Here is a 141,592-nt window from a genome sequence, read left to right on the forward strand (position 1 = left end):
CACAACTGATACAAATCATCACTTTTGTAGAGTTTCTAGTTCTATTTCAAGTTAGCGTTGACACTGTAAAGTGTATTACAGAATAATCTAGATCCCGTTCTACATACAAAGGTACAATAGGTGGCGGACGCACCTAAAACTTGGCATTGCAATGTGTCAAAAAAGTAAAAGAAGAAAACACTGGAAAGCAGAGAATTGCATAATGTTCACTTGGTATTAAAGATTTGTGTTGTGTTCATATATTACGTCTGTTCACTAAAGGGTCAAACTTAAAAGGCAGTTACTCCTAAACCTTAGATCAGATCAACTCTACAACTTTACCTCTGGGACCATCCATGTACTGTATATTAATGAATGTGTTATTTGAATGTATGAATAACTTACCTTCCAATTAATAGTTGCTCTATATTTACAGTTATTAGCATCAGCTCTGACATTGTGAGACCATAACGTGTTTGTGTCATTTCTTACACCAGTGAAAATAAGGGTTTGAAATCTTGAACTTTATAGTTTAAAATCTGGATCAAAACAAAAAGAGACACAGGAGCACCGGTCATTTAAAAACTAGTTTATTTCCATCCCGACATTGAAGGAAGGTAATGGTGAACTGCAACCTTTTACAGAGCTGAACAGGCCGAGCCTCATCTACTGCACCGATGCCTGGAATGATGTCATTCAGGATCAATAACTTATGTAAAATATTCTTCACAGCAAAAGGATTGAAACTACATAGTAAAATACTGTACAGTGTTTTGCACACATAGTAAGCACTTTCAACACAACAGTATTTGTTCCCTAGAGGCAGACTTTTACAGATGTGGAGTTGATCATTGTGACGGGTAACTGGTTTAGGTAGCACAAGCGCTGAAGGGAAATACAAAAATATAGAATTATATGTGATAATATTTAGAGGGTGAAGTGCTTTCGTGGCAAGAGAAGGTGATTGGATGAAGAGCAGCAATCCAGGACCTACAGATGCTGAATGGGAATACGTTGCAGAGGGATATAAACGGGCTGCACTGGTCCAAGAGATAAACTGTTCAAATACCAAAAACATCCACAGACTCCTGCTCATCTCCCACTTATATAATCGAGGACGAGTGTTCCATTTAAACATACCCTAACACAGTTATGATTTCAATCCTTGCTTGACATTGCAAGATGGTGGCTTTGAAAAGCACAAGCTGCTAACATGTGAAGGTGGCTGTTTTCAAAATAACATTTTCAAAGACTTTGATCACTTTTTCTTTTACTGAGCATTCAGTCATCTCACACTGCCCTAGAAAAATGACAAATTTTCCTCCCTCTTCAAGACACATTGCACATAAGAAGAGGTTGATATACATTTGTCGTATTTACAATTTAATGCAGATAACTTAACCTTGGCTTAATGTCTAACTACATTCATCTTCCCAGCGTCATTTATCTCCAGAGTCCTGTCAGCAGTGCCCTGACTCTGCTGCTCTCGAGTGTTATCTGTGACAGGTGGGTGGACAGTGGCTGTATTTTGAAGATCTTTTAAGGACTTTCAGGCATTCATCGACTCTTCTGTTCTTCTCTTTTAAAAACACAGTACTACAGCTCTCCCGTAGCAGTTTGACAGTCTGACACTAAGGCAAAGTAAGACCACAGAACATTTCAATTACATGAAAAGGGTTTGTTACAGCAGCTACGATGGCAATTTGGTCACGTCCTCTTTGATTCGCTTGTTATGTCCAGGGTCCTCTTACACTCGTGGTGGGTTAGTCCTCCTGGCTTCGTCGGGTTTGGGAGCGGACTCTTTTCAGTCCTACACCCTCCTTGGTGAGATTTCCAGTCAACGCGGCATCGTGGACCTGCTTCATGTTCTCCTGGACTTCAGCTTTGGCGTGCTTCAGCAGGTCGGCCTGACCCTGAGAGAGAAAACAGGGGAAATCAGGAGAGAAGTGAGGGAGTACAGGGTAGCAAGGAGAGACAGGGACAGAGGGTAGAAGTGGAGGGAGGGAGGTGGAAAGAGAGCAAAAAGATGAGCAACTAGCTAGAGGCCAGAAACATGTAGTGGTCTACCCCGAGGGCTGTTTTCTTTTTTGTACGAGTGTGTGTTGCTGACCTTAAGGATGGTGATGTTCCAGCTGAAACTGTCCAGAGCCCGACTGACCTTGCGACCCCTCAGCCCCTCCTTCGCCGCCAGACTCTGCAGCTTCTCATGAAACTCCATGGCTAGAGCCGAAAATACACAAAACCGATAACAAGATCATCGATCATTCCTGTGTAGATGTAATTGTACGCAATACGAAAAGAGAATTATAGCAGATGCTATTAGTATCCTGGTGTGAGAATCCAACAATACTATTTGCACCTGGGCGGAATAGTCAACGTGGCTGTTTGCACCCGGGTGTAAACTGTGACAAAAAACTGAAAAATAATAATGATTAAAAAAATAATGTCAACTTAGTGTAAAAATAACCTTCTTACAAGAATTAAACCCCAGTCCCCGAGGTGAAAGTCATGAGTTTGACCCATTAATCCACCACAAAATACTCCCTACACACATACCTTTTCACTCTTTATATCACTACTAGTATTGTTATTACTACAAATTTTTTCCTTTTGCTTAATTATTGCTAAATTAACATTGCTATTTGCCGGTCTCTTGCTCTGTGTGTTAGCAGTAGAAAAACTAAATTAGACGAGTCAATATTCAACATTCGTGTCAAAAAACAGTATTTAGTTAAAGGGATTGGCTCCCTTTGGCTATTAGGAGTATGTGAGATTCAGTAGGTTGCTCCCACACACTATAGGACACAACAGTGATTATACACTCAGTTCAGTGAGTTCAGTTAGAAAGGTGTTCTCTCACCTATTGCCTTTATTTCTCTTGATAACATTGACAAATTCTGACGTCATCGTATCTGACCAATCATCTTTTTGCCTGCATTCCTCAAACCAACCGGCCTGTGAGTTTCCATCATCCACCTGCAGGCTTTACTCCACCAACACCAGCACCTAGACTCTGGGGAGTCCTGTCCTCTCTCCAGTCTTCATATTGGGCCCACGCTGAATGAAGAGGCTTCACATCAATCGGGCCCTACGTCGCCACCCTCAATTAATTGTTGTACAACTTCTAATTAATTTCTACTCGGACCATAAGCATCAGATTTCACAAAGTGAGAGAAGAAGAAACAGAATGAGCAATGACGGATCCAGAGGAATGATGGAAAATCTGAAAGACGAGAGAGAGCGTAATAAAAGTCGGGCCGCCGGATAGTTAGAGTGTGTGCAGTGTGTGTGTCTGGCTTCCTCTGACCGCTCCAGGCCACTGTTACCATGGAAACCCGGAAGTGGGTTAACACAGGGCACACATCTCTGCGAGCCATCAACGAGAGCCCAGACGTTAAACGTGCCAAGCTGGGGACCACACACACACACACACACACACACACACACACACTGAGAAAAGAGTAAACAGATTGGACGCGAGTTTAACAATTCCTCACACAAAAATCCCCTCTCTGTCACTAGACGTCTGCAAACACTGACACACACCTGCACACACATACGTTTGTCGCTGCGCTACGTTCACACACACCTACAGAAGTTGCTTGAATAATAACCTTTACCGCGCGGTTGCTAGGCAACTCGAAGCCTACGTGCCAATGAAACGCGTGTGTGTGTGTGTGTGTGCGTGTGTCTATTTCCCTGTGAAACCAAGTGAAGCCAATGGAGGGAACATTATTTCCAAGCCAATACTTGGACAGTGAGCACACACAGATAAACAGAAATATGGTCCTGACCCAGAGGTAGCAGAACGAGCATCACCTTCACTTCCTGTCCTCTATCTGAACTGTGAGCGTTTGTGACAGGAAGAGAACACAGATCTCACTTTTAGCCTGATTTAATTAAGAAACAACCAGGTGTGAGTCTCACCACTATACAGGTCAGGGCCCTGGAGGAAAAGCAGCTGCTCAACTGAGGTTCTTAAAAGGGTCAGTTCACCCAAAATACACAAAAAAAAAAAATATTTGGGGATGGGGGATAAGATCTGGTGGGTGTGACGGCTCCAGCATACGATTCAATCATTTTTCTTACTCATCAGACCATTCAGTGAGTCCTCAAGCTAATGCATGATAATCCATTATCAAAATGATGAAACCATTACATGGTTTGTCCAACAGGTAGCACTAACAAGTTCCTTTTCAACTACAAAATGTGTCTTTCAGCACCTACGTCACAATTCTTTAACAGACAATTTGAAGGGAAACTTCTCCAAATGTTTGTTGATCATGTCCAATCTATTTTAAAACTGAATATCAACTGATGTATCATTTTCTGATTGTTAAGACGCTAGTATTGGTTATGTGCTTTCACATACCTTTAGTGGTATTGATAATATTTGAATTTGACCTCCCTGTGCATTGTTTTCATTGGAACTACTAACTAGAAAATAAATAGTCTCACAGTGTGTTGTAATAAGGACATTGTTTTGGGAAAAACACAAGACTGATAATAATTTAAAAAGCAACGTAATTCCCCCCCAAAATGTTCTTTTTCTATCTGACCTCCAGTGATTTAACTTCTCACTTTGGTGCAGTGATGTAGCTCCACCCTGAATGTGGAACAGTGTGCTGACGCAACAATGATGACTGAGATTGAGTGTAGAGACTAGGGGAGACGGCAAAATATGTCAGCGTTAAGTTACTTTTTATAAAGTTTTAAGTGATAAAGAGACAAAACTATTTGCATGACTATATATACCACTAGAAGAGATAAAATGAGTGTTTTATAAATTTGGATGAACCGGCCCTTTGACACACCAACACATTCTGATGCTCTCTCCTCTCCCGTGGTGTGCTTGTCTTCCTCCCAGCATTGCCTGTAGCTATCCATCTCTGCCATCCATCTTCCCATGGCTTTCTTCTCCCTCTCCGTTTCATCTCTCTCTGCTCTGATGTAACAGTGCAGACATCCATCTCTGCCACCAGCCGTCCCATGGCTCCCTCTGTGTGACCTGTTTATGTGTTCCCGTTGCCCACCCCCTCTTCCAAGGCTAAGCGGAGGACCTCCGCCTTTGGATCACCTGATCGCCATCTTTACTCTGTACACACAGGAAGAGCTTTGTTCACAAGATCAGACCTCCGGCTCTGCAGCAGCTCTTTATCAGATGAACATACTGGCACTAACCTATCTCACTTTAAAATCTCACTCTATTTACCAATAACACTAGAAGTGATCACATGTGAAATACAAGTATAAGAGTATATATATATATATATATACATACATATATACTGTGGCTCCAGAAAACCTAAAATGAAGTTCAGTTGAGGATGGAATGAGTTGTTTGGGAGCAAAGTGGATAGAGTGCAAAATTGTAAACAACATTACGGTAATCTCTGTTAAACACTCTCTTTCTCCACAATGGCCAAAGCTGAACCATCATCTTCCTCTCAAAATAACAATTCACCCTCAGGTTTACATACATCTTTCCTTCATCTCCTCTTTTCTATTCGCGGCAGTATTGAAAAGCTGACGAGCTTGTGTGCATTTCAACCCACGCTGTTCCTATAAGGTCAACAAAATGTAGCACATAGTTGAACTTTGTAGTCCGTGAACATGTTTTATATTTGTTATTTTAAAGGCCCTTCTAGGGATTGGCATTGGAAATTAGCATTAGCTAAAAATGCTGATACATTGCATTGGAAATTAACAATAACTCTTAAATATAATGATGTTTGTTACTGCGGCTTTATAAAATCCAGCACTACAGAATTATATAAATTACGTGAATTTGTTTATTTTGTCTCTCCAAGCCACTGGGTTAACATTTCCAAATGTCAATCACAGTGTCTCCTGAGTGGCAGCTGAAGACTGAGCCGAGGTGGGGAAGGGGATGTGTGTTTGTGTGAGTGTTGGTGTTTGTGGGTTGTTTATTGCCACTCTGACGACAGTCTGGCTGACTGATGTCAGATCATCCAGACGGTCCTCCTGAAGTAAACAAACCTCTGCCAAACATCACAGGAGTGATATCAGCAGGTCAGCTACGGTGCCCTTCGCTTAACCGACGGAAGGATGATCGATGGCGGGAGCTGCACAAATTTAACCCCCCTCTATCCAAAACATACAAATAAACTGGGCCGGTATAAATACTTATTTACATGTAACCTCTCGTGACACTGTTGCTTAGGCAGATTTCTGCAGAAGATGGGATTGGAAAAATATTGTGGGAAAGGAGAGGACAGGAAAGAAAAGAGCATTAGAAGAGAGAAAAGGAAAAGAAAGTAAATGGGATACAAGAAGATGAAAGGATACAGGGAGATGAGAGGAAAGAGCATGATAGAAAAGAAAAGGAAATGGGATAGGCGGGAGAGGAAAAGAAAGGGAAGAATGAGAGGAAAGAAGATGCAAGAAGAGGAGAAAATGAAAAGAGATATAAGACAAGGAGAACAGAGGAGAGGAAATTGTAAAAGCAGAATCAAAGGAGAATGACAGAAAAGAGAGAAAAGATGATACAAGAAAAGGGGAAGAGAGAGCATGAGGGGAGAGAGAAGGAAAGACAAAGACAAATTAGAGGAAAGGAAAGAGGATACTAGAAGAGATAAGAGGGAATGAGAGGAGAGGAGAGAGCATAAGAGGAGAGGAAATTAAATGAGGGAAGTTAAGTTAATGACAAAAGCAGCGGCTGCAGTGTGGATAGCAGCACTGTTGAAGAGGCTGTGTGGGAGTTGCCATGAGTTGACTGGGAACATCAGCATGGTTTCAACACAAACATCATAACACACTGTCTTCATAGCGTCTTCATAGCGGCGTCACACACACACACACACACACACACACACACACACGGGTACACACCCATCGTCTGTATCTGTAGGATCCTGTCGTGGATTCCATCGGAGAGCTCGATCACCGCTCTGCTCGCTTGGACCATCTGCAGACAGGGAAACATCTATTAGCATGTAACCCACACGGCTGTAGTGCACCATCAACCCTTTACGAATTAGCCATCTTGTTGCGTAAATCACACATTTAAGCACATGTACAGTCTGTCTGATTGTCTGGTGTAAAAGGACACAATATACTACACATTCAATTGGTGTAAAATCACATGAGAGGTGAAGATTTACAATTAAATATCACGCTGTTGTTTTACATATTTTGGTGACTGAATTATCCAGTTGGAGTTCCCACTGTTGAATGTTTTACCACAAATTGCACAGTAGACACAACTACACAAGCAAGCATGTGAAGGTACCCACAAAGAAGTGACAGCTCTTTCAAATTGATAACCCCACACACACACACACACACACACACACACACACACACACACACACACACACACACACACACAGGAATGGCATGAGCAGCTTTAGCCTGATTAATTCTGCACTTCCTCTCATCCTGCTGGGACGTGAACCCCGCTGGAGAACAAAAGAACACTGTTCGACAAATAAGGGATTAACTACAGTACATAAATTTGACCAGATCCAAGACACACACACACACACACACACACACACACAGAGACCTATTTCCCTATTTCCTGTCTCTGTCGTTTGCCTCTCCCTCCCGGCATCAGGATTGAGGTGTGCAATCCATTTAGCTGAACGACATTCAAATCTATACTAATGGTATTCAGCAAGCTTTTTCAACTCTGATCCGCTTGACTGGAAACGGAAGCGACTAAACACACACACAGAGACACACACAAACACACATTTTCACGAACACACTAATGCACAAATAGAATAGTTGCATAGCAGTGATAAACAACCCTATTTAAATTAAAGTGTCACGGTTTATACACCGGCGCCTTAATCATAACTTAATAAGACTAGAGACAGATCTATTTGTCTCTAGTACAGCCGGTTTTTGGCTACAAACCCTCCCTCACTCACAATGCACACACACACACACACACACACACACACACACACACACACACACACACACACACACACACACACACACACACACACACACACACAAACACATCACATTGTGCTCTCTTGACATTATCTCTATATTGGCAATTCATACTGACTATCCATCACCCTACCGAAGAGACTCCTGTGGAATATCTAATATCAAACACAAACAAGTGCACTTTGAGTAAATATCAATTGAAAAAGTATTGCAGGGGCCAGACAGATGGCGAAATAAAGGGGTGTAATGTTGTTTGCCGCAGCAACACTTGAACATGGCAGGACAGGCTAGAGTGCTGGACCACATATAGGTGGCCTGTCACAGTCTAACAAGACCCAGAGGGAAAAAGAGGAGGCAGGAACTAAGAGCGATCAATGAGTGAAAGAAGGGATGAGTAAGAGGCTGAAAGACGGAGGTAGAGACCACAGGGAAATATGTTAAAAGTGAGGACAGAGAGAAAGGCTGTCATTCTATCCTTGCAGCTGAGCAAGCTAAACTCAGCCAAACAAACGGTTAATCCCACCTTATTGACTACTTGATGAGATGACTAACAGACCAAACTGACCCCTCTGACCTCTAGTTTTCCTCTGTCCCTCTTTCTCTCTTTGTATGTATTTCTAAGGCGGAGGCTGGATTTCTTTTTAGACATCATTAAATAAATTAAGTCTTGTTGAACAACTTTCTCCTCAGTCGATGAAAGTTTATTTGGGTGGAAACACACAGTGGATTCAGGCCAAGGGAAGGATGTGTTTACTGGGCCTTGGTAGTCCCAGAACAAATGGGAATGTTGTCTGCTACATAACAATGAAGAGCTCACATTGTGTTTGAGAATACATTGGTTTAAAAGGAAGCTTTTGTCTGGGAGTGGGGTTCATTGTTAGGTCAAGCACACAGGAGACGGGAGGTGGTTCACTGATTTGTGATCTTTGTTGCTTTTGTTTGCGCTTTCCTTCCTTTTCTATGTATTTCAGAGATGAGAAACTCCATCTGGTGAACAACCACAAGTATGGAACTGTCTCTTCCTTCCTCACCATTGCATAGGTGGAGACAACCCGGCGAAGGACGTCCGGCAGGGGCCCCTGGGGCTCCAGTGTGGGGTAGTGGTCAAAGAGGTTGAACAGTAGTAAAGGCGCCCCATCTGGTCCTGACACCCTGGAGCCCAGAGCCAGGACGCATTGCATGAGGTTAGCCACCGCTGACACCCCACACAGCTCCCTGAACACTGCTACTGAGTTCTGGTGAAGAAAGAAAAGAAAAGAGGACCGACAGATATAATACCCTGCAAATTCAAACGCACACAAAGTTTCACAATCTACCTCTTTCTTACTTCCTGACCCTGATGGAAAAACATAAAATCTGTAAAATCTCATTCCCACTCTGTCTCTCACTTGATTTGGTTTTTCTCTTTCACTCACACACACGCACACACCTACACACACACATAATCAAAAGTCACTTCTGCTACAGAGCTATTTGTCTTTTCCTTCTACTATTGATTTGCTCTCTGTAGTTCTCTCCTGCAGCTGTGCTGTTGTAGTAGTTCAGGTTGAAACAGAAGAAATGAATAGACGCGGATGACAACAGTCTCATCACACTGACTGAGCGTATAATTACTCTTTTTATTGCCCAAAGGTGACACACACAGACAAAAATGCTGCATGGCTTATAAAGGTTAGATGAGCTTTTTTTCAACTATTGACTAGAACACCAGTGGCAGTCTTCCCTTTTCTTCTTTACAGTTGTAGAATAATCGCCGTTCAATCTCAATATATTGATAATGAGCAAGAGAGGTGAGATATACCTTTTCACTTGCAAGTGCAACATATTTATATTGTTTGTGTTGTCTGACAAAGAGCTCAAAACCCACATTCAAAGCAGCAAATAATCACATTTGAAGCTGGAAGCCAGTATTTGTTTTTCATTTTTGCCTGATAAATGACTTGAATACAAAGATTTATCGAAACCGTTGTTGACTGGCGAAGTGATCACAAAGTAATTTTTTCACTCACCTGCATATTTCCCCTCAGGTCTGTGGCTTCTCTCAGCGGAGGAGCAGCCATCTTGAAAACCTCATCCACAGCCCGGACCCCCAAGTCCCTCAGAGCTGTGTAGTCCCTCCCCTTGCGGGCCTTCCGCACAGACATTCCCCTTTTGTGAGGCTTTCCCCCTCCCCTCCGATTGGTGAGGGCCACATGGACAAACAGATTGGCGTGAGCAAGTTCCTCTCCTGTCAGAGACTGGAGTGGTATATGTCGGTAGCCCGGTTGAAGACACTCCAGAGGGATGGTGTACTGGCCTGTGGTAGAAGGGAAATCACAATTCATTTGAAAAAAATCTAAAAACATGTCCAGTAAAAACTCTTAAACAGTCTGATCCACTCTTACAAACTCAAACTATGAAATCGTTGTGTTTGAGTCCATTTACAGTCACCCCTCTGACCTCTGACCCTGACACCTACCTATGAACTCATCGCCTATGAAATCGTCATCCAGCACCACAAAGCGAACCATGGCGAGCTCCGGCAGGTTGATCTGGAACTCAAAGCTCTCATCAAAGACAGGGTTGTCCCCATTCTGTGTCACCGTCCTGGTGCGGCGCTCTGCGCAGTCAGCTGGGATACCGTGGATCTCAACGTACACGTAGGGGTCCACTACGTCTCCTTTGGCCCCGGCACCACGTGGCTTGGGCAGGTTCTGACCGCTTATCACCTGGGAGGCCAGAAACACAATCATGAGTTTAGAGGATTTTTCCAGTTTATTAGAACTCAACATTTGTTGTGGTCGAAGCATTATTCCAGCACACCTTCACATGGAGCAGCTGTGGAGACACACCAGGCACCGTGTCTCTGGTGTCTGCACTGAAATAAGACACCTCCTGCCGCATGATGGCTGGCCGCAGAACGTAACCGCAGTTCCCATTCTGCCGGAACCAGGCTATGTTCAGGTCCATCATCAGTCCTGCTGTCTGAAAATTCATAGACACAATCTGGCAACCGTACTTCCACAGGTCCTGAGGGTTCATATTGCTCGAGTCAATACGCATGGGGTTGGGGTACACCCGTGACAGGAAATGCTTGTTGTGGTTGACAAAGTCTCCAGGGCTTTCGCCAGCGAGACGCACGGCCAGAGACTCATGAAAGGAACACAGTTCCCAAGGGTTTTGGCTTTTGGTCGATGTGGGGAAGTCAATGAAGCGGACTGAGCGGCAAAGAGTTACTAGGTCAGAGAGCTCCTTCAAGAGTTGTAAACGTTTGGGGACAAGATGTTGAGGATTAGACTGAGTCACTGCTGTGAAAGAGACATTTTTCTGCACCATGTCCTTCTCATTTCCTCCAGGCGCTGCCACTCCACTGTTAACCGCTTTCATCCTTTGACACATCTCTGCCCCTTCATCCTCCTCACTTACCTCCCCGTCCTCCCCATCAGGACCTGGCCCCAACTTCTTACCCTTTAGTAGAATTCGATGCCTTAGCGCATGTGGCGATGGTAAGTATGACTCCCCTTCGTATGGCGGATCTCTGTATAACTTCTCCCCTAGTATCCTCATGAGATGTTGCCACATCACCTTCTGCTGTGGAAGTGAACAGTGGTTCTCAAGACATATAATTAATGGGTACTGCGAGGCCACAAACGCAAATCTTCCAATTGCTTCTAACACACAGCGCAGGGCCAGTGGTGGTGAGAGAGTGTGTCCAGTGCACACCACCGGCTCCCCATCGGGGCCGTCCCAAACGTCCACCTCCACACAACGGCAACCCATCTTCAGCACGCGGATGTAGCCAGAGATGTCAGACGGGCCACGAAACTGGTCCTCGATGAGGTAGGTGTTGTGGGAGGAGCTGATGTAGTAGTGGGACAAAGGCTGGCACATGTCCTGGCACACGGTGTCGTGCTCCTTGTCGAAGAGGTGGCACTCTGGCGAGGTGAGGTAGCTGGTGAAGCCATCCAGTGACAGGTATCCCTCCTGCTGGCCCTCCTGCGATGGCTCGTGGGACTGGATGAGCTTCAAGCTGGTCTCCTCACTCACCTGGAGGTCACAGTGAGAGAAGAGAATTGAGAGATGAAGGAAAGAAATTGGAAAGGGGTGTAATGATGTAATAAAGGCTGGGATTTGCAAATATATGTCTGACCTGTTTTCTGCTATTTGTATGCATGATTAATTCATGTTACCCACTTGAGTCATGCCTTGCTCAGCCTCGAGGAACCTCATCAGGTCTTTGGTGTCCAGGAACTCCTTGTTGCTAGAGAACTGCACCAACAGAAAGTAGATCTCTGGTCGTGTGCAAAAGTCATGGAAGACCTCAATGAACTGCTGCCTGGTGACTGGCTCATTTCTTCCTATTGCTCTTTTGTTTTCGACATGATCTTTAGCTCCAGGTTCATTATCTAGAGTGAGCCCACACATCCTCTCCCGAACTCTCTGGAGCTCTTTGAACCTGTGCTCCACTTTGCGGGCGCCGACCCCAGGGTTCACGCTCTGTATCAGCCTAACGGCCAACTGCAAGCGGATCCCTTCCTCCACGTCTTCCTGTCCGTCCGAATCAGCAGCAGAGGAGAACAACTGCTGCAGCCAGCCAAGACGAAGGCTGTCCTGGCTGCTGGAGAGCATGTCCAGGGCATGTTTCCCATACTGCATCAGATACCTGCGGGAAGAACGGACAAGGCAGATGCAATTGGACAGAATATTTTCCTTACTATACTGCATCACAATTTCTTTCATTTTTATCTCAGGTATTTCGCTGACTCTCACATAAAAAGCAATTCCTGCAACAGCAGAATAGCCCTCCACTGACAGCTTTTTCATTCATTTTATTGGTTTAGTTCAGCAAAAAACGCAGAGTCGTCCAGCAAATAAGACTGCTCCCAGTTCTTGCAGTGTCATACCTCAGGCCCGTCACCCAAATGTTCGCCACTTCAGCAGAGTTGGCCACCAGGTCCAAGCTTTCATACATCTCTCCATAGATGATGGAGAACGCACAGTCCTCGGAAATCTGCTCATAAACTCCGCTGGTGCGGAACGTTTCTGTGTTACGACCTGTCCGTACCTAGAGTGTGAGACCAGAAGTGAAACAAATCAACGGTTGCCTTCCTTACGATTCAGGGTTGTAAATATTCCCAATGCTTTAGTCTAAAGGACTCAGTGAGATCATTAATAAAGCGAGGGAGGGTGGATTTAGACCAGAGGTATTTAAAGAGGGAGAGGGCTCCTAACACCTCCAGGGGAGGCTCAGTTAATGGAAGTGAAAAAATCATCAGTTATTACATTGGTTATCAAAAGACGATCACATAGGATAACCTAATGTGTGTCAATTGGTTAAAGAAATAGTTTAGAGGGGAATTTGGGGGAATTTTACAGTTTTTCCCACTTCCCCAGAGTCATGAACTAATAAATGCCTTAGGACAAACCTTTTCTATTTATTTGGTATCGTCTGAAGTTATGTCAAACGATATTAGCAATAGTAGCTTCAATCTTGGTTCAATAGTGTGAATGGTCAAGTGGAATGTGAAGTGTCTATGGGTTCAAATAACATAATCAGCAAACTATATGGGGGGGGGGAGGGGGCGCCTGTTTCCCAGCTTTGTCTAAAGGAGGCCCACATTCTCAGACTTTGAAAACCCCTGATTTTAAAAAAAAATTCTCTGGACACTGACCTCTTTTATGGAGGCCAGAGAGATGCGGGCTTTGTCTGACTCCTTCTTGGATGGCTCCCAGCATAGAGCCTGGAGGCCTGCGTCCAGCAGGTAGTAACGCTGGTAAATACGGGAGTTGGTTCGGATTTTCTTCAGCTCAATCCCCTCAACCTGAAATGAATAGATGAAGTTGTCAACTGCTGACTTTCAGTGTAAAGCTCCCTCCATTTCAAGCTCCCTTTCGTGTCTGACAGGCTCAAAAGCCTGTGATCTATCATTCAACTCTTGATGCATACAAGGGACATTCACTATTTCATGCACATATAAGTAAAATGTATATGCAATGCAATATAAACAATCATTCAGTCCGACTATATCATATTTTAGTTTTTGTTGCGGGTTTGTTAAACATTTTTTAATTATTATACCTTTACTGTGTGATTACGTATTTATTATACTTGTTTTGATCTTGTTTTTCTACTTATGTCTCTTGTTTGTTCATTTGCACTATGCTGCTGTAATCCTGCAAATGTCCCCGCTGTGGGACTAATAAAGGATTATCTTATTTTATATTCCATGTAAAGGTTTACAATGTGGATGACCCACCATGGAGTGGATACAGTCTGCAGCACTGCTGATCTTCTTCTCTGACAGGCTGCTGCTGAAGGACACCGTCTTCTTCCTGTCCCGACCAGCACGTGACCCATTCTGATGAGGAGGGAGGAAAGGAAGGATGAAAGGACGGCGCAGATAAAGAAAGGAGCAGGAGGGGGAAGACAAATTAGTAGAAAGAGACAGACAGACAGTTATCCCTCTGAACAGTATTCTTTGCTTGGGCATGAAAAGCATTTATTTTCCATCCAGAATGGATCTCAAAGGATTAAAAAGGCATGTCAGTTTATATAACAATATATAAACACAGATTATTTGGTCTACTATATAGAGCCTCCTCCTCCCAATCTGTTGTCTTTCCTGACGCTAAAAGCCTTCGCTTGCCCTTGCCTTTCACCATTACACCATTAATCATACCTGACCAGACAGAGGCAGCAGCATTCTAATTGTGCCCCTCCGCAATGACGCTGGCAGACCCAATCAGTTTATCTGAGCTCACCATCGCAGCTCATCCGTCTGATTTATTGACCGATCAGATATCACCCCCACAGAGAACAGATAAGAGCATATATGTGGGCGAAGTTATTCAATTATGGATATTTTAGAGTCCTGATAAAATCCAATCAAAGACTTAATTGAAGCTAATCGAAGGTCTAAGCAGGATGACATAACTGTAGTTGATTCAATCCTAAAACTGACTGAGGACACCCACACACTCGACATATTACTGTCTTACTTACATACTGTAGGCCTATAAATCACAAGCAGGGAAGCAAAAAGTAACAGACAATATGTAATAAAAATAAATCTTTAAAATCAAAATTGTAATTCTACAATACAAACACAGATTCTGGTTTTCTGAAAATTCAAAATACTTATAACTTTATTCCAATCTTCATATACATACATACAGGTAACCTGAACTTTGGGGAGTAATTTAACATCCGGTCAGTGGGGAGCCGGTGATAGAACCAACAACCTTGTTGTTGCCACTAATTGAGCTACAGCCACACCATAATCTCTTATGACAATTATTTTCATAAGTGATGTTATGTATTCAACTAATTTTGGTAATACAATACCAGGAGTGGGGTTCGAACCCACGAGGGCATTTGCCCATTGGGTCTTAAGTCCAACGCCTTAACCACTCGGCCATCCTGGTGCTATGCAATGACGTACTGTCAAGACTTCATTATCACATATATTATCTTTTCTCCATTAAAGTGTCTCTCCTGATTAAAATACATAAAGGTATAATAAAGCTAATATGGTTTGTAGGATTTAAGAAGTCCAAATAGATCAGACGAGTAGGCCGATCAACATTTTCATATTCATAGTGATCTGTGATCAGCGGCATATTAACATACTCATCAGCATGACTCTGACTTCATTCAAATAAGAGTTCATATGAGAGCACTTGGATCTTTTATGAGAGAGGAGAGGAGGGAACCATTCATATGAAAGAAATCTGGGGATCTGGGGGATATGAAAGGCCAAAAGAGATGAGAGAAAGAAAAGATCCTGTGTTTCATCTAAAGAATATGAATGAACACATGAGAGAGGGGAAGCATAACTCACAGAGGATGAAAAGGTTTCCTTCAGAAAGCATCACAAATCCTCATATAATTAGCTCATTAGGATGGAGAAGTGTTACCAATGGCGACAAGTTTGTTTTTGAGGCGGCATGATGAGGGCGGCGTTGCTCTAAAAATACGCCTGGTGCCTTGGGGTATGATAGAAGGGGTGTGGCGAGAGAGACAGTACGTCTTTCCTTCAAGACCCACCTTTTAATCTTACTCTGAAGACTGCAGGAAGAAAAAGGAAAAGCTCTCATAATCAGTTCTAGCCCCTAAAAAATATTTGAACAAAATAAAACACTGACTTCACCCTTTGTAGTGCTTCAGCAACGCCTCTAAAAGAAGAAGACTCAGACGCAGCTCCACCTCACCAGCAGCATGTATTTTGAAAAAAAGCACCCAATTTGAATATGAAAGCTCATGGGAAATTCCTCAGTGACACAGAATGAGGCGCAGAGACAATACTTGTTGACTTAACTCACAAATACGTGGCACGTGCACCTTCACACAGGAGCGTACGGTACCACTCCAATCAGTCACCCTCTCTCATCCTTTCACACAGTGTGGTGACAGGCATCGGAGATTATCGGTGGTCTCGATCTGTATCTCTTCCTGTGTGTGTGTGTGTGTGTGTGTGTGGTCCTTGTGTGGCACAGAGCCACACGATACCCATGTACTCCACCGACATTTATGCACCATGTGACAAGTAACAAAAGCGTCATTCTTGATTAATAAACAGGTGATGGACAAATGTGCCTTCCCCTAAAAATCCAATAAACCTCTTATGGTGTGTGCCGGTCACGAGCTGTGTCTGCAGCGGGGGAAACACCAGCATGTCTCCCAGGGGCCTGTTTAACAGTTGAGATTCAATTATCTCATGTGTGGAGGCTGTCCTACACGTGCACCTCTGTGACGCCTACGACATGAATTTACCGATAAAGAGAGAGACATAACCAAACAACGCTGACGTCACTGTAGACTCTGAATGAATTATCCTGACAAGATGAAACTGGAGGGCACAGATTAACCTGCAACAGGATAAACACATGAATAAAAAACAAAAGGTACATTTATTGATTTTTCTATAAAAAAAAGCAGCACACACTGTCTAAGCAGATTAGAGCACAAACGCAGACACACAAATAACAAAACAAAACAAGTGCAGCCTCTATACCCTGATGAAAAAGAAAATCCATTCGACTTCAACCTCTGTTAGAATGTGCGGTATGTTTCCGTCACAAAGGCCCTATTTTGTTTTTCTGACTAAGCGGAAGATGAGTCTCCAAAACCACCACTGCGCTTCAAAACAGGAAGCCGCCTGTCAGCTCGTCACAGAGCTTCCTGTGGCTTCACTGAGGGCCAAGTGAAGCGACAACACAAAGGACAAAGAAACGGAGAAAGAAAGAATTCTTTATAGTAATGGCAGATGTCACTGAAAATGACTCCTAATTCTAATTATTGATCATTATCTTTAGGTTTAGCACATATGTGAGCCCATCAAATGATGTATTCATTATCTAAGATTACTGTGAATACATTTGGAAAATTAGGCACTGCTATGATTGACTGATGTCCCTGATAGAACACGATGACTGATTGAACTGTAGGGACAGATGGATGGATGAAGTGTGAGAGAAATGGGGAACACTGTGTGGCAGAGCAGTTTAGATGCAGTTATCAGAGAAGCACCCACAAGATGACAGAGATACATCACAGAAAACTAAAAAACTTGAGAAAAGGACACAGAGTAACAGAAAACGAAGAAGAAAAAAAGATGAGCTAAAAGAAGGATGGAGAGAAATAAATAAAGGAGCTCTTTGGTAGATCACTGTCTATGTCTTTATGCCTACAGAGCCCTGGGTATTTGCCTGTAGAAACCAGCATGGATGCAACACGCTTGTATCACTAATTACAGCGTCTCAGAGTCAGCAGGACGATGAAAGTCATTAGTGGGTGTCATCTTTGATCCACTAATTAAGACAAACAGTAAATCAGAGAAAGAGAGATGCTAGTTAGATGAGAGAATGTAAAGAATAGAGGAGTGAGAATTGGTGGGGAGGCAGATCCGTCTTCCCTCTAGCCTTGTGTGTTTGATGGCAGATGATGGATGATTAATGGCAGAGTTTATTCCAGTGCTGGAAAGGGGGGGGGGGATTTCATGGAAAAGTGAGATGATGTATGGAACGTGCAATACAAGCCTTCAATAAGAAAGTCTTATTATTATAATCTGAACACTCACGTGAGGGTGCCAGCAGCCAGCAGTATGTGTGTGTGTGTGCATATAGTTCTACTCATCACATTATACCATGGCTAAGGAATAATTGCTCCTGATTGGCTGGCAGGTGTCCATCACAACCGTATAGTTACAATCAACCACTGCACAAGACCGTTACACTGCAGGTAACCACAGCAACAATAATGATGCTTCATCCCATGCACTCAGTTAACTCTTACTGATGAAACTGAGCTAAACGTGGGTTCAAATAGATGAGAACGTACACACAGCTGCACACGTGTGTGTGACTGCAGTGGAGGACGGGACATTAGCGACAAACAGGGCGCAGGAAGCACTATGTGGTCGAGTCTTTCAGTCAGCGGCTTAATTAATGTCTGGCAATACTGTTAAACACAAAATGTGGTGAGCATTCACAGTAACTCAACTGCTGTCTGCCTGTAAAACCCCTGCCCTTGTGGCAAGTAGAGCTGCAGCTCTTTTACGCCTCAAACCTTTGAAGTCCAAAGAACTGCAGGCGCACACACAAACACAGTCACAGACACAATCAAACGCACAGTCACAGACACAATCAAACGCACAAAATGAAACAAGTAAAGGTTGACTTGAAAAGGTCATCTTGTCAGAGAGCTAACCACGATTTCAGCTGACAAACGTCACAGATTCATTTACTGAAGGTAGGAGGCCCGCTAAGACCACGAACAGGCGGTTGGAGCCTTGAGTCGGGCATCAATGATCAAAGCGCTGAGCGGGGCTTTCACACGCCTCAGTGATGACTTGAGGTGAGGCTCAAAAACAGGCACAAACTCAAGACACACACGTGGATGGCTGGATGTATATTATGAATCTCCAGAGGAGATCAGAGTAGCTGAATGTTCTGTGGCTCCATCACAATCAGTGAGAAGGTTTATCCACTCCCTGTGCTGTGCAGGGGTCATGCTTATGCAGGCTAAAGTAGTTTAAAGCAGGCTACATATGTTGATCTGAACTGCAGGAGGTGCTCAGGGCTGCTCTGACTCAAACAACCCCAGCTGTGTGCTAACGCCTCTGGCTAATGCTGCTCCCTCGGTCTGAAAACACACACACAAAAATACATATGCACACACACAACCCCATTAGACATGCATACTGATGAAGGTTCACACACTAAAATATGCTGTCCAGTAAATCACATGTCTCAACATGTGATGAAAGTTAAAGGAACCCAAACATTTTGGGAAATACACATGTTCACTCTAATGTCTGTCTGCTAGATATAACGCTGGAGCCAAGAGAGGGTTAGCTTAGCTTAGCATAAGGTCTGGAAACAGCCTGGCTCGCTCTACATTTGTGTTTTCGTGCAAATCAAACAAACAAGACACAATGTGTTGATTAGTGAGCTTTACGGGTGCTGTTGTGCAGATTTGTTACCTTTGTACGGAGCCAGGCTAGCTGTTTCCCTTTACTTTCAGCCATTATGCTAAGCTAAGATAACCTTTTCCTTGCCCCAGTGTCATACTGGGTAAGTGGTGTCGATCTTCTCATCTAACTCTCAGCAAGAAAGCAAATGAATGCATATATCAAAAAATGTTATTCCTGAGGTTTTAGGATACGTTGAAGCATTGCAGTCACCTTTAAGAGTTGAGGCAGTTCTTGTCTTATGTGGATATATGCTTGGATATATAGTTTGTGGTAGATTCTCTCTCACACGCACATAAACATGCCAAGCATGTATTTCTGAGTCTTATAGTACAGTTTTGGCATGAGTAATATGAGAGCTGGATGGCAGATATTTGCTGCGCCTAGCTGTGTTTTACTGGATGTCAAGTCTGTGCAAGTGTGTGCTTCTGTGAGTGTGCTTTAAAACACAGACAAAGAGAGAGTCTGGTGGTTATCTACACATCTAGATGAACTCGAAACAGACACAAACTGAGCGGGCAACTGATTCTGCATCTCCTTCACGCACACGAGAGAGCGAGACAGAATAAGTGAGAGGACGGCGGAGAGCATGAAGAACATACTGATGAAACGCAATTAAAGGTACTCTCATTACCTCAGTCGACGCCGACGGGAGCGCGCACACACACACACACACACACACACACACACTGGACATTAATCACATGACTCCTGTGAAAAGCAGTCTGGAATGTCACATTTCCTGTTTATCTGCCTACATACCACCCCAGACTCCTATTGTGTGGAATCCTGAGTTGAGCCATTGGGGTAGTTTGGGAAACAGCAGAACAGACTGTTGTGCTGACGACTGGGTTCATAACTCTGAGCTCCATCTATCTTAAGCCTCAGGTGTCTGGGATTCAAAATACAAGCACGTTTATGGTGAAAGAACAAACGTATGCGCACTGCTGTGATGAATGCTTTGCTGCACGTTCTCAGCATTAAGTGTGCCCACTGAATATCGACAAATCGAATTCATCATCATACCACAAATGCATGCTTCAATACACGGGATGCATATGCAGTGTACAGCATTTCTCCCCCCACGCTGTCCTGCATTAACTACACTCCTTGAAGTGCAGGTGATGTTCTGCATGCAGAGCACACTTACTTAACACCATTTCTGACCCAGAATGAGATGCCAGAACGTCACTGAAGCAAAGTGTTTTTAAATCCTCTGTCGGGTTGGCTGCAATGTCGCAACACACAGAAACAAGACAAGAGCAGGCCTGCTGTGTGTGTGGGTAAGGAGGTGAGGAATATTTGTGTGTGTGTGTGTGTGTGTGTGTGTGTGTGTGTTTCAGTGAAAGAGCGGTAGAAAGTTAGGTGTCAACACCAACTGTTCATGACTTAATAGCAATATTGCAACATGAACCTTTCAAGGAAATTGGCCAACTAACTGGCTTCCTGCTTGCAGAGTGGGAGCCAATCAGACACAGAAGAAGCCATGCTTGAATAATCATGTCTTTACAGGCAGTAGCTCTGCAGAAAAGCAGCAACTCAATACAAGACCTCCCCCATGAAAAGTCGACACCATAAGAGCACAAAGTCAGTGGACGAGTTACTGATTAAATGTTAATGATATGACAATACTTTAAATGCCCTTTGAGTCAATAAAACAACATCATAAACTGCTGAGTGTGATATCTGTGTAAAGGGCTTAATATAAATAAACTTGACATAAGGGGCTCAGATCAGTGTAGGCAGCAGGGTTAATTCAACAGGGGTATTCAACTGTGAGCCACACATGGAGGGGTGCAATTTCTCATTTTAATCAAAGACGACAGCAGGTGATTTCACTTTTTAGTCTCTCTTCCTCCTCCTTCTCCCTGGCTGATGAAGTGCGAATACGTGACATTCCCTGCTGTAGTCTGTGACTGGAACAAAGCCTTCCCTGCACAGATCAACCCTATAAGACACATATGACTGCAAAGCTCTGACATTGCGTGTTTTTCCTGTGAGGTCATACTCGAGGCTTGGGGTCTAAAAGTTTGACAGGCTGCATCTAAACTCACTATCATCTTAAATGTGTCATGACGTCCATCTTTTATGCACACAATACTTCTACTCATTTGTCCAAATTTCTTCAACAGCATTGGCACCTGAGGGAGGCGACTGATTATTCTGCTATTGGACAGATGGAAAGGAAGCTGACAGGAAGCAGAGTCACAGTATTAACTGTTTATTTTTTCAAGTTGCAGAGTATATAAAGAGGTGTTGGGGGAGAGCTGAGTGTATTTATGAGTGTGTTAAGTCACACCATTCGGTAATGCTTTGATGGTGACTTTTTTTATTCCATACATGTTTGTGTGTAACCATGATATCCTACTTTATCTTGTCTCATCTTCTATTGAATCATTGCTCATTAAGTCAGGTCTACTATGGCAACAGTTTGCATGCATATTTAGTTTTGAAGTGTTTCCTCTTATATTTCAAATCAAGATGAGCCCCCCCCCCCCCCGATAGAAATGATGGCCTACCTTGATCAGACTGCTGCGTCGAGGGATTGATCCCGCGCTCTCCCACGTCGGGGACTCGCAGCTGGATTCGTTTTGGACCCTCTTCACGGTGTCCGACACGCCGCAGTTTCCGTTTGACACCGGCTCCCCTCGGTGCGTCTCCAGGCTCACTCCTGACGCAGCTTTCCAGCCAGCAACCGGTGGACCGACGGCGCTCTTGTTGTCTCCAAATTCAGCCATGGTGACACTTTTTTTTTGGGGGGGGGGGGGGGGATTTCTTAGATCTGTTGAAAGCGACACGGCTCCGAACGCAACGACGCTGCACGCGGATTCAGGCGTGCCATCGTGTGAAGTGAACGACAGGCGACCATGCGCAAAGGAAAACTTCTCTCTCTCTCTCGTAGTATCTTCCTCCTACACACGCACACACACACACACACATACACACTCACGGAGGGGGGGGGGTGACAGTAGGGGAGACAGCTGAGCGACAGCAGTGACCGACACCTTCTAGACGTCCACCGCCAACACTACTCAACACATCTCCGCGTTAGCTGGATGTGCGCTTGCGTTCAGGAAATGCACATGCCACGGAGGCTGTGTGCTCCTCCTCCGCCGCCGGCTCAATCTAAATCCTCATCACACTGTGCTACAGGACGACGCACATCATGATGATCTCCAAGCCTACATTTGAATCAGCCCCTGCTCTCTGTCTCGCTCCAGTCTTCACCAGCAGCCAATGGGTTTATGAGTGCAGCCAGCATAATAAAGCCGTCATCTGTCAGATGGGTGGGTGGTCTGAGCTCTCCTGTCCCTCCAGCAACGAAGTGTGATTTGGTGATTAAATCACTTTGTCTACTTGGGCTTTATAGATCAGTTATAAGCCATTACTAAGAACAACTTTTGAGTTGCCAGGTTGGGAAATCTCTCTGTAATTGGTTTGATGGTTTATTTCTTGAAAAAGGCTGCAGACTATCTTGACCAGTATCCATTTAGGCCCACTAACAACTGCTTTAACATTTATAACCGCAGATCGACCCTCTATTAATGACTTTTATTGACATTAATAAATGCCAACCCTCTATTAAAGACTTATTAATGATCATCAATACAAACGTGACAATTAAAATCCTTCATTAATGACTCCTAAACATGTATAACTGCAGACTTGGCGATTAAAACCCTCTATTAAAAATGTATTAACGGGTATCAATAGAAACGTGACAATTAAAAGCCTTCATTAATGACTTATAAACATTTAGAACTGAAGGCCTTATATTAAAACCCTCTATTCATTACCTTTTTACATTCATAACTGCAGACTTAATAATAAAACCCTCTATAAATGATTAATTAACATTCATAACTGTAGACTTGGTATTCAAGCACTTTATTAATTCCTTGGCATGAGTAGAAATCAGTATTGTGTCATCCTTGTATATTTTGAGAAAGTAAGCTATTGTCAAGGTATTTTTGCAGTTTAGACTCAAATTAATATTCTTTTGATATGCACGTTTGAGACAGTCCTTTGCATACCTAAACACACAGTAGAATGCTCCATCAACTGCACCTCTACAATTCAATTGAAATCAAGGTCATGGATTTTCCTCAAGGATCCGGGGGGGACACATTGTGATGCATTGCTTATGGATAAATGCCAAGATGCCTTCCTCAAGGATAAACGCCAAATAAAATGACTGAGTTCACTTTACCAGAACACAATTTCCCACTCAGAAAGTTTACACGGAGAGCAGTGCATCCAGGTCCTGTACGTAGACATGGTGTCCATGTTCCCTGAACTGCAGGGTTTCTGTGACTCTGCAAGACAAACACCACGCTCTAAATAGCTGAAATGATTTTGCTTGTTGACACACAGTTATACCAATACTTACACAAATCAAGGTCAGTGCAGCATTCACTGACGCAAAACCAAATGTGCTGTGTGATTTATTTGATGAAGGTTCCCACCATTCTCAGTGTAATTCCCCCATAATAAAACACAGTCTCGTACAGAGTTCATCATTTAGGGGAACCGTATCGGAAAACACAGGAGGTTCTTCCACTTCCTTATCAGCTCAACATTAACATAATTTAGTGACTCCAATAAATGCTGCCACCGGGGCGTCCTTGCTCAGAGAACGGAAGTAGATATATATAGTAGTATTTTGGTAATGTAATACTGAGTAAACAGAGGTGTCACACTCTCATAACATGTTGGAGGACATGCCTGTGTTTTGCTTCTCCTGGCAGTTCAGTTTGCTCATTTTCTTTAAAGGGAAATGATCATCTAGCTTTCCAGGAGGCTCTCTCTGGAGGACATTTACACATTAGCATAAGGAGGCCTGAAGGGACTAGACAGAGGATCAACTCCAAGGTCGAGACTTCGGAGGGTCCCTTAGAGATGTACAATCTCTAACTTCAAAACACACCATAGAATTAGTAGCATCTGTCCACAGGAGCCTGCATCCGCTGCATTTTATAATATATAGAGTTATTGTTGCAGTATTTTACGTCCAATAATAGGGCGGCTGTTGATGCAGAAGCTGAATTCATGATGTCTGATGAATAATGATTGAACCCACAAGTGCTGACTTGCAGAGTGCAGTAAGCATTGCTGACATTAATACAGCATCAGCCAGGCGACAACACTCACCAACCACCTGATCTAAAGTTATATGGTTGAGTATGTGACTACTATACCATTGGGGTGTTTTTGTAAACACATTCTCCTCACTTAAGTTTGGTTGAATTAGGTCCATCGTGAAAAGGCTCAGTGGTGATTTGCATCCCGTGATGTAATGGCCTGTATGCAGAGAAAGGCAATAACTCACACTCCCAGCCATCATCAGTGATGGCAAGGTACACTTATCACAAACATTTTTGCTCTTGCTTTGCACACGTCTCTGTGCTAAATCTGGACAAAACCCCCTGCAGTGCGATAGATGAGACATGTTTAAACATCAGCATTTCATTATCGAAGCGCCAGTCAAGATATTTTGGCAACTCCTCTCCCAACAATTATATTTTAGTGGTATTGTTTCTCAAAATTAAGACCACATTTCTCATAAAACCACACTTACACAGTTTGGCTGCTAGAATATATAAATACATATATGAATGATAGGAGAGACCGCATCAGTGAGGATGTAGTGAGCAGACATTCTCATTGTGGGTACCAGTTCAGACCCCTGTGCCTTTGCTGCCATCTAGTGTTTGCCATCAGAACGCACTGCTGAGTTGAGAGAGCGCTGCATATATTGACACCATCCACTTGTTCTGATGTTATTTTGACTGAATTATTAAGTAATAAATCTTTGCGAAACATACCACCTGAAACAAAAGAGCCACATGGAAACTAGAAATGTTGATTAAAGTGCACTATAGTGCAAACACATATCGGCACCAGCGCTTTTCATAACGCGATCCCACCAGTTACTAGCCCTGTGACTGAAATCAGTATGAAACAAAATTTAAATAATGGGTTTTTCCACAAAAAGTACAATATCTCTTAAGTTTTAAAATAAATTCTCCACATCCACACAATGACTCTGCTTTTTACTGTGTAGCTCAAAGCTAGTATGAACTTTTGGTTTGGTTTAAAACTTTAGGAGTCAATTATCTTGAATTATCAGAGGAAATTCTATGCTGAAATCTAATGTAAATGTAAACTCCCTCCTCAATAAACCACGCAGGATATGCGACAATTAATAGACTTAATAGTCTTTCAAGATGAAACATTTTATTAATTGTAGTCATTGTTACCAATGTATGCTTTCAACCAAGCTTAAGAACCTCGACTTGTTTCAGTTTACATCTGTGCTTCTTTGGCATACAAACAAATACATTTCTTTGGCATATACAGTGTTTAAATAGGTTAATATTGAATATTGGATCGGTTGATGCTAGCTCTTAGTCATCCAGCTGGCAGAGGCATGCCACCCCACGGTTAATCCAGTGTTTCTGTGGCTTGTCAGAGGGCAGCTCGATGGACATGACGTAGTTAGTGGAGTGGCCAGTGGTGGACAAGGTACCTCTGCGGGCGCTCGTTTTGTAAACCGGACAAACGTAGTGGTTTTCATGTTGAAACTTAGCCATTTCTCCCGGTTTGAGCTTGATGATGGGTAAAGAGTCAAAGAGAATCTTGGGGAGGGACTCTCCAATGACCATGTTCTCTCTGTCCCAGCGAGCTCCCTCCATGAAAAGACCCTTAACATAGGCCCCATCCTCTGGTTTCTCATCCATATGGGTCTCCTCTTTGGTTACCTGGAACAAAACTCTGAGCATGAATATCCACCCTATATATTCCTATTATTATTCATTTATTATGATTGAAGATGACCAAAAACACTGAGAAAGGTTACAAAAATGACAACATGCCTCAAATTCAAAGCCAATGTAGTCTATGGGGATGGTGTACTTCCTGGCAAAATTCTGAGCCACGCCAGTAAGAAACGACTGGGTGAAGTAGAAGCCAGAGAGCCAGAAGACTGTAGGTGGGCCGTTATCTATCCAATCCTGTCAAGACACACATCCAAGGATATTAATAGGTATTAGTGTATTTAATTTAAAAAGTGATGTAATCCATTCTCCATACATACTACGAACAGAATGTAATAGATTAGCTTTAAAACTAACAACAATCCTAATTCTTACTTGTAGGAACTGCAGCCTGGCTAAGAGATCAGTCACGTAGCTCCCCAATGGCTTGAGAGAAGGGTATGACTTGGCTGCCCACATAGCGGGCACCTTGCCCACCAGCATACTGCTGAAGACCTTCTCAAGTTCTGCAGACATAACGATCTGGCCCTTCAAAGCTTTACGGATGTTTACCAAGCTGACGCGCACCACATGAGTGAGTCTGTCAAGCGTGGAGATTAATGGCATCAAGTATTAATTGTGTGTCCTGCACAAACTGAGCAATAAATAACCAAGATTAATATTTAATCGCATAGCAGCACAAGTTGTTATTACCTGTTGAAGCGGATTATTTCCTGCCTCAGAACAGTATTCATGGACTCCTCGTACGTGACCGGGTATATATCCATCACTATTTGTATGTCAAAATCTGCAGGCAGCTTAGAAAGAATGTCCTCTGCAAGCACATCTACGACTTCCTGAGCACAGACAAAGCATGAATGTGGGACAACAAATTTGCATGTAGTGTTTCCTCAGAGAAATAAGCAGAAGCCAAGAGTGTAAAATAAAAGTCTGTGTGCTCCAGACAGGCAGTGCAAACCTGAGGAGACTTGGCACCGCCGCCCGTCTGCCTGGGCAGAGTCAGCAGTACTCCATCCAGGAGCTGATTGGTCTCTTGATGATCCTTTGTGATGTTAGCGTTGCTATGAAGTCCGAACACACAAGGATCAGCACAAATTGGAAGACTGCGTAAGTAGTCAACATACGTCTGGAAAAAAGAAAATCATTTTTGAAAACATATTTTTTTTATTCAGGTAGGATAATTAAAGAAGTACTTAAGTTCTAGAAGCGATCTTCAACACGGTGCCCCTAAAGCCAAAAATGATCGAGATTTCATTCCGGCTCAAACTCATCAATCCTCCTCTGGGTTTTCAGTGAAATGTGCTGCTGTTGTGTTTATTTGAAATGCAAGCCTGGATTTATTTTCCCCAACATGACATAAGAAGACAGATGCTTTATGGCAGTTATACACTGAAGCATTAATTAGGAATGACCAGAGCTCTGACAGTACCTGGTAGGGGCCATGAGCTGGGACATAATACAGATCTCCCTCACACAGGTGGTAGCCCTCCTGCTCTATCAGGTCCCAACTGTAGAAGATGGACAGAAGTGAAATCAGCAGACGCCTGTCTTTGTCATCTGTCACCCTGCCACCATAGTTGCATTCTCCTGAGAAGAGAAGAAAAGAGATCATTAAAGCAAAAACAAAAATTAGAAATCATAGCAGATTGTTGTGATGTTTGTTGAGAGGTTTGAGCCATGTTACTGAATACACATTTTTATATATGCATTATAATTAATGTCATGCTGTGTTAACGACTATATGTTTTTCACCTGTAAGGTATGTGAGGGCCTCCAGTGGAACCTCCTCATACTCATCCAGGAACATCTGGATCTGCCTCATACTGATCCTCAGATCAGACTCGTTGAACTCATAGGGAATATTCCAACCTGAGAGAAAACGGACCAACAACCGCAACAGGGTTGTTTTACATAAAATTTGAATAATGAACCAAAAATAAATATGAAATGATTACAAAAATGTTTCAAATATCAAAACAAAACCCTTACATTAAAACGATACATCACACAAGGGTCAAACAGAGGTCTCACCCAGAGGTCCAAAGTTCCTCCTCTCCTGTACTAGAGCGTGGAAGAAGGTGAGACCAAACAGGAACTTCTGCCAAATGACCTGCTTCTTGGAGCTGCCAAAGAAGGCAGGGTCAGAGATGGGGTGACTCCGGTAGGAGCGCAACAGGTTGGCTCGTATTCCTTTAGGCGGCTCATTGGTCATCTTCAGCCCATTCTGCAGGATACTGACTGGGAACTTGTCGGATGGATAACTGGTTAACCACAACCTGCGGAGAAGAAAAGATACTTGTCTTGTCTATCGTCTTCTTCATGCAAGAACACGTTTCAGTTAAACTCAATGCCTGTGTAGAGTCTGTTACCTAAAGCTAGGATGTGTGTTCTCTGGGGTGATGGTCTCCACACAGATCCTGTCCAGAGCAGGCATCCAGCTGGTGGCCAGGTGGCAGTTCTGCAGTACCACCCAGGTACCCTCTTTGATGGCTTTGTCAATCATCTGAGCTGCTATGGGTCCTTGTCCTTGTCCGAGAGAAATGGTTTGGGTCTTACTGCCCCCCATTTCTAGGTCATCAGCAAACTTCAGCAGACCTGAAGAAACAATTCAATACTGTAATGAACTTTTCGCATCCAAACATAAAACCACAAGTCACTTCTGAACCAAGTATCCCTCTGTATTTAATTCTAGATTTGGGGCTATCATGTGTTAAAATGTAGAAAGGTCACAAGAATTTGATTATTCACCTGCAGTTGGATCAGATCCTGGTGACAACACAAAGATGAGAGGAGTGCAGCAGTTGGAGTCTTTGTAACTCCCTGCCAGGTCAAAGGTGGGCGGTTCAATGTAAGCCTGTCCCATGTTATCCACTATGAAATCCTGCACTGCTGGAACCATTTTATCTGGTCTGAAGCACCGGATTACTACCATTCTGTCCATTCCCACCAATTTACTCCACCGGTCAGGCAACTGGTCCTTATGGGGCTTTCCTGAATCATAGAGCTCCTTCCATTTTGACACGTTGTCTTGGACATGTTCAAAGAAACCCTCCAGGTTTGGAAGTTTGGACGCCCTGACGATTTCAGACCAGGATTTGTCAGACAGCCACTCTGGAGCAGGGTTGAGGTAAGGGTTATCCAAAGCAATGCCACCTGTTAGAAGGAAGCGCCAGACTCCGTCGTCAACCCGGCCTTTACCCTGCACGATGCCTACAGTGAGCAGCAGGGAGAAAAGCACCTTGTCCTTCTCAAAAAGCGAGCGGCACACATTATTGTAGATGCTGAGGGTAAAGTGCTCAACAATGCTGTTGATCCTTTCCTCTATATCATTGCTCTGCAAGCTCTGGGCAATGGAATACAGGTAGAGATTGATGAACCAGGTCAGGGAGTACTGGTACATAGGCTCGATGTTGGCCAATTCTGAGATGCAGAAAAACATGATGGAGGAGTGCTCAGCCACAGGACGGTAACCCATGCGAGTGTCATCAATGTCTTTCTCTGTGACACTGGCAATTTTTTGCTTCTCTGAGATCCCCTCTGAGAGGATTTTGGAGGATGACAAGATCGTAATGCCGGTCTCATCTTCAAGGATGTTCCCCTGTGAGGAGGAGAGCACTTGTAAGATCTTATCCTCAATTTCCTTGAGCTGCTTGTTGTTGGCAGCACTCTCCAGAATGAGTTGGTGCTTCTTCTCTTCTAGCTCAGGTTTCTCTTTGGCTGCTACAAGCCCTAAAAGCTGGTCCTGTAGGCCTTGTGGCGTGATCATGAAGTTCAGCAGACAGACTTTTACAGCCACCTCTGGGAGATAGTGAGGGTTCCTCAGTCCAGTGGTCATGTAGAACAAAAAATCTTTTGAATATTCCACAATATTCTCCCCTATTTTCATATACTCCACACCCTGCTGTTTGAAGGTCTGCTTCAGCAACAGAGGCTCAAGTATCGGATCAAGTTCCTCTCCGACGTTCTCCAAAAGAACTGGGGTTCCAAACTGGATGCAGTTCTCCAAAACTCTCACATAGTTTCCATCAGACAGTTTGATGACAGCAAGTTTATTTGCCTTCTCCATGTTCTTGATCCACTTGTTGGCTTGACCCTGAGGGTCAATCATTAGGGGCCACCGACGGGAGTTAAACACTATGATACCATTGTCTGTGGAGTAGGAGTCCACTGGCAGTCCAGCAATCTGCCATTCCCTGATGGCCACCTGGTTACCCAGAGTGTTGCTGAGGGTTAAGTCCTCAGAGCAGGGGATTTTCTTCTCCTGGCACAGAATATGCCACTGCTCCTGGCACTCTATACGGTAGTCTACAGTAAATGCCCCAAGGTAAGATACAGTTCCCGAAGACAGGAGTATGTCACCTGTCAGGTTGGTGTATCTGCAGAGGGGAAATATAGAACCAATTTCATTAATATCAAACTTCAGGCATATAACACATCATGATTTACTGTGAAGATTAACATACACTATATGTATCTTTTGACGTACCTAATCCCTAGTTGCCTTGCAGCCTCTGTCCACCTGTCCTTCTCCCCACCCAGTCCTCCAATCAGCTTCTCTGCCCTGATCAGCTTCTGAGAACACAATCCAATGTTGTCTTCCAGTTCTTTCTTCTTGTCAATCATGGCTGCCAAGTCATCATTCAGGCTCTGAAGTCTGTCCTCCACTATTTTCAGCTCAGCTCTTTTCACTGTCAACATTTCCATCTGTACAGCCAGCTCATCCTCAGCCAGCTTTAGTCTCTCCTTCTTTGGGGCTACCACTTTGGCTACACGCTCATACACTTCCATTGCTCGCACCCATTTACAGAGACCCTCACAAGCCGAGGAGACATTCTTAATGATAGAGGGCTGAAACTCAGGGTTGTTGACAAACTTGTCTCTGATTTTCTTGATGTTCGGGGCAGGAATATTGTCTTTGTCGTAGGCTTTGAGGCTCTCCAAAAACTTCAGGTCTGCAAGGAGCTTCTTCGATGGGCCCCAGAAGTCCTCAATCATCTTACCTGCAATATATTTTTATGAAATAGTGATGCTGTTATCATATCTCATATTGAGCAGATCATTTCTTTCAAAAGTACAATACCTTCGTCAATGAGAATAATGCCATTTAAAAATCATTCAGTCAAAGCTGTGCTCTCACCTGAGCCACTGGGATCAGGTTTTCTCTCAGGTTTGATGCCCTTCATGATACAGATGGACTCCATGACAAGTTTTACTAGACCTGGTGGGTTCTGCATAGACTTAACTACTGTAATATCCGAAGGTTTTAATGTGTCCAAGGCTGACAGGGCAGCCTCCAATGCAGGCATTGCTTCTGCCAAGTCTCCCTCACACTCATCCTGAAAGACAAACAATCTGTGTCTAAATACATGAATAGATTTGAACACTACATATATTATGGACATTTTGCAGTGGCAAAATATGCCATATCGCCCGAAATACATTTATACCCTGATGGCTTGAGCTGCAGCTGCTGCTTCATTAGCAACTTTCTCATCAGCAGACACAAGTTCTTTCTTAGCGTCCACCTCCACGGTTTCGCCCTCTATCTTGAGCATCATCTTATCTGTGTCAGCTGAGGTCTGGATGAGCTCTGGCTGCAAGGCTGTCAGCTCCTCCTGCATCACTGACACCTGTGGACATAGTATGATGTGTCTATACCATTCATTTTGGTCAGACAAACAAGGTAACAGTCAAGGAGATGTTCTTTGACAGGGTGCATCACCTGAGATGCTGCAAACTCCAGTTTCTGGAGTCCAACGATGTAGCGGTTTTTCGCAGTATCCACTTCATTCCTCTTTACATTGAGCAGAGTCTTGAAAGTGAGGATGAGTTCAAGGTAGGAGGTGGGTGTGACATAGTTGTGTCTCCTCAATCTGGAGAAGTACCTTTCAGACATCTCTCTGACACTTGTCTGGAAGGTCTTGCACATCTCCACCACCCTGAGATCACAGATAGAAATGTGGGCATACTACACAGTTCTAGATGCAAATGAAGTCCATGCCACTTTTAAGCAGCTGGAACGAGTACTACTTTTTGTCATCCTTTTTATGTCCTTACTCCAGTCTGATATCACTTTGCATTTCCACATCCTCTAGGAACTTGTGGGCCACCATCTCCAGAGCATCATTTGGCCATGCGTGGAACCAGTCAATGGTGCAGCAGTTGATAAGCGAGGGGAACATCCTAAGACGGTTCCTAAATGCATCACCAATAGGACTCATGGCTGTTGAATACAATAATTCGTAGTTACTTACTACAACTTCAATCAGCAAAAGAAAAAGTCCACGTAAAGGTGCCTACCTAGCACAATGTGAAGGTTAGCCTTAACACGGTCAATGAAGAAATTGTACATTGAGAGCGGAGTGCCATCAATCTTTTTGCCCTCAAGCTGGGCGATTCCCTGCACTTTCTCTATGATGACAGCACGTTCATCGGCAGCAAAGATGTTAGGCACATCACCAGTGTTAAGCAGCATGTTGATGTCTTCTAACATGGCCTCATCCTTAATTTGGCTGTCATTGAACAGGAACACCAGGTTCTTTCCCTCTATGCCTGCTTTAAGCATAATCCGCTTCAGGTCATCACGCCAGTCCGACAAGCTGTAGTTCCTGGTCAACTCAATCTGGGACAGGACGTAATCATTTATGAAGGTGCCCAGCTTAGTGGCGCTTTGACGCCCCGAACCGCCAATGCCAACGAGCAGAAGGTGGCCATTGTCTTGTTTTAGCACACGGCAGATGCGGGAAATGTGCTCAATGGCAAATTTGAACATCACAAGGGACATTGGTGCCTTGCTGCAGTTGTTGAACTCATCCAGGTAGAACTCCATCACTTCTTGTAAGGCAGACAAGTCTGAGATTTCATCGTAGGCCTTAACATCTGAATCAGGCTTGGCATAATCACCGAAGAACAAGCTACGGATGCTCTCGTCCGTTACCTTGCCATCTGGGCTTAGATGGCTCAGGAGCTAGACAACAACAGAAGAGATTTAGGATTAAACACAGACACTATAGTTTTAAATCAAGACCGCAACACACTACACTAGACAAAGCAGCAGCCTCTCTCCCAGTTTGTTTGTTTATTTAATCTGACTTTCTAAAAACAAACCTTGCGACTGCAATGCTATTTTGTACCTAGATAACTTCTCTACATTTGTGCTTCCCCACTAGCACATGGATTGACAAAATGTATCTAACAGCAGAAACCCTTCAAAAGTAGCTGTATTTAACATTCTGAACATTAAGGAGATCGACAGGCGGATCGGTGCGGCTGCAGCAGTAAAGCAGGCGCTGCACCGGACCGTCTTGGTGAAGAGGGAGCTGAGCCGGAAGGCAAAGCTCTCAATTTACCACTCGGTCTACGTTCCTACCCTCACCTATGGTCACGAACTCTGGGTCGTTAATATAGCAGCACACAACTATTTGCTCTCTAAAGATACAGTTGAATAATGTCTAACTGAGCAGAAAACGTAGTCATTCTTCCTAAGTGTGTGTTATTCGAGCTTCTCCTTGCTTTGTTGACATAGTCGGGCCATGCAGGCATGTTAGTGCATGTGAGCTTGACCCACTGGTTAGCAGTTAAGCGGCAATTAAAATGCTCCCAATCTCAGATTTGGCCCCTTTAAACAGATTTTGACCATAATCTACTAAACTGATATTTTTGCTATCTTCTAATCTATGAAATTTCAGTCATATTTGTTAATAATTTGTGAGAAAAAAATGCAGAACGATGAAGTGAAAAACTGTTGATTTAACTAGCTGAGATTATTTTTGAGAGTGTTTGTGCGCACTTATCACATGTGTACCTTTTCCACACTCTGCTTAAAGAAGTTTGAGGTTCTCTCTTTTACGATGCCAAAGAATGTCTCCTTGTCTTCGTTGTCAATGAGGCGATCATAGAAAACACGATAGACCTCATGGATCCACAGGCGGATCAGTTTGTCTCCATCCTGACACAAATAGGACAACATACATCAATTCAGAACAATTAAATGAAACATTTCACTATTGTTTCCTCACTTACCTGCATGTGTGTATGTGGAGCCAAGAGCACACCCCGTATCACTCGAGAAAAGTCCCGCAGGTTGAAGATGTAGTGTGACTTAGACGGGGTGGGGAGGAAGCTGTCCATGGTGTCCTTATAGACTGCCATGGTGGCCTGGACCATGATCTTTCCTAGCCTAGGACATAAGTCAAAATACAGTAAATCTTTCTGACAGACAACTTTAATCATTCTACCACTGGTTGACATTATAATACATATTTGACAAGTTACCTGTAGAAAGAAGGATCAAAGTCTTTGTTGAAGTGCCAGTCAGCAATGGAGCTGAATATCTTGGTCAGTGTTTTATCATCAAAGGAATCAATTGAGATGATATTCAAGTGGCGGGTGAAGCGGCCTAGGATTTGAAACATTTTGTGAATTTCGCCAGCCGCTTTCCTTAATGAAATTACTAATACCAAATAAATAATTATTTCAAACATACTTGTAATGTTATTTTTCCCACCACCAGGAGGCCCCATTGCAGACATGAACAGCACGTCCACTATGTTTAGTTTGGAGGTGTCCTTCTTGTCATACCAGTGATGATGGTCAATCCACTGTTTTAACAGCTCAATTGGGGGTTGGGCGCCATAGATTTCTTTCGCTGGCATGTTCAGATCATCTACGTAGAGGAGATAACAATAACAGTCAATTTGTACATGAAAAGTGAATGACTATAAAGCACTCAATGATCCACTTTTAACCCAACAGAATGGGATTATGCTGTATCTGTGTCTATCTTTACCAACATAGACGATGCACTTCTTTCCCACAGGAGGTCCAAACACGCCCCTCCTTCTTCGGTCCAGCTTGGCCATGATGATGTCTTGGGTCTGATTCGCTGAGGTTCGGGCAGAGAAGTTGATACAGTTTGGTATGTACTGCTCTTTAGGCAGATTTACCAAGAAGCTTTTGTTGATGACAGATTTGCCAGTGCCAGTGGGCCCAACAAACAGCATGGGTATTTCATGTGCCAGGTAGGTACGCAGGAAAAAAAGCTGCCGTGCTGTCTCCATAGTTGGGATGATGAGGTCTGACACCTGGTAAGGTTAAGCAGAGTTTCAGTGAACATGGACATTCACGGTGGCCTCTTTAGCAGCAGTTAACCTCTGTGATATAAACACACTCACATTGGCTGCAACTGGAATGACATTTTCTTCAATTGTGATTGAATCAGTCCATATATTCCACTGTCCTTGTCCATCCTTATGAAAGTAGTAGTCATAGACAGTGCCTGAAAAACAATAAGTAAACAACAGGCCTTTATAATGTTAAAGAAGCAGGTTTTTTTAATTGGTATAGTAACGATATACGTAAATCAATTTGGTGACCTGTCTCAGGGAAGATGTTGTCCTTTTTGAGTTTGATAGTCTTAGGCCAAGGGTGCTCATCATCCATGCCCATGATCAGACTGCGGTAGAAGACATCAAACTTCTTACGACAGTCCCCGGTGATGGTTCCACCCAAAGTCCATACAACCGCAAATAGGAACAGACTCTGCAGCCACCTGGTGATCTGCTGGCAGGACATTTGGGTGCCATCGACTCCTGACGCAGAGATTTCATCTGGGTATAGACAGGAATGTTAACACATACACTCACACTGATGAAAAGGAACATGTATAAATTGTTAATTTAATATAATTCTTACTAACCCATCAGGCAGGTGTACAACTTCATCAGACTGTAGGCTAAGTGAATGGGAGATGTTTGAACCACAAAGCGACACTCCCTGTCTATAAAGTCCAGACAGGGTTTAACTAGCCAATCAAACAGGTCCACTATCTGTGGGACAAAAGGTCAACGAGGCAGGTATAAGACACATCATATGACATCTTAAAGGATATAAATTGACAAAAACTGTAATCAATGAGCAGATTCAGACAAATGCGTGTTTGTGATCTCACCAGTTCTCTATGTTCACTGCTCAGGCTTTCAGGCAGTGTGTTCATGTAGGAATCTCTGAAAGGAGTCCAGCCCAGCTGCTGAGCTTCCATGTAGATCATACCACACCTTTAGGCAGATGGTTACACTCAAAAACCCCAATACAGTAACTTTTAAAGTTTCAAAATGTGTACTTTCTATATTTACACGGTATACTACAGTTGCTGGTGCAGCTTCTGTCTGTTCTACTTACCTACTGACGGTAGCTGGAGAGGCTTGCTCCAGGTCAGCAGGTTCAAAGATCAGACTCATTTTACTACTCATCTGGATAATCTCACCACTCATCAGACAAAGCTAGAGAGTGAACAAGACAGAGGCATCTTATTTAAAGGCTGTAAATCTGAGGGAAATCCTTTACAAAAACTATGAATGTCTACATACAATTTCATTAAACGCATCAAAGTGGCCAATACCTTCTTGTTGTCATCCAGCACAGTATTCATGTTCTCAATCCAGACAGCATCAATGGGCCCATCAAAGATTATCCATTGTCGATTTTCTGAGGTGGAGATCGCCTGATCCCTGTAGGAGGTGGCCAGCACACCATCAGACCACTCATGGCTGACTTTATCAAAGCAGCCATACAACTGGCCCATGGTGATGGCCTTGGGGTTGATAATGCAGTAATCCACAGCAAACTCCTCCATCAACTTGGCTGAAAAAGTGAAATGAGAGAGAATAAACTATTATAAATCAAAACAGAATCATATCTTTGCCAATGACTTGCTAGTTCAACTAAAAGATACATTTTCTCTGAAATACCAACCTTCATAAAGGTCTCCGAGGGCAGCAGCAAGAACTTTATATGCGGAAGTCTTTCCTCCGAGAGGGTCTCCTACTATCATGAAGCCATGGCGTACCAACATCATCTCATACACCTATCCATCATCACAAATCACAGTCTGAGTACATTTAAGTGTTAGAAGTATACAGTTTGAACACAGTTGTATTACTTGGCAACAGCTTTGGTCCATGTTTACTTCCTGTCAGCTTATGTCATTTAGGAAATAAACTATAGGACACATTTGGAATGTTTATTTTTACAGCTGTGAAATGGTCAAAAACAACTAGCCAAACATCTTTTATGAGTCTTAAGTATTGCAAAGAATTAGTCCTCATTGGTACCTGAATAATTTTGCCAATGAACCATGGAACAGACTGGAGGTTGAGCTTAGCAACGTTGTCATTAAGAGCCTTGAGGAGAAGATCATAGTCTGGTTTTGGAAGAACTACGCCAGGGAATAAGTCAGAGATGATACCCTGTGGGCAGCAGAGGGAGAATTTAACTGAATAATTTGTAAACCAATTGATCCATACACAGAAAAACCAAATACTAGAAATTACAATTGTATTTGCTTCAAAATCTGTCACCTGAAACAGTGGCACATCCTGTGCCAGAAACTTGGCCATGTTAACGTCCATCAGCGCTCTAAGCAACAGCACACTCTCATTCTCCTCGGGGTACTTCAGCTTCAGATTCCCCGCTGCAGTCAGCACAGACTTCACAGCTCGCATACCATAGTCATAGTGGTGTTGGGAGGACAGCTGCTCGGAACACAAGCGGTAGGTGGCCACAATCTTCTGGGACAGGCTGGAATTTGAGATGTATGAGGCTTGGTGACGGAACCAACCGGGAGCTAAATCTAGCCCCCAAAATATACTTAATAAAATGATTTTGTCCAGGACATCATTCACACTTACCTGCGAGATTCAATGAAGCCCATGGAGTATAATGAGATTTCACCAATGAGACCATAGTCTGGCACCATCATAGCCACTGTCCGGAAAAGAGCCTACAAGACAAGAGTGATGGGTGTACAGTTCCAGCATCTTATTCTCTCTTTACTTTCCCCCCATTTTTTTCTCATCATCAGATTCTGCTCTGTTGAGTAATGTTTAAGACTATGCTATAGTGCTAAAGGGATGTACCTTTAGGTTGTCAGGGAGCTCAGCCCTGCCAGCATAACCAGGGTTCATGGTGATGAACACAGAGCAGGTTGGGTTGAGTAACAGCTCTGTCCCCTCAAACAGGAAGGTCTTCAGATTCTTGGCAATGGCCTGTTGTATGCAGTGGACCTGCTGAGCCACCACGGAGAGAACCTCCACCTGTGAAACACACGCAAACACATGGTGACCGACTATGTGAACAAATTTGTAAAACGCATTAATGCTTTAATCAGACACAACCATTGGAATGCATTGTGACTGAGAAATAACAATATATAATATTCATCATCATCAGGCCATCATAAGCATAATATCTATTTATTATATATTTACGAATTTTAAGATGCAAACGAGCCGTATTGAAATGGATTGTAATTCACTCCTAAGCTTACATTTTGCAGGCTAACTATTCTCCTCAAGTGGGAGCTGTTAGCTGTGAAGAAGCTTTTCTTTGCATTCAAACAACACTTAGACAACATAAGTGCAGGTGTGTTTGCCATTTTATCGCTTGGATACAAAACAGTCAGTAAAATGTCAATAAAACATGTAGATGTAAATCAAGGTGCCCTTTTACGTGGTGCATTTTTTGCAATAGAAGATGAGAGCACAAGGCAGGATATGAAATAATGGATATTCTGATATATAAAAAGGTGCTTGTACTTGACTCTATGTTAAAAATGAAGCCAGTGCAATGCAGAGTTATAATCTGCAATTTCACATTTCTTTTAGAAACCTCTAGCGGCAGTGTTTTGTATGTGTTGCAATCCGTCAATCAACCTCTGTTCAGACATTTTAAAGAGTATTCAAATAATCCAATTAACTTGGCATAAAGTCAAAAGCAGTGTCTCTGTAACCTGCTGACTTGCTAATGATCTAGATTTAGCTTGGTGTCTGTGGTGGAGGAAAACAGGTCTTGTTATTATGTAGTTGTCCAAACTTGATTTGAAATCTATAATGAATCTTAACTTGATTCTTTATGTGAGAGGCCAAACAGACCATTCAAGTTTCATCATTAACATTTTAACAATAACAACACAAACCAATACTAAACCGAATAGTAATAGAATATTTGTTCATGAAACTTGAGCTACTATTCAGTTAGAGCAGATAAGATTTGAGTCATTTGATTTCACAGACATACACAGATTAGACCAGTATAACAAAGGTCGTGTGCTCACCTCAATACGATTGAACTCATCAAAGCAGGCCCAAGCTCCGGACTGTGCCAGTCCTTTGAAGAACTTACTCATGGCCTTGTAGTCCAGACCATCGGAGCAGTTGAACACCACACACTAAGACGAGATGAGATACGGGAAATTGCAGAAATTTGCAGGTGTGCAGAAAGAACAGATGCAGTATTATTGTCAGTATTAAGAAAAAAGACTAATAAAATGCAGATCAGTGTTTTACTGAAAACCATTTTGGTGTACCTGTTTTGCCAAAGCTTTTGCCAGATCCTTTGTGGTCTCAGTCTTGCCAGTGCCGGCAGGACCCTCAGGAGCTCCCCCCAAGTTTAACTTCAAAGCCCCCATTAGAGTTCTGGTATAGCAGTTATTTCAAAAGTTATTTGAAAAAATAAAAGAACTCCACATCTTTTGACATCAACTTTAGAAGTTACAGTATGTTAGAATCTCATTTTGACTATGATATTGTATTTTGCAGCTCTCCATCCATAAGATAAAGGATCACATAGACTGTAAGTTACCTGTAGCAGCGGTCAGTAAGCGGTGTAATGACAAGACGGGGGGAATTGCCCAGATATTCATAGCCATATTTCAAGTAAGTGGTGATCATGCGCAGCATCACTTCTCCATCCTCCCAGAAGTAACGCAGCTGAGAAATCCACGCAAAGTCATTCAGAGAGGAGATGCGGTCCTCTGCCAGTTTTGCCACAACATCTCGAGCTAGTAGAGGGAAAGAGCGTGAGATGTTCTCTGCAAGCTAAATGTAATCAAGAGATCCTATTTGATCCCTTTAAGAGAACAGCTGTATTACCATGAACATCTATAACGGTGAGAGCACCAAGGGTCATCCTTGCCCCCCCTGGCAGCTTCCCACGCACCAGCTCCACAATGTCAGCAATCTGAGCGTTGCATTTCTCCACATAGGCCTTTAGGTGGAATGGAAAATCAGTCGGCAGGTTAGACTACAGTCAACTAGAAGTTGTCTCTCTTTGTGTTAGTTAGCAATGGATGTACTGACTGGCAGTGAGTTGGTCTGTATGGCTTCAGATACTTCACTAGTCCAAAAGATGGAGGAGGCACAAATGACAACTTGGCCAGGCCACTGCAACACCCACTTCTTCCTGGGCAACTACAGCACAAACAGATAAAATATTACACAGTAAAGAAAATGTTTTTACACTGTTTATATCTATCTGAACCCAAATAAATGGTAATGATTATAATTATTTGTATTTTATCATCCTACTTTTAATACTGCTCCAAAGAACTAATGGATGGTTTAATAAAAAGAATACTAATTAAACCCACTCCCCAGTTTAGCCATGACTTGTCTGCATCTATTGTCAGTCAAGTTTATCATAGATTAAAAAACACAGTAATATACCCAAATACCTCTGTGTACTGCATCATTCCTTCATGGATGACATGTCGAACACTCCTCTGCATTAGGTTCTCCACCTGCAGCAGCCACTTCTCTACCATACCCTAAAAATCAAACAGAAACAGTCCACCACATACTTCCAATATGTTATGTCCAACAAAGTTAAATTTGTTAAGCAATATAAGAATATAAAATAGGTATGATACATACATATATATGAATTTAATCTCAACATATATAATACAACTATGACACACTGTATAAAAGCACTGTTCTATACCTTGGCTTGAGCTGGATAAATCTTTTCTGTGAAGGTCACGGTCTCCTTCTCTGAGCTGATCATGCCAATGATCTCCATGTCCTCAGTGAACTCCAGTTTGGCGATGCCCTCAAAGCACTTTTTCAGGTGAGGCTGCACACACCTTGGGTCTTTAGTTTGTGAGAGGATCTCTAGCAGCTCGTCGTTGGACAGGAAGAAGAACCTGGAAATATGATGAAGATGAAGAGGAGAGATGAAACATAACAACCGCTTGACGAGACTCTTAAAAATAATGTTAATATAAAGGCTCACTGTGTCATGTGTCTGTAATGTTTTGTCGATACAATTAAAGTGTTCTCCTTTGCAAGTAGATTTTTAACCTCCCTGTAAGTCGAAACTATTATAATGTACTATTAGGGATAGTACTAGTGGTCCAAACCTTGGGAAATAGAGCCTCTTCTTTTCCAGGTAGGTATTGAGGCCTTTTTGAATGTGATCTAGATACTCATTGGACTCCTGTAGCCGCGCCAGCATGTTAGGCTGAGCTGTAGCCACCAGCACATGGGTATCCTTAACCTGGACCAGCGAAAAACACAAAGGCACCATGGTGAAGCATTGTGCGTGAGACTCGATTCTCGCAAACCTTCACAAGAAGTTGTGTTTCAAGAGAATCTTACCGCCGTAGCGATGATGTCCTTCCAGTAGCTGTCCACAATGGCAAACTCGCGTCCCTCCTCAGGCATCTGGGCAATGATGTCCTCAGAGCTGAAGATGGGTTCAAGGTAGAGCCAAGTAGCTTGACACTTCAACATGGAGTCTAGGATGTCCTGTATACTCAGCAACTTGTCCTCCCAATGCTGGGTAGGAGAGTAACGGTGAGAATAACAGATAAATAGCAACAACAAGGTATTGTTGTGTCTCATAGATAAAAGTAAAGTATGTATAGTTTACAAAATGCAACAACAATCCTACAACAGCCTACCCTCATTCTAAAGAAATAAATGACTACAAACAAGACGCCCCAAAAAGGAAAAATAAGATAATCTAGTCCATGAACTATATTTCGACCCAGAAGATTACTGTGTTTTATATGATTATATTATCTTGCATTCCTAAAACTGGTTGTTTGAAGTATTTTATGGTCATTTTATGACAAAGCCACTTTCACTGGTGCATAGAGAGGCACAGCTGAGGTTGTGTTTATGCAGAACAGGCAATTTTCTTACTTGTTCTGGCATGAAATTGTGCTTGCATATCCATCTGGCTTTAGTTGGCAGAGGTGCCCACAGACTTCCAAAACCACACAAACTAATTGTATGTATGATGGCTCTTTGACTTTCATATACATTTCTAAAGTCGAAAGGTGACTTGTGGCGTCATGTCTTACCTTACATTCAGTCTCTATTGGCTTAATGAAAGGTGAACCTTTCATGGTCTGTGCCTTAATAATGTGGTCATCAAGAAGCACTTGGATGTCATCCACTGCTGACACAATATTGGTACCCTATGATGAAATATAAACTGTATTTAATACAAGTTGATGTCAATGTTCTGTATGGAAATTCATGGCTAGAGTTTAAGACAGTGACGGCAACGTAACCAACATGTCAATTTCTTGTAACATTTCAACATTGAAGATGTAATACGTTACAATGGCAGTCCACTTGTGCTACGTCTATTGTGAAAGTATGTGATTATATATGTGTTTGTCATACTGTATCTCTGTACGGAGTGAAAGAGAACCGGAGCTCAGCCCATTCACTTGTCATCTTCTTCATGGATTTTTCCAGAGAGTACTCCTTACTGGCCGACGCTCCAATATCTTCCAACCTAGGACAGAAGTAAAACTAGAATTACTACAATTATTAAATTCTAATCAATTCTAAACAACCTTGAGGCCTCCGGCCACGGCTGTCACCGGTGCGGAGGAATAACAACATCACCTTCTGATATTGGTGAATATTTCCAACAGGGTCACTTTTCCTTACAAGCCATGGTTTTCCTTATAACACAGTACATTCATCTTGCTCCTTGCATGTATTCCAACACAGTGTAATGTCAGTAGAGTGTCTTACTGTTTAGAGAACTTGGAAAGGCCCAGGTCCAACATGTTCAGCAGTGAGCTGCTCACATCCGGTTTGACAGCAAAGCCCACGATGCTGCTAATCTGTAGACAGACAAAGGTGTCGTAAATTATTCACATTAGCTTCATTGGATCACAGGAGACGCTGGACACTCGGTCCTCACAAAGTGAATCTGACACGGGATTTCGATCAGAATATCTAACTAAAACATAAATTCAGCTGACCGCCTCCCAGTGACGGTCTTTGATGCCGGGGTTACAGATGGTGGTGAGGATGGGTAGGTGCATCTTGAACGCTTCTATCTTTCCTTTGAAGATTCTGGCCACCCGACAAGGCCCAGGAAGATTAGCGAAAGACTTAGTCAGTTTATGCGTGGTTCTCCACATTGTGTCAAGGTCATCAGAGATTTTCTCAGCATCCAGGTGAAGGAAAGGACCTAGAAGTTAAATGATAAGCAAAGTACAGCAATGTGAAAACTGCTGTGCATCCCGCTTGCACTTGCTGTTTGCCAGTAGTCGTTATTTGTGCCAGAATTTTTTTTAATGCAGTCGCACAGTAGCTATGAGAAACTGAGAAAAAAAAAACGAGTGTTATTTTCGCAGTGTGAGTCACATACCATTCATCCACTCTTCTGACATGCTCTGAAACTTTAGTGCTGTGCTCCAGAGCTGTTCATATGGCTGTTTGTCAGCTATCAGGGTTTGGCGCAAAGAGAACTGTTTCTGTTCCCTCTCCAACAAAGTCTGCTCATTGTTGATATCCTGTAGAATATCAGTGGTTTAAACATATTCCATATTGCTTTAGTATCTTAGCTTAGAAATCAAAAGCATAACCATGTGCATATTTATGGTATCTAAAACATCTTTTACCTCTTGTTCAGTGATAGCAGCCTCCAGGTTAGCAGTGATTTGAGTGAGATTTCTCATATTGTTCTTCATCTCCTCCATGTTAAACACTTCCTTCTTCTCAAAGGCCCATATCTCCTTGTCCACATCCTGCAGCCTCTGGTGAAAATCGGATACCCTGAGATAATCAAATGGAGGTAACAGTTTTTATTTCAGTTGTTGGCTTTGGAGACACTATAGTTAGTGTGGTGCATCACAGAAGACACACTTTCTGAACAGTTAGGGAAAGATTAAAGTAGTTGTTGCTATAGATTTCAGTGACTTTTAGCCTAATGTAAAGGGATGTTTTCAAATCTTAGTTTGAATTGACTGCAATTCTTGGAGCCAAACTATTCTCATGTAGGACACTCTTTGGTGCCTTGGTAAAGCAGAGGAGGGACCAACCATTGGTAAACATCTCATTCAGCTGTGGGTGTTGACAGAGTGTGAAAAGTCTTTATTAACCTTGTTTGGAGACAGTCCTGAGCCTGTTCTGTCATGGTGGCCAGATGAGTCTTGCTGTTTTCAAGCTCAGTAAGGATCTGATCGTCCCAATGGAAAACACGGGAGTTCAGCCTCAAGTCATCAGCTAGAATAAGAAAGAAAACAATAGCCAAACAAATTGTGGACGGGGCCTAAGTTTAGTTACACAGATAAAAAAAAGAAATGGCATCTACTGAATGGTGCCATTTGTGTAGATTACATGTCATTTCTTTTGACTGTAATTGCAAAATACCATGAGAGGTTTCACATACAGGGTAGAGTGGCATAGTCCAGGAGGAAGCTGACGCGGCATCTTGCCTCATCAATCTCATCTGTCAGCTTGTGAATAGTGACATCTCTGGTTTTTTGAATGTACTGGTTGAGAGACACCAACTCCTCTGTGGTTTCTGGGGTGCTTCTGATGATCTCAGAAACCTCCTCGTACTTTTGACAGATCCTGGGAAAGAATGGTTGATATTCTCTCTCTTAAAATTTTAGTAAACGTTGCTTGTTGTTTAAATTCAACAGAGAAAAAAGAATAGATGTTGAATTTATCCGACACTTTCTGCTGTTCATATTATAAATGTTTAAGGAGGCGGACAGTTTCCCCTCACCCCTTATTAAGCTCTCGGTTCTCCTCCACTTCAAACATTATGATCTTGTCTTTCAGTCCCTCAGCACGGTCACACAGGTCATCATTCAGCTTGCCAGCATACAGACAAAACATGGACAAGGGCACCGTGGCATGCAGTGAGGCAATCTCCTTCCATAAGTGATTAAAACACTCAATTTCCTGAGGATTGAAAAAGGGGAGAGAGGACTTGGTAGACAGCAAACAGCAATTGAAAACAGAAACTGTTCAGTGTAGATTTTAGATGGAATTTACCTTTCTGAAGCCTTCTAACGAGTGCTTTTCTTTGAGGAAAGCTGATATTTCCTGCTTTGCTGTATGGTCCAGTAGATTGCTGTATTTCTGATATACGCTCAAATACCTGAGGAATGAGATGTAGTGTTAGCGGCTCCTCTACACTTGCTAGTAAATCAGAGTAGTTGAAAGGCATAAATTCAACATGTGTCGTTACTTCTTAGGTCCCACGGTGTTCTTGTTGAAAACGTCTTTGGCTTTGTTGATTAGGTTTGTAACCAGCGACTCGTTGGGACCGACGGTCCGTAGGTACAAGTTCTTTATATCGGGAAAGAGGTTACATTCCACCTGGCAAAGGCATTTCAGTCGCAGATTATATTCGTTGCTGTATAAAAGCAGAAGCAGCACTGTGTATTGTTTATTATAGAAGAAGAATATCAAAGCTTGTAGTGCTACGGGAATACTGTACCCTTGGGAGCTTCTCAGCACTCTTGATGATTTCCATGAAGCCTCTGTGGATGAGCTCCCAACATTCCTGAAAGCTTGGACTAAAGTCAACGTGAGGCTCATTCACCTGTAGCTCAACCAGCAGCACCTGAGACTGAACATACTTCATCTCATCAAACACCTCGCCAAAGTCATTGCCGTCCTGAAGACCACAGAACACAGTAAGAGTAGATTTGAGGACTCCTCGCTCGCAATTTCAAAGACTATCATAACGTGTTTGGAAAAGAAAATGGAACAACTACAAATTTTGTCCAAACCTCATGTATAGTGAAGAAATATAACAGGTTCTGTAATGATTCTACAACCAAGCTTCGGAGCTGCAATGACATGAGAGCAGCCACACAGCTGAAGAACTCCTTGACGCTAACTGGAGCCTCCTGCTCACTCTGGGGTAAGAGGGGCAACCACAGGTCCTTGAAGGTGTCAATGAGTGCAGCACAGTGAGGCAGCCAACTGAAAGAAGATGATTGCGAGTTCAGTTTGAGCTATTTTGTATTGTTTTTTTATGTCACATAACACTGGTGGTCATGAATGGTCTCTCTGCTGTAATCATAATCCGCTTCCAAGAGCATGTGTGATAATAACATACCTGAAGCGCTTTCTGCACAGTTTTCCGTTTCAAATCCACGGTGTCCACTGAATAAAAGCTCTACTGACTGCACTAGTTACTGCAGTTATTATTTGCTTTATTTATTACCTGGTTCTTATTACCGTTTACACAACCCCATAGAGACAAATAATGCCCTCTGGATTCAGAGGCATGGCATGGGAGACTCAGAGACTTCAGAGTAATGGTATCCAAGCAGGTGCAAATTACTAACATGGAAATAAACAAATCGAAGCTAGCTTCTACAAATTACAGTGGCTCGTATTTCAGGGCTGCTACATGGTCTAACAGGCTATACAACAGTCACACAACAAAGGATGCAATGGAATCCTAAAGTGAGGCAGTGTGTAAAGCAAACCCCTGAAAGGCCGCCTGGCTCTGACAAAGTGGACAAGGTGGTAATATGAGACTGCACCTACAACAGGATTAGCTCTCTTGGTTGTGTACATACCGTAGATCTACAAGCCAATGAAAGGACTTACTACATAATTAAGTCTGTACATCACATTATGGCCTCACTGAAAGACTGGCTGGTTTGACACAGTCTGGCAAGTTGGCAGTACTCACTTTTGGACCAGTTCATCTCTCGTGGTTTGGCACCGTCTCTGGATAAACTCTTCAAACTCAGATGGCAGGAGGGGGAGGCTGGCGGAGAAAAGGTCTTCCAGTCCAATAAATCTCAAGGATGAGAAGCTGAAATAAGATTTGATCCATTTATTTGTCTTTGTATCTATTATACCATTATGTGAACACAAAGACGCATAAATGCAAACACACTTTTACCTACATAAACTCAGATACAGAATCCAAAGTAAATAGCTTGTGCAGGAGAGGTAGGAAGCTGAAAGCTTTCTACAAAGACCTCTCCTAAAAACATTTTTATTTAGATGCAGAGGCGGTGTTTTGTGAAATTCAAATTTACGCATTGTTCATCCTCTTTGTTTATATATATATATATATATATATATATATATATATATATATATATATATATATATATATATATATATATATATATATATATATATATATATATATATATATATATATATATATATATATATATATATAGCCACATTACTGGAACATTCATTAAGGAAGCTGATGTCCAGACTGTTTAGTAGGATTTGAATGAATATGTAAAAATGTAATCTAACTCTCACTGAATGCACCGTAAAGGCACACTTCTGTATTACCCGTTTAGCCAGACATCCTGTAGTCGGACCATCATGTGACTGACAGTAAACAGATGTTGGCTTTGCCACGTGTGGACCTCCTTGTAACTAGCTGCCCAAGGCACCGGCCCACGGATCACCCTCCTGGTAAAAGGCTTGGGGATGCTGGATATGGACAGTCTCTGGCACTCAGATGGGTCCATCAGAATATAGTCCACTGTCAAGGAACCACATGGAAGACAAAATAGATTGAACAGATTGACCAAATGTCATTTTCAAGGCAAGTGAAATATTAATGAACAAAAGCACCAACTAGAGTGACTATTTTTTCAAACCCATATTGGCACATGTATTAAAGAATCCTTATTTGTTGTGTTTAATGTGCTAAAAGATACATAGATAGCAGCAGACATGAAGAAAAGCTGAAGCTGAGTTTGTTTTGGTCAGACAGTCTATAACAGCAATGTTAAAGTGATACTGGCATATGCTTAGAAGTTCCAAATAAAGCAGTACTGTCATTAAAGAACACTTTATTGTTTTATACCTATGCTCTGCTTGAGGCTGAGGTTATACTCTATTTTGACCTCTTCTTCCATGTTTGCCCTCATCATCTTGAGGTGTTTACTAATATCCTCAGTTTCGGGAGGCAGCAGGCGCATGATGTTCATCATCTGCTGGGGTGGCTGGGGTTCCAGTACAGAGCTGGGGACACCATTGGTGATATAGTATATATACCGCTGTGTGAGAAAAGTTAAGATCAATAATGTGTCAAAGAAGTGACTCAAAAGATTCTAATCAGCAACTGACATGTTCATTACTGAATTAACTGATACTTGCTTCCAGGTCTCTCTGCGTAGGTTCTGTCTGCATGGCCCTCGTCTTCTCCTCTTGGCTGTGCATGACGTCCAGCTGCTCTTGAGGACTCATGGGCCGGCTGCTGGGACTGCCAACATTTCTTGGTCTAGGCTCTGGCCTACGTGAGAGTAAAGCATGAGAAGATGTATCCCTGTGAAAGCAGGAACAAGTCAGATAAAGTGCTTCAAGAAAAAGAACATTATAACAAAAATAAGCTATTGCTGAAATGTGTCGCTTTAAGGGAATAATAACCTTCTTCTTGGTGTTATTCTTTGTATCCCTCCAGATGGGGTTAATGCTAAAAGCCTGATTAAGATCAAAATCCATTCTGAGAAGTTTCCAGAGCACATTTTAAATTATAACAAGATTAAATAAAAGGAAAGAACATTGCAAACGTAGACCGTTTCAGACAAGCTTCCCTTCGTCACAAAGAGCTGGGTTTCAACATAAAAAGGATACAAGGCTCTGCTGGTTTTTCCAAGGATTGACGGAAAGGGCGTCGTCTGTGCTGGAGTTTATTAATCTTAAATTTCTGGGCCCGGGGACTGTAGTTATTTCCAATAGACTCACTGGGAGTACGGTGTTGACGCAGCTCTTTAAAGGGACCTGCTAGTGTCCGAGAAGTGGTCTGGAGAATGGGTGGGTGATGACTGTTCCTCAATAGAATCTGGGGTAAAATAACAACTTGAATGATAAGATGATGTATGGTAGCATGAAAGTTCATGCGTTTAACCGGTCTTCTCTAAAGCACTTGTTTATATGATACAGTGATATTCTTACTTGATACACTTCTGATGATTCTGCACTACAAGTCGTGGGCAAAGGTGGGGGGAAAGGATATCCTCTGCTCTGACTCATGTTGAAAATAGAGTCATCCTCCATCTGTAGTTCAGACAAAAGTAGTAAATGTTAAAACACAAACAAACAAACAAACCCTGTGTTGTACAATGACAATAAAACCCCGTGTTGTACAATGACAATAAAACCCCGTGTTGTACAATGACAATAAACCTTGTAACCTAACCACTGACACTTTTGCATGACTTTAATTTGCACACTAAATAAAAATTAAATGTGATACAAGCGTTGTTTATTCAAAAGCTAATAGTGCACACTCTATTTTTTTTTTATTACACTACTTCACGTCTTTTTATATGATAAACACGTGCGTTTAATTATGCCTTTACAGTTAGTGCATAACAATTGCATGCAAAATATAGGCCATACAAATGAATAGTGCATTTCAGAATCAGCCCATATATCAATATTTCTCAACGAAACTGCAAACCTAGACAGATAGAAGGGTCTCCTTTAGGACGGTATAAAATACAATATAAAGCAGTCCATTAAGATAGTTAAATATTCAGCTACATGAGGACGTATTAAACGTATTTTCAACAGAAAATAAACGTTACCTCCTCAGCGTTTTGCCTTTCCATCTTGTTGCTGAAAGACACCGTTGTAACCGACCGTTAATATCATTTTAGACCGTTACCTTCTATCAGTTGCTCTGTATAGTTACGTCGGATATCGGCAGGATTTCATTCATTTCGTAGCATTAAACTCAAATGTTTTATGTGTCCATTAGCAACAAAAGTTTGCGCGCAGAGTTTGGAAGTAGGTTAATCTGGCACTTTTCTAATGTACAAATGACATTAACTATTTCGAGCTACTTTAATTTTGCCCTGCAAACGCTTTGAAAAGCCTCACGTTGCTGTAAACTGACACACTGTTGATCTCAACCAGGGACGTCTCCGTAGTAACCCAACCACCTAAAGCTGAACTATATGTGGTGGGCGGTTGTTCCCTGATAAAAGGTCGGACCGGGTTTATTTCTGTGTGTAATATGGTCACAACCAAAACTATTGTATTATGTTGAGTTACAGATCGCTCTAGGAAGCTAGAGGCTTTTATTGTGAAGGATGAAACGGAAGAAGGAAACGTTGTTTATTATTGTATTACTATTATAAAGTATAGGCGCAACATAACCCTCGGCTACATTGGTGGCAGCGGTTATGTTGCACCTAAACTTTATAATAGTAATAAAATAATAAACACGGGGCTCCGTAGTCTGCACCAAGATGGCAGCAACTTTATTCTCTTTTCACACACTTCACAATAAACTTTTTCCTTCTTCCGTTTCATCCTTCACAATAAAAGCCCCAAATACATACACTGGAACACTGTTTCCTAGAGAGCTCTTAACGTAACTCAACATATTAGCTTACACTATTACAGCAGGCGGTGAGACAACAAGGAACAATACTCTGGGTTTGTTTTAATGGTTTGACCTAATACCTTACCTGGAAGCGTCACTATTCAGCAGTCATCTGCCCTCTGCTGGTAGCCGCTCTGCTTCTCCTTCCAGAAGGAGCCTCAACCACGTGGCCCATAGTATACATATTCACAAGGGGGCAAAAATGCAGTTTTAGCACATTTGCATAACGAATCATCTGTCACCTAAACTATTGTGTTCTAAAAAATACAAATACAGATGAATACAATAAGAAATTAGACACATTTTTAGATTTCACATGATTTTAACCCATGACAAAGTTATCAATTGGAAAAGTAGTTTAAAATATTGTTTACAGCCCAAGTTTCATTTTACCTGAAGTGTAAACAGTAAAGTGTGATCATGCACTGCGTGGACAAAGGAAGCAAGTACAACAAGATCAAGATGAGGAAAATATGTCATTGTGAACTCTTTGGCTAACCTTAAATTTTCGCTCGCGCTCGCCTGTAGAGACTAGTCCGGATGGGAACGCGCAGTTTGGGGCAGAATCAGCTGAATCTATTTGAGGACGCTGATTGGCTAAATTGTATGTCACACATTTATATCGTTAATCAGCAATTGGCTAACCTGCTTCATAGACCCGCCTCTTTTGGGCAGTTTCGCCAGCGCCCCAGCCAGCTGAGACGTGCACACGCGGAAAGGACGTGCAGACAGGCTGAGACGACGTGCAGGAAAAGCATATATTTACCGCAGATATCATATTTTACACATATTACTGGGTGATTCCATATTTCAAAAACACAAATATTGACAATTTGTATAGTTTATTATTATTATTAATTGTATTTGTTGTGGCTCAAGGTGGGCGGCGCCCTAGCGCCCTCTGTTGACCAGCCGCCACTGGTTAGATTGGTCATGTGCACTAGGCGTGGTTTCCGCCATTGTGAGGTGGTTGTTGTTGGGCAGAAGAAGCGCCCGTGGCTTGCGTTGAAGTGCATCTGGCTAATTTATTATTTTTAAAATTATTTTAGATATGGTAAGTTCCAGCCACACTTTTCATGTGCACTACACTACACTGTTAAACATGTAGCCGTACAGTCGCTCTGTTTAATTGAAGCCATGTGTTGACTTAATTAATCGACGTGCTAGCTGAGTACCTCGCTGTGCTAACATTAGCGTTAGTGTTAGCTAGCGAGCTAATTAGCAACATTCTCCTTAAGAACCGAAAAAGGCGCACTAGCTGCTGGTAGCTAATGTTAGCTGGGTATGCTATATTTAAAATGAGCTAGCAATAACTGACATTTACGGTCTGTCGTCGACTTTTTTTTTTATGCTAACTGTGTTGCTGCTCCACCGTTGGATATGTATATATGTGTGTGCATATATGTATGTAAAATATATATATGTATATATATATATATATATTATATATACACATATATAACTCTCCACAGAACCCCCCCCCCATCATGATGATCTTGTAGATATTTGTACTTAACCAATAGGTATTCATTGAAGTGTAATCACTGAACAACAGTATGACAGTGTTGTGGTGTTTTCCTACCAACTCAATAATTCAAACGATCCATTGTCAGGATGTCCAGAAGCCCAGGAGCAGCAACCAGACTTCTCCCTCCCTGAAGTTGTCCAATGGCTACATTCTTCCTGAGGGCAAACTGACGCCCAACGCCCTGTTTGTTGGTGGGATTGACATGAAGGTAAAGATCAGATGTGTTTAGTTCATATATTCCACCTGGTAAAACTGAACAACTGACTTTTCCAGCTCTAAAATCTGGGACCCCAAGCTCTAATGACAGCTTAATTGATTTATATTTAGTTTTAGGTTTATGTCTTAAGCTCATTAATTTTCTGTTTTGAGTGTGAAACCATACAATTGAAATGGTTAAAAAAAAAAAGCTTTCCTTCCTGCTTGCTGCCCACATATTTACAGAAATAACAATGCATTCATTTTAAAGTTTTATTCTACTGTAAATTAGAATTTCAATGCCCGAGCACCTGTGAATGTTTCTGATCTTCAGGTGGACGAAAATGAAATGCGGGACTTCTTTGCGAGATATGGTCCTGTTAAGGAAGTAAAAATTATCACATATCGTGGAGGGATCTGCAAAGGGTGAGCAAATGAACAACTATGCATTTGTGTGTTATTGTGCTGCATTCATGTGACCTGCAGTGAGTTATTCATGAAGCATGAACACATCTAGTCCTTTTTCTCAGAGAGTATGTCCTGTATTCGTCAGTTAACTTGTGTGGGTGTAAACTGGGGCGGTTGTTTATTTGCATATCAGTTTTAGGAATATTCATTAGCTTATTTCATAACTTGGTCTGACTTGTCTTGTGTCCTCCTAGGTACGGGTTTGTGTACTTCGATGACGATGTCAACATTCAGTCAATCGTTGAGGTGAGTGGATGTCTGTCAGACTGCTGTTCTCGTGCTTTTTGTCTCCAACTGAGAGTAATATTTCCTCTGTTCATATTTTTTTTTTTTTATAGCAACAGATCAGTTTTAAGGGTCGGAAACTCAAGCTGGGCCCTGCCATCATGAAAGAAAGGAGCTCTCGTATGTATTCCGATACACTAAAGAAGAACTGGATGTTTGGTTGGCAGTGAAAATATAAGATCTCCCCACTAAATGTATTTTCAAGCTGTTGTGTCATGTTTGTGTCATCTTTTTCTTCATCTAGGGTCCATGCCGTCCCGTCTGGTGGGCCCGGCTCCCTGGATGAGCCCCACTCAGTACTTCTACTGCGGCTGCTGCTCACCCATGGGGGGGGGTATGGCACAACCTTCGCCCATCCTCAATGGAGGCAGCCCCTACAATCAGGTAACACACACGCATAGCCAAGCTATCAAGAATGTCCCTACGGCAGGCAGGAAGTAAATGCACTGTGTGTGGCATTTGTAATGCTGTCACACACACACACCTTTCTGTTAAACCATGTGAAATGAAATGCATCTTAACTTTCTCTGAGGGGAAGTTGGCTCATTCTCACAGCCAAGAATAGAGGTGCAAGCTGGAGAACAATCTATCAATTTACTTTCAATTTACCAGAAAAGATATCTCAACATAAAGTTGGCTATGGCATGATTAACGTAATTGCTAATAATATCCAAGTCGGTGAATTATTCAGACAATACCGACTGTCAAAGTCATTAGCAGTTAAATTGCAATCCTTGCAAGGACACTTTACTTAACAGTTACTTATTGCTGCAGGCTTTAATCAGTTTCATGATTTTAAATATGCGTTTTAACATCTAATGTTCTGTCTCCCTTAGCAGCCGTACTCTTACCCCAACTTTGGAGGGGTCATGATCCCACAGATGCCAATGAACTACGCACAGAATGCCTACGCCTACCAGGTACACACACACACAGTTAGACTAATTAGTTAACAGCATCCCGTGCAAGGTCTCCGAGGCATTGCATATATTCTGCTGAATGCGAGATGAAGGGTTCAGCCTGGCTTCGAATCACCTGTTCCTGCTTGCCCCTCACTCAACACCCCCCCTCCCAATCTCCCATGGAGGCGAATCTGGCTTTGTCTGTTGCCATCTGTTTCACTGCTGACCCATCTTCCCCCACACACAGTACACTCCCCCTCACTGGATGGCGGACCAGCAGACACGGCCTGTCAATCAGGTGACTCTTTAGTAGATGTCAGTATAATTAAGTTTCAAAGCAACGCAAATCACCTCTCATTTGAGATCCTCGTGAGGCCAGTGGGAGGAAAATGTTGATGGAGGCTTTAAAAATCCGTGGAATGTTGTATTATTTAATAGTGTTCATGGCAAGAAATTGTCCTCAAACTGCAATGTCCATGCATGCCACTAGGTGGTGTCGTATGGCCACTGTTCACATCCTGAAGAACAGACTGTGCAGGGAGGGGTGGTCACAGCACCAACAATGAGTTCTTAGAATGATAAAAGAGCCTGCTTTATGGCAGATGTTTATGTCTTTGAAACATCTCTGTGAGTGTTCTCAATAATCTCTTTATGATGTTATGTTAATGTCTGTTTCCAGAGCTTTGTTGACTGCGGAGTCCAGACGATGATGACTGTGCTGTAGCCACTGAGCCAGGTAAGAATGACTTCAAACATACCAGGGATACGCAAGTATCCTTTTAGCCCCCCAAATTAACGTGTATAAGTTATGTTTAAATGTGGGAAAACCTGCTAAAAATAGGCGATGGACCCCGTTCCCATTGTCAATAGCCAATAGATCTCTTCAAACTCTTTGCCGACTAATTTGGAACGATGTTGGAGCGAAACAAAGAGCCCCAAAAAAAGGTAGAAAATGAGCGTGTCCACCCGGGTGTCATGTTTTCATCACTGTCGTTCAGCGCTGGAGGCGATAAATAGTTGTGACTACTGCCGAGCTTTTCCCACTAAAGACAAAAGAAATATGTTAGTGGGTGTTGGTGAGTTTGTCCGTTGGGAAGGGGGCTGAGGTAACAATGTGCCACGTAGGACCAAGCGTCTGCTAGCGTACACCCCGTTTCTCCAGAAGAAGGTAGTTAATCAGAGCAGTGAAGAGAAACCTGCATTCTGTCAGAGCTCCGTTGCACATGGTTGATCACCTTTAGCTGCTTCACAATTCTTTGCTCCTGCTAATAGTTTTTATCTGGCAAACACAGCTTTTAAAATAGACTAATCCTGGTATGGTGTGTGTGATTGAATGAGGGAGCTGTTGTTAACCTGTGATGTGTGTTTTCTGTCCTCTGCCCCCCTTTTAGATGCACACTACAGTGAGACGAAATGCAGACAGGATGACATCTTGATGTTCCGGGTGGCTGGAAGCAACCCAACGGCTCTCCCTGCTTCCTGAGCAATGCCCCCTCCCCCCCCTCTCTTCTCCTCCCCTCCCTCAATTTTTTGAGACCCATTTTAACACCAGACTGCAAGAGCTCTCCACTTTAACTGTACTAGTTTTATCACAATCACTTTGACCACGACGGGTATGGACCGCTGTCGTGTGGTCAGACCGCTTTTAACCCACATGGATCACAGTGACAGTCACACAGGGAGAGCAGAGCACCCTCACCACACCAGCTGTTTTTTGTTTATTTTCCTTTATTTATCCTAAAAGAAAAAACGGAAAAGACTTTTAAGCTCACCCTTTGTGCCTATTTATTTTTATAATTATTTTATGTTTGGTTGGTTGGGGGCTTTTTTAGCCTCTGCAGGGGCTCTGTGTACATCAAAGGTACATTTATAAATATATATATATTGTAACAATGTCTTGACAGCAGTCTTGTTGTTCCAGCAGTCGGAGTAGAATGCTACTTTAATTCCAGTTCAGATTTAATGCTCCTCTGATTAAGAAATTTCCATTAACTCGTCTACTACAGTATAAGGACACTTGGTCATTCCATTAATTTCAAGCACTCATTTATTTTGTACTCTATCCTATTTAATTGGGTGTCGATTGAGGCAGTAAATGAACAGCAATGTTGTCACATTGTTTGCGCCTCATCAGTATCACTGACTTCTTGTCTTGGTCATACGCCAGACTTTTTTTAGTTGAGTTCCACAGAGCACACCGATCATCTGCGTGTTGCGTTTCCAAACCGTCCCATCCTGTGACTGGGTGTCTCTCCAACGGTTCACACACTCGAGTACAATCACAGCATCATTTCTTTTTCCCCCATTACTCGTCAATCAACTTACATTTTGGAAGGAACCCCAGGGGAAGGCCGTTTTAATCCACTTTGTAAATGAAGGACATGATTTAAAATAAGGTGCTCTCTGCTTCTTTGGGGGACATGGTTCACTTCATACTGGTTGTTAACTGTTGTTTAACTGGGTTTTAATCTGGTCTCAGGTGATTTTGCACAAAGTATTTTACTGTCATTGTAAGAGTCAACAATGCTTTTATATATATATATATATATATATATATATATATATATATATATATATATATATATATATATATATATATATATATATATATATATATATATATATATATATATATATATATATATATATATATATATATATATATATATATATATATATATATATATATATATATATATATATATATATATATATATATATTATTTTCAGTAAGTGCACTTCATTGGTTTTCCGTGAAATTTATACACTAAAAGAGTATTTTTGTATGGTTGGAGATGCACATTTGGTATTTGGTGTACGTCACACATTTTATTTTTCTTGACCCAGTTCCGTATAGTTTTATTGTGGCATCGACCTCGTTGGTCTCCTAATCAGACGTCTGATTGTGTCCATAGACTGGTTTTGTTCAGAGAGCCTCTGCACTGTTTGGTTTGTGTTTATGTTTGCAGGGTTTGGATGTGTTCGTTTGAAAAAAATAAAAAGTTGAAGTATGTTATCATTTAAGCTTGTGAAGGTCTTGGGGTTTCTTTGCATCAATATGAACAGTAGTTCTGTATTTTTAGGGACATAAACTGGTTTGGTGGTGATATTTGAGCGTGGAGCTTTCGGCGTGCCCTCCTCTGCCACTCCCATCCTCCATAAGCCTGTCAGCAGCCTGCTGGTGTGCAGTCAGGGTTGGATTCCCTGTCTTCCCTGGCAACAAGCCCATCATCTCTTGGTCACGGAGCGTTTTGTTTTTGTCACAGGCTGGTGGTGTGACTGAGCTCCCCATGGTGTCCCGTCCAGCCCGTGACCACCCATCAGCCCCACCCACCTAAACCCCAGTCAGACGTTTCTGAATTATGGATAAGTCTGGATAGCTACTTATGAAATATGAATTCTCCAAAGGAGACCTTTGAAAAACACAAACACCCATAACCTTGATGGGAGACCCACATCCTCGTGTGATGAACACTGAACCAAAAACTTACCAATTTGACTATCGAGGCAAAACATATATCTGAAAACAGTGCAAGCAGCTTATCTCTGTGGTACTTTGTGCATTTCTGAGCATCTTCCTATACTTTTCTAAGTCATTTACCATCACTGAGGTAGTTTTACCATTTTAAAGCCAACAATAGGATTCATATTGTTTCCCAAAGTGTTTCAGAGTGTCAAACCTGGAGAGCAGCGGGTGAGAAACAACTGGGAGGAGAGAGGGTGAGTGTAAAGCGCCCTCTATTCCCCTCTCCTCCTCCTCCTCCTCCTCCTCCTCACACACGCTGGTGACGGAGAGGTAGGACGGAGTGTTTATCATGAGCCGCCCGTGAGATTCAGCAGCAGTAGTTTCTAAATGGAGGATTGGTGTTTTGTTCCCATTGGATCGCAGCACCTGACCAGATGTGTGTCTCGTTCCAGCAGCCGTGACGGGGACAGACAGTGAAGACGTTAAAGAGAGGGGGGACGCACAGAGACGGTCTCAAGTGAGAGGGGGCTTTCCAACCGGTACACACTTCGCGCGAACCGGGAACGACTTGATTGGTGAGTGTAACTCTTGACCAAAAAAGAAGAAATCTACACATTTACTTACGGAAATAATTTTGCTAATGTGTGATTATTTGGCAACGAGTGACCGGAACTAAATTGAATGTTTCCATATAACATGTTTTATCTCTTATTGGGCCATGTGAGTGTCCTCACTGTGGAATGTTAGATATCACAGCTTTGGGGGGGGGGGGGACAACTTAAAAAAGAAAGTTAAGTGCGTATATGTCCTCCTAAAATAAAGGTCAGGTCAGGAGTTATAGAGAAGTGTCAGGAAACCTTTCACAATAAAACACTTGTGACGGAGAGACATCCTCTTGGTTTAGACGTTCAGCCAGTCGTTTGATTTGTGTGATGTCGTGTGCCATTTGTTATCCGCGGCGGAACGAAATGAATAAGCCCTCTGCTCGCTGTCACAGGTTGCAGTGAACTCAAGATATGCGTGACGGAGTAAATGTGTCGAGCGCAGATGGAAGAGGGGGGATGGAGCGCGTGTGCGCGCGCGTGTGTGTGTGTCAGAACGAGAAAGGTTTGGTGCGTAAGCGACCTGCCATGTATCATTTCCCGTTCACTAAACTACAGGCGTTAACGGGCAGCACCGTGCAGCCACGTGTTGTGAGACTGTGTGCAAGTACGGAGAGAGAGAGGCTGAGGTTGAACGCACCGAAGAGGGGGAAACCAGAAACTTGTAATTTCAAGCTACACCGCACCCACAAAATGCAAGGGACATCAATTAGTTACATGGTTATGTATGGGTGCTCAACATATAGCTTGGGAATCTATTTGGAAGCACTTGAAAAATCACTCATTAGCGGTGAGTGACATCCCGTTTATTATACAGGCCACATTCTGTAAGTTGTTACTCCTCAGACTAAATGTCTAAAATGTTAAATGATGGATTCCAGTACCTGAAGAGCCACCCTCTGGGTTTAGTAAATTGATGCTCCAGTCCAAACAGTCTTCCTTTGTTGATAAACTGTTCTTTTTAGAGTAAAATAGGCTGTGCAATGAGCTGAGCAACATACCAATACATCAATGTCATAATTTGTTTTTATCCTCTCCATGCAGCCTCATTAAAACACCGTTTGAGGTGACTACTTTGTTGCTCGTGGGAATCACACCTCCCTCCAGGCAACCTGACATGCTCCCAGTCGGCTCTCCGTCTGTCTTCCTCGCTCTATCTGTCTGTCCGTCGCCCTCCTCCTCTCCCTCCTCCTCATTCTGTTCTTGGTGTCCTTCCCTCTCCCCCCCCCCCCCCAAACCGCATCCTAGAAACTGGAGTGGAGCTCCAACCCAGTGGGAGGGAAGCCCACTCCCCAGGACTCAGTCTGTCACCTCTAATTTTGAAACGCAGTGAAGCACTTCCAATATAAAACAATAATGATGAATTAATAATAACTCAATGGTTTCATTGACAGAGCTACGTGTTATTGATGTCAGACAATCGCCCAACTATAAAAAGTGGTATAATTTAGAGTCAAACTGCTGATGGGCCTTAAAAATGTATTTTGCATAGACGGTGTACTCACAAGCAGTACAAATTATGGCTTCGAAGCAGGCCCATAAAGTCCTATAATAAAGCAGACTGTAAGCCAGTAAAGAGAGTTTTATTTGCTGATGTTTGCTATAAATCAGTTTAGTGCATCGGGTGAGAAATGGAACACAACCAGCAACGACTGTATATTATAAGCAGCAAAACAAACCTTACCCTCTTCGTCAGGTGGCATGCAGTAGGTGTAGTCAACAATGATGTCGCCGCTCACTCAAGACCCTGAAATAGTAAAATATCTATAATCTTTCTTCTACTCATCTGTTTGTGGCAATCACACTGGTTACGGTCTTGCTGAAAAAAGCCCAGTGAGAGAATCGGACCTAATAAACCTATTTACTCTAACCTCCACTCATGTGACATTTTGCTGAATGTCACATGACTTCTTTCATTGGCCCCCCCCCCCTATTGTTAGAACATAATTCATAGGAGGCAGTGGTTTGGAGACGCATATGTAAAGAGCAGCGTAGCATTTCCTCTGCTAAGCTCACCATCATGGGGATGCTTCAAAGTGCATTACCACACTTCTACCGTGACCACAGAAGATACTGATTGGCTGGCAGATAAAAATATTATATTGGGACTAGCTATACCGTTAAATCGGCCAGTATATTGGCCTATTATTGGCTTACTGCAGATTTTAAATATGGGTGTATACAGCGGCTTATACATAACAAGACATTGCAGTACAGAAAAATTGAGATATGTTTTAGGTCATTTAGAAACCGTGTCATTATTGCTTGCTTATTTCTCATCATAACAGCTGTTGCTACCTGTAGCTAGTCAGTATAGTAGTAGATTATGATAAGTGGGTTTAAATATATATTCATCATATACAGCACATTATAGATATGAAAACTATTTCTAGGACAATAGAGTTTTCAGACAGAAGAGACTAAAAATGTGAATTGTAGCCCCCACATAGTTACTGTTAATTTCCCCAAGCCTGTGCGTGTCTGCAAGTCTCCCTCTGCAGCGGATGAATGCTGCCCCTTGGAAAGAAGACCCCCACCCCCACGAGTGGCGCGGGAGGTAGCAGAGCAGTGGCAAAGCGCAGACGGATTATGCTCTCGCGTAAATCCGCTGTCATTTCAAAACGCTCGGTTACAAGAGATTCTCTAATGAGAAGCCCTCTGCTTCTCCCTGTCTATCTTCCTCTTCACTCCATTCTCTCTCTCGTTTCTTTTATCCGTCTCTCTCCCTCCCGTCTCTCTCCCCGTTAAATTGATGTTTTTGCTGTCAAGGCCTTTTTCTGTCTCTGTGTTTGTGTCAGGGCAAGTGAGAGATTCTGTTTGAAGTCAACATATAGAGAAAAAGGTCCCGTGTGTTGCGAAAAAGGCCTTGAGTCTCGAAGGCACCGGAGTCTATCCGGTACTACAACCACCTTTGTTGTGTATTCTGTGTTGAGTCCAATTACAGAGATCTGTTTCTAAACCGAGCAGACAGAGTTCAGCGTTTAAACTGAGGCCTTTTCTTTCAAAACAGAACCGTCAGCGTACAGTATAAAGGATGATGAGATGTTGGATCAAACAGTGGAGCTGTAGGCTAAGACCAAGACTAAAAACCAATCAGGTTTTATTTGAGAGCAATAAAACCACCTGCCACTGGCAAAATAGTAAGCGAGTTATTTCAAATTGTTTTGATTTTTTTTTTTAGCACTGCATTATGTATAAAGACATTTTAAAAAATGTAGATAATTTGCATTGGGGTAGGGTAGAACGTGTTTTACAATATGAGAGCTGAGAAAGTGGAATGAAGGAAAGACTCGCTGATGCAAATAACTCTCCACAGACATTTATGTCTTTTCCTATGCTGCTCTTCACATCCCCATTGTCAAATAGCCATCATCATTATCATCTTTTCCTCCATCCTATGCTCCACCCTTGACCCCCTTTTTCTTAACCAGCCAGAGATTAAGTCAGCTAAACATCCCCACATCAATTGGCCCCTTGTCCTCTTGCAGACAGAGCGTATTAAAGCACAGCCCTGGAGGGAAAATATTTGGGAGTGGATCTGCGTGCTCCAACTTAGTCATAACCCATAACCTAGGCCGGCTGTCTGTCTGGAGACATTGTAATAGTTTTAGGCTCGGCAGGGGAGCACTTTGGCTGCGAATTTGTGCCCTCAGACAGAAGGACTGGATAGACAGCGGGGAGGATGGAGAGGGTTGACGGGCCGGGAGTGAGTGTGGAGGGTTATAATGTAACAGTATAATGTAAAGACGGGGAGGATCGAGGAAGGTAGAAATGGACTTTGCGACGGTGATGAATTAAAAGACAGAATCACGAGAGTACAGTTTGGGGAAAGGGATTAAAGGGGCAAGACTGGGGGGAAGTTGAGGGAATACAATTGGAGAGATGAGAGTGCAAGTAAAAGTCAAGATTAACTGATCATGAAATAGGGAAGGTTGGGAGTTGGACGGGGAAAAAAAGAGAGAATGACAGAACTGACTTGATTACTGTCGGACTAATCAAGGCCATTGTACCGGTAGAAAGAAGGCAGCTGTCCTAATCAAGGATGGCGGACAGAAGCAGAGCAGAGGCCGAAGACAAAGAGGTGATTAAGGCATGGGTCATACAAGAGCAGGGAATTGAGTGATGACACATTGAAGAGCTAATGGTGTGAGAGTTTAAGAGGGGGCAGACAGGTCAAGAGGAGAGAGGAGGAGGAGGAGGAGGGTGGTGGAAGGAATTATCTTAGATAACCTCTTTGTCTTCGGCCTCTGCTCTGCTTCTGTCCGCCATCCTTGATTAGGACGCAGTATTGAAAGAATAATGACTCTTAATTGCTTGTTCTTTGCAACATTTAAAAAGACAGAATGTACTGTCTCAAGACAGATGAGGTATGAAAATGTATCGTAGATGCTGCCCTTTGTAACCTTTCGAAATGCACGAAACATGCAATCAAAGCTGTAAGTCACCAAACGTGCACACACACACACACACACACACACACGCGCACTTACACACACACCAGGCTTAATGTCTGTCTGTTAGGATCGTTAGCCGAGTTAATGTCTGTGCACTTGGCCCAATGGGAGTTACAGTACTGTGGCATTCTCCATGCTCCCTAAACAGATCCAGAGATGCAGATATAGACCTGCCTCCGGGGAAGACATACGCACACACACACACACACTCGCACTAACAGACATGCAGATGCGCACCTCACTGCGTGGCTCTTACAAGCCGTGACAGACGGGGATATTAGGCGCAAGTGTGGTGATGGTTTGAGGGTACCGACGCTGTCACATCTGATTAGCTTGACAATATTTCGCCCTTTTTTTTTTTCTCTTGTCCTTTACCCCTCTCCTCCTCTCCTTTCTACCCTCCACCCATTTGTCATTCCAACCCAACTAATATGTCCCCAAAACCACCGCTCCACTTTTTGTTTTTCTTTCTATGCAACTCAAATATTTGGGTGTAAATTGCCTGTTGAAATTCAGGAGGAAGGAAATTTCAAGGTCTCTCCAAATTGTGTTTTCAATCAGCTACCCTTGAGGTTTACCTACCGGTCCTTACACAGTCTGAACAATAGTCTTACAATAACATAGATTTCTTTGGGCTTCAAGGCCACCCTTGGATCAACATATAAATGGGTTAGCAGTAAAACATGTTTAGTGTCTCTCCTCTCCTCTCCTCTCCCTGTCTATCTAGTCTCATGTCGCTTTGCTTGACAGGGCAGGAAATCAGTCTCATTTCTGCTTTAATTCGTTCTGATCAAACATGTCGCTCCCAATCAGCCCTATTTGATTAGGAGATGCCCGTATCACAGCCCACCAAGCAGGTAATGGCTGACACTTTCATATTTCAGTTTTATTGCAGCATGTGTGTGTGTGTGTGTGTGAGAGAGAGAGTTGGATACACACATTATTTCCCACAGCTTGAGTTTGCACGTGAGCAATAACATTCAGACCTGTGTGTGATTATCACGCACACACGATTGGAAGTGTTAATGTGTTGTGTATATTTAGAAACTCTATCAATTTCATCGTCTGCCACTCGAGTCTTTGTTAGCACCCTCCTCTGTTTTTGTCTTTTCATCTCAAATCTTTTTTTTTTTTTAACACTTTTTTCCTCTCCTCTCATCTTCCCAACTCTCCTCTCCTCTCCTCTCCTCTCCTCTCCCCTCCTCTCTCACAGAGACATGGGGTGTAGGCTTCCTAAGTTGCGGAAGGCAGAAGAGAGGCGAAGCCCGGGCAATATCTACTCCACCCTTCGACGGCCACAGGTGGAGACTAAAGTGGGCGTGGCATACACCTACCACTTCCTGGATTTCCTGTTGGGGAAAGAAGGTATGGATAAGATTATCCATGTAATGTCAATCCTTTCTGTATAACTGTTCTCCTGTGAGCATTTAAAAGGGTGCATTTCCCCAGTTATGTGCAGTTTTTCCTTTGTCCTTTTTGGGCTGGGCTCTTGAAACCCAGTGAGACGTGAACTTAATGTTTTATCATATTCCCTCCATGTGTCAGATGATTGATGATAACACGGATGATCTTGGCAAAGTGAAACCAAAGCCGTCCTGGCAAATTAATTAACAATTAAACAAATATTGTAGCATCCATATCTTATATGCTGTTATTATGCAAAAGAATCCCACAATGCAGTGTTCCTAAGATGACAAAATGATGATGATTCATTAGCGTCTGAAACCCGTCACAGTGCAGTACCTTCCTGATGTTTTGTTATGTACTGCAGTGAACAGTGAATGAGTGAGCGATAGAGGAGGCGATTTCAGAAACAGCTCAAATGAAAAACAACAAATTGCAGCAGAGCTGATTCACATTTTCCCCAGTCCCACTCTAGCTCCGAGGAATGTGTCTTCACATTTGGCCGTAATTCAAAGGAATTGTTTTCACTGAGCACCTTGTTCTTTTTTGAAGTGTGGTTGTCCACTTCAGTTTTCGTGTTAAGCTCTGCGTCGTCATCCTGAACTCCGAGTGTTTGTGTGTTCCACTCATAAAATAGCCACAGTTGCTGTTCCAACTTTAACCAGTTAAAATTAAATGTTTAGGTCAGCAACTCTGCGGAACTGTGTGTGTGTGTTTTTCATACCGTAAGTATCTTGAGGGCAAAAAGTGGCTTATAAGCTGAAGTTGTGTCTTTGTGCGGCTCCTGTTGCAGAGAGTTCAAAGAGTTCTCCAAATCTCCGACTCAGCTATATTGTGCACGCTAAAGCCATGCCCTCCAACTTCCCCCTGCCTCTCCCATCGCACAATGACAACACACTAAACCTGATGTGTGTTACTTTGAACCGTGTGTGTTTTTGTGAATATGGAAAATAATGTGTCTGATATCATGTGGGTGGGTGTGTGTTTGTTTGTGTGTGCGTGTGCGTGCATGCTTGCGGCGTCTTGAGAATGTTTGATGAGAATCCTCCAGAGGCATCTGGTTTCTAAAAATACTAATTCTACTATTGTGTTGGTGTGGACTGTGAAGGGATAGAAGGGGAGGGACGGAGCGAGGGAGAAGAGAGGCGAGGAGGAGAAACAGATAGCGTTAAAGCGGATAAAAAAAAAAAAAATCACCCTTTTCCCTCATGGCTTAATGTTGCTACAAGTCTACTCTGTGCTCTCCATCACCCGACGAGCTGAAGCAGGTGCAAGTAGCTCACTGAAGTCCTTTATTTTGTAGAGGAGTTTCCAAATGCAACAGTGTAACAGAAGACGGCAGGCAGAATGCCACAGCCAAGTGGCAATGGTCTGCTTGCCAGTCGGCTTCATTTTCTGCCAGCCCTATTATGTTTGGCAAATTGGTGAGGCTGTAGTGTTGGCTGAGAGAGATCTGGCAACTCGAAATGGTGCTGGTGACCAAAACAGACAATAGACATGAGGATTGCTCGTCTTTCCCTTTGCTAAAGGCAGGAGCAGATCAATTGTCTAATCGCACGGGCAGCAGCGGCACACACACATACTGTAGATAGAGAAAGACCACACACACACACACAGCGATGGCGGCTCATTCACGATTACATAAAACACTTTATAGCTCTTAGTCAACAGAGTTAGTGTTATCTTTCAACCGACAGGCAGGTCATTTATATGGTAAAACTCACTGACGCCACCTGAGCTGCTTAAGATGGGTATACTCTATTTTAGGATAAACACAGCTACTGTGAATTGATTGTGTGTGTACGTATGTGTGTGTAAGTGGGTGGGTGTATGCCTGCCTGTCTCTCTCTCACTCGCTCTCTCTCTCTCTCTCTCTCTCTCTCCATTTGTGATCGAGAGACCAAGAGAAGTGAAGGATTCCTGAAGGATTATCTGATTGTTTGTGGAGATTGAGAGACCTCATTCCCAGCAAAGGGATTTATTTGTATTTGTGTGTGTGTGTCCATGTGTCCGTGTGTGTATGTGTGTGTGTAGGAGGCAGATAGAAGAATCTGTATGTCAGTCCATGACATTGAGGAAACCCACGGTCAAATCCATGCTTTAATTCAATTTGGCTTCCATTAGCGATATTATTTCCCTGCCAGCGTGACTTGACGACTCCTACACAGTAATGAAAAACAAATATATTTTTCCCGGTGCCCCTCTGAGATATGTGAGACTAGGTGGCTGTTTATTAAACTCAGTTGTGTTCTCGGGAAGAGGAGCTCAATGTTGAGAATGAAGAGGAGTACAGAGAGGTTTGTAACCATGTGACCTTTGACTTGCGAGTGATGAAACCAGAAACGGTGTCGCTGATAATAAAGCGTCAGCCTTCGGTTTATGAGCGCTGCTCTAACTGCAGCAGTGCTTTAGCTGAAAGATATTTCCGTGTGACTAAGCCCAACTTACTGACTCTGGGTCAGAGCGACCCTGTGGTGAATACGGGGAGGATGAGAAAAAATATGTTCGATATTTCTGGCATTTGGCCTTCGCTTCTCACATGGACCATTTATTTGATTTTCAGCTCCAAACCAATGTCTTATTCCAAAGAATTGTCTAATTAGTCTCTAATCACCAATCTGCTGCACCGTGACACCGTTACAGTAAGTTCCATGATCTTCATCATTCCCATTTTAAAACTAATTGGTTACCGTGACATGAATGTAGAGAAGTGTAACAGCCAGGTGTGACATTTTAACCCTCCTTTGTGCCGCGAAGCTGTGCGCCGATAATGAGCAGAAGAAACGCAGGAGGCCGATAGCATGAACGGAAAAGGGGTAGAGCAAAGTAGAAGGGAGGGAAAATAAAGTCACGGAGTTGTAACAGAAGGTGAAAGAAAGAACGGTGCATGAAACCCAGAGATACCAGCGAGCGTTAGTCAGGTCTGGAGCGAGGAGCGAAGCGGGGTGTCTCGAGAGCGAGGAGGTGTGAGAACGAGCGAGCGGGAGTCAGGAGTCGTGAGGATGTGTGAGGAAGTAAGTTAGGTGTGATGCTGCGTGACTAACGCTGGTCTCTGCAGCAGACAGCGAGGAGCTGAACGCCGCTGATGACTTTCTGCCGCCCTGCAGAGACGGAGACCCACTCGGCTCATTAAAACTTACAACATGTGCCTAATGCTCGGCAGTGTGTGTGTGTGTGGGCATGTGTGTGTTTGCGTGGCTGTTTGCTACTGTATACCTGTGGGGAAAGGTTATTGTGACTGGAGGTGTACAGTACAGTCTGTGCTCATGTGTATCAACACTCGAATGCTCTTCTAAATAGCTCCTCTGCTGACAAAGACCGATATACTTTCCCTCTGCCTTATGTGGTTAATCTTTGCTCTCAGAATCTGTGTGAAGTATTTGGCTCAGAGAGCAGGCGAAGCACACATCCATCAGTTTGCGAGATCTTTGCTGCCTGACACACTTTTCCAGGCATACTCATTTTTTTTCTCTCTGAAAGATTGTTGAAACTGTTGATCTGACTTCAAACCATTTTTCTTGATAATTCCTATACGCAGTTTCAGTCTTATTGGCTTGAGAGAAAGGCAAAGATGGCAGAGAGATTCGCAGCATCACACGTTCATGGTACTGTATGCCCCTGAAGTGCCACACTGCTTGTACTGTACTTGCAAGCCAGTCTTGTCAGACATATCCTGTGAAGCGGGCCTTCTGATCAGACCCCATTTTGACAAAGCTCAGACGCTGACCAACAACCCGTGGGTGCATTCCCAAAAGCAGTGGGGAGCTCCTGGCTCCAGGAAGCTGGTTATTTTATAGTCACTGTTTTGGCACATATCCTCGCCTAAAAAACTCTGCAAGTCATTAGAAGGCTATTTAAATCAACGTGAACCTCCAGCAAGCATAGGGATAAGCCTCTAGGGTGGCTGTGAGTAATCCCCATGCATCACCTAGCAGGCTTAGTGCAAAAACTCTTTCTTTCTTCACAGGCGAAAAGAAAGATGGCCCATGCACGCTGACTGAGATCAGAAATTCTGGGATTTTGTACAAGGAATTAATAAATCCTTTCAAGCGGCTGCAGGAAGGGGATGACTCTCACACCCCGAATGCAGCTTGTGAAATCCAGGGTCAAAAGTGAGGCGTCGCTCACGACACATGCGACGGCTGCGATGTGGTCAAAGCTCCGGGTGGAGACGGAAATAGTAGAGTGGGGATCAGCAGCCTAACAGCCGCTCGGCAGCGTCTTGTGTCCGTTAAACAATGCGCCCTTGGGTGTCTGAATCTCCCTTTCGAACACGCATGTTCCCACTCATGTCCTCTCTCTCTCTCTCACACACACACACACACACACACAGACCAACTTCCACTTCTTCTTAACTTCTCCGACCCTCAAAGTCACAAAAACACTCATCCCACATCTCCAACTCCCTTAAACATACATGCATTTTGCACACAACACTCCCTGCCCTCACTAGCTGCCACTATTAAACTCCACCTGGCATTTCTGCCCCAGAGCCGTTCCCATGTTCCCATTCTGAGGCGGAATTTGCAGCCTCCCTTTAAATCCCACTGTGGCAGACAGTATAAATGAAGTCGCTTCCCAGCCCAAAGCACTGCGTAACACCCTAATAACTTCTGTATGCCTTGCCTGAATTAGCTGCGATGCCTTGCCCGCGTCTTGTCGGTGGCTGAGTGCCAGCCGTGCACAGCTAATGACGGCTAATGACTGTTTACGGTGACAGGATCGTTGTTATCCACCCCACCCCAGTCTCCAGTTGTTATTATTATCACTATCATCAGTGTACTGCTTTTGATAAGTCGCCACAGACACCCGTTTAAGTGTTTGCTTGATGAAAGTCTCTCCTGGTTCCAGGCAGTTATGCCACGATGATGTGATGGTTGGATCTTCTCAGGGAGTTTTTTTTTTTTTTTTCTCCCATTGTTTCACTGAGATGGGAATGTGCATTCATATGCTTGTGTCCCTTGCATGCTGGCCAGCTTCTCTCACGTGTGTGTATGTGTGAACACGCCAGATGATGGAGAACAAATTGAAAATGAGATGGCTTGCACATCTTTTTTTTTTTTTTTTTTTTTTTTGTGTGAGTGTGTGTGTTTGTGTGTGTGTGTTTGTGTGGGTCTAGTTAATTTATTCAGGTTATTTTCTCTGCTCCAGACCAATGCAAATGAGATTGAATGAGAGAGGATGACAAGCATTCAGGCACAAACAAACAGACAGCCTCTCTCTCTCTCTCTCTCTCTCTCTCTCTCTCTCTCTCTCTCTCTCTCTCTCTCTCTCTCTCTCTCTCTCTCTCTCTCTCTCTCTCTCTCTCTCTCTCTCTCTCTCACTCTCACTCTCACTCTCACTCTCACTCACACTCACACACCTGGCTTCACTCAGCGATACAAAAACACGCAGCCATCCATGCACGTGTCTCCTTAAAAGCCTGTGAAAAGAGCTGGAGCGTCACTACAATGCACCGACCCTGAGAGAGCGGTCCACGCAAACATTGCGCTCTCCCTTTGCGGATTTGCCGTGACAGTTTGCTCCCATTCGATAAGCTCCTCTAACCATTTTCCACTGAAGTAAAGGTTTTATTTTTCTCCATTGTGTTATAAGGAGAACCGGCTCTGTGTTAACGATTGCTGCTAATACCACACAGCCAAGCAGGCAATGTGATAGCATTGTCTTTACAACCTTTTGGTGTGTGTGTGTGTGTGTGTGTGTGTGTGTGTGTGTGTGTGTGTGTGTGTGTGTGTGTGTGTGTGTGTGTGTGTGTGTGTGTGTGTGTGTGTGTGCATTTTTGACTGTATTCAACTGCCTGTTAGTGCAAGGGAAAATGTGTTAGTCTGTGTCTGTGATATGGATGAGTGTGTGTGTTTCGAAAAGCGCACTTTCCAGCATGCATTTGCATGTATCTCTTCGCATGTGTGTTTTCCAAAAGGCCAGACTGCCGGTGACGGTGAGGCTAATAGTTCTGGTGTAATTAGTTTCAGATTTAGCGTGAAGATGCCATGTGTTGTTGTTCAGCGGGAATTATCATAATGGAACATGCTCTGTCTTTGTTTCTTCACACCCTTTTCCCTCTCCCCCCCCCCCCCACCCCCCCCCCCCCCCACCCCCTCTCTTTTTCTTCCCTCTTCCTCATCGTTCCAGCTTTTTTTTTTTTTTTCACTTCTAAATTCCTCTCTAGTATTTTTCTCCTGCCTCTTTTGCAACCTGTCATGTCCATGTCTTGACCATTTCCCATTTCCCTCCCCTCTCACCTGTTCCTCCAGAGGTGCCGGTGTCATCGGTGCTTTGTCTCTCCTCGGTCAGAGAGCTACCGGTTCAGGTCCGGGAACTGTACGCGCAGGGTTTCGTCCTGGTCGCCGTCCACCCGTTTGTCCATCCCTGCGGCCCAAGTCACGCGCACATCCAGCGCCAGCTGCACCGGGCCGTGCTGGTCCGAGAGACGCCAAGGTACACAAACAGTTTTCACTCTAAGGATTTATGTAGCAGATTGATTCAAATGACATGATTCATTTGCAGCCAGATTTAGACAGTAGTTAGAAGGGAGCAGCCTTTTGCAACTTCATTGTTTTGACATGGAAGCCAACTGAGACCCATTACCACGAGCAGGATTCTGCACCTCACCTCCTCCTCTTGATGTGAAGTTAATTGCAGATGAGTCAGCCACAAAAAATGTCTAACTTTAGCTCACCGTCCCAATTCTTTCCCTTTTGACTATACATGATACTATACTATACTGTTTGACTACACTGCACTCTGTGTATCTCTTCTGTAACCCAGTTATTCTCTGGTGAAAATTACTAATGTTAAATATTTGAGCAGATCATTATTTGCATTCCTCCCTGCTATCAGCTCTGGTACAGCAAGCAAGCTGAGCTTTATTCTCAGCATCTCATCGTGGAAGTTACTGACAGATTTGCTCCAAACAGAAACCATATCCTACATGCAGAGACCTCCATGCAGAGACCTCCTAAGTCCGGTTGGTAGATTCAGTTGTAGCTCCATTCTGATTTGGGTCTTAAATAATGTACATTTTTTCCATTTTTGGCCCAGTTTTGTCTCAGGACACATATCAGGTTTTCAAGAAACAGGAAGTTCTTATAAGTCATTCATACTTATCTTTCCTCAATTCCTCATAATAGCATTTAGCCATGCAAGCAGCATGTGAGTGACTTACAATACATGAAATGATCCACACTCTCTCCAACATATCTGACATCATCTTACTGAACTTTAGGATAATTTGGATGAAGAAATATAGGATATGAAGAATTGTCTAGAGATGGGGACCCCCTGTGGTCACTCAGACAACCATGGTCACATACCTTCCATACACTTACTCTTTTTAATTAAAATAATTATTTTGCTTAGCCTGCAGTTTTGGGGCATCCTCCTGTGTTCAGTGTACTCTTTGTAATGGGAACTCAAGGAATAGCTTATTGTATACTCACTCACACACAAACACCGACACACACAAACACAAACACACACACACACACACTCCAGTGCACAGGCAGGTGCCGGGCTGCTCCTTTGATGCCCCTCCTGCCAAGTGGTCCTGCTGCTTCCTGGCTCCTGGCACCTGTCACCGTGGAGACAGCTGATTGCATCATCAGCGCTCGCCAGAGGGGAACGGCACGCTGAAAGAGAGAAACCATCTCTCCATCCTTTCATCTGCTTTCTTCAGTGATGGCCGCCCCCTTCTCTTTTGTCCTCCTCACCCCCCTCCGTCCCCTTTAACTCCGCCTTTTATCTCCCCATCACCGCCATGCTCTTTCATCAAAAACCCTAAAAATGAAAGAAACCAAATCTGACAGATCTACTGTTTCAAATCTATCTGAGAATGTCACTCACGCCTCAGCGCACAAGATATTACCACGGCCTTCCCACTGACCTCAATCCAAATCTGAAGAGGTGTATCTGAATACTCCTTTTATGATCGTGTCTCGCAGTGGGAGCAGAAGCAAATTCAGTCTCTCTCTCTGTCTAATAAGTCTATTGTGATGGTGGTGAATGTGTGCTTCCCTTAAATGGAAAATTCAGACTGTACCAGAACTGACATAATGTTTCTGCTGTGATCATTCTGGGTCAATGAGCATGTCTGCCACAATGTCGTTTAGACTGTAATGTTACTGGGTGATGGAACTGCTCTGGTGATAATGGACAAGAAGCAAACCCAAAGGAAATGTAATGTTGTAACGGTACGATCACGTTTGACATTTTCTGGTTCATAGGAGCAGAATTGAACTGAACTAAATGACATACGATGGATGCTTTGTACTGAATATTTGTTTAAATACTTTCATTTCTCACCCTACAGTTCAGAGAAAAGCCAACTGAGGTGGGCAAGACATCGTCTGGAGACAGATGTGTGCGTGGCAGGTCATCAGGCTGCTGACCCAGAGGTGATCCAGAGCTATGTCAAGAGGGTGAGTTCAGTATTTTGCATTCAATCAAACTGCACATTATGTCTAGGGGGTAAAACATACTTTTTTTAAAATGTAATAGGATCTTTGTGCACCATGTCTGTAATGATGAGGTAGAGGGCTTAATATTGCTAGAATAACTTCAAGGAAAGGCCTTTTAGTGAAAACATGCAACTGCAATGAAGGAAACTGACCGCTTCAAGAAAAACACTTTATATCTACACTTGTTATTTGTCTGAGAATACTAGGGCACCCATCCAACTTTTCTTCCCCAATACCGATTCCTGTACTTGCAGGTATTATTTAACTGCAGGTGCAGCTCTGATACCAGCGCTCTTTTTGTCAGTTTTCTAAGGTAGCGTGAGGCAAAGGGAATGCCGTGGTACTAAAAACAAAATTGCTGTCAGTTGGTGTTGAAGACTGCGAGTTTGAAAATGAAAACAAATCTGGGGGTGTGGCATTAGAAAGAAGTGAGCTTAGCAGACCTCTGTAGCCCGCTCCTCATCTCTGCTTGAGGCTAATGGCTGAAGGCTACATTAGCCGCTGCTAATGTAGTACAACACGCCTGAGTTTCCACCATGTCAGTGCATTGCTGGTGATGTAGGTGGCAGGAATGTGTGGAATAAAAACAACAACAGACATTTCTTTTTTTTTTAAGTTGTCTGTTATAATAATAAGTCAGTGAACACTTCAAAAAAAAAAAAAAATGATCTAAATAGAATCCACCCCTCCCTGCTGCTCAGTCTCCGTACTTGTATTTGTGTGTGCCTCTCATGTTGGTGCAACACTGGTGTGACAGTGAAGGGAACATTAAGGGACTTAAAGGGCTACAGGCAACTGCCTTTAATTGCCTGTCTGTGCCATATGGTAACCCTGCCTCTAAAGAAATAGATACAAATAAATCAGAAAAACACACTAGATTCCCACTAGTTGCTGCTCTTGTGCCACTGCGCACACTATCCTGTAACTAGGAAACAGTGATATAATGAATGGAAGGTCACTGAAGTTATGGTAAACTATAATGAGACTTGACCCTAAGATACCCTGCCAACCACAGCGTCATCACTGGCATTTATCAGCTGTAAAACTCACTTTTAGTCTCTGTGCTCATGAATTCTGCAACAGTCCCACAATGGGAAATGAAAATGTGCTCTATTGAATAGATTTGCATCTGAACACACATGGAGCACAAAGGGAAACCTGATTGGATGGAAATGCACATCACTGAATATAATGTGATAGGCTTCGGGCAGCGTGATATGAATAACCAATCAGATCACAAGCTGCCAGAGAGAGTTCGAGATAAGAACCCAGGAGCGGTACCAGGCAGACAGAGTGACAGCCTGGTTGTGTAAGTGTGTGTGTTCAGTTTTGATATTCTATACTTCTACTCCTCCAGCACTCGCTATCCCACCCACTCTCAATCTGTCTCCGGACACACTCATCAGATAAACCGGCGTGACTTTGTGTAATTGTGAGTGTGTCGGATGGTAATAGAGAGACTGTTAATATATGTGATGTGTGTGTGTGGATGAGTGAAGTGTCAGAAGTAGTGGGGTAATGGGGGAAGATGCGTCTCATTATTGTTTGGTGGTAGTTTGCAATCTGATTTCTCTCCCGTTGAGCCTGTCTAAAACTGTCATCCCAAATATCAACTGACAATTAACCGCCAGAGCTCCGTGGGAGAGAGCGGCACACACACGCACACACACACGCGCTGTCACACGCGTGCACACACGGATGCGTTGAGATAATGAGGTCCTTTTGTCATTTGAATATTTGATCTTTGCAGATGATTAGGTAGGTTGTTATTTTGCAGAATATCTACTCAGCGTACGTCAGCCTTTGTTTGTGTGTAAATGAGGCTTTGTTTGTCTGACTATACATAGACTGTGCGCATTTATTTGTGCTGCCTTGAATGACGTCCTTTTTATATTTATGCATCAGTCAAATCTTTTCGAATAGAGTTTATTGTGTGTGTGTGTGTGTGTGTGTGTGTGTGTGTGTGTATATGCTACACCTACAGATCCAGGATGTAGCAGAGCAAGGAGTGATGTTCGTGGGCTTTCTCCAGCAGCCGGGTGGAGGACCCAGCTACTTGGGGCACTGGGATCCTGAAGAGCTGTCCTCCTTACATTCAAGCCCTTCACCCATACATCGACACCCCTTCAGCGCCAACAACAGCCCAACGGACCCCATAGAACCACATCATAATGACGCAGAACCTGACCATCACCCCTTTGAACCTCAAGAGTTCGATCATGAAGGTGTAGAAAACAACACACAGCACCACAAGCCAAAAGAACCGGACTTCAGCCCGCTGAAACCCATACAGGAGTTAGAGCTTCACCGAGAAGAGTCCAGTGAGCAAATCCAGACCTCACAGATCAGCCTCAAAGAGTCACTAGAATCAACAAACCAACCCCAAAATCACAGCAAACCCAGTGTAGACACAGTTCAGCGGGGTTTAAATCAAAACCCAACAGACGCCCATGGGAACCAGGGGTGTCCCAGCTCTCCAGAAGCTGCTGGTATAATCAGACAGACTCTACCAGACCTCAAAGAATCCACAGAGAAACGTTTGAACCTTTCCAACCAGAGAGACGGACAAAGTTCAAGCTCCGACAGCTGGCCCAGCTCTCCAGAACTGGACGGAAACCACAAAAGAAAGTCCAGCTTCACAGATGGGCAGAGCCGATTGACGACGCACAACAACAACCATATCCGGCTCAAGAGTTCAGAGAAAGAGAAGAATGCAACTTCACCACCAGCGCAGGGTGGTAAGTAACCCGTTTCCTGTTTGTACGTGGGTCAGTGGACAAATCATCTTAATGCAAAGTTCTATTTGGCGTCTTTATTTGTGGATTTTTTTCTTTGTGTGCCTTTAGGGATGCAGCTCTTTGCCTTGTACAACCACACAGGGGAGCTGAACACTTCTCTGAGGTTCTACTCACTCAGGGTGCCACTGTTGGTACAAAAGGAAGCCGGGCTAATCACGGAAGTCGACACGCACTGGCTCGACCACATGACTCAGCATTTCACCAGCGGTGCGCACCTCGTCGACGGGTTTTTCCACCTCGGAGATGATAACGGTGTGTTTCATGGCCGTAGCAGTGAACTACTACTACTGCTGCTGCTGCTGCTGCTGATGATGATGAAGTGATTTTAGTCAGGCATTTAGAGCCTGTAAAATCGGGGGAAAAAAAGGTGGCAAATGTACCATGAAGTGAGCAACTTTAATCTAGGCAGCACGAGTATCAATTTAGACCCAGTGGCGCAGCTAAATTAAGTCTTGCATCCTCCCAGAAAAACTCACAATGGTTCTCCTGAAAACAGCTACTTGCTGCGGCTGGACACAAGGTTGATGAGATCAGTAAGATTGAACCAAAACAGTGAAGTCGAAGGCCTGAAAGAAGCTAAAACGTTCTGTAAATCTACAAGGAACTGCAGAGATGGGTGACAAGTATCTGTGGGTTCACCACTTTCACATCTATTAATATGAACATATTGATAATTGCAGCTTTAAAGTATCTATTTCAGCGTACCTCCTCACCTTTCACTGGTTCTTGGCAAGAGGAAACCGCTGCTCTGGCTGTAGATCTGTGCTCTGCTGCTGGGTAATGGATGATATGCATGGACTGACGTGCCATAAATCCACGGCTTATACTATAAGTCACTGTTCAGTCACCCATGCAATAAGTCGGCTTAAGCCAAAGGGAACAGGGGATCAATAGTGAGAGATTGGAGAGTGGAGATGAGCGTATAACTCCTGTCTGACTCCCATACGTCCTTCCTCTGTTTATCTGACTCTGTCTCTAATTTGTCCCGCTCCTCCAGACAATGGGGTTTCATCTGTGGATAGTGTGTTCATCTTCCAGAGCTCTGCGGAGGAGACCGCAAATGCCTCCTACGATGCCATCGTGGTTGAGCAGTGGACCGTTGTTGATGTGGGTCTTTTGAGTTTTTAATACTCTGGTGAAGATGTGCACTTTGAGAAATCCTTTGTGATTGAAGTCTTAAGCTCTTTTCTGTCAAACATTACATAAGAGTGGAGATGAAGGAAAGTATGTGCTTGTGGCTGAGCTTAAATTTGCCTACCTACACTTGGGTACTGTGCTTTCTTTTTTTCTTCCCTCGTGTGGGGTTTGCACTGTATGTGTCTGAGTGCTTTTCTGTCTCATGTCCAGGGTGTCGTGGTGAAGACGGACTACATCCCCTTGCTCCAGTCTCTGGCTCCGTATGGATGGAGGCTGATGTGTGTGTTACCCACACCAATTGTCAAGACAAACAGGTACAGAACTACACCGCAAGATACCACCGTTCCAACCATAAACTCACCTGTCCTCTGCTTTCCCTTCACATTCCATCACTTTGAATAACACAGCTCACCTGCGTGCTGCTTTGTTGATTTTAGAGTCATTATTCTTTTGTCTTAAACACTTTCATTCTTTTTGGGATGAGGACTGACAGCGTAGCTTAAAAGAAACCAGGACAGGTGGTTCGAGATCTGACAAATCGCCGTCATATGCTCATCTCGACATGAAACCGCTTTTGAAATCCGACGGAGCCGCAAACAAAAACACAGTCGCTGATGTGCTGTTGTCTTGTAACCTGTCACTTTACCAACCGCAGAGAACAGACACCTGATTTCAATGAAAGTAGCGACATGCGAGCTCCTCAGATTATAACATAATAGGTAACGGTAGTAAAAGTGCTGCTCCCTTCCTTCTGCAGTGACGGGAGTTTGTCGACCAAGCAAATCCTCTTCCTTCAGAGACCCGTTTTGCAGCGCAAGAGAAAAGACTTCAAGGTTTGTTTCCAATTGTCTTCCATCTTTGTAGCAAATCTGTCACTTGTGCCTTTAGGATACGTGCTTTATGTCACAGAAGGTGCCATTTAAAAAGTTGTGTTGCTAAATATGGGATGTACAGCAAATTTGAAACCGCTCAGGAAAAGTCTAATAATAGGCGAAGAGTACACTGTACAGGAAAGAGGCATCAACGAAAGAGGCTTTGTTGTGGTTTGGCAGGTGTCTGGAGAGATGGAAAGAAAGACACGGCACTAAGTGCAAAACTGTCTCACACACATCTATTTGTTTTCAGATGCTGAACCTCAGGGGTCGCAGCAAGGCGAAGAAAAAATCTACTGGAGAAACGCAAGAAGAGAGAGAGAACATGTCCCCACTGATGGAGACAGAGATGGACAGGTTGAGAAGAAACACAAGAGAGGAGGAGGAGGAGGAGGCAGAGAGGAGGAAGAGCAGGGACAGCGGAAGGAGCGAAGGAGCGAGCCTTCAGAAAGGTGGAGAGGAGCTGGAAGAGGACGCACGGCATCAAAGGGGCTTCTCGTACCTTTCAGGGAGCAGGGCTTCTGTTGAGGAAGAGGAAACAGACATTGATAACATCCCTCCGCAGTCGGAGAGATGGACATACGTGTGTCAGAGGGATGATGGAGGGGTCAAGGAGGAGCTGAAGACGGAGGAGCGCATCAAACAGCAGCTGTTTTCCGGCGTCTGTTGACACATTGGGCACAAAGCAGGCGAGGAGGAGCTGAGGCCTGAAAAGTTTACAAAAAAATAACTTTGTTGATCTGGATTTTTGTTTTTGGTCCAACCCAGATGTGGTCGGTCATACCGTTACTAGTCATCGTGTGCTGTTACCTTCGCTTCAGTCTGCTCTGTTGCGAGTCTTTGAGGTTGTAGCTCCCGTGTTTGGGAAAGTGTTGTGCAGTTCTCTGCTTTGGGTCAGTGTTGCTATTTGATGTATCCTTCTATAAAAATAAACAGGCTAATAGAGTACAACCTAGAGCAAGTCTCCAGTCCAAGCATTTGGTGTTATTTTCTTGTATTTTACTTCTTTCTTGTAATAGGACTGTTAAAAAGAGAGTACTGATTTCAAGGGGCTCACTGTATTTTTATACGTAAAGTATATTATTTCAAATAGAGACAAGCGGGGGAAAAGTTGCCATAGGGTTTGGTAGTAAATTGCATTAGAGCCTGACTGATACATGCATTGGCCAATTATAGCTTAACACGTAGAGGTATCAGCTTAAATAATTAACTATGAAATTGCATTACAGAAATTGGTCTTGTTGAGTACTGTATTTTTTCAAATATTTAATTGAATGCACTATCTCGATCACAACTTAGACAAACATTTTTAATAAGGATCCCTTAAATATGGTAGTAAGAAAAATGTATTACAGTTAAAAATTCTCTGTTGGTATCGGGCAGCCTCTACACCGCATTGAGATATTAGATGTTACAATTTATTGGTCTTAAACATTGAAGGCTCAGTTCATGTCAATTAGAAAACAAGTATTACATCATTAGCTCGAGTTGAATCTAGATAGTTTTGGTTTTCTTTGGCCAGGTTTGTGGTGCTCGTTAACTACATGAAACCAAAACCTCTCTATCCAGAAGCGATGTCCCAGATACTCAGAACACAGTTCCTATAAAAGCTGATCAGTGAGGTCTGTTGATGTCCATAAGAGTAATGAAGCAGAATTATCAGACTGATATCTCAAACGTTGGATACAAGAGAAAAAGATTTTTGTAATTTGGGAGAACTGACCTTTAAAAAGGTTTCTTCTTTGGAAAAAAATGTGTAAATTAGAATCAACTATTTATTACTTATTTCCTGGACCACCTGTGACGTGTCTCAGTAGTGTAACATGTGAGTCTTTATATGAAAGCAGAGGCCAATAAAGTGTTTGAAAACAGATTGACTCAATTTCTTTTATTTCCTTTAAATCTCACATTATCTGCACAAACTGAGGACGAAACGCAAAAAACAACTCGAAACTGAGTCTCAACCGCGTCGCCCCCACTGAGAGATGACAACAAGACGCTCGTAACCATCTCCAAGGGATGTTCAGTGATCCAAGCCAATCAGAGACCACCTGGAGGTTCCATTACAGTGCACCATGGGACACTCACTCCACCCCGGCACAAGTCATTTATGTGGATGTGTGCGATTGAGTAAAAGTCGATGTGAGATGAGCTCCGTGTATGTAAGTGTGTGATAGAGCCAGGGACACTTGCCAATATGTGGGAGACTGTTAGGTTTTTGACTCTGAAAATACACTTGGTGCGAAGTCTGCATGGGAGTAAAATGTGGAAAAAACAAATCGCTCCAATGTAACTCAGCCAACCAACTCATCAAATAAATAGCTCTGAGTTATATATACACACAGTTTAACACTTCTAAGATCACATGATCAAGTCAGCAGAGGTATGTTGATAGAAGGAAATGAGTCACTCGTGTAAAATAATAGTACAGATTGCTAGTTTGCACTGATCTTCTGTGTCCTGGAGACTTAAAACAATAGTTTGACATTTTGGGAAATGCACTTATTCACTTTCTTGCCGAGAGTTAGATGAGCAGATCAATACCACTCTCATCTGTCCGCTACACATGAAGCTAAAGCACTCTGTTGGAAGTTTACAAAATCTTATATTCATATATATATATAATTATATTACATCTTGCTTGTTTCATCCATAAAAAAAATATATAGTTTAGCACATAACCCCACAACGCGCCGTTTTTACTCTCTACACTGAGCTTTTACTCTAACTCTTGGCAGGGACGTATTTCCGAAAAATGACAAATTATTGCTTCAAGCCTTTCTTGCATATTAGTGCTTTAACATTTAGGTTGAAATGTGAGTTAGGACTTAACATCACCTATTAACTATTAAGCAAATACAGGCTGGCAATGAGATCCGATATGAAGATGTGTAACAGCTGTGGAATGATGTCGATCAAACACACAGATGCAGATTTGTTGTAATATTCAGCAGTGAGCTGAATGATGTCGTGCTTAAATTGAGATTTTACAGTCTGCGCAGTCCTCCTTTTTAGACAATAAGAAATTAAACTCCTCCCTCGTCTATTGTGAGTCAGCTGCTAGCTTTAGAGTGGGCGGTCCCAGCGGTCCATCGCAGATCAGGCACAGGTTGCAGTAGCAGCGATCGGAGGGTGAATTTTCTCATTTAAATGTCCTTATCGCTGGAATCTTTCACTTGGTTTCCAGTCTCACCATACCCCACACTTCCTCCCCCCCCCTGAGGGAGGTTTCTGAGAATCCTAAAAAGGTTCTACCACCACTTCTCGAAGAGGATTCTGTCTTTCGGGAGGCTGAAGTCCATGAGGGTTTTTGAAAGTGCTTCGATCATGGGCCGGGGCCCACACAGGAAACACAAAGTCCTCTGCGGGTCCACATGAGCCCGCAACTCCTCTTCTGTGATTCTCCCGCCTGGTCGAGACACAAGGGAAGTCAATCAATTAATCAAGAGTCCCTTCTTTGATAGAACCTGTTCTACATGACGACGGACATAAATCAACAAAGACAGGCTGTGGTAGAATGTGACAGTCACTAAATCATCCCTGCGAGCAAAGAAAAGTGTCCACGTGTAGTGTGTGTGTGTGTGGGCACTACTTACGGTTGATGAATGGCTGGAGGTGCGAGTCCACATCTGTGCTCTGTTGCGTGACGTGGAGGTCACAGGAGAGCTTGTCAGGGAACTCCCGACACACCTCGATGATGGAGCTCTGGGAACACAGACGGTAGTTGAGGTCCCAACACGCTGCGACAGACCCGCCCATATATATTCCAGACATGTGGACACTGTTGCGTGTGCAGCTAGCCAGAGATAATCAGAAGTTTAAAAAAATCAGTGTTCTAAACACACCTTGAAGAGCAGCTCCTGGGTGTTCTTGGCGCTGTAGCAGAGGTGAGCAGAGCCTATCTTGTAGTCCCGCCCACCAGAGGCATGGTTGAGATGCAGCAGACCGGCTGTGTGCAACAGGATCGAGTACAAGGGGTTGATCCCGACGCCGCCGGCCAGCAGCAGCAAATCCACGGAGGGGTCAGAGGGCGACGGGTTGAAGAAGAAGTCCCCGCCGACACGCATGGCCACTCGAGAGCCCACCGCACACTGAGAGGAGAGACAAGCGGACGCTGTCGGGTCATTTAGACACATTTCTCTTTGCTCAGTAGCTGAGATACATCGTTTGAATGCAAACACACAACAAGCCTAAGCTGAGGTACGGGTGAAAGCAATTTCACAAGTTGTGCAGAGACGGTCTTTTGAAGTAAAAAAACAACAAGAGCAGATAAATACACCTTCATCTGCTTTTGTACACATGCGAGCACACACAAAACATGCGCGTAATAATGCTGGCATCCTTTATCTGCTGTCGTGGGCCCCGCACTACTCCTGCTCACAGAGAGCAATATCAAACAAATGGATCATCAAACGCTGCCGGAGCAGAGAGCTGTAAGTCTCAGAATGCTCAAACACAGCACACTGCTTTCTGATGCTTATTTACACAAGGCACGGTAGCTCAAAGCTGTTTATTAGGGCACATCATCAACCACGGAAGCTGCAAGAGTACAGACGTGGAAGAGAAAGGCAAGCAGGAAGGATACACTATTCATACTTACACAACCACTCACACCTACCACTACTGGATTAAGAAGATAAACTGCCGTTTGGAGCAAATCCTTGCAGACAAAATACGACTGTATTTGTATTACCTTTATTTATGCATTCACACAACCATCGTTCACCCTGTCGGCTTGCTCTACGCACAAACGTCTCTGGAGGTTTTAGCTTCATTATCACAATTCTACTTCAGAACTACCGAGCAGGCAATTTTCAAATTTGCTGAGTCACTTTAACTAACCCTTGGCAGCAATCGCACATGATTGAAAAACATCAGGGGTCACATGGCTGTTTGCTAACGACACCTAAAAGAAAAACCTGATGCAACTGATGATGATTTATGTGGTTTAATGAACTAAATGTTGAGCTGGGAGGGTTTCGGTAGCTTTTAATGTGACCTTTTGGTGCAGGTAGGTGCTCTGATTTGCCATTTTCCTTTTCTTAGAATAACCACAGGTGTGATTTTGTGGCAGTCTTCCTTTCCTAACTCTAGAACACCAGAAACCTTTTCTCAACAGCCTGATCGCTCCACTCGTTCCCTTTCTGCATCTCTTTTTCTGAAGAAACACTTCTTCTCCGTCTCAATGGCTTCAATAGTCTTCCCAGGGAAATGACCACTCTGTAATTTTGGGAATGTTCCGGACCGCACTCCTCTGCTCTACTCTACTCACCATGGTGTGGATCCAGTGTGCTGGAGGGTGTTTGGTGTATTTGACGGCCAATTCGACGATGCCCTCCCTCTGCAGCAAACCCGGGCTGGAGCACATGGAGAAACCTCCCACCGTCTCCACGCCGGGGATGAAGAAGTCCACCCTGCACACACAAGTCAATATTTCATGAACTAGTCAACTCATTTAGTCTATATAAGTGGATGTTATGAACATGATATCCATGTCAAGTTACAATGTTCAGTAAAACTATTTGGAGTTATAAAAAAAGATGTATTCAAGTGGTTGAAATCGGCTACTATGACTGACAACGGAAGCTTGTTTTGACATTATTGTATTGCATTACATACATGTCGTTATAAAACATAATCACTTCGTTTTAACTGTATTCTTTGTGTTTTCATACAAAAGTCACGTTATTCTCATTGGAAATGTAGCTTACTGATCAGATTTCTAAACAACAGTTAATTGAAGAGCGACAACATGCTGACCCTTGACCTCAGTAGAGGTGGCAGCCTGTTCCAGAAACAGAGTAGAACAAACCCAAACCAGATGGAAAGTTTCCTGCTAGTTAGTGTAGGCAAAGTGTAGCAACCCAGTCTCACAGCCAATGTGGCGGCATTTGTCCATCAACACGTGGAGGAGAGAACCCCGAGAAGAAAACAGCAATACTCAACAACACAATGACCCTCTGTTACACGAGAGGGAAACGCTGACTTCTCAACCCTCGGAGGCATCATGAATATGGATCTGCTGTGAAGACGCACACATATGTTCCACCCACCTCCACCTCCTCCTCCTCCTCCTCCTCCTCCTCCTCTCCCACCTGGAGACAAACAACTAAACAGTCCTGTTTCTCTGAAATACTGAAAGTCAAGGATTTCCATCTATTTACATTCATCATCAGCTGCCGCAGGGTTTCATGTCTCACCACCACCGCCCACCTACAGTATGGGCTCATGTACAGAAACTGCAGGGTACTAATTAACATTTACAGACAGAAAGAAAAAGAAGCTCTGCACTCATTGTTGAAGTAACTTGCTATTATGACTATAAGGGACTCGCTGAAAGTTAACTTGCGAGGGAAAACATTTCCCAACGTCGTGCACCACTCAAACATGAGCCAGAGAGTCTCAAACACCTTTCAGGTCAAAGCTGCAAGAGTGCATTCAACCCAGTGCAGTTACCTTCACAAATCTACGAGGATACTTGAGCTTATCAAGTCCCCAACTATTCTCATCCTTACCCGAGAAGAGGCTCTCAATAATTCATAAGCTTTGATCTTTCTTTAAGCTGATGTGATGTATTCCACAACAGCTGTTTTATTTTCATCAACATTAATCTTGAGCCGTTTGTTAACTTGTTTTTTCCATCAAAATGATGTGAGAAAGGAAACCCAACAGGCCAACGGTAGGACAAAGCAAACACAATGCCACCACCGTGTGGTTACTGTTAGTATTACAGCATTGTCAAGGGCACCAGAGGGCTGTTTCATAAAGCTCACTCAGACACTAACTTAGACCTATTTGGCAGGTTCTGTTTCATAAAGGCAGTGTTACTAATGGTAACTTCTGCTTTGAGCCTAACTGGTCAGAGACTAGATCAAGGACGCTGATGTTCACGCAATGTCGGCAGAATTGGGAGAACAAGGGGGGGGGGTTCATCCAACAGAGGGGTCCCAAAACTAGTCTTAAAAACACATCGATACAGCAGCTGAGCCCCTCAACAATGCGGTTGATCTAAAACGTGACCCCTCTCGTGTCAGTGACAGTGATCCTTAAACTGCTTTACTCACCACTGTCCTGCTTTGAAGCTGAAGTCTGGGTGGACAGCTATTCTCACACGTTTCACCATCTCGGACTCATCCATGATGCCACATACTTGAGCTGGATACAGAGCCTGTGTGAGGCAACCAGTACACAAACAAACAAACAAACAAACAAACGCACACACAGAGGAATGGGTGAATAACCTTAGGATGGACTCTCAGCAATGTATACTGTTAAAAAGTGCCACATGATACAGACGAGATGAGTGTAATCAACAAGAAAATATCAACTCACATTTTGTCTGTAGTTGCTCGATGTCTTCTCTAGATGGTCCATTTGTCTTTCGGAGGACATATTTCTTCTGAAATAAAAATGGAGGTAGTCTTTGTAACATGCTTTGTATGTTAAACATTCTCTAAAGAAGTAGAATATTCACAAACTACAAGTGGACTTTGCATCAACAAACCTTAAATGGCCAGTTCACCTGAATCATACCTCACACCTAATTGTGTCTAGCCATGCGGATAGTTTGGGTTTTCTGTGGGTACGTTCTCACGTGTTGGCCATTGACATTTCTGCTGTTGCCCCAATATAACAAAAGGAATTCACGCATCACCACATACAATTTAAACTAGTGTGGCTGTTACAGGGCTGAGGGTTTAAGTTAAACCCCACTTTTACACCTGGTTGGTGTCATATTCTAGTTCCCTTGCTGTCTGTCAGTCTCCACAGTGCCTCAGCAGAGACCAGCCAGGACACACAATGAACACAGCCGGCACTTTCCAGGTGAATCTCACCTTGTAACGGAGCTGGGGCCCAGAAGCCGCCAGCAGAGGAGACCGGGGGCGGCGGGACTCGAGCGAGTGAAGCTTCGGGCAGTGGAGGACCAGAAACAGCGGACGCTCATCGCGAACCTGGGCTGACATCAGGAAAAGAAGAGCAGAAACAAGACAACTGTCACGCGAGGTGAGCACCACGTGTTCTTTTCTTATCGAGTGATAAAATCACTTGTGCGACAAGCCGACGAATCAACAGCTGAGCCCCCCCCCCCCCCCCCAACAATAATGCTGAAGAGTCACGAACTCACAGAATAATCTAGTATCTCTTAAAGTCCCGGTGCAACGGACGTCGGAGCGTTCTCCGTGTTAAGTTAAATGACACCTTAGGGTTCACTAGTCGACGGTTACATCACCAGGATGTCAGTTTTCATAATGCTCGCTAGCTTTAGCTAACTAGCTATCAAATGCCGGTTTGTTATTTAACACATACAGCGAGCTCCTTTTCTTACCGAGATAAGATGGACGTCTGTGTTTTGTCAAGTGGTATTCATATTTATCTCCAGTATCTTCGGAGTAACCTTAGTAATCATGTTTAACGTGACATGACTCTACTGATGTTTTCTTCTTCTTCTTCTTCTTCTTGGACCTGTACTGCTGCTAACGTCTTCTTCTACGATGTGGAGCGCTTGGCATTCAATGTATTGCAGTAGCGCCCTCCTCTGGAGCGTTGGAACACGCGCGCGCACACACACACACACACACACACACACACACACACACACACACACACACACACACACACACGCACACACACTGTTTAAATTGATATGTAACTAAAAAAGGTCCAGAAATAGGAGGGCCGGATTCAGAATTATTAATAACCTTTAAAATTATATATTTTTCTGATATACGTTTAAAATCGTACCAATCAATATTTTAATATTAGTAACAATTAGGATTTGTCCTGCCCACAACTTGACTGTTGGGTTCACTCTCAATGCTCTCATTAAAGTTGTTACAACCATTATACCAAAATATAATTAGATTGTCTATGCAATAATCTCTAGTTCATCTTTAATCACAAATAAAATACCATATTTGGTGTGAGGTTATTTATTTGGCTTCATCTTGAAATTAAATGTGTTGATGGAGTCTGGGAGCTCACTTAACTGGCAGTTCTTTGTCCAGGTACACTTTTAGGTCTTTTTAGATTGAAAAATGTAAATGCATATGTGTAAAACAGATGATAAAGTGTAAGAAACAGATGATCAAGAATCTAATTTGGCTCCTTCTGGTAAATAACAGCGAGTGGGCCGAGCACCACTCTATTCTGCAGAAATCTATTCTGTCAGTTTGAGTATCATGCTTTAAAATCATGTGGCGTCTTTGTAAGATGCTCTAAAAGTGCTAAAACTAAAGCCGTCTTCCTGTAGCTTATAACTACATTTCATAGTTTTAATTATGTATGAGTCTAATACATAATTAAAACAACTTGTCACGATATACGTATGTGTCCTATCGGGGAAAGGTTGTATCTCACTAAAACTATTTCATGGGATTGTTGGTAAAATTGAGGTGTGTCAGTGGTTAAAATAAGTCCACAAAATGGTCCGGCCTCACTACTTGTTGCATGTCTTTGTGGTTATGTGTCTTTATTTCTACAGTTACAAGGAAATGTTAGCACTATAAATAGAAGAGTAGAACAAGCATGACAAGTCTCCAAAGTGAAGGCTACGCAGGCTGGTTTAGGACGAAAGATACAACTTAAATTGGGCAGTTTCCCATTAATCATGTAGTATAGTGGTTTAAGAGCAGGGGTTTTGTAATCAGTGAGTCCTCATAAGTACAGTTTATTCAACCAAATGCCTGTATGTATGTGTGCATAGCTGCGTATTAATAACTGTGTTTGCTGTCTGTTATAAGAATGGTACACAAAGAAAATGTCCAATAACTGCAAGATTCCTTTCTGCATTCCTGACAATTTCATCTTCAGCGTCTGCGGTGAAGCTCAGGTTAGTTTCAGATGGTTTACTCGCCGTTTAATAACTCCAACAGGCACAATGGAAAACCAGCCCAACAATGCAATAGGCCTACATCGAAACTCATTACATTCACAAGAACAGGACTCGGCCTGCTCCACCCAAACGCTGGACTGTTTCTTTTAGTTAGTACAATTCCCTCTTCTATTTGACCCATATAACCATCAGCTGTGAGCTGGAAAGTGGGTCATTTGTGTACCTGTGAGGTGACCGGTGTTTAAATAGCCCTTAAGTGTTTGTGCTGTCAGAGACGGCCATAAACCGGTTCAGTGCTTGTTACTATCCTTAGATACAGTAGCTACTAACTTCCTTTGGGGGGTTTTTTGTGAGCTGACTCTACCAGTCCAACTGGCTGCCTTCCTGCTCTCTTTCCCATGGCCAGCATGCCACAGCTCAACCTGTTGTTCAATGCTGCACAATGACGGATCATTTTCAGGTTCGTCACGTACCAGAGACTTACCGGACTCATACGCACAGGGCACACGCATGATGCAAGCACACTACCGTCATCACACACACACACACGAAAGCACACGCGTAGACGTGCGCACGTATACCTGTCTGCATCTGAGTCAACATAAATATTAATACACGGTTAAGTGAGTCCCTTTGTGTCTATTATGTCTCTAAATTGGTCTCATCCTATATAAACTTGCAAATAGCAGCTATTTATATGTACTAGGATCAGGCCTTTTTGAGATTGAGAAATCATTTTTGCATGCTGAATTAAATTCCAGTTACTAACAATAAATAAAAATGACAATTTTACTTCATGTATCTGCGATAAATAGGAAAATAATATATGTTTTTACACTTGACAGTCCAAACGTGTTTGTTATTGACTCCAGAAGTTCAGTTCAGAAGTTTGCAATGGAATAAAGTCAACCATTGTTGTGGAGAGTATTCCCTTATACAGTCCCTGATTAAATATCTCTCTACAACGTCACTTAGTTTACACACATTCTACACAAGCCTCTCAGTCTCAATTGGCAAATGCTCTGATTTCACCCTGAGGAAATCCCTCAGTCAAAACTGGTACATGTTCAATGAGACATACGTCTCTGCATGAATGTTTTCTTTATCTGGCGTGGTTGAAGTTAATGATCAACTTTCAGAGAGACTAACTGTGGTTTCTGGAGAGGAAAGCAGATTGGCAGATTTGGGACGGAGGCAGAGTAAAACTGAGAGGCGATATGAAAAGATAACATCCTGTGATCGTGATGCTGTTTAGACTAGAGGAAGTTATCTCCATGCGGGCTGTGGGTAAGGAGGACAGCAGGTCCGACGTGTCGAAATGATTCATCCATTATTTTAAGTAATTTATCAGGTAAAAAATGTCAAACACGGCAAAGATGAACCGATTCCAGCTTCTAAATGTGAGGATCTGTTTCTCTTTTTTCGAATGAAATTGAATATATGTGAGGTTGGCTTGACAATACTAGTCGTCATCTTTGGCCCAGAAAAAATGTGATGGGCAATTTTCAGATGTTTCACTTATGCTTGCAATTAATAAAGTTATCATAAGAGATACAACCGATTAACTCACAATGAAAATAATCATTTGTTGCAGCACTAGAACGTTAATCTGAAGGGTCATCTGGATCTGCATTGTGTGTGTATTCATGTTTATTTATCCATTGCACTCATGCTTACCTGTGTGTGCGGGATCAAGTACAATGAAGGACAGCATTCTGTGTGTGGTGGAGAGAGGAAATGACTGGACGTGGAGTTTCGACTGGGATGGGAGACGTGAGGAGAGGGAGTCCCTGAGGTATGCAGGCCATCGGCTGCTGAAGGAGAGAAAGAGAGAGAAACTCACATTCCGGTTGCTACAACAACTTTCACTCTAAACATTGGAGGAGGAAGACAAAAGGCATTACCTGATTCCTCCCCCTTGTCTTCTGTCTTTTTCTGAGATTCAGGCCTTGTCTTCACAGAAACCATTGGATAATCCAAAGGCATACCGAGACAGAACAGCCTAACGTCCTGTCCTCAGCTGACACTTTCGAAACTTGGCTTTAACTCAATAGATAGTTGAGATTTAGATTGTCCCTTTTGTGATGTATTTTAATCCTAATGACAATATTGCACAATATGTCCCAATCCTCTACAAAGCTCTGATTGTGAATCAGTGGATTAATAAGTGATGACTGCTTAAACGTTTGTGCACACATGAACTGTATTTAAACATGTGATTGTGTTTTTAAGGATGTGCACCTTGAGAATGTTCTTATTTCAAGGAGGTTTGTATTACTGAGATTTTGCAGTTTCAGATAATGTCCGTGTTGGGTTTATATTTTCTGTTTTTATAATGAGGCTGTGGACAAATGTATAACTTGCATCACTTATAAGCCATCAAAAAGAATAATTTACACAACGCCATGTTGAGAAATGAAAATAATTTGGCTTTTCATGACATGCTCTGTCTTGATAGCTTTAGACCATCAAGATGAGCTGCAGGGCATGTGGACCTATACTGGAAGAAGTATTCAGATCCTTTATCAAAGTAAAAGTAGAAATACAAGAATGCACAAATACGCTGTTACAACTAAAAATCATGCATCGCAAATGTTACTAAAGTTAAAGTACAACATTATCAGCAAAATGTCCATACATATAAATAAAGCAAACAAAAAGGCCCATTTATATTATTGTATTGATATTCATGACTGGCTCTTTACTCTTGTAGCTGGTCCAGGTGGAGCTTAATACTACTTTCCACCACTTCCATTATTATAATGATCATGTATTAACGTATTATAAAATGACTGTAAATATTACAGCTTATTAGAGAGTGAGAGACTCATGTCCCGTGTATGGACGAATAAGATACAAAAATTTGTAAACAGGTGAGTAGATGTATTTTTTCTCAACCTGGCAACCCAAAAGTTACATTAAAACATATGTAAATTATTTCTCAACAGTTCATTTTTTAGACAATGATACCCCATAAGCGTAATACAAACCCTGTTTAACATTTTATAATTGTTTCTTAGTTATTAATAAATCATACACACAACTGAGTGTTGTCTTCTTTTAAACATATACCATCTGTATGTCTGGATACATGTTACTCTATAAATACTGGGCTGTTGATGATGCAGCATGTGTTGAATTGTGATAACTGGGAATGTCCTGGTAATGTGTCATTCAGACAGACTAAAAAACTAAATGAAACTGACCCCATGCAGAGTTGGACTTGAAAGTATTGTGCCAAACACCAGCGGAAACATCCAGTAGAGTCACGCGTGACAAGTAGCCCGGCAGGTGAAACCGGCGCCAGGCCAAACTGCTTCCCCTTACTTTATGTGAATTTACAACAGCAACAATTGCACGTTTAGTGCAGCAAAGTTATTTCAGGAGTCTCCTGACTTCTTCCGGTCGCACGCCCCCTCTGGTCATGTCCGCACAGGGTCTCAAGTAAAACCTTGTAGCCTAACTATACTGCCGACTAGTCTGCAGACTGTTTTAATCGGTGGCTATTAATACCATGTAATTAAATAAACCATTCCATTGCATTAATTTGCATAACAACGTACAAGTCATTGTGGGCCTAAATAGCTGGGCGTCTAAAATTAGAACATAATTTGGCTCTCTGGCTTGGGTTGGGTTCAGGTGATACAAAGGGCCCTTTTTTTAAATCTGTCACTGAAGAGGCGCAACCTCCCATGAGGTATGTTGCTACGCAACCACAAGCCCTGCCTACCATCATCGTACATTCACCTGAGCAAGAGAGCTCACGTGACAGACCCTGAGAGTTCATCCAATCAGGAGTGAGGACAGGTGCTTGGAGAGGAGAGTTTCGGAGGCGGAACCCTGCTGGTTCAGTGGAAGAAAGCCGCTCCTTATATAAGTGTCAATTAAGTTGCAATGTTCTTTAGAATAGCATAAGAACAGCAGAGGTATTCGACGAGAGGAACCGGAGAAAAATTAAATAATTTGGAAGTGGGAGATGCAAGGAGGCAGCACACCTGGCTCGTGCGTAATATGGATACTGCTGCCACGGTCTCTTGAAGAACTGCTGTCACACTAGTGCTCCACCACTGAAGAAGAAGACACCGACTTGTTTTGTGGATTTACATCTCAGAACAATCAAAAGTGTGACACTTACACTTTGCTGCTGGTCGTTTTGAGTGTCCACACACTACACTACACTACAGTAGCTCAGGTAAGAGTTCAGTCAAGAGTCAGCTTTGTTTTGCGCATTGTTCACCTGTAATTCACGGTTTGGGTTTGCTCCTCTGTTCTCACGACTCATTAAACCAGTTTTACAGATAAAGTAACACTGGTTATTCTCAGGATTAGCTGGTAATAAGTTGTTTTACCAGTGGAAAATCGCTGCTAGTGGAGACATTAAATCGCATTCCATTATAAAATCATGATATTCAAACAGAAAATAGGATTTGTGATGAGGGTGAGGATGAAGATGTGGAGCCTGACGAATGTTAGGACAATAATGTGTCAGTGCGACATTTTATGAAATCAAAGAAAATATTGCAGACACCATTTATAAAGGTATAATTTGATGTTTTACTAGACATGAGAGAGTTCAGAACATGAAGACCTCACAGATGAGATCTCATGACTTAAAACAATGCTGATGCAGAGGAGAAGATCTCAGCTGAATTACTGACGGTATTTGTTTCCTGTTCCAGCGCCCTCCAGTCAAAGATGACAGACAGGGCCCCATGGTGGAAGGCTTTCATGTCAAAGAAGAAGAGCGGAGGCTCCAAGGACAGTTCATCCCACACCTTTGACGTTGACTTCGACCCTTTTGCACAAGCCGCTGAGAAGCAAAAAGACCCCACAGCCTCCAAGACCGGCGGCGACCAGTCCCTGTCTCAACAAGAGTCCAACAAGAGCTCCAGCATCCTCCGTGATGACACCTATGACGACTCCCACCTGGAGTCTGTCTTCAACGAGCAGACGTGTCGCAGGAAAATGAACGTGTCACGTTCGGGCCGGTTCAAGGAGAAGCGGAGGGTGCGCTCAAGCCTTCCTGTACAACACAAAGAGACAGAGAATGTGGCATCAGGGAGGGAGGACATGCGGTGACAGTGAGGAGGAGTAGATGATCAAAGACTGCTTTGTTTTGAAAGATGCTTGAAGAAAAAGAGAGGGCTTTGAGTTCATGAAGATGCTTCATTTTTCTTGAGGCATTCCAAGAGGTCTGCTGTATGTTGGTGATGATGAAGATGACAAGGAGCATTCAACTTTTAGCACAATACTGCAAGAATGAGGTTATGTGGTACATGAAATATTGGAAATGTGGACATTTTTGTTGATAGACTTTTGCCAGAAGGCCACAGAAACAATGATAAATGACCTGAAATCAATTATATTTGTTCTTAGGGTGGTTACCGAACCATTTTGCCAACAATATCCCACAGCTCAAAAGAAGATATACGTACAATAGTATTGCTGTAAACACTGTGTCATCAATGGACAACTCCTAAAATTACCCACAACCTTTTAACACAAACCTCGAATGCAATTGTCTGTGTTGCTCCTGGAAAATATTGTTGTTGATGATGTTTACATTATTTCTATAATAATAATATTTTATGTTTGCTAATGAAGGATAAGTATAATGCTCCTTATACAAAAAAAAAATGTTGATTCTAAAGGGTTAGAAGGCTGTTTATGAAGGTGTAAAAGGATTTCATAATTATGTGTGAAAAGAAATCAGTTAGCGGATGATGCGAACAGCTTTTAGTCAGATGCACTTGCCAGCACGATGCATAAAATACTTTGAATGAAGGATGAAATCGAGCATGTTTCATGACATAATGGGTCCAGCTGAAGTAAGAAGCTATTATGTTGTGATATCCAGCTGAATGAGCTATGGCCATGTAGCCAAAGAAGTAGGATCCAGATGTAGTTTGCTTTGCAGGACTACTGTATTTGGGACCACCTGTGAATACTTAAATGAAGGCAAAATATGAGAAATAAATCAGATAAACTGCATGAATGTGTGTATGTGCATGTGCCTTATTATCGTATTCAATCACAATCCAATGGCTCAACTTGGACAGTGCAACGTTAACTTAGTGTTGTCCCTCTTGGGACAGTCCCTCTGTGTCTTAAAATAGACACTGATAGAAGAAAGAGTAGCAAAAAAACAGCCATTTTGCAGTTACATCACAAGAAAGTCTCATGAACAAGAATGGGTGCACTTCACTCCTTATCATCGATTTTCTGGAAGAGGCAATATGTGATTATCACATTGTCTGAAAAAGGCAAATACAAGGAATGAAGGCCATGTAGGCTATAAGACGTGTCTGCAGTGTCAAACTCAGGCTTAAGTTACAATGTTCTGCCACTTAAAAGGGAGGAGCACGCCTGTATCACTGCATTCCTTGGTAACTGTTGAGGTTCGAGGTGTGTGTGCTGATGTAGAAGGGTTATGACTGATGCGTCACTTAAAATCACTTCATGATTCTCAGATGCAAGTCATTGATATCTAATTATCAGCTCGTTAAGTGAAACAGATTAGTTGATATTAAATGCACACCTTTGAACTTGGATGACCTGTATTGTCATATGTGCAACACAAGGGGGCGAAAACGTGCACAATCGTCGAAAAATAGAGTTGAGTGGAACCAAAATATTCTGAGTTGAAAACAAAGTCCATCGAGTTCAGAAAAGTCATGGTTGCAGACCTCCTCACCTCTCAGTCCGAGCCGGTTATCATGCCTGTTCATACAGTTGATTCTATGTCACACTGGTGTAATTCAAGGTGAAGGAAAGTTTCTTGGCAACTGCATGAAGTGAATTGAGGCGACGAAACCGAGCCTACTGTCATGCCCCCGCCCCCGCCTCTCTCTCATTGGTCCCATGTTGAGTGTGGGGCGGTAAGGTGTGGCCTTGCACTGTTCGCCTCCTGCAGGGCGCTCACAAGGGAATAAACAGCCAGAGCCAGATAGAAACCGTTGTGCGCGACCGCTATTTCGTGCTTTTTCAGTAAAAAGTAAAATGAAAAGTTTGTGGAACTTTTAGTTATCGTCAGGCCAAACGCCGGATACGTGTTGTCCTCATTCGACTATAAATAACGCATTGGAGAGCGCACTATGAGGCCAGTGTGCTGTGGTCTCTCTCTCTGAAGCTCTCTCTGCTAACAGGTGGATTTCGGATATTTCGTTAAGGTAAGACAACGCTGCTGGCTGTTATTAATGCACAGTTGTATGTGACAGGTGGTAATTCTTAATTCTGCAAAATCGAATGTGTTATTATAAGGGGGAGACAAGGGTTTCTATAAGAACTGTTTATTCAAGCGCCTTGTCTTATTACTGTCTACCCACAGGGTCATTTTAGTGGATAGGTTTGAGACTCTTTTGTTCCTTTTGAACCTTGGATGGAGGTGACAAAATAAGGAATATTTACGTTTAAAAACAAAACAAATGTGTTATCCTACAAAGTGTTGTTATTCATGCGTGGGCGTCAATTACACGTCCAACCTGTTATAAAACTATAAAATTAATTATTTATTTAGAATTGCAACATAAAAAGTAGGCTACCGTCATCGCGTCAATCACAGACAGAGACTACATGAAAACCCATTGATTTACAACATTACACCCTCTCCATTCATTCATACAATAATGATTACAGTTTCATCCTCAAGTCAGTCAGGACAGCCTCAGCTGGTGCTCCATGCCCTCAATTCTTTTGCATGTCATTCACATAAAAAAGTATAGAAATTGCTCGTTAAGGCTGCAGCAGCTGCCACTTCCAGCTGCTTGTGTGTCATCAGATCTTCCTTGCTTTTTGAAGACAGCAAGAAGAACCAGACGTCCTAGAGGTCAAAGAAAAGAGGAGCATTTCCACTCCGTGTCCCACATGTACCAATAGGGCTCAGCTGACCAGCGTCCAGCTTTGCCCCCTTTAAAGACCTATAGCAGAGTCACAGAGGCTGCTTGACACAGATATGAAGATAGAAATAGCAATGGAGGACAGTCTGCCAGTTGCATAGACGGGAGGCATGATTTGTGCACGCAGACAGAGGAACAGATACATAGAGGTTCAACCAAAACAAACAGGTTCTGTTCTGTGTTTTGTTAAATTGCTCAGGAGGAGCATGTGCAAATTCCGCAGAGAACCGAACGCGCACAGACCTCGCTGTGTTTTCAGTCTTTCGGAGACATGCAAGACAGCTCGTCAAGAATTTATGATGTCAGAAAAGTGTGGAGATCTCAGTGACTGTCGCTGTGGATAATGTCGCTGAGTTGCCAACAGCACGTGAAGATTGAAAGACGGTGACATAATCTGGGACATAAACTGTTCCTGGACAGTTGCTGTTTGGCCACCGGCGCTTATCACACTTCCATTACTGAACCAGTTGCTCTTGATGAGCCACAAGACACCCTGTTACATGTTCAGTAGAAAACTGGGGGGAGGAGGAGGAGAACAATGAGTGTGCACGCCTTTTTCCTGTGGAGTTCCCTCAATGTGTTTTCCATTCACTTACTGTAGTGAAGGCCTTCGGTCACTGAGCGACTAGGGGTCCATTACTTTTCACACAACACTCTCCATTGTTCCTCTCCCAAGTCCTGCCACATTGGCATTGTGGGAAGAGCAGGAGGACAGGGTCGGGGGGGAGGATGTGTCAGATTTCTCTAGAGAGGATGGAGCACTCGCTGTTTCCTGTTTTGCGCTCTACGCTGGTGAAAGCTCTTCCTGTTCATGGAAGAGGGCAGGAGGTCGAGTGTGCCCCTTTACACAGTAGCAGCTTCTGACATAAACGTCCTATAGAAGGTGGTCGGTGGCCGCAGTGCATGGATAGCATGGCGTCTTGTTTTCAGTCATAGGGTGTGCATTGTCTTCTGCAGGTATCTGAGGCCTCATCATGCCAGTACCCCCACCGCCTCCCCCACCGCCTCCCCTGGCTCCCCTTCCTCCACCGCCGCCCAGCGCTGCCCTGCCACCGGTAAGACTGTCTCTCTCTAACATTCTCTCATGCAATTGCAAACAATCACTCGTGTCCTTCTCGCTGACCATCAACCATCACCTGTAGGTTATTTACATTATTGATTAAGGTAATGCACACACACACACACAGTAGGGCAGACAGCAGACTCTCAGTAGCAGGAGAGTGTTATGTTTCCACAGCAGGCGTTCAGTGTCCTCATGTTAAATGAGTCGCCACTGCCAGCAAACAAGGCCACACTGCAGGACACATCAATATGCTGAATGCTTTCACTGCATCTTCTTTCTTTCTTTATCTTTTCATCAGAGGAGCTGATGTGAAGTTTAGAAGATGGTGTTGACGCCACACAGGTGTTCTCCCCCACTTCTGTTATGTAAAAAGATCACATCAAGTAAAACTTAAAACCCTTGAAAATACACTTAATAAGTGCAAGTATTTATTATTTTTTCTACAATTTCTCTGTCGAGTTTTTGGGGGATTCAATGTTAGTCCAAGGTGTCGTCTTCAACTATCTTGCTTTGTCTGATCGCCTGTCCAAAACCCAAAGGAATTCAGTTTACAATCATGTGAAATAGAAATTCACCACATGGAGCTTACAAAAGTGCCATAAATTATTAATTGATTATCAAAATAGTCTGTAGTACAATAGTATCCTGAAGTGGACCCTTACTGTAAGACAGAACACATATTGGGCAAAACACTTCTTTTTTTGTCTCTGTGTGACAGTGTCCGTCGGAGCCTCTTAAGCTCCAGTCTGGTGGAGGAGGAGGAGGAGGAGGAAGGAATGCCCTGCTGGCCGACATCCAGAAAGGAGCCCGGCTCAAGAAAGTCACACAGGTCAACGACCGCAGTGCCCCCGCCGTCGATAGTAAGAGCAACATCGATACCGCGCCACAAACATGCACACAGGCGCTCTAAGTTAAGACACTAAACGATACTCGCATGCATCTGGTGTCACCGACTTCTAGTAATTCTCGATGTGGAGCTCAGAGGAAAGTGATTTAGTGGTGTATGTTTTAATGTGGTGTGATACAGTGTATACGGGTAAAAAGAGAGTGGGGACAAACAGGAGTGGTGCAGGTAGTATTTAATGTAGTTCTTTGGGAGCATGTTGTTTCTCTTTGACCTATATCTAAGAATAGACACACACCAAGTGGACTCTTCAGGACGGAATGTCCTACAGCAGATAAAGATGGAGGCAGAATGGGAAACCGCTACAGTGTATATACAGTGGCAAACACAATAGGCAACACATGCATTGTATCTATAGTATACAACAAGATTTATATAATAATGTTTATGTATGTGCTGTTTATGTAGCCTTCAGTATTGTAGTCTGTGTGCATTCAACTGCGTGTTTCGCCTGTTTGCAAGACAATTTTTCTGAAAACGTTTGATGCAAAGATCATTAAATGTAACATTAAATCTGAGTAATAGGTGAAAATTCCATCAGAAACATTTACTTTATACTTGTTTGCCATTCTGGTAATGCATAAGATGCTGGATCGTTGACATATGGATGTCAGGGTATCATCATATTTTAACGATTTGTTCATTAGTTAAACTTACATGTAAATAGTTTACAGTACATAGTCAGTTACATGGAGCCAGGCCAGTTAAAACAGACTGCTCTGTTTTGTGAAAAGGTGTGTAGTTGGCCCTCGGGGAGATCAGGTTAATTGGGTGGTGCAAAATATACTCATGTTCGTGCCTGAATTATTGCGTCTTCATAGTGTCGTTTCAGAATTAAGAATAAAATTCCCACGAGGCCTGCAGAGCACATAAAGTCTTGTAAAACAATAGCTTTATGTAATGTGATAAATATATAATGATTAAAAGACATCTAAAGTCATTGTCATTAATCATTAGTAATGTATGTGTAATTGTGTTGTTCCCCAGAGCCCAAGGCCAGCACTGGAGATGTATCCAGCAGTGTTACTGCTTCCCAGGGCTCATCAGGAGGGACGGCACCCATGGCACCCTCACTGGGTGGGCTGTTTGCTGGAGGGTTCCCCACTCTCAGGCCTATAGGACAAAGAGACCCAGCAAGCAAGGCCCCAGGTGGGCGCAAATTGTCTTGCTCTGACTAAATCTAAATATTATTATATACTATATTGACCACTCAAATGAATCCTCTTTTTGTATGTGTGTGTGTTTGTCAAAGTGTCCCGATCGAGGTCCTCGGTCTCCGTGAAGCCTCTGTGGAACCCCCCCACGCCAGCAGACACGAGCAGCGTCTCCGAGCCTCACAGGACGGCGGAGCTCCGAGGCTCCGTCCACCGTCCGCTCGCGCCCTCGTCCTCTGCACCTCCCTCCCCCTCTCACAGCGGCAAGCACCCACCTTCTTTCCCCGCTTCCTGTCCCCCACCGCCTCCACCCGCCCCGCCCTCTGCTCCGCCCCCGCCTCCCCCACCCCAGGCCTTCCATGAGCGGCCGGCCAACAGGCCTCCGCCTCCGCCTCTCCCCTCCTGCCCTCCTCCTCCACCCCCGACCCAAGTCACCAAGCCCACCTGGCTGCCCATCCAGCACTCCTACCACACCATCATCTCCCAGCCCTCTACTCCTCCTCCTCCGCCTCCTCCACCTTTCCAGCCTCCCTCTGCTGTTCCAGGAGACCGCTCCTCCGGTTGTTTCTACCCTCTGCCCCCCTCCCCAGTGCACTCTGAACCTTCTAGGTTCACCATCCTGCGGGACAGCCCACTTGGACCTCCTCCCCCACCTCCTGCTCCCCCTCTACCAGCTTCTTTCAGCCCCAGCTGCCCGTCCACGCTCCCCCCTCCCCCGCCCAAGGTGGCAGCAGTGCCCTCCCCAGCCATGCGCTCTCTGCCTCCCTCGTACCCCTGCAACGCTCCAACCCGACGTCCGCCTGCTGTGCCCAGAAGTGCAGGTAGGAGCACACCAAGATGAGAAATTGTCTTTTTTCTCGCCCATCTCATATTCAAACACTATGTACAGCCATAAGAATGGCCCGTAGGATGGAGCCAACCTAATAAACTGATGATGTAAATAGGCACAAACAAATATATTAGATCTACAAGAGAAAGACAATGGAAGTTAGATAGGAAGGCACCCTAAAACAGTAGTTTTTGGGAACTCTACAGGAGTGGCACAAGTTAGATCTTAGGCGTTGGAAGATGATTTTCATTTCTATCAAATATTTGCTTTGTTTTTGTGGAATACTGTTTTTTGAAAACATGAAAATAACTCTTGGTAGAACTGTTCACAACTCATGGACATATGTAACCTCAAGAGAGGTTTCAGTAGACATACATAACTGTCTTTTATAGGGTCACAAGCCAAAACAGGTTGGAAACCACTGCTATAAAATAGTCCGATAAAATATCGTCTGGAGAGAAATCCAGTTCGCAGAGGAGATGTGGGATTTTTCTTTTCAACTCAACAAAAATACAACAAAGTTTCATCCAAAGCAAGCAGCAGCAACCTCTACAAAATAAAATGTACATATGAAATAAGTAACATATACAAAACATGTATCTAATATTGGTTGAAATCTGTGGCTATATACTCATATAATACAAACCACAAATATTAATTCACAATGTATTTACTCACAATATTTCTACTGGTATATATATACCAGTAGAAATATTTCTGTTAGTGGTGTCGGAAACTTGTATGAAACTTCCAAACAAGTATAGGTTGTAAACCGTAGCAGCTGTTGCAGCTAGTTATTAAAACAGGGTTTGTGTTGTGTCAGCGGCATTTCCAAGTCAATGCTTATTTTTTGAGACAATGTGTGAATATGATCTTACTGCCTCATAAAAGAGCACATTGGATTTGGATGTATTTTTCATGATGTGCAGTTGATTGATGTCTGACACCCCTCTGACTCCTCTGATGTTGTCACACATGGTAACAGCTGTGGGTCGGCTGGCTCCTCCCCCAGCTCCCCCTGCACGTTCCCCCTCTACAGAGCTGTCCTGCCGCATTCCTCCCCCCCCACCACCACCACCTCCGCTGCCTCCATTTAGTCTCAGGAATGGACACCTGCACAGCCTGGGTGAGTGTGTCTTACGGTTATATATCTGTGTTTATCTTACATTTTAGAGGCCTTTTAGTGGATTTTCTTGTCCAGAGTGGCTTGATATAATAGTAAAAGTACAATAATGTAATTTTGTTACATTTTATTTATTTAATTCATTAGAATTTGGGCTATCACAACATCAGATTTTCACCGCACGATTATAGTGGCCAAAAGAATTCACACCAACGATATCATTGCGATATCTACAGAAAATTGGAATTATAATAATAATGCTCTAATTCGGCTATTGTGCATTTAGTCTCATTTTAGGCAAATAAAGAGGCGCTGGATCATGATATTATCTTATTAGTGTTATTAACATGATGTCTGTATTTTATTTTAAAAGTAAATCACGTTTAATGTATTTCCTACATCATCATTAGAAGTAAATCAGAGCTTCGCTGTGTTAACAAAATAATAGCTTGTAAGAAAGAAGTGCAGGATAAAGTGATTTCTCTTATTGATGATGAGAGACACTCCTGCATGTGGACAATATGGACTGCTGTTTTTAAAGTAACGGCAGGTTAAGAATACCTTTCACATGCACTGAGCAGTAGAAAGTACAACTACCTTGGAAAGATGAAATAAAGTTTTCACTCTATTTGTAATATACCATTATGTTGTTTTATACTTTTATTTAATGGGATTTATATCTTGTGGATTTGATTATCATAGGAGCAATGTAATTTGATTGTATTGATGAAAAGTGTAACTCTCAGGGTCAAAGTGCTGTAGAGGGAAGGAGACTAGACAAAGGTTGTTTTGGGATGAAAAGGTGAGGAGTTTATTTTTGAAGAGGCACATTAGGGAGGTAGAGTTTGGATAACCTTCTATTTGAAAATGAGAACAAAATGGCAGCCTTTGATTGTGTCTTTACTGTATATTTAGCAGATGATTTTGAATCCAAGTTCCAGTTCCACCCCGTAGAGGACTTCCCTCCTCCCGATGAATTCAAGCCTTTTCCTCGGATCTACCCCAGCAAAGAAAACGGAGGTAAGCGCCACAGCACACTCGCTATTTCTCTTCTTCACCCATGACTTCAGTGTCATCTATTGAGTCTATCTTCCTCTTTCCTCTCTCCTACAGTGAACCCCAAACCACCTGGGATTAGGACACACCTCAGATGAGTCAAGGCCTCACCCTGTCCTTCATCCCCCCCCACACACACACACATATCAGGCAGTTAGACTCAACCCTCCTCCTCCTCATGACAATAACATAACTGTCATTGGCTTATTTGGTTGCAGGCTCTGTGTGTATGTGTTGTTTGTGTTTAGTGTGTGTGTGTGTGTGTGTGTATGTGAGTGTCAAACAGGGTCCCGTCTTATACTGACTATGTGACCTCTGACTTTTTCCAGTGTGGAATGTTTTGAATGTGTGTGAGGAGGAGGGCTCTCCCTACTCATAAGTTACACACACACACACACACACACACACACACACACACACAGTGTCTTCCAGCAGTTATATTTGACATGACACTTGACACAGTTTGTAAGCATTTCAAAGAATAGCATATTTTGATTTGATGTCATGATCTGTCCCTTTATACAGTAGCACTTTCAAAGTCTGCATGCAACTCAGAAACATTCTGAAACACACAGATAGTAAAGCTCTGTGGTCCAGCAGCAACTACTGTACAAGTAGTTCCTCAAGTGCTTGTATACAATGACCGTCTGTATGTAGCCACCGTTAGCAGACTGTAAAACTCATCTTAAACTGAATGTGAAACACTTAGATATGCTAACCTCGAGGGTTCATATAGTGGTGCGCTCCTGTTTGTGTAATTCCTTTTTTTAAATGCATCTGCAAAAGTGTTGAAGAGAATACACTGACATTTTAGAAGTATGGATGAGTTTTAAGTTACACTGAGGTGTTATGAATAATGAATGAATGAGGTTTCCTTTCTCACTGTATTAACAAATACTAACACCTGTGAAGACAGTGCCACCTGCTGGTTCAATGTGTACAGTATTACAAGGTGTGACCACCAAATAAACCACAGTATTTTGTTAAGAAAGTTGACTTTATTGATCACATTGGTTGTAAAATACGTAAAAATCAACCCTCACCAGAATGCGTTTACCCTGAAGAACCGTGAGGCTATAGAAACTGAACCGTCTAGAGATTCTAGTGTGTGAAACATCACCTTGTCCTTTCAGATAAGTATTCCATGGATTGTAGCTCGTAGAGAGAATTATTCATAGTTAGATAACTGAACTGTCCGAGACACAGTAGGCTAAATTTGTGAAAGAATGAGAGATCACGCATGTTGCTTATGAACAGGGCTGAACAATATACCCTTTAAGCATCGACACTGCTGTGTCTGCATGTGCAATGCACCTTTCTCACGGTTGTTCTCACATGACAGACAGCTGTCTCTAATAATAATAATGATATTGGCTGCATTCCATTTAGGTTTACCAGCGCCAGGGCCTGAGTACTGTGTATGCTGGTTTACTGGAAGAACAGAATATGAAACAAGAGGGATTATATTCTTGGTTACACCTGCTTTTCCTGCCATGTCAAGATCACCAAAGTTCACATTTTCATGACTTAATTTAAACTCACAATCTTATTATACGAATAGACTCGTTTGTTTATCGTACAGAAAAAAGTAAAGCACTACTTATTTTCTGATAGACCCCTAAAAAGGTAAACTACATTGATCAGGTTACATTTGTTTTAAGGAAATAAAGACCAATAAGGGGAATTCCACAGCCAAATTTGGTTATTATCTACTCACATTGCCTGCCCACAGCATGCATTGCAACTACAAGCGGAGATGTTTAAAGACAAAATTTATTTTTTGTTAAACTTAAATTTGTGGCTGCGTCTATTTATTTTGTATAAGGTGTCATATTTCTAACGCTTGATTTTGAAGTAATCCAGTATTTCAGATTATTCACTTTTTTTGGTAATCTAATGGATTACGTTACTAATGACAGGAATTGCCATATAATTTGTGTTCAGTAACTGACGACATTTCAAAGTAATTTAAACTAACCATGTATGAAGAGTGTGCTCTTGTAGAAGAAAACACACAAAAATGCAAAGAAGTAAAACATCACCGGGACTGACTCGTTGGCCTCAAAGCTTCACAACAGACCAAAACACTGCCTCTATAAAAGTGAAATAATTTGTTGACAATAAAACTCTGTGCCAAAAAATGTCCACCACAAATCAATGAAAACTGGAAGACACCGGACGAGGGAGTGGTTGGTGGGACAGGATGAGGATTTAAAGTTCATCGTGTTTGTAAGTAAACTCTCTGGAGGATATGAAGCCGTCTTTGTTCTCATCCTCTTTGGCAAAGATGTCTTCCATCATGTTCTCATGTAGAGTGTCATTGGGAGCGTAGCCATGACGCTCAAACTCTTTCCTCAGATACACTTTCACCTGGAAGATCGAGAGTGAGAGGCGGGCGATTAATGAGGCGAGACAGGTTGAGATGGGGGGGGGCAAAAAAAGCTTTTGTGTACTGTGAGGACACGGATAAACAAATCAAATCTAAGTGACATCCATACAATGAAGGATTAACAATACAGACTAAAATCATATATATATATATATATATTGCAAACAGAAAAAAACAAGATATGCACTTATCAAATTGGCAGTACTATTTCTCAATAATATACCTGCTATTCACCAAGATTATGAAACTATATACTTGCACAGTACTCTTAGTTTAAGATGTTGCTTCTAATGTGCATCTTATTTCTTATTGATTTTCGATGATCGACAGTTGGCCCCGTTGGTCTTTTTTAACTCTGACAAGCTAAGTCAATCTAAGAACTGCTCCTGGGGCTGTGAATAAGCATTGTTTAGCTCTATAGGGTCATAAACCAAAAAGGTTGGCGATGGCTAATTCATCTACTTCATGTGTTTTCTGAACACTTGTGTATACCTCGTCCTTGGAGAGCCTCCAGTCATCGTTGAGGTCCATCTCCTGGAAGGACTCATGTGACCTCGGTCCATTTCTGATCTCAAGCACCTCGATGACGAAGGACAGTGTGCTCTCAGGTGGGATCTTACCTGACCAGACAACACCACAGGGCAAGAGGTCAGCTAAAACTGAGAGTGGCTGAGGTTTCTGTGAGAGTTACTTCAGCATGAAGAAAGTCATTTTGGTTTGGTTAGCAGTGCAGAAATGATGCCCCTGTGTGAGTGAATGCAGCAACACATTCCGAGTTAAATTGTGAGTAAATAAGTTAGAAAACATCTTGAAAATGTTAATGAGAAGCAAACGTAGGTTGCATTAATCATGACATTTGTGTTGTCGTCGTCGTCATGGTAAAGGTTAGTTAGGCACAGAAGAGATGGATGTTCTTGTTAGGGTGGTGTGTGCTTACCAGGACAAAGCATAGCATTGTTCACATGCTCCATGTTGAGAAAAAGTGGACTGATATTTCCGAATGAAACTGTGGGAGTCCTGGAGAGCCATTCAAAACACAGACAGACAAGTATAATATACATACATGCATAATACACGGGATAATATTTCATTTATTCTAAACGCCTCAAGCACTTTTACGAAGACAGTGCTGTGTATCTGTACAGCAGCGTGCAGTGAAGTTTGCATACACATGCACTAAGCCACAGTACCTCTCCCTTCCTTCCCATAGGCCAGGGCTGGAGGTACGACGAGCTTCCTCTTCTCTCCAGAGCACATGTCCTGCAGGCCTTTATCCCAGCCTTTGATCACTTCTCTGATGCCCAGTGTGAACCACACCGCCTGCTTGTCACCTTCAGCTCGACTGGCGGACAAACACAAACATGGAGTGGAGAGTGGAGTGTTACAGGTCTGCAAAGGGGGGCACTGTGAGACCCCCCCTTTAGAGACAATAACGGGTAACAATATAGGAAAGTAGAGTCAACACCCCTTTGTAACTCTGGCTGTAATGTCAAAGGTATGTAATGGAAACGTGTAATCATTCATTATATTGAATTTAACTTTGTAGTGCAAAAACAACTTTTTCTTAAAATGTTGTCCAGATTTAAAATGTCACCCTAGACAACATGGATATACATCACTAAATGTGGATGTGGTTTTATGGGATTATTTCCTGGCTGAAACGTATTATCATCATTAAAGGTCAATGCGTTTTGAGATCAATTGCAGTCTGAGGAAAGAAAAGCAATAAAGAAAAATCAAGAATTCTTGCAAACAAAATCTCACATTACTGATTTTAAATCTCAGATAATAAAGGGTCAGTTCACCCAAATCACAAAACATATTTTCTCACTAAAATCACACATTATCCCTGCAGAGATATGCTGCCTGTTTGTGGTTCGTGGTGCTGTGAGAATAACTTAACACCATGTTTGAAAAGCTGTGCTTTGCTGCTGATGTACTGTTGGTTTCAGAGATGAATACCTCAAAACTTCAGCACATCAAACTAAATCACCATGGAAGGGAAAACATTTGTATTCCTCTTATTCTTGGCTGAACTGACCCTTTAAAGTGTTTTATCACGTGACCCCAATAAAGGCGGCGTCACCAAGGATATTTAACACGTGTGCACTTGGATTGGAGTAACGTTGCTGACCCGGCGCAAAAGAAAACTAGCCTTTAACGTTTTTACACTTCATTTCTATGCATAATTGTTTATCAAAATAAAATAAAAAAAAGTAAATTGGTTTCATCTCAACGAGGTAAAACAGGACGGCAACGAACCACCAGGTGTGACTTAATTTAAGAAAACTTCTAATCAACTCCGTCTTACTTAAATCTCACGTTAAGAGCATTATAAAGACGGTCGTGTCAGTCATGAAACATACCTGGAGTGAAACATGGTCCCATTCTCAAAGTACCCATTATGATGCACCAGCAGGATGTCTCCGTACTTGGATTTTCGATGACAGAGAAAGGGTCTGTGCAGGACTTCTATCTGCACCTCAGCTTCGGGCAGCTTCCCCCCGCTGACAGACACCAGCAGGGAGGAGCAGAGCCAGCTCAGCACGGTCAGCAGCATGTCGCCACGCTCCAACCTCCAGGAGAAGCAGCTCGCTAAAATAGTTTTAAGAACAAGCGGCGACGCGCGTGCAGTCGGTCCTCTACGTGGCAGTGACGTTTCATCATACAGTTTGTTGCAGGAAGTCTTTTTTTTTTTCTGGTTGGTTCATTTTTCCTCCAAAAAAAAAAAAAACCACGCCCACAGTCGAGCCCTCTCACCACTGACAGATCCACTTTAAAAGCCCAATCTTTATTAGTGTTCAGTGATTTATGAACTTTACAGTCATGCAGGCAGATTATACACTAATCACACTACTGAATCCACTGTGGAGTCATTCTGGTGTAACTGAGCAGTTTTCTTCATGCTGCTGCGACAATCAGAGGTATTTTTGTTTTTGCATTATGACATTCGTTTTTCCTTCTGTCGGGTATTTGGACATTCACTTCCAAAAGGCCTTACTTCTACAGCACTGGTTAAAGCAGTGCACGAGTACACGTTTACATGCAATATCACAGCATTGCACTTCATAAATACATGTTTCCTAATACAATGCACAGGAATAAAGACATTTACACACACCCTGATTTGCATACTACAGTATATATAAATTATCAATAATATATTTGCCTCTTTTGGAATGGGCTATTTTCTCTCTCTCATTACAAAAGAAGTACAGAATACATCATTTTTCTGCATTAACAGTCAGTAAGTCATACACATTGTAACTATTTCATATGATACAATCATTAAATTATTAAAGTATTCCCCACAATCACCAGTGTCCATAACAGTACTGCAGCCGATGGAGTGACAGTAACAGGGAGCTGCTCCCTGAGACCAGTAAAAGAGTTGAACCTCCGGGAGGGAGACAGTCGATTCAAAGCCGATTCTCATGACTTTTCATGGCTCAGAGCGGGCACAAGAGCGCTCCCTCAGTCCTTCAGTTATTTTTTAAAGGGGTAAAACTTCAGTACAAATCCGAAGTATAATCCCTGTGATCAGAAAGACAATTTGCAAAGTTGCAATCTGACATTTTTTTTTCCCACTTTCCTGTTCAGGTGAAATACTTGCAACCAGTGGAATCAATGAGGCAGGAGTCGGTGCATCTGAGCTGCCCAAAGGACCTGCAGAAAGACACGGACCATTATTTTAACAAGTAAATGATTGCGCTAAGTGTATCCACTCCAAACTTCCACAGTTGTATCCATTAAGGGAATAGTTCAACATTTAGCTTAAAGACTTGAAACAGGAGGAAATAGCTAGCCTGGCTCTTTCCCAAAGGTTAAAAAAGGCTGCCTACCCACACCTCTAAAGGTAACTAATTAACATGATATATTTTGTTTGTTTAATTTGAACATAAAACATTTTAAAATGATCAGTTGTGGTTATACAGGGAGTTGCAGTCACAAATATTTTCTTGGCAGGGAGCACTGAATTCCAAGAAGTCACAGGAGAGATATATATATATATATATATATATTTTTTATTTTTTATTTTTTGTATGGATTAAACAAAGAAGATATAACATGTCAAGTGAGCTTTTAGGGCTGCTGGTAGGCATTTATAAACCTTTGGACAGTACCAGGCTACTGTAGCTGTTTTCCCTTCAAAAGCTTCAAATCTTTATTTCAAGCTAAGCTAACAGTGGTATCAATCTTCTCAACTCTCAGCAAGAAAGCCAGTATCTACTTTCCCCCAAAGCATTGATCTAATCCTTCAAGCATAAAGCATGCAGAGCTGTGTCATTAACTAAAGCAATGTGCAGCAAGTGGTGCCAAGATAATGCACCATCATCTCTGGATGCTTTCAGTGACACCACCGTAAAAGTACAGCAGTTCATTCAAATGACCTTTACAATGCTTGGATGGCTGCAGTATAAATGTGCTGCTGATTAAAAAGGAACTGCATTGTGCTGTCTTGGCATAGATTCTAAGATCCATAGTAGCAGTGTGTCCCCAAATAAATGGAACACACTGAATGCTTTACATACCCAGGGAGATAGGACTTGCAGGTCTGATAACCAAAGTCCTTTCCATCACACTCCTCAATGCCGTCATGGCGGTAGCCGTCTCCGCAGTAGGCCCACTTACAGTCTGAAGTGGTGACAGGAAAGGAGATTAGAGCGAAGTGGTGGCAGTTGGGAGAGAGCAAGGGAGGGAAAGGAGACAGAAGACGTTACCGATTGCTTTGGCACTCCCGTGTGTTTCAGTGATGCCAATACAGCATTTTGCTGCTAATTTAATTGAACAGAGGAGAAGAAGGAAGTGAGAGGACGGCAGGAAAAGAGTGGGCGAGATTAATGAAAGACCAAGGAAAGGTTTCACAGTGCCGTACTGCTTTTATCCTGTGGGTTCAGACTCTGTGGTGCACGGCAGCTCTGCGGGGCATCTCATGAGCAGCTGGGTTGGTAACAGCACGGTGGCGTTTGTGCAGCAAAAAGCCTGACCTTAACCTATTTGAGGAATGTTTTTTTGAACTAACATAGTTTTATTTTTTTTAAATCTTAATTCTTGTTACACCGTATTACAATATCCTAAAGAGGTGTAAGAATCACTGTCTGTAAATCATTCTTTACTCACTTTTTTTCTGTACCTTTACACTATGTGTGCATGTGTTCAACTAAGCCGGAGAAGCATGTAACTCACCGAGACAAGCATCAGTGACAATCTGGTTTCCATCATCGCACTCCTCTCCTTGCTGGCTCTGCACCTTTCCGTCTCCACACACACCAGGTCTGTCCGGGACTTTCTCTGTGGACTGGAACGGCTGGAAGGGCTGGACAAGTTGTCAAGAAATCTTGGCTTTAGTGTCAAGGCATTGAGGCTAAAACGAGGCTTTGTTAGGTGGCTTTGTTACCTGTATGGGCCTCCATCCATCTTTATCTTTGAAGTAGAGCACCCTCTGATCCTTCCTGAATGCTATTGCATTGTCTAGACGTAGACGGTTCATCTCCTCCTCACTGTTTACCACAAATATCTGCACAGATACACACAGCAGAAAGCGAAAGCTGATGAGTAATTATTGATTCAGTGTGAACAACATGGATTCAGTTTGGATGGAAATATTGTAGGGAAGCTGTTTTATGTCTTACTGCAGGGACTTTATCGACGCCACCTCGCTGAGTGTAGCTTCCAAAAGGAGCGTTATTTGCTCCAAGAGTAGAATCGCAGTCACAGCGACCCGGTGGACCTGGAGGACCCGTCTCTCCCTTTTCCCCAACTACATAGAGACCTGCAAAAAAATAATAAAGCATGACAAAGATAAGGGTTTAACACACATATGACTACACTACACTTTGCTATTCTACATGCGCTACCCCCCTTAATTCTTCTCTCTCTCTCAGGTGTTCCTGATCTGATGATTAGTGGGCGGCCCTGGCCCCCAAATTTAAGGAAGGTGAGAAGAGAAGGACAAAGCTGTCTTCTGTTCTGTCCGCCTGTGTAGTGCATTTTATTTTGCTCCTTCTTTTGTGTCCATTATTAGTTATTACACTGTTTTGAGGGGTGGGGTGTCTCTTATGGCCCCTGGTGTGGCTGGTACAGTCTTTCACCATCCTTTTGGTTATTCCTTCTATTTTTTATACACTGTAATTTGAGGCTGATTGTGCATGAGTGTTGTGAGTCATTGTACCTGAGGCAGGTGGACCGGGTGGCCCTGGATGGCCGTTTTGACCCGACGGTCCTTGGGGGCCCATGACTCCAGGGGCTCCACTATGGCCCTTTGTGCCCTGTGCAAACCAGGCAACATCCCAATATTATAAAATAAACACACACACACACACACACACACACACACACACACACTGAAGGTGACCTACATGACACTGGCACACTGTGTGTGTGCATATAGTGTAGGCTGAGAAGATCTAAGATGCCAAACATCTTAGCCCACAGAGTGTCAGAGCACCACACCAGGGTTAAGTGATGCTGTCAGGGTGTGCATCATTCTTCCTTGTCTTTTCTCACCTGCTTGCCTCTCTTCCCCGGCCGTCCAGTAGGTCCTCTCTTCCCCGTGAGTCCTGGCTCTCCCTTTGGTCCCTGCACCCCCTGGGAAAGGAGTTGAGGAATTATCAGTTTAAAATCAGATTCTTTAATGTCGTCGTTATTGATTCATTCTTACCTTTTGGCCAAGCATCCCAGGCAAACCAATGGAACCCTAAATAGAGACGAAATGAGAGCTTGATGTGAGGAAAGTCATTATCTCAGCAGAGCAGGCACTCATTGATTGTTTAATCTCACTCTGCCTCTGAGATAGAGGGCTCAAGAGAGCTTGAAATGCTGAAAGAAACTGTCACTACTTTCGATTCTAACCAGTAATTGAGCAAACTGTTCAAGTCCATTATAACACAGCATGGTGGGAATTGCTCATAGTCAAAGCCAAGCATAAATGGGCTGTAAATAATTAAACAACACAATATTTTATTAAAACAATTTAAGGACTTTAAATGATATTTCTCTACCAACCTTATCACCTTTTGGTCCTGCTACTCCAGGGTCACCATAAACCCCCTTTTGCAAAAGAACAGAGATAAAAAATTAAATAACGGACTTAATATTTTTGTACTGACAAACGGTTGCACCATGAGAAATAATTCAGAACTAACCTTCTCTCCTTTGTAACCAGGCATACCCTGAAAAGATACATAGGAATATAACAGCAGATAATATAATATATAATAAATATAAATGACTAGTTTTCTTTCCAAACATACACAGAATTGTGTGTATTATGCTGTAAAGATGTGACTAACCTTTGTCCCTGGTGGTCCCCTCAGTCCTGGTAATCCCATGAGACCTGGATCCCCTTTCTCACCCTAAAAAAAACCCTCACATACTTGACGGTTCATATTGTATTTGTGATATGCCTTAAACATTTGTGTAAAACCTCAAGACGGTACCTGGAGTGATTCCATGAGACTTACCTCGGGTCCCTCTGGACCAGGCCATCCTGGTAGTCCTGGTTTCCCTGGGAGGCCTGGAGCCCCCGTACGACCCTGCAGGAACACAAACACCATCAGTACCAGCACTTAGTGAAACTGTTGATGCAGTTTCAGCTCCCTCTTGCTGGAAAAGTGACAGGAAGCTGAGGGAGTCTTTAGATTGCATGGAGGATTTTGTTTCTTGTTCTCTTCAGTAAAAGTATTAGAAGTATTTAGAACATTACTTAAATAATTAATTCAACAGAGTTAATGGAGACTCTTGTGTCTATATGGAATGTAGACCGCTACAGCTAGTAGCTGGTTATATCTTGTCAAGTCTTTATAACATTTGTAAAAATGTGTGAAAATGACAAGTTGTAGTTTTGCAGTGGGGTTTACGTGCCAAACTATTTCTTGGATGGGTTTAGTCTCAGTTGGTTACCTTCTCTAACCATTTTTTTTGACATCTAGCTCTTGGGAAGAAAGGAAATACAAACTATTCCTTTAAATTTGCACTTATTTCTGCTTTTCTGCTAGATATTCTGATGATCTGCAGCTTTTATTGTTTGTTAAGTTGCTTGTTTCATGGTCCTGTTTTCCATTACAAAGAGCTACTGACTTTTATAAAGACTAACCAGGTTAAATAAGCTTCAGAAACAAATCAGTATGTCAAACATGCCTATGATTTGCATGCAAAGCTTTAACAATGCCACTGAGATTATCTTGCTCTTTCGCCAGTTGCCTGCAAGCAGGAGAGCCAAACGTTTTACAGCACAGCCTCACATCTCGGTGACACCTGGACGAGTATCCCAGCGCTGCTGCAATGCTATAGCAGCATGCTCTCATTTAGCTGCGCGTCATTAAAACAGCAGCATGTAGAGACACCGCGGACCTGCCGCTGTGTGGAATGATTTATCACGGAGAGCAAAAGCACTTAGGGAGATTAAAGTGCAGAAGTAGAGTGCTGGAGAGCCTGGATCAGCAGGACTGGAGTCCAGTACAAGGGGCTAATGGAGCCAGGCCAAAGAAAGGAGAAGAGAGAGAAGCAAGAAGCAGAGGCAAAGGAAACAAGAGGGGGATGACAGAGAGGCGAGGAGCCGGAGGATGACTGGAGACATCCAGGGATGTGATCAAGCTTTGCTGTGCGGTTCCAGCGTCTACTGAGACTAATGCAGCATGACCCATTTAGCAGCTGCAGAGGATATTCTGAGCACATCAATAGACAAATCACATCATAGAGATTGAGGATGCATGGAGGGGACAAGGGGGAGAGAGAGATTCAGATCCCATTATTCCAAGGGCATGCGAGATGGACCAGAGAGAGATGAGCGAGAGAGCGAGACATGCAGGAGGGGAGGAGCGGCTCACTTTTGACCCTGGACGTCCAATTTCTCCCTGAAGGAGGACAGATGAGGGGAGAGGAGATGTAGCAGTCATTAGAGCAGAGAGAGAGACACAAGGACACACGCACAAATACGTCTATAGCAAAAAACAGAGACATATTTCAAGACTTATAAAGACAAAAACACACACCTTCTCTCCTTTTGGTCCTCTTATGCCGGGTAATCCACCCTGACCCTGAAAAATGACACCGAATTTATATCCAGCTCACATATTCTGAAAGAGCATGGTACATTTGTTGAAAAATCAATACTATAAAGGTCATTTTGTTTCATTTCCATTTAACAATATGGCTGATTACACTGCCTGATGGATGTCCTCTGATTTAATCAGACTGAAGTGTGGTGCAGCCCCTGCAAGGTTTCAAGCAACGTGTGGTATTTTGAAAAAGGGCTTTACCTCTGGGCCCTGGGGTCCTGGAGGTCCTGGAAGTCCAGGTGAACACCCAGGTATCACATGTTTTTGTTTTTCCTGTACCTCTCCACCAACAACACTTGGCTCCAACACGCTAATACCGTCCTTCAATCAAAGATACACAAAAATCAAAGAGAATAGGGTTTTAATCAGAGACCTGCTGTGAGTGGACAAATGTGTGTAATATGCTGTATTTATGCAAGCAGGTGTGTGTGTGTGTGTGTGTGTGAGTGCGTTTGTGAATGCCTACGGGGCTGCCCCGCTTCCACAGCTGAGGTGGCGGAGGGAAGAGCGGCGGCAGAGGCGGTGACATGAGACAGCAGGGGTCAAATGTCAACGGCTCATTCAGAAACCTGAGAGCTGTGGGAAAGACATGATGACTGACAGTGCTAAAAAGGCTCATGCAACATGTGTTCCTTCTGTTGTGAGTCTTACAGTTCAATCACACAACTTACCCGAGCGGGCTGAGAGGACGCTGTCCACGTAAGAGTGACGGGCCCATGCAGCACACAGAAGAATGTGGAAAGACACTGCAAGTTTGACCAGATCCATCCTGACGGTTTACTCTCCCTAAAGCACAGGACACAAGCTGTCAAACACACGCATACACACACACACTCCATTTTTGCTGAGCTTAATGCAGTTACTGGCAGCTGTCACTTTTCCTTACTTCCTCTGGAGGGTGTCACTATTTGAACAACCCCTTAACTTTAGACCTCTCTCTTTCCTCATAAACTTGTTGCAGCTCCACACTGCAGCAGATGCAGCCACCGCTGTAATTCCAGCCTTGCACCAACACCCTACAGCCTTGTGCCAGAATTAGACCGGGGGCGGGGCGGGGGGGGGGGGGGGTGTCTGTCACTCAGGCTTATTATGACTTCTGCCACTTTATGACAGAAGTCAGTGTAACATGCTACGGCTGGCACAGATTCATGCACACAAACATTTACAGTATCTTCATATTTCCTAGTGGATGCAGGAAGAAAACCTTCAATCAACAACAATTATAATCGTGTGTTGAACTACATTGATGGAAATATGCGGCACCGGGTTCAATTAGCTAATTCATATCGTCATTATTGCTCAACATTTTCCCTTCTATTTTTTTTTCTGAATAAACGGACAGAATGCCTTAAAGCCCTGATGCGTTAAATGAAAGCAATGCCATCCACATCCATGGCTTTTAATACACAAGATCCACCTTACCTTCCACTTGAAATTGTGCCGTACTTGTAGACACGCTGTCCGGCGCTCCTCTGCGCTAAATGAAATGCGCGGTGTGCAGTCCCGACTCTGCCATTTGGCGTGCTGTGGCCAATCTGGACCGCTAATAAATCTGATCCACTTATCGACCCGCTTCTCTCCCGCCACCGTTCAATAACAACACAATTGAGGAGAGAGGACCCTTTTTTTCTCCCTCCCCTCGCTCAATGGCCAGCAGAGGCCACTGAGTGGAGCCAACACAGCGGTGGCAGCTCAAGTCCCGGCGGGTCTGGATCAGAGGCTCATTAACGGTTGTGTCTTCTTGATCGACTTCAGTGCAGCTGTCTGAATGGCTGATGGCACGAACAGTATAAGTCGGCATGCAGCACTCGCTTGGCACGTTTTATGTCCTCAGTGCTGATGGTCTCTTCAGCAGTGGCAATGGCGCCACCTGCTGGACGTTTTAGTTCATGGAAGAAATAATAGTAAAAATCGGTAATCAATATTCTTAAATAACTTCACTCCCCATTATTGACGTATTTTGACATGTTTATGTCTGACAACAAAGGTGAGAGACATCTGCTGTGCAAATACATGTATATAGATGACAGGGTGTATTTAAACTTCACTCCATGCCTAACAAATCTCACTGTCTGGATTGTTAAATATGTGTTCATTCAAATGCCTAGTTAACTATATTTCATTATAACTGTACTGATGTTTTTTAGCATCATGTTCTTGATGTTGTCCCCTTACTTTACTGTATTGTGTTAAATACTAAAGACATGTACAATTATGTGGCACTAAACACATTGAGTAAATTAAATGAATACAATATGACCTAAATACGTCATTTTAAAGTGGAATGAAACAATAAATGTGAAAAAATGACCCACTGAAATAATTTGCGAAAGCAGAAGAACATTTTTATTGCCACGTCCGTTGACTCAAAGTATGAAAAAGTAACTCAGTTTATCGACCATCATATAAATGTAAGCACCTATTTAACAGGCCGTTATTAGACCAAGTTAAAGTATTTGTCAGTGTGCTACTTTAACCAAAAAAAGACCCCTGCTTTTCCAGTAAATTACAAATTAGTTTGACCTCATTGTTCTTAAGTCATATAGACACATTCATTTAGGAAAAGTAGGAATACAATACACTCATTTTAAAATGCAACTTCATAACATTAAAAGCGATTCCACCGACTGGCTTAAAGAAAGGAGGAGGGGATAAGACAGACAGTCCAGCACCATTTAACACAAACACTTTGAGAGTAGAAGAAAACCACACAACAGAATGAGACTAAACAAGTGCTTAACATAATAAAATAGTTTCTGTGAAAACGGTGGTGAAATAATTATGTAAACAACTCTGTTTTGAGCAAAGCGAAATGGATGGCTGCCTCTTTAAGAAGCCTTGGCTGAGAAATATCTGGAAAAGCCACAACTTGCAAGAAGGCTGACTCATACGATAATTAAAAACAGTCTCCTAGACACAGAAACAGTGTTGCAGCAATGTGGTAGCCTAATACATATATACTTTTAAAACGATTGCAAATTGTGAACTCAAAATTGAAACAAAGAACGCACTGTTTTCTTTCCTAAATGTACAGTGTAATGCTTCTGTCCACTGAGTGTGTTTTGTGCAGTTTATTAGGAGGTGGAGTCCTTTAAATAGGCTATAAGATCCAGTCTTTCATTTTTCCTTTTGATCCCATTGAACATCATCTTGGTACCAGGGATGTACTTCTTAGGACTTTGAAGGTAGACATTCAGAGTTTCCTCATTCCATATGATACCTAAAATGACAAATATGCATCCTCATTAAGTGATGACTGTGTTTATGTTTTCATTGCCTTCTGTTCGAGCAGAGCTCAGAGGCAGAGAGTCTGCCTGTTCAGACCTGCATGCTCTGTCCGACAGGTAGAGGAAACACAAGGACCAAGCTGCTTCTCAGCACTATAGCAACTGTGGCACAAATACTGCACACATCGAAACATGGAGATGCACATTTGTTATATTCATGGCAGGAAGGACAGACGGATACCATGCTAAAACCAAATTAGCATTCTCAGTTGACATTCATACAATTTTTGGGGCGATGTGATGATCTCAGGTATTCCATTCTGCAGGCACAAGATGCATTCTATGCATAAAATAAACAATCAGACTATAAATGGAGGACTGCAAACTTTTTTCCTGCGCTCTCCTTGGAGAGTAGGTTGACCATGCAACAGAGGTTACCATGGTGTTCTATAACAGGTAAATGTGGACCGGGTTTTTCAGAAAATAAGCAAGAGTTCAGTCCAAATGAGCTAATTTATTATAACAAAAGTATTGTGTTATGAGACAGACCTGGTTAAAGAAAACAGTGCCCTAGCCAGCACAAAATAATGCACACGTCCGATTGTTGCCCTTCGCACATTGCAAATGCAAATCCTTTTGGAAAACAAGTAAACAATGTAACTGGTTAACGTTAACAAAAAGGTGTGAGTGTGTGCTTAAGGCATCCGGAACTCTCAGGTGTGCACCGTCTCTAAAGCAGTTTTGCCACCTATTAGTGGTGAACGACTCTTAAACTTCAAAAGTGAGAATACACCGGGCTGCACACATATACTCTCGTGTTTCTAAATGGCCTGTCTTGATCAGTTAGCTATTTGTATGAATCAACCGATCTGTCATAGGGATCCATACCTTTATCGATGTTGGCCTGTGTGTAGGAGAAGCCAGGTGCCTGTCCTGTCTTCCTTCCAAACAGACCCCACAGATTGGGTCCCACCCTGTGGCGTCCCCCATCCGTCAATGTGTGACACTGAGCACATTTCTTGACAAACACCTTCTTCCCTTTGTCGATGTCCCCCATGACACAGCAGCTGTGAGGAGACGAACTGATGGCAGTGAAAGGGTGCTACAGTCAGTCACAGCCTAAGGAGTGAAAAATACAAAACGAAACGAAACAGAACGTGAGAGATAAGCAAAGGGTCTGAAAGTATTTCAGAAGTGACATAACACAGGACACATGATTAGTAAAGTAACCCCGCCCTTCCGGATTGAATAAGTCATGAAACACGGGTTATTATGTAGGCTACAGAAAGAACTGGAGAGGTTTAAAAACAGATCTATAAAAAACGGTTTGTAATGTGACGCTAAAGCTGAAACTGACCAACTGTTTGTTTACTAACGTGGTGTTTTTCCACCGCAGGAAGCCACTGAAAACACAACAACAAGACTATGACCAAAAGATAAACCTTACCGTGGGTTACCTGACGGGTTTGTGTAGTTCAAGTACCTCCAGGTAAAACTCTCCTCCACGTTTCAAAGTTTTGGATTTGGTTGTTGTTGATGTGAGCGTCAATTAAGCTTCGAGCTGTGCAAGCTTGCGGGTTCCAGGGACACGACTGGATTTGAGTCTCAAAGCAAAATCTTTAAAATTTAGGAAAAGGGGGCGGTTGGGTCGGGTTGTAGACGATGTGATCAAACACATTGCGCAACGCGGTGAAGACGACGCAGCTACAGAATGCGGGTCACACCCACACCTGGCTCCCAAAGGCAGGTGAGGTATGTTTACAATGTATGCGAATACATTTGCTGATGCATCAAATGAAATGAGATGGTTCACTGATACCAACCCAAGTTAGAATGGCTCACTTTTACTTTTTGAGGGAATTATTTGGATTATGAATGAGTGACATGATTATGTGGTTTGAAGCAGTTGAACAAGTTTCTCCACATGTTGTCTTTGTGTGAGTGAGCTCTAACTGGCTCTCTGACACGCTGTGTGGACTTCAACCGCCTCCTAAAGGTATAGGCCTACAAGACATCCTAAAATTGTCATATTAAAAATACTAGCACGATTATGACTTTTAAGCACTATAAACAAAACCCAATTGTGTCTTGGATACAGTTGTAAACTGATTTATCAATGGCCCACACTGGTAATTAGAACATAAGAGCTCTGAAGACGCTCCTTCATCACTATGTGCTGTAGGGCCTTTCTTTTTTTTTTTTTTTTTTTTAACATGTCACAGTGAAAGCACAGGTGTCAATAATCAAATTAACGACGGCTGGATTGATTGTCACAGTGTCACGACATTACTGGGACACTTAAAACAGAACATCGTTAATGTTATTAGCAACACCTGTGCTTTTCCTATCAAGGCAAAATGACTGCTGTAAAAAAAAAAGGCACTATAGCTCTTTTCATTGCCATTCATGCATGTGGTTGCCAGGGCAAAATCTTTGGTCCAGGTTTACTTCCTGTGTTCTACTGCATTAATTAACAAACATGGCAGGTGAGAAAAGCAAAGCGGCCCATATATAATGTTTATATTGTTAAGTTTGAAAAGGTCTATATGCAACCTATTAATGGTGCCTCTGTTCCATTTAGGTGTGTCTTAGTGAGCGCTATTGGGGAGCCAGCATAACACCCAGGCCTAGAACGGACACACCTAAATGAAATGCACTCATCATTAATGTGTTTAAGTGCTTTGCTCATCTGTGAAGGAGGAGCAGAGCAGATAAGATTCAGTTATTTTATTGAAGTAAGAGCAGGGATGGAAAATGTGTCATGTTGTGATATTTAGACACTTGATAAGCAGCCTTTGTTCTTATAACACATATCAGTGTATTGAGGTCAGTAAGAGGCGTTCCCTGGGCACTGGCACCTTTATAACCTCTCTTGTTTACCTCTACAAAGATAGAGGACAATATTTTGAAATCCATCAAACTTTATATATTTTATGCTTCCCTTTGGTCCCTTGAAGAGCCTGTGATTTGTACCCTCTATGTTGTTCAATGTGGAGATGTTGAGTTGGTGTTTGTCTCCCTCTCTTGGTAGTGAGAATGTGTTAGATTATCTTTATAGTTTGAGTATACCACTTACACTTTATGGCTTCTCCTAGCAGTTTGGTCTGTGGTTGTGAATTGGCAGAATTGTGTCTTCATCTGCAGCTTGCTTGATTTAAAGAAGAAGAGAAAAATCTAATGCAGTTTGATGAATATTAATAATATAACAGAAAAAGTGACATTTTCATGGAAGTATCGTTCTAAAAATGTAAATCATTTTATTTTTGAATCTCTTACAGAAATGAAAAGAATATGTTCATTTTGTTAGATCCTGATTCACCCCTCTCATCTAAGTGCTTTTCACAAATAATTATTAATTATATATTATTTTTCTACAGCAGGAGTTGATAAAGATAAGGAGTGTCCTCTCTGGTTCTTTTGGTACTTTAAGGACTGGAAGCCCGTCCACCAATATGAGACAAAAAATTGTATTTTCAAAAAGTAAGTCGAAGTCAATTAAAAAGCAAAAAACCCAAACCACTTTTGCAATAATATAACTTTATTAAAAGGTACACATACATTTAAATATGTGAACTTAATTATTTATTCTTGCACATTTTATTGTTTTGTCTTCACAGTAAAAACACTGATATTTACATGCTAGACCTCTGTGTTGGCCTTTCGAATCCCCTTTCATCCTCTAAAGGACTTCTCTTGTACCTCCACCTCTTCTGAGCTGGTTGTAAAGTCAAAATCTTTAGCCCTGTGGGAAGAGAATACATAGTCGCCGTTATTCACAACAAACAAAACTCATAGACGTGTACGGATATTAAATTGAATTGGAAATAAAGGGTTAAGAGTTGCCTACCAATGCAAGCCAGTGTTTAATAACTTCTCATTGACCAGAGTCCTAAGAAGCCTCCTATACGGACTGCTTCTCCCAAATCTCTGCGGCAGCACTGGGTTTTGTGCTTCTCGGACTTCAGGGCCCTCAGTAAACAATTGAATCACCCCCCAGGACCGGCCAAACCGCTGGGGCATGTTGGGGGGCGAATTTGGGGACTTGTCGTCATCAGGAACACTCTCCCGTCCAAAGCGCATGGGCATGTTGCCGTACAGGTGGAGAGGTTTGGCGGTGGGTGGGTACAGCTTGATGATGCTCGGGAGGCTGATTTTGTTGGTTCTGGGAGTCACGAGTACGTTATAGCTCTCGAGATCCAAACTCCTGCGGATTTCACTCTTTTTTTTGGAAACAAAAACATGTTGAAGTCCAGATCAGACTAATTTAAGAATATCGTCACGTGTTCTTTACTGGACCTGAAACTATTAGTCGATCAATCCATAAGTCAATTAGTCAACATAATCAGTTCACCTTTATTTTAAACAAAAATTACAATTGTTTGCTGGTTCTATCCTCTCAAATATGATGATTTGGTGCTTTTCTTTGTCATATATGATAGTAAATGTTTATGATGCAAAATCTTAGGTGTTTAGTTGGTTGGACAAAACAAGCAATTTCAATTAGTCATCTTAGGCTCACCTTGGACTTACATTGTTTTGACATTGCGTTGAAAAACTGACTTTATTTATCAAGAGAATAGTCGAAAGATGAATCGATAAACAAGTCAACTGTTCATTGCGGCCTTAGTTTTTACTACTTATATTCTTCTCTTAGTTAGGTCACATCACGTCATGTTATTTTATACAGCAATCATTTTATACATCAAAATACCCTCCATGCAGTAAAAAGGATTTATTTGACTCACTTTGTCACTTTATATTTTATTGTAATTTTATTTGCCAATGATGAAATACAAACCAATGATGTATTCACAGTTGCTCTATCATAATGTGTAAATGTGATATCAATAGCAGTTTTTATGTTTCTTAATAATAACCCAAATAGTTGGTAATTTTCCGTATTGGTCTAATACACTTCCTTTTAAAAAGATGTATGGCATTATGAAAAATAGTTTTAGTTAATTGTAATTGGTTATATCTTGACAGAGGCAGTGCACAAAACAAGGAAAGTAGTGCTGAAGCTAACTTGTTTTGTCTATAAAATGTCAACAAATTGTGAAAAAGTCTGTCTTCAGATTGCTTTTTTTTTTATCCGACCAGAACCCCCAAACCCCGAAATATTCAATTTACAATCAAAAATGACAAAGGAAAGTATAAAATCCTTACTTTTAAAAAGCTTACTCAGCAATTGTTTGTCATTTTTACTTGAAAAATTACAATTATCAATTGACAAACTCAATTAATCGGCAAGTCTAACAAGACGAATCCCGCTTCCCAATGGAATAAGCATCTCTAGTTAAATAGTCCTTACCTGTTGGTGTGGCTGTTTCTTCACAGTGTGTCCTCCATCATTGCTGCTCAGCAAAGTCTTATCACTGTTGATTGATTTCCCATAGACCTGCAAGTGAGACGCCGCTGCCCCTCCAAGACCCGCCAGCATCAGGAGCGCTGACAGAAACACAGCGGTCAACATGTTAACGGCAGGAGACGTGTTCTCTCAGGACAGCACCAGGACACAGGTCTTATTTTCCTGTTGATCACACTGTTATTAAGGACCCCTGAAAACATACGTCAGCTGTCGCACGTGACAGACACACACACTCACACACAGATGTGTACAACCTGACGCATACACTAATACCTTCAACCACTAATTCAAGCTTAACACATGTCTCAATAATTATCAAGCTCTGAGAAATATATTTGAAAAGGCATGAATGCCCTAATTAGGCTGATTAATGAACCAGTTGGTATTGATGCCAGAGGAGATCATAGGGAAACTAAAACCAGACGTTCAATGGAAATCCTGAATGGCAGACCAATGCTCATGTGCTATAACTAGTATTGTTCAATTCCATAGAGGCTGCATTTTCTTTATACTGCAGGCTTTGCTAATTATATCCTGCTGGCAATGTCATTTAGGAACACATTTTTATCTTGAAAGCATTGAAATTAGCTGATGTGATATTTTTTTTTTGCAGTCTTTTTCTCTTGTTCTTAATCATATAGTTACTAGTTGTTTGATGCATTCAATTATGTCCTATGTTGTCCCTTATATGTATTAAAATAAATGAAAATATCTAAAATATTATCTGAAATTCTTGCTACACATATTTTATTTGTAACATAATTGTAAATTGGCCCGTTAACACCTTCATTATCCTTATCATTGACGTCATTGCTTGTTTTGGACACAGTTAATGAAGAGCTGCACATGCAGGGGAGCACATTGAAGGCCTTGTATATTTTGTTATTGTCAATTAATCCCACCATAAGACCACACATTAACAATACATTTTTCTATCTCTCAATACTTTCCGATCCAAACCTGTGTGTCTCAGCCCTAAGCTGCCACCACTGAAAATGTATCAAAATATATACATTTACTGTTAAAAATGGCCATGAAATTTGTATTTAAAAAAACCAAATGATTTGAGTTAATAGTTCATTTGTTTGGCTTTTACTCTGTGATTTGGTGCGCTATCCCCTCGTATAAACATCAACAGTACCAGAGCCAAATTCCTTGCACACATATCGGCAAATTAGGTAAAAACGCTAAACGCTAAATGGATTTGTATTTGTACAGCGCTTTTCTAGTCTTCTGACCACTCAAAGCGCTTCCACACTACATGTCATCATTCACCCATTCACACACTGATGGCAGGGGGCTACCATGCAATGTTAGGGTTAGAACCTCCATGACTGGTAAACACCTCAACTCCCTCTCCCCAGATTGTAATGCAGGCTTTCTATTATTAATATTATTATATATTTTATATAAGTTATATATATATATATATATAGGCTTTCTATTATATATATTTGAAGTCCAAGACAAACTTAAGATGACACCATCAGGGCTGTTTTCTCATGCTTGACAATTCGCCACAGAAGACATTAAATGTCACATTAAACTTTCTTCAAAAGGCACTCAAACTGGCTCCTATCCTGTGTTGCAGTTATGTGTTGTTGGTCTTACTTTGGAGCAAACCTAATGACCGGCGGTATTTTCTCCGTCTCTCTTTGTTAGAACTGCAATTCAACTATTGAAACTATTGTATCTAGCAACCGTTGGACTATTAAGCTTTGACAAGTATTTAGCAAACACGGGAGTGGGGATGACGTCACTCACCATTCCTGTTTCTGAACGTGTCGATAGTGAGGAATGTCTGGTGTGAGACACAGGTGGACAATGACAACCTGCTTTAATTTGATCCATGCGTCATGACCCTGACATTGTTTCCATTTGCCATGTTGCCATGTCAAGTCCCACCCTTAACACAGCGGTTTGAAGCATCTCAGCGGAAAAGTATCCCAATCGCATAGAGAAGCATCTGGTTTCAGTGATTCAATATCAGCCTTAAGATGTTTTATATGGCTACGGTTTCGGTCTATCTTTCAGTATTATCATTTACCTCCCACCTCTCCCCAGCCCTTCTCTTTGTGCTCTCCCTCCCTGACCCCGGCCCCAGCTTGCAGACTATGGGGTTCTGGATTTACGATCCTGTCTCTGACACTTATCCAGAGTCTTATCCGCAGAGGGCTTCCTATACCTCGAGCTCTCCCTTTGTTCTTTCACCGAGCTCTCCGAGCACTCCCCCAAGGACCTTGTTCTTCGCCACTGTAATTCTCTCTTCTTAATGTTTATAATGTGCATCCCTCGCCACCCTGGCGGCCTTTTCATCTTTCCATTTTCTTGCCTGTGGGCCTCCTCTCCCTCCCCTCTTCTCTGCTTCTACATGCTGTCCGCTTGAAAACAGACACAGCTTCCTTGATGGAAATACTGCCCTGCAGGTTTGATTTAATACACCTTGAAGCTCCCATTTACAACATGCTTTTGACTTATTGTGCACCCATGTTTCATCTCATTTGTATGAGACGAAGAATTTCTTGAAAAAGTTCATCCGTCTGTGTTATAATTATTTTTTTTGTGAACTCCTGCACAACTTAATCAAGAAGAAGAGGAAGACTGTCAGAGAGACACAAATAAAAATAGGCTGAAGAAGAGACAGAAGCGGGAAGCAGATTGAAACCGGCCACAATGACACCATTGATCCTCGCCCGTCTGTCTCTCTGTCTGGTATCTGGCAGCCTTCCCAGAATTCCTGCAGGACCAGGACACCCTCGGATTCCCGGGATGATTTGTGTGAATGTGCTGCTATCCCTCTGTTGAGCTGATTTATGAAGAGGTTTATCTTCCCCCTCACTTAGACATCAGCCGGGTCATCATCACAACACTTTACATGCCCGTACACTCAGCAAGGAGACACATTCATCAAGCCCTTGTGACGGGTTATAGTTTTATCAATGATCAAATCCATTTCTGCGGGATCACTGCATTATGATGTATGGGACACCGGTCAGACAGACACACAGCCTCGTACCGCTGTTTGTGCCGCCGCTGTAATTCTGTGCTGTATTCTTGAGGGGGGGGGATGATGACGGATTTGTGTCTCTCACGAGACCGCATCCAATAAGAGAAGTGACAGAGTGAAAACTTTGAGCCTACGGGAGGTTCAGGTGACAGACATGGTGAAAGACAGGAAGTGGAGTGTCTTTCTCTCCTCAGAATGTCAGAAAGTTTTATGTTAAAGTATTTAACCTACCACACATGCAGAGGCCTGAGCATTTCCTGCCCCTCACTGAAAGCATCTCTATATATCCTGATATAGTTTCCATTTTAAACGGGTAGTAAAACTGTGCAAAACCTAATAAGACATAATATTACTCTAAAGACATTCTTTTTGTTATTGGCAACAAGTCCCAATAAAAGAGCAACACGAACAATGTGTTAATCTGTAAGTTTTCAGTTCACTCAGTCTGTTAGTGACTCTCAGTCAGACCCAGAGTGGTAAGTACTGAAGGGATGAATCCAAAAGGCCAAATAATTGGATTAAACAGCTGGGCACTGTAGTTTATATCAAACATTACTCCAACAGGAGAAAATAATGTGTTTGTTGGGAACTATTTTGGATTTGGTACCACAAAACAGCTCCACAACGGTATATAGGATTGTCTCAAAATAAACTATGATGCCCATGTTCTTCATGAAGAAGAAACATGTCAAGAAGTGCTTGTCTCGCTGAAGTGATTTTAAATGGAGCTCTATGGCACAGAAGACAAAACATGTTCGTTGATTGTTGGTTTTGGTTGATATAGCTTCACACCTGAGACCATTTTGAATCATTGCAAGCTAATTAAGCCCTCTCAAAGTGTCTTGAATAATACTCAGACTACAACAAGGACATTTGTCTTTGTTCCTGAAAAGCTAAAATTACTTTTTACCAGGCACCATCAATTTCTAATTTGCTGATTTGTTGCCGCCTACATGGCACCATGGTACAGTTCTGTATGCAGAAAATAGAGTTATGCACATATTACTCCTACTTAACTCAATATGATTTCATATGATTGGGATTTATAGTCAACTATGCCTTTAGTCAGCTAACCAGAATACAAAACATGTGTTGTGTTCAGGTGCTGAGTCAAATAAAAAGTAATTACGTTTTTGTTAGCTTTGATGAAAAGCCAGTTTGGGCTTGAAAGATACTTTTTCCATCAAAGAAAGGGAGCTTACAACAGTCCGAGTGGGGAGGCGAACACCTTTAGTCAATTGAATCTGAGACGATACTAATTCTCTCTGACTTTGATTTCTTTTGCTCTTTATTTGTGCCACTTTTGTTCAAAATTAAAAACGGACGAGAATCGTTTTGTTTTGCTGCTTTTTTGCCCATAGTTTACTTAAACATTTAACGTGTTTTACTTCTGAGTTCTCAGATGTCAGAGTTTACACGACCACTAGATGGCACTCTAGGTTGGGATGATTAAATCCCGGGTCCAGAATAGATAGATTTGTCTGTAAGAGCCTCTTTTCTGTTTTGTTTCTTGAACCTTTTATTTCCTGTGAAGCAGTTATTCAATTTCAAGTCAGTGTAATGCCTTTTGTCAGGGAAATTCATCTTTTGTTGTGTTTAGTGCAGAATAGTCTGAGTCTTTAAAACAGCATGGTGTTCATTGTGTAACGTGTCGTCCACAAGGAGGCACTCTAACACCCTTGTTCTCTGTTTGTAGAGGAGGAGGAGCCCCCAAGAAGAGGCGGGGAGTCAGAGGAGGAGGCAGACCTAGGAGAAAGAAGGAGTATCCCTTCAAAAGGGGAGGTGCTTTCAGTAACGTTTACAAGGGGGAGGCACTGAAAGCACTGGCCAATCAGAGACATGTTGAAATTCACCAATCAGAGATGGAGGTAAAAGCCAGAAGAGGCAGGCAGGAAACTGAGTAAAATGACCCTTGATGAGAGAGGGGAGGTGGAGGATGGGAAGGATGAGGGGAGGAAAAGGGGCCCTGGGAGAGGGATGTGTGAGAGTGTGAGAAGCGTGGTAGAAAAATCTGCCACAGCATATGTTTTTCTTTTTCTTTTTTATTATAAGATATATTCCTTTTCCCAAAACTATAAACACTGAAGGTCCATTAAGTGTAGAGAGATAAATAACGCGTTGGGGTGGAGAAGATGAGCGATTGAGCTGCAGCTGCAAAACACTGTGACGAAAGAAATAGAGGTGCAAGATGTGTATTAGGACAAATCAAAACTGTGAGAAGGATTGTCTGATAATATTATGGAACATGATGACAGCAGAAACATTACTGCTGTTTTGGTGGGAAAAAACAAGTCCCTGTCATTTTGTTGTTTTCCTTTCTGTTACCTGATTTAAATGTTTACACGGCCATTTATCTGTTGAGTGAGTTTCATGATCCCTGGACTCTAGAAACATTTTTAAACCCCGGTGCCTAAATCCTAAAGACACTTGTGTCAGTGAGAAAATAAGCTCGTATTGCTAAACTAAAGGCTTAGATTGTGTACATATAGTAATGAAAAATATAACAGTGATGGGAGAAAGAGAACAAGAAGCAGAAAATTAAGTTGTGAGTAAAGAAAGTGTTTCTCCTGACCTCTGGGCCTTCTCTCTGCTCCCAGTTGGCCTGGCCGTTTGGCCGCTGCTCAGCAGGTCAGTGGAGGTCAAATGTCATCTTAGACACCCACACGGAGAGCTACACGGTGACCTCCGACCTCTCGTGCAGCTGAACCCTGTACAGCACTTAAAGCAAAGCAGGGAGAAATGGGGAAAAAAAATCTGATTTGTACAACTCCTAAAATATCTTTTGTCTCATTCAAGCCACTTGTAATTTGTCAGATGGAATAAATCAGACTGAAGTAAAAAATAGAGCTCAAGAATTCAAAAAAGGGTTTTGTCCACTGTAACCACAATGATGGAGATGGAACTGTTCAACATTATCACTAATTGATAACATGAGACATTCATACACTGAGTCAGAGACAGGAAGCATGCCCTGCCTTGATTCATTTACTGCTCACTTTATGTTGCATGCTAGATGGGGGGGGGGGCTCAGCAATAACATGAGAGGAAAAAAATACCAGACTTTGATTAATCATTGCTGTTGTGATCATTTCTCACTGTGTCTTCGTGCTGTGCTTATCTGCACAAACACTGAGTTGTAGGAGTCAGACTTGGCAGGTCAAAGAAAAAGGCTCGGTTGAAAATAAACACGAGGAGCCTTAGAGTGCAAGGAAACACTTTTCAATTGCCTCATAATAAGTCGTTGATTAAGATATATTTATTATAAGAAAATTGTGTTGTTATTACACAAATAGGGTGCAGGGAAATCTATAAAAAATATCTTGCATACTTCATTTAATTTAAACATAGTGAGCTTTGACCTAAGGCTGAACAAGACAATCGTAATGTTAAGTAATGCAAAATGTATGTATAGTTTGCATTATACGTAAGTTAAACCAGTGTGTATGTGGACGTGCTATCTATGTCGAAGTGGTGGGAAAGTTACACAAAACCCTTAATTAAATCAGATATAGTATAACAGCCCTCTAAAAGTCCTCCATTCAAAAAAACGGCTTCAGTTCAAGTATTGAAGTGCCTGCACTTAGCTGCTTTCAGTTATAGTATAAACACTCGTGTTTCATTTCCAGGAAGCTTTCAACCTCTGGTGCGTTAACCAACATAAATTAAGAGCATACAGCAGTTATTCTTTATTAAGTGTGCAATTATGCCGTGATGTTAGTGTGTGATTATATGTAATTTCTATGTTAAAAATACATTAATAAATGCTATTTGTGACATTTGTTTTTGAAACTTTTAAATTTCAAATTTGGTATCTGGCTTCAAAAGAAAGTGGTTGGTGGGTTGATTATCTACCTCTGTCAAAACCTTGGCTCAAAGAAAAAAATATTAAATATTAAATAGCAGGGCCTATTTACATTCTCCGGAAAAATTGAGCTGAGCTGGAAGAGATTGATTGACTTTCCTGCATTTTTCATGGTAAAGGTGCAACTGCTCCTGAACATGCGTTATTCATTAGTTCATACAAAAACCTGAGGACTACATCTTTTTCTGATGTAGTTTTGATAATATTTAAAAACAAATACGACTCATCCAACACAATTGTTTTTGCATGGTATACAAAAGCTAGAAAAGGAAAATGTGTTTTAATTTGAATAGTGATTCATTGATCTTTATCAAATTCATCCCCATGATTATATTGAAACTCATTCAGCCTCTTTTTAAGAGAAAAGCAAGTAAATTGCTTTGAAAGAATAGAGTTTGACAAAACAGAACGAGTGAGTACAGCACTCGATAGGATAATAAGTTTCTCTTTATTTCCACATATGCACAAGCTCTGTATCTATTCAGTGTGTGTGTGTGTGTGTGTGTGGCCCGTTATGTGTGATTAAGATACTGTTATCCTCTGATGGTTTGTGATGGTTCTCCTGTAAAAGCATCCCTACTTTCCCCTCATTTCCCCTCCCTTTCCCACTCTCCCTGTGCCATTCCCGGCAGCTAGAATTGGAGTGTACAAAATGTGTGTGTGTCTGTGTGTGTGTGTGTGTGTGTGTGTGTGTGTGTGTGTCTGATACACACACAGGAAACTTGATCTGGACCATAGCTTTCAGCACAGCCTGTAGATCCCCAGAGTTTTGAAAGAAGACAGAATGAAAGAGAGGGAGACAGGGAGAGAGTCCTATTTGACCTCAGCGGAGCTTTTCACATGCACACATACACACGCACACACCTACACACACACACACACACACACACACACACACACACACACACACCTACACAGTGTAGTGCAGCACTGAGTGGTGGAGACAGCTGTGGGATAGTGACATCATCTTTAGTTGCCGGCTGGTGTACTTGATCTGGGCTGAGGGGAAGATTGAAACCGAAACACCAGACTGCTCTCTGGACCCACATCCTCTGCCAGAAAAACCTGTGTGTGTCCATGTGTGTGTGTGTGTTTGTGTGATTGAATGCACGCATTTGTGTTGAGAGGTTTAAGAGCACCAATAAAACCACAGCATTGGACCATTCTCCACTTTCTCTCTCTTTCTTTCTGTCTCTCGATGTCTCTCTCCCTTCCTGCTGATTGATGCGTTGTATATATTCACCGGGGTAATCAGATCCTTTTCTTCCAGAGGTTTCTGTAAATACAGTCTGCTTGAAGTGACAGTCGACCAGGCAGCCAGGCTGACTGTCTCTGACGGGGAATTAGCCAACGTTCCAAAAGCCTGGCATTGTGCTTTGGAGGCCCCCGGGGGCATGAATGATGCCTCCCTATGAGAAGGCTGACGCACGCTAGCAGTGATTAGAGCATGTGTGTGTGTGTGTGTATGTGTGTATGTGTGTGTAAGGGGGAGAGGGGTCATCCAAGTTCTTTGTTAGCGAAGATGTGTATATTCATTAGACATCTGACTTGATCTGAGCAGTAAATTAGCTGTTACATGGAAATGAGCGGAGCAGCGAGGTGGTGCACTGATGTGACTTTTTGCGGTTCGGTGAAGATGACACAAGAGGGAGCACACACACACGCACACACACACACACACACACACACACACACACACACACACACACACACACACACACACACACACACACACACAAACAGACACACAGACTTTGAGCTGTCAGATACCTAGTCAGATCATCACCATGATCTCCCAGTGCCTTCACTACCTAATTCCTCTATTGCTCTCAGAATATGTGAACAAACAGCCAAACCAGCAAGCAAGAGACATGTGTGCATGCATATGTGTGTGTGTGTGTGTGTGTGTGTGTGTGTGTGTGTGTGGTTTTAGTCATTTAGCCTGAGCGTGGGAAAAAGTGCAGCAAAACAAGGAACCGATACCACAGATACAGAATTCCACAAAACCCCTTAAACAAAACAACATGTTTTGGGGTGGCACGAAGACAAATGCAAAAAACTCACACACAGAAGGAGGATTAGCTATTAGTGACTAAAGTATCTAATAAATAACATGAGCTGACTAAATTTAGCTCTGGAGACAAAGGAGAGCAACAATATAACCAGTGAAATAATGAAGTCACATAATAATGTGTCTTTGCCCCATGATGATCATTAACTGCGTCTTGGTTTGCCCACTTGTAATGTTTTTCTCCATTACGGCAAACTATGTAATTATTGTGACAAAAAAGCCTCAACTCAAGGTGCACTTAATAGATTTTCTTGAGCTATCAACCATGTCACATGGTCTTAATCAGTGGGCCTTTTTAATAAAAAAACAATAAAAGTGCTATGTGGTAGAAATCCCAATAGTCACTGAGTTCCCATGTCAACAGATCAATCTCCATGACAATTGAAAACAAAATACTGTGATACAGTTGAAAGCTCTAGAAAGGCGAGTAAGTGAACCATGAGTTGACTTTGTTTGGTCAAACTACTATTTCCAAGTTCAAGAAAGAACTTTTATGTGTATAATGATGGGACAAAATCTGATAACTATATTTTGTACTTCTAAAGCAGAAAAGATAACTACATTTTAAACAGTAAACTTCACTGGAAATGAATACAAATTTACACAACATACGAAAAATAAAACTGAGATATATAAAAATGCAGGGTACAACACTTGCAAGCTATGATCTGTACTACAATCTTGTTCCTTATCAGCCAACACGTACCCTTATATCTATTTATACATATGGTTAAAAGTATGTGGGCACCCCTGTTCAAATACTTGTGTACTTTTGGTCAGGAGCTGTTTACCAAGGTGTGGTCCCGACCCCTTAATTCCAATTATGAGAAATTGCAACGATACAGCATACAATAATATTTTATATGTTTGCAGCTCTGTGTCAAAAGTTTGGAGAAGGTCCTTTTTCATGTTTCAACATGACAATGACACAGATTGCCACAGATAAAGGTTAAAAAAGTGAAAGCTGAAGTGTTAGAACTTGACTTGCGTGCACAGATTAATGGAATAAAACCCTATCCAACACCTTAGGCGTGAATTGGACTGACCGTCCCCACTAATGGTCTCGTGGCTGAAATGGAGAAAATCCCTGCAACCAGCCTCCAACATCTTGTTGAAAGCCTTCCAAGGCCCCGTTCTTAGTTTTAGTGCCCACATCATTCTGGTCAATATAAGTAAAAACTGGACTCTTCAGTCAACAGTTATTTAAAAGTTTATTTTGCTTTGCCAACAGTGTTTCTAAACCTTTATGCCAATAAAGCCCATTGGAAGTGAACTGGATTGACACATTGAGAAACAAGAGAGCGAGAGACAAAGAGACAGAGAGAGAGAAGCTAATGAAAGCGAGCAGAGGGCTACCACCCACTGGAGTAGACAGCATTCACTGTCTCACTCTGCAGAAAGTCAGCATGGACACAAAAGGTACAAATGCCATCTGGGCTAGGAGGCTATACGCTACATCCAAAGACAATAGGGGCTCAGTCACGCTGCCTAGCCCAGCCACGGCCATCTGCTCTTGGTGAGAGTGAGTGGGAGAGGGGACCCCCTGTACCTCCAGGACCCCCACAGGTCCCGGAATACAGCAGGACGGTAGACTGAAATCAGCATAATATTAGAATGAGGGTATGGAAATATGAATGAAGACGATCCGCTTCTCAACATGGCCACAATAGAGGTGGTGACTGAATGAGGCGTGTGAGGCTTCGTAAGCCTCCGACACTGGGAATGAGAACACGTGTGGTGGTTTTCTGACCAACAATGGTTGATCGGAGAGAGCAACTGTTACAACAGCGGGGGGAGAGGACGGTTCGGAAGGGAGAGTGGATGCATGCAAACACCTATACATACACCACGTTGTAAGAACAGATGCACACACACACTGCACAACAGCGGCTATTCATCATGCAGTGGAAAATGAAACAAAGACACCGAGAGCCGAAGCCTTTGACTTTAGTTTCATCTCGTGTGTGACTGCTCAGAAAACTTAATCTGCCATCGTTTGAGCTCAGAAGTGTGGTAGATTAAAGGAGATACAGATCCCTCTCCAGCTATGACCAGTCTATACTTTGGCACGGTGAATATACAGTACATACCGTGAAGTCATGTCACGCCGTAGCATGACAGGGAAGCAGCCAGAGGGAGAAAGCATCTCGAGAATCTAAGTTTGGGATTTGCAACTGGGGCATTGCACCCACATGAACAGCAAGCAAACCCACACTGACACACGCAAGCAGATTCATATATATACAGTACGTGCCACACATGCACATTGCAAACATGCAATCATGCAATCCATGAACACACATAGGGAATTTACCATTTACATATCATATCTCCCACTTATTGCCTCTTTGAGGTGTTTATGGGTCGCTGTCTATATTTAGCAAGTTTCATTTCTGTAACAGTGCCAAAAGTTTTCCTTAAACCTGCAATAGTTGATTTTTTTGGCCACCTGGGGGCAGCAGAAACAAGTAATAACAACATTGACATGCCACCTTTAAGCTTATATCGCGAACTTGTTAGCAAACAGTTGCTTATTTACACAACCAGCAGACACCGAGCGTCATTTATTTATTTTGTCGTGTTTCTTAAACATTGTTATTTGATAAATTGATGTTGGTTAATTGTTGGTGCAGTGCTTAGGGCTGAAGAAGGGTCTGTGGAGTTTGATTGTTTTCTCCGTGTTGGGAAGGAAAGGACGTTTGCCGGCTCACAAAAATCTGATTTCCATACAGGGTCGGTCAATCGACTCTCAATGAATTTGTATGTTCGTCTGTGTCAGCTCCATGTGCAAATATGCAACTGTTTGCAAACATGTTTGCCATATCTACTTTATAAGGTGATAATACGTTGATGTTGTGCGTACAGTGTGTTGTTATGCAAAAAAAAGTAGAACAGGTAACTGATTTACAGATTTTTGTCATTTTACCACAACAATCTAGCCCTAGTTAAATACGTAGACAAACACCAACACTTGCCTGTCATCAGCAGCTTTTGTTCAACTGTATCAGAACATGTCAGCATTTGCTCTTCACAGATTCTTTTATGTCAACATCATCAGTTTAAAGCTTTTGTGTATCAACTTGTCTGTGCATCCTCTCTGATCTCACTGTCACTGTTTGTCACTGTGTGAGTGGTTACACAGTGGTTGTGCAGACAGGTTAGCAAATGTTTTAGGCCTGCATTTAAAGGTGTTTGTGTGAGGATTGCTTACTTACATATGGTGCAAGTGTGAATGCTTGCAACTGCGCTGTCTGCTTTAAATTTATGAGCGTGCAGCTCAAAGGGAAACACGTGAATTAACTCAGAGACGCTCGATGTCAAGCCAGCCACTGATGAGAGATCCCGCGTCAGAATTTATGCCTCGCTATAATGAACGGTTTTGTTCTCAAACACAACCAGACACAGAAAGTGTGGAAATCCCCCTCAGCTGCTGACAGACAGTTGTCAGAGGCCTCAGATTAATGAAGGAGTCTCTCAGTCAGCCGGTTCCTAAAGGCCGACACAGCTCACCCCCGGGGCTCAGGTGAGCTTTAAGCGGTTAGAGGTTTAATGGGAACACAGGACTTGTTTAAAGCTGACAAATAGATATTGTGGCAAACAAGCTTTGAGGTTTAAAAAAAAGAATATTCATGTAAAGAAACAAATTATGAATGTGGATAAAGTAAAAAAAGAGCATAAATAGCTAAGTGGTTGCCTAATGATAGCTGGTGAGTATCGAGATTTCCCCTTTTGCTCTCCACCCAGACTGTAAGCCCGCTCAAATCGGTTGTGTGTGTTTTCGTGTGTGTGTGTGTGTGTGTGTAGCTATCGGTCTGTCTGTCCACGGCTAATCTTGCATACTACTGGACCCATCAGCCTGATTTTCTTTTGTGCTATTTTGTGACTGTATGCTCAAGAACCTCTCATGGTTGCAGCAAGTGATCAACAACTGCTTCAGCAGCTAAATTAATTACTGGGACTCGACTACGCAAAAAACAACACTTGCATTCAATTGAGCCAAACACGTTGGTTATTTATTTGGCTCATTCCCATCGGAAAAGGCAACATCTGTGTTCCAAATCATGTTCTGGTGATTTACATTGAATGTCATTGTTACCAAAGAGTCTGGAATTTCATTCCTGCTTGTGAAAGTGAAGACGGGAATACATGGAAGCGTTCGAGGAGAACCTTTCCAACGTTACCAGTAAAAACCTACTTACAACTATACAATAAACTCGTTGAGGAGCAGTTCGGGAGAGCTAAAACCAGCAAGCTACTGTGTTTGGCCATTGTGGTGACAGTTGTGGGTTCATATTTAATCTGCAGGCGAAAAGGATTGAATTTGCAGAATATATTGAAACCATGTGCTCTATGGACAGACTGACTGTGTGCAGCAACAATATTCAGGATGCTTTCAAGAAAAGTAACTTCCTCTAACTCCTTCTCTTTCTCTCTGTCTGTCTTGTATGTGTGTGTGTTTGTGTGTATGTACCAGCAGGGCAGAAAGAGGTTTGTGACAGGCTTTGACAGGTACCTCATGGTGGGAGACCTCCCAGCTGTCAAACAAACAGACAAACCAAGGAAACAAGAAGTAGAGAAGTTCAGTATGAGGAGAGTGACTGACTTAGCAGACTGGGATGGGTACATACAAATGACTGAAAGGCAAAACATTCTAATAATAAATTACCCTCAGTCGCTCCCCGTTTTCCATTTTACCTCTTTCACACCTTTCATTTTGTCACCTCCCTTTTGTTGTATGATTTCTCACTTGGCTCTCTCATCTCTCAACACCCGGCCCTCACCTGGGCAAATTGCAAAATAGCAGCACCCGGCTTCTTCGCACAGGCAAATCTAAATACACATTAAGTGCTCTGAGTGGTGCAAACCTGCCTGAGCATGAGAGAAGGCAATCTGTGTGTGTGTGCAAAGAGCTGCTGCCAAGTATATAAGTAGTAACTTTCAGTCAGAGGAAAATATACAGAGGAGGAAAAGAAATCTGGTGAAAAAGACTTTGAGAAAAACGTAATACAGTGTGTAGGGAGTTGTAAGAAAGAGAGGGAGACCTGTGTGTGTGTGTGTGTGTGTGTTGTGTGTTGTGTGTTGTGTGTGTGTATTTCCTTGGTGAAAGGCTGTTGACGGTTGAGTTGGAGTGTGCTGTCAGGGCCTGTCACCTTGACAACCAGGCCTGTATTTCACTCACTCGCTAAAGAGAGAAACCGAGAGAGGGCCCCTGGCTTCTAACCCCCCTGTCAACCCCATGTATACACACACACACACACACACACACACACACACTCACACACACACACACTAACTCTTTTACACACAAACGCACACATATAGCAAATTCATCCTCCCTATTCATTTAGCTGACCCAGTGCTCGATTCACTTCACAGAAGTTACACAACCTGTTTACGTCGCAACGTGAGAGTCTGGTTCAAGAGCAGCAGCTCACCTGGCATGTAAGGTGAAAGGAACAGTTATATAAGTTCATGGAAAGCATCGTGTTTCTGGGTGTGTTTGCGTGTTGTGAGGTGCACAGGTGTGTTTGGCCTCATCTGTGTAAAAACACGTGCCGGCCGAGCCATTTTCTACTTCAAATCTGTCACCACAACTCAGCAGAAAGAAGTCGAGATCACAGCGGCAGCCGAAGCAACGTCGCCGTGCACAATAGATGGGATGGGCAGATGAATGAATAAGGGACGCTCTGAAAAGTAGACGAGTGGATAGCTTGAACGACGGATGGCCTAATGGACGGATGATTTAAGTGACAAGAGAAATGACAGATGCTGCCGGATAAATGGACGGATTGACAGATAGATGGAAGGGCGGACAGATGAATAGAGACGCAAAGTGACAAAAAAGGGAAGACAGAAAAAATGAGCACAACAGATATAGATGATCTCTCAGGTAACAGCAGAGAGAAGACATTCTGTTTAGCTGGTGAGTGATGAAAAGGATGACCACCAAATCTGACCAATACTGCGGATATATTTGTACACATTTGGCAGCTAAAACCTGAAGCCTGAAGTGAGAACCAGCATCTAAACTAGTCCTGGCTCTCTGTTGGAGAGTGGACTTCCGATTTACTCCGCTTGACTGGAGGGGCAGAAAGGATGGGTGGGACGAGGGGGGGGGAGGCCTGGCATTCCCCTGCTTCTTCTCAATAGAGCCATCTGATGCTGAAAAGGGTTAGATCGTCTCACTCCCTGCCTCGCACGTCACATCTATCAATGCTGTGGCTGAAAGGCGGGACGAGAGAGCAAACGAAGAGCTGTCAGGGAAACACATGCACACTTCCCATCAAACCCACACACACACACACACACACAGACTGACACACGGGTTGAAAGGAGGGGTGGGAAAGTTTGACTAATACATATGTACTTCATAATTATGTTGCGTGCCTCCAACACTCATGAGGCTTTTGTCAGTGTCTTGCTGTGAGTGTTGACGTCTTGCTATTTATGTCCCTGGTGTTGCCCATTTGTTTTTGCTGCTGTCTCGGTTTACTGTCTTTTGTCATTTGAGACAAACTGTCTTGTAGAGGCTGTGATATTAATCAGTCGTAGGGCATATTTATTGTGGATCCAGCACACAACACGGGCATCAAGCAGTACTTCATTTTTGGCTTGTAACTGTCAACACTTCTTCTCATTGATATAATTAAAAGGCAGGCTGCAGCTTCAGGATGACTGGAAAGTTTTTTTTTCCTCTTGCAGACAATCTTCCAGTGCAAGTCCTTCCAGATGTAAATTGTTTGTCAAAGATACGATTTTAAAATAAAAAAGACAAAAGTGATGTTGATCTTGAAATGCCTAAAATTTGATTTCATCAATTTCACTCACAATACTTTGTGGACTGACATCATGACTTTTGTTTTGATGTAGCCTGTCTTAGTTTAGCTGTGATTTACAGAAAGCTTATTTCTAACATTCAGGTAGAGGCTTGCACACATATAGCTGCAGCAGCTATGCCATAGCTAATGTAGAAAACCGTGAAATTGGACATGTAATGATCTCGAGGCTGTATTTGTCTTTCAAGGAGTAGTTTGACATTTCGGAAAATACGCTTATTCTCTTTCTTCCAAAAAGTCAGATGAGAATTCAATACCACGCTCAAGTCTGTCCGGGAAAAAGTCCGGCTCCTTCCAAAGGTAACAAAATCCCAAACCAGATCAGGGACTACCTCATCATCTTCGTGAGGTTGCCAGGTAACCATGCAATTCGAGGAAATGACTCCCAGCCAAGATATAACCCTTCGCAAAAAACAGAGAATTTATAGTTGAGTGTGACGTTGTTTGGACGAGTGAATCTGAAGAGAGCTCCAAGCAGCAATACTGGAGACCAAGCAATCGGCCCATTGTGAACAGGCACGTTTTGAAAAATTTAATAATCTTAAAAATAGGAGGTATACATTTTAAAATTGATTGATAACATTTGATAAAGTATAATTTTTGTATCATGAGCCTTAGAACTTTGGGAAAACAGATTTTCTTTCTGTCGCATATCCAAAAAAAACTTTGCTATGTGCACTGTTAAATGATAACTCAACTTCTGTACCAACAAAACTTTTGTATGAGCGATGTCGTTTTTCCTTCTGTCAGGGGTTCACAGCATTATTCTAAATTTAAATCTGCCAAAGACTTAAAATCAGTTTAGCTGTAATTTTCTCTTGATGCAGAGACTGGTTCATTCTTTGCAAAGTGTGCATCACTGTTATGGCTACAGTTATCATTTTTCATCTGAAGACAGACAAACATATTTTTTCTCTCTCTGCTCGTTGATAGATGTGGCTCAGCCAGGACTTTTCACTTGTCAGTCAATGAGTTTGATGTTGAAATTGTTACAAATGTACACATGCAGAAAAATCATCTCCTCCTTTTTCTTCTTTTCTTTTCACACACAAAACAGACAAACACACACACATCACACCCTGAAGAAAAGGAGTTGCTTTGGACTCGTTGAATTGCGCGGCTAAAGTGAAGCTTTGTGAGTTTCTCTCATGTCACTCTGCACCTCACAGCTGTGGGACAAGAAGTGTTGAAAACTTAAAGATACAGTATAGCCTGCCCCCCCCCCCCCCCCACACACACACACACTTGCAACCACCACACACACATACTAAGCACAAGCTCAAGTTTGTGCACTCTTTGACATGCGTCCGCTGACCCTCCAGTCTCGTCCACACACATGCATTCAGGCCTCTTATTCATTAATCTTCATTTCAACACACACTCTGGCCGCCGTCAGCACATATGCTCCCAACAATCACTTGGCACTGTGCACTCTCTCTCTCCCACACTCACACACACACACACACACACACACGCACACACACACACACACACACACAAACAAGCTCTCAGAGGGTGAGATCTGATTGCTGACACTGATATCAGGTCCCCCCCCCCCGCTGCTGAGCTGTCCATCTGGCTGCCCGATCAGAGGACAGAGTGCGGTCCTCACTGCGGGGCTCCTGTCACTGTGCATTAGGAAAAGGCTGACAGCAAATCCGAGCTGACATTGAGGATAATATTGGCATCAACAGAATCCTTTGGCGCCGGTATCACATCGGGGTTACGGTGGAACACGATGACATCCGAGGTGGCCAGGTGGAGTCGTTTTGAGGGCACAGCGTTCCCAGATGATCTAACGGATCTTTTCTTGGAGTTTGCAGGAGTTTGGGTCACGTCCAGGGGACAAAACCACGTGGTGTGTGAGAGCTATTAGTGGATAAACTTTGGAGAAGCTGGGACGCCCTACTTTTAGTTCAGAACTACATTTGACAAGACGTCTATTCTTTTCCAACCTTTTTCCGTGGTCTGATCAGTGAGTTGTGCTGAAACAAATCCAGACCTCATGAAAGATGTCATGTCGGAAGAAAATCACATATCACCCACACAGATGAAGTGCCAATCCACTCAATTTTTACAATGTTGTTTACAAAGTTCCCCAAATAGTGGGAGCCGTGTGTTTGAATCATTTTCTAACAGGGATGACTGAATCCAGTCCGCTCCAAGCCTCTGATTCACTATAACAGAGACAAATAAACTCCCAAGGCTGTGTTTGGCCAAGCAAATCAGTGCTGTTGAATGATTCAATCCCTGCGTTTATTATGGTTTTTACGCCATGCATTCCAAATGAAGCCCTAAGCACGAACAGGCATGTAGGAAAAACCAGGCACTTATGCTTTGTATATTTCTCTCTTTCCCACTCTCTGTCTGCAGCTCCCTCAATAAGCCTCTTGTTCTGAAAGATAAATTCTTCGCCATACTGTAATAAATGCAAACAATGCTTGAAAAAATGTAGATAAACCGTACCCCCTGTTTTCACAGCACTGGCTGCTCATTCACAAATTGTATTTAACAAAAAGGACTGTGTGGGCTGTAGTTATTTTACGTCGCTGTCCCCAGCTGTGACTGTCAGTGAGACATTCGGGGTGATGGCTGGGGGCAACAGGAAGGTTTAGGTGTTGTAATCAAACTCCCCTTATTCCCCCCAGGCTCGTTACAATGCTCAAATTCTGCACTAATTGGCTGGCGAGCCAGGGACACTGTCTGCTCGGTAACCCCCAGAGAGAGACGAGAGGAAAGGAGTTTTATTATTTTGAATTTGTCACAATATATAACCTTTAACTTGATTTTCTGCATGGCGTGAAATGTAGCAGTGGAAGCAGACACAGAGTCCTATTATGGTTTAAGTGTAAAAGTGACTCAGGGGCTAAACATTTACTTGCCTCTCACGTTTACAATATGGATAATGTGTGTTTTCATAGAGATTTCTCAAGGATACTGCAGATGTATTTTGAAACTAAATGGATTCTGACTTGGTCGGATACTAAAGATAATGAAGTGTAACATAAAAGTGGATGATGCAACTGTGGTTTTTCAATAATTGGAATTGGAAGATGAACAATCTTCCTTTATCTGCTCTTCTATCTCTGCAACCCCCCTCCTCCTTCGCCTGGCCCGCTCCTCCTTTAATCTTCCTTGTTCCCCGGGTGCCTCCCTTTCGGAGGTTTATGGCTCCCAGTTCTTTGACTGCTGAACCATTACCCCAAAGAGCAACAAACTGAACTGCGGTCACACTTTATAAGCTGTCAGCTGAACCGTACTCCTCCGCCGACAGGTGAGGAATGTTTTCATTCACCTCTCTGCCTCTCTGTGGGTGTCTCACTCTCTCACACACACAGTTAAACGCATCTTTTTCTCTGCACCTGGGCGCAGCACTTTAAAGATGAAAGGGAAGGGACAGCAGAAGACAGAAGATGAGAGGTGATGGCGAGCGGGAAATGTGATCCATCATCAGACGTGTCTTCCTTTTCAGCTCCTGAGCCACACGTCCCCCCCCCCTCGTTCCAGTGCAGTGTCCCTGACTCAAAGCAGACGTGAGGCCTTGTCCACCTTTTTACCCAACAAATCCTCCAAATTAACAACAAGTTGTGTTTTTTTAATTGCTCTTAGAAAAAGAACATTGCTATGGTTAAAGTTTGGTTAGGTTTCAGGCACAAAAGCAGTTTAGGGAAAGCTCTTGGTTTGCGTTAAAATGACTACTTTTTTAAGGTTAACTTTGTTATGAAACGGAGAAGGAACAGCAGTCCCCTGTGTTTTATTTCGATGTGTTGTTGTCCCATTCATCCACCCCGACCGTTCTCCTTCTGCAGACACTACTTCCTCCTTTTGTCCCGACAGAGAACAGCCATAATTACTGTGTCTGCTAGAGGGCTTTGACACTCGGGCAACTGATGCAGTCATTTTTCTTGGGAGGACTGTCACCTTTCACCAAACAAGAGCTCCGGAAACACTTAGCAAAGTTAGAGGCTCAAACTTTGCCTGAATATTGGCTTACCAGACAGCTATTGGGCGTTTGATCTCCGTGTTGATCCAAACTAACTGTGGATTTGTTTGTGCCCCTGTGGCTGATTAGCGCGTGTTTGATGAAGGCTTGGGTTTCTCGCTCTGACCCGTGCCCACCCAGCAGCCATCATGGGTATAGCTGCTAACGGAAGAGAGGGATTGTGGGAAAACACGGAGGCCTGTGGTTGAAGTGTCACCATCGCTCAGCATCCTTTGGCCTTGTTGCCAGTCTGCACACATACGCACACACACACGTATTAAAATGTCCCAGCCATCAGCTTGTATGTGGCATCAGAGTTCTGATAAAGACAAGCTGGCCCAGCAGTCTCGATTTTAACAAGCTCCAGCTGAGGGTGGACATAGGCCACTGTGTGTGTGTGTGTGTGTGTCGGCTGGTACCCATGGTGACACAAGGCAGCCTGTGTATGTGTCTACTCCTTCATTTCCTGTTCCTGTGAGGCAGACTTTCCTCTCACAGAACATGGCAGCTCACCGTCGGGGAGCAAATGGGCCTGTTGTGAGTATGTGTCAGTGTGTGTGTGTGTGTTCTCATGGGCGCCTGGTCATGTTTTAAAGTGGGGGAGCAAACTTGGAAAGATACATAATTGACAGGGGGTCCGGAGGTTTTACTGCATTTCTACACCACCTAACCTCTTTGATTAGTCCTCCATTACATTCCAAATAATAAATTAAACCGGGCCGATGCAAGATATTAATAGGCACGTTACACTTAAAAGAGAAGATCTCCAGAGTGTTCCCATCTCCACAGCCGAATCCTGTCT

At 42.7% G+C, this 141,592-nt stretch overlaps 10 protein-coding genes and 1 non-coding gene across 14 annotated transcripts; 3 read left to right on the forward strand and 8 right to left on the reverse strand.

Annotated features, from left to right (window-relative positions):
- Nucleotides 1-553: 553 nt before the first annotated feature.
- LOC142972053 (inactive phospholipase C-like protein 2) lies at nt 554-22,417 on the reverse strand. Its single transcript, XM_076112853.1, has 12 exons — nt 21,875-22,417; nt 14,142-14,243; nt 13,557-13,706; nt 12,789-12,949; nt 12,079-12,547; nt 10,708-11,931; nt 10,364-10,613; nt 9,915-10,201; nt 8,937-9,140; nt 6,832-6,907; nt 2,090-2,199; nt 554-1,892 (listed from the first exon to the last, which is right to left on the reverse strand). Exons 1-12 carry the CDS (start codon nt 22,091-22,093, stop codon nt 1,743-1,745), a joined length of 3,402 nt encoding a protein of 1,133 aa, XP_075968968.1. The 5' UTR covers nt 22,094-22,417; the 3' UTR covers nt 554-1,742.
- On the reverse strand, nt 15,227-15,309 carry trnal-uaa (transfer RNA leucine (anticodon UAA)). The gene has a single exon. It is a non-coding gene; the product is annotated as a tRNA-Leu (tRNA).
- Nucleotides 22,418-25,630: 3,213 nt separating the features above from the next.
- On the reverse strand, nt 25,631-49,230 carry dnah3 (dynein axonemal heavy chain 3). Its single transcript, XM_076112693.1, has 59 exons — nt 49,129-49,230; nt 48,777-49,015; nt 48,331-48,466; nt 48,038-48,230; nt 47,515-47,710; nt 45,969-46,164; nt 45,674-45,853; nt 45,422-45,552; nt 45,226-45,331; nt 44,954-45,132; nt 44,612-44,796; nt 44,322-44,445; nt 43,842-43,995; nt 43,589-43,733; nt 43,197-43,408; nt 42,964-43,055; nt 42,604-42,718; nt 42,276-42,392; nt 41,566-41,745; nt 41,328-41,464; nt 40,910-41,111; nt 40,641-40,733; nt 40,267-40,377; nt 40,060-40,174; nt 39,770-39,968; nt 39,495-39,603; nt 39,243-39,356; nt 38,047-38,223; nt 37,819-37,910; nt 37,489-37,708; nt 37,243-37,377; nt 36,884-36,995; nt 36,531-36,772; nt 36,311-36,411; nt 36,081-36,186; nt 35,829-35,958; nt 35,506-35,739; nt 35,305-35,408; nt 34,920-35,214; nt 34,617-34,796; nt 34,406-34,529; nt 34,154-34,310; nt 33,928-34,079; nt 32,432-33,090; nt 32,189-32,354; nt 31,854-32,070; nt 31,579-31,761; nt 31,269-31,467; nt 30,618-31,131; nt 28,880-30,507; nt 28,501-28,726; nt 28,163-28,407; nt 27,884-28,000; nt 27,561-27,718; nt 27,090-27,257; nt 26,825-26,967; nt 26,507-26,711; nt 26,231-26,368; nt 25,631-26,116 (listed from the first exon to the last, which is right to left on the reverse strand). The coding sequence occupies exons 1-59, from the start codon at nt 49,228-49,230 to the stop codon at nt 25,763-25,765; spliced, it is 11,943 nt and encodes a 3,980-aa protein (XP_075968808.1). The 3' UTR covers nt 25,631-25,762.
- Nucleotides 49,231-52,122: 2,892 nt separating this feature from the next.
- Nucleotides 52,123-54,668, forward strand: dazl (deleted in azoospermia-like). Its single transcript, XM_076112694.1, has 8 exons — nt 52,123-52,302; nt 52,624-52,715; nt 52,952-53,003; nt 53,096-53,162; nt 53,287-53,426; nt 53,882-53,962; nt 54,192-54,242; nt 54,624-54,668. Exons 1-8 carry the CDS (start codon nt 52,123-52,125, stop codon nt 54,666-54,668), a joined length of 708 nt encoding a protein of 235 aa, XP_075968809.1.
- An 8,637-nt stretch (nt 54,669-63,305) lies between these two features.
- Nucleotides 63,306-77,803, forward strand: rftn1a (raftlin, lipid raft linker 1a). Its single transcript, XM_076075290.1, has 9 exons — nt 63,306-63,831; nt 70,125-70,308; nt 72,179-72,287; nt 74,311-75,064; nt 75,173-75,376; nt 76,122-76,231; nt 76,472-76,575; nt 77,019-77,094; nt 77,387-77,803. The coding sequence occupies exons 1-9, from the start codon at nt 63,492-63,494 to the stop codon at nt 77,801-77,803; spliced, it is 2,298 nt and encodes a 765-aa protein (XP_075931405.1). The 5' UTR covers nt 63,306-63,491.
- Nucleotides 77,804-79,006: 1,203 nt separating this feature from the next.
- Nucleotides 79,007-85,621, reverse strand: oxnad1 (oxidoreductase NAD-binding domain containing 1). Of its 4 annotated transcripts, none has more exons than XM_076075265.1 (8): nt 85,460-85,621; nt 84,969-85,085; nt 84,466-84,529; nt 84,198-84,301; nt 82,406-82,547; nt 80,979-81,224; nt 80,730-80,838; nt 79,007-80,542 (listed from the first exon to the last, which is right to left on the reverse strand). In XM_076075265.1, exons 2-8 carry the CDS (start codon nt 85,076-85,078, stop codon nt 80,385-80,387), a joined length of 933 nt encoding a protein of 310 aa, XP_075931380.1. In that variant the 5' UTR covers nt 85,079-85,085; nt 85,460-85,621; the 3' UTR covers nt 79,007-80,384. The 4 variants fall into 4 exon arrangements, with proteins under 4 accessions (XP_075931380.1, XP_075931378.1, XP_075931379.1 ...); XM_076075263.1 differs by having other exon boundaries at nt 84,466-84,532; XM_076075264.1 differs by having other exon boundaries at nt 84,969-85,090.
- A 10,213-nt stretch (nt 85,622-95,834) lies between these two features.
- On the forward strand, nt 95,835-101,087 carry wipf3 (WAS/WASL interacting protein family member 3). Its single transcript, XM_076112695.1, has 7 exons — nt 95,835-95,915; nt 96,642-96,783; nt 97,815-97,976; nt 98,080-98,802; nt 99,796-99,936; nt 100,849-100,953; nt 101,047-101,087. Exons 1-7 carry the CDS (start codon nt 95,835-95,837, stop codon nt 101,085-101,087), a joined length of 1,395 nt encoding a protein of 464 aa, XP_075968810.1.
- A 926-nt stretch (nt 101,088-102,013) lies between these two features.
- LOC142931393 (peptidyl-prolyl cis-trans isomerase FKBP14-like) lies at nt 102,014-105,938 on the reverse strand. The gene is made up of 4 exons (XM_076075291.1): nt 105,745-105,938; nt 104,569-104,720; nt 103,871-103,998; nt 102,014-103,359 (listed from the first exon to the last, which is right to left on the reverse strand). The coding sequence occupies exons 1-4, from the start codon at nt 105,936-105,938 to the stop codon at nt 103,201-103,203; spliced, it is 633 nt and encodes a 210-aa protein (XP_075931406.1). The 3' UTR covers nt 102,014-103,200.
- A 215-nt stretch (nt 105,939-106,153) lies between these two features.
- On the reverse strand, nt 106,154-114,172 carry LOC142972088 (uncharacterized). Its single transcript, XM_076112887.1, has 18 exons — nt 113,860-114,172; nt 113,109-113,223; nt 112,904-113,013; nt 112,639-112,758; nt 112,372-112,416; nt 112,207-112,233; nt 110,842-110,913; nt 110,671-110,733; nt 110,524-110,550; nt 110,384-110,428; nt 110,040-110,075; nt 109,886-109,966; nt 109,551-109,647; nt 109,012-109,151; nt 108,777-108,896; nt 108,566-108,695; nt 107,911-108,013; nt 106,154-107,044 (listed from the first exon to the last, which is right to left on the reverse strand). Exons 2-18 carry the CDS (start codon nt 113,203-113,205, stop codon nt 106,975-106,977), a joined length of 1,383 nt encoding a protein of 460 aa, XP_075969002.1. The 5' UTR covers nt 113,206-113,223; nt 113,860-114,172; the 3' UTR covers nt 106,154-106,974.
- A 585-nt stretch (nt 114,173-114,757) lies between these two features.
- LOC142972092 (cytochrome c iso-1/iso-2-like) lies at nt 114,758-117,264 on the reverse strand. Its single transcript, XM_076112892.1, has 3 exons — nt 117,112-117,264; nt 116,553-116,783; nt 114,758-115,657 (listed from the first exon to the last, which is right to left on the reverse strand). The coding sequence occupies exons 2-3, from the start codon at nt 116,719-116,721 to the stop codon at nt 115,512-115,514; spliced, it is 315 nt and encodes a 104-aa protein (XP_075969007.1). The 5' UTR covers nt 116,722-116,783; nt 117,112-117,264; the 3' UTR covers nt 114,758-115,511.
- Nucleotides 117,265-119,336: 2,072 nt separating this feature from the next.
- Nucleotides 119,337-121,137, reverse strand: npvf (neuropeptide VF precursor). The gene is made up of 4 exons (XM_076075357.1): nt 120,976-121,137; nt 120,184-120,189; nt 119,512-119,882; nt 119,337-119,406 (listed from the first exon to the last, which is right to left on the reverse strand). The coding sequence occupies exons 1-4, from the start codon at nt 121,135-121,137 to the stop codon at nt 119,337-119,339; spliced, it is 609 nt and encodes a 202-aa protein (XP_075931472.1).
- Nucleotides 121,138-141,592: the final 20,455 nt, after the last annotated feature.

This window comes from Anarhichas minor, unplaced genomic scaffold, assembly GCF_050575085.1.
Source record: "Anarhichas minor isolate MPS153535 unplaced genomic scaffold, ASM5057508v1 ptg000051l, whole genome shotgun sequence".
NCBI lineage: Eukaryota > Metazoa > Chordata > Actinopteri > Perciformes > Anarhichadidae > Anarhichas > Anarhichas minor.

What these genes read in the sequence shown, in the direction of transcription:
- LOC142972053 (XM_076112853.1), bottom strand. Translation starts at nt 22,093, where the DNA reads ATGGCTGAATTTGGAGACAACAAGAGCGCCGTCGGTCCACCGGTTGCT. An exon ending in GACGCAGCAGTCTGATCAAG is followed by an intron (nt 14,244 to 21,874) that starts GTAGGCCATCAT and finishes CCTCCTCATCAG; the next exon opens with AATGGGTCACGTGCTGGTCG. An exon ending in CAGACTGTATCCACTCCATG is followed by an intron (nt 13,707 to 14,141) that starts GTGGGTCATCCA and finishes TATTCATTTCAG; the next exon opens with GTTGAGGGGATTGAGCTGAA.
- dnah3 (XM_076112693.1), bottom strand. Translation starts at nt 49,230, where the DNA reads ATGGAGGATGACTCTATTTTCAACATGAGTCAGAGCAGAGGATATCCT. An exon ending in AAGAGGCTCTATTTCCCAAG is followed by an intron (nt 41,112 to 41,327) that starts GTTTGGACCACT and finishes TCATATTTCCAG; the next exon opens with GTTCTTCTTCCTGTCCAACG. An exon ending in AGGATCTGATCCAACTGCAG is followed by an intron (nt 28,727 to 28,879) that starts GTGAATAATCAA and finishes TTGTTTCTTCAG; the next exon opens with GTCTGCTGAAGTTTGCTGAT.
- dazl (XM_076112694.1), top strand. Translation starts at nt 52,123, where the DNA reads ATGACAGTGTTGTGGTGTTTTCCTACCAACTCAATAATTCAAACGATC. An exon ending in GAGGCAGCCCCTACAATCAG is followed by an intron (nt 53,427 to 53,881) that starts GTAACACACACG and finishes CTCCCTTAGCAG; the next exon opens with CCGTACTCTTACCCCAACTT. An exon ending in AGAATGCCTACGCCTACCAG is followed by an intron (nt 53,963 to 54,191) that starts GTACACACACAC and finishes CCCCACACACAG; the next exon opens with TACACTCCCCCTCACTGGAT.
- rftn1a (XM_076075290.1), top strand. Translation starts at nt 63,492, where the DNA reads ATGTGTTGTGTATATTTAGAAACTCTATCAATTTCATCGTCTGCCACT. An exon ending in CCACCTCGGAGATGATAACG is followed by an intron (nt 75,377 to 76,121) that starts GTGTGTTTCATG and finishes CCGCTCCTCCAG; the next exon opens with ACAATGGGGTTTCATCTGTG. An exon ending in GCAAGAGAAAAGACTTCAAG is followed by an intron (nt 77,095 to 77,386) that starts GTTTGTTTCCAA and finishes ATTTGTTTTCAG; the next exon opens with ATGCTGAACCTCAGGGGTCG.
- oxnad1 (XM_076075263.1), bottom strand. Translation starts at nt 85,078, where the DNA reads ATGAGCGTCCGCTGTTTCTGGTCCTCCACTGCCCGAAGCTTCACTCGC. An exon ending in CACACTGGATCCACACCATG is followed by an intron (nt 81,225 to 82,405) that starts GTGAGTAGAGTA and finishes CTCTCCTCTCAG; the next exon opens with TGTGCGGTGGGCTCTCGAGT. An exon ending in CCCAGGAGCTGCTCTTCAAG is followed by an intron (nt 80,839 to 80,978) that starts GTGTGTTTAGAA and finishes CTGTGTTCCCAG; the next exon opens with AGCTCCATCATCGAGGTGTG.
- wipf3 (XM_076112695.1), top strand. Translation starts at nt 95,835, where the DNA reads ATGCCAGTACCCCCACCGCCTCCCCCACCGCCTCCCCTGGCTCCCCTT. An exon ending in CCCAGCAAGCAAGGCCCCAG is followed by an intron (nt 97,977 to 98,079) that starts GTGGGCGCAAAT and finishes TGTTTGTCAAAG; the next exon opens with TGTCCCGATCGAGGTCCTCG. An exon ending in TGGACACCTGCACAGCCTGG is followed by an intron (nt 99,937 to 100,848) that starts GTGAGTGTGTCT and finishes CTGTATATTTAG; the next exon opens with CAGATGATTTTGAATCCAAG.
- LOC142931393 (XM_076075291.1), bottom strand. Translation starts at nt 105,938, where the DNA reads ATGCTGCTGACCGTGCTGAGCTGGCTCTGCTCCTCCCTGCTGGTGTCT. An exon ending in CTATGGGAAGGAAGGGAGAG is followed by an intron (nt 103,999 to 104,568) that starts GTACTGTGGCTT and finishes TTGTCTGGTCAG; the next exon opens with GTAAGATCCCACCTGAGAGC. An exon ending in GGAGGCTCTCCAAGGACGAG is followed by an intron (nt 103,360 to 103,870) that starts GTATACACAAGT and finishes TCGATCTTCCAG; the next exon opens with GTGAAAGTGTATCTGAGGAA.
- LOC142972088 (XM_076112887.1), bottom strand. Translation starts at nt 113,205, where the DNA reads ATGGATCTGGTCAAACTTGCAGTGTCTTTCCACATTCTTCTGTGTGCT. An exon ending in GCGTCGATAAAGTCCCTGCA is followed by an intron (nt 108,897 to 109,011) that starts GTAAGACATAAA and finishes GTATCTGTGCAG; the next exon opens with ATATTTGTGGTAAACAGTGA. An exon ending in TGTCACTGATGCTTGTCTCG is followed by an intron (nt 108,014 to 108,565) that starts GTGAGTTACATG and finishes TCACCACTTCAG; the next exon opens with ACTGTAAGTGGGCCTACTGC.
- LOC142972092 (XM_076112892.1), bottom strand. Translation starts at nt 116,721, where the DNA reads ATGGGGGACATCGACAAAGGGAAGAAGGTGTTTGTCAAGAAATGTGCT. An exon ending in ACAGGCCAACATCGATAAAG is followed by an intron (nt 115,658 to 116,552) that starts GTATGGATCCCT and finishes TTGTCATTTTAG; the next exon opens with GTATCATATGGAATGAGGAA.
- npvf (XM_076075357.1), bottom strand. Translation starts at nt 121,137, where the DNA reads ATGTTGACCGCTGTGTTTCTGTCAGCGCTCCTGATGCTGGCGGGTCTT. An exon ending in TTAAACACTGGCTTGCATTG is followed by an intron (nt 119,407 to 119,511) that starts GTAGGCAACTCT and finishes CTCTTCCCACAG; the next exon opens with GGCTAAAGATTTTGACTTTA.